Source organism: Hibiscus syriacus, unplaced genomic scaffold, assembly GCF_006381635.1.
Source record: "Hibiscus syriacus cultivar Baekdansim isolate YM2019G1 unplaced genomic scaffold, ASM638163v2 tig00110365_pilon, whole genome shotgun sequence".
In the NCBI taxonomy this organism is placed as follows: domain Eukaryota; kingdom Viridiplantae; phylum Streptophyta; class Magnoliopsida; order Malvales; family Malvaceae; genus Hibiscus; species Hibiscus syriacus.
The window spans coordinates 915,926-1,060,104 of NW_024062703.1; the positions used below are offsets into that span (position 1 = coordinate 915,926).

Here is a 144,179-nt window from a genome sequence, read left to right on the forward strand (position 1 = left end):
ATTACGTGGGGTTGCACAAATAGTGTCAATACAGAAATTCATAAACTCATTATGAATTTCGTGGGGTTGCACACAAAGTGCGAATACGAAAATTCATAAACTCATTATGAATTTCGTGGGGTTACACACATAATGCCAATACGGAAATTCATAAACTCATTATGAATTTCGTGGGGTTGCACACATAGTGCCAACACGGAAATTCATAAACTCATTATGAATTTCGTGGGGTTGCACAATAGTGCCAATACAGAAATTCATAAACTCATTATGAATTTTGTGGGGTTGCACACATAGTGCCAATACGGAAATTTACAACATATACATTAATCAATATGCATATATGACTATTATAACATATAAATACATAATAAATGCACTCACTGGTATGCCTCACTATTATGCCCTAATATAGTTCGACTATTCTTCGAGTTTATCCTTGCCTTTCTGTTTGCTTGACTCAGGAGCTTGATTACGATCTACACAAGTATCCATAATCACACATACAAATATGATGTTAGTATACTTACTAACATTCATCTAAAGTAATAATACTCGAAAGTACTATTAATTTCGAATTCTATTAAAATTCACCATAACTTAACATTTCAGACTGAATAGTATCGATATCCCTCCTATAATATCGATACTTCTCTTTTATGGTACCGATACCCACTTCGGTATCGGTACCATTCTAGCATTATGGAATTTCATTTTTTATTACGATATCGATAAGTTCCTCTTAGTATCAATACTTACACCTTAGTATCGATACTTCTTTAAATCGATATCAATACTATTCATCCAAATCCTCCAATTTAACCTTATAGTATTGATATTGTTCTTCCAGTACCGATACCCTTACCCAGATTTTACCATTTTTTCTTTGAATTTTACACAAATTTCACCTAAATCTCTTACTCTTATCTCAAACCATACCATTAAACTCATTATCACTTATCTAAACTAACTTACATCCATAAATCTCCTTATAACATTACGAATCTCCAAAAAACACTCAACACTAAGAATCACACCAAATTTCCAAACATGTTTTTAATCACTCCTAAGGCTTCCAATCTCTTATTTACTTCTTTGACAAGTCAAAAATGCCTTTAAACTTCTATAACTGACCATATTTCATCAAATAATTTAAAAACCCATTTTATTAAATCTCAAATAAATCCTCCATCTCTTAGTTTTAATCCTCCTTGAATTTCCTTAAGCCTTATATCACTTAAGGCTTCAAAACCAACCCAAAAACAAAACGAAAAACCAACTTGAAGAAAATCTTACCTTAGCTATGGAGGGCACGATGTTGTAACCGATTTTCGCTCGGGCACGAATATTTCTTGGCGGGAAAAGCATGTGAATAAATAAATGGTTTTTAATGAAATGTTTTGGAGTCGCCATTGACTTTTTGTCTTAGGTAAGTCGAATACCTAAAAATCATCTTTTAAAAGAGTTTTTAAGAAAACATCATTTAAAAGATAAATCGGTCTACATATAACCAAAAATTCATTCTTTTTAGTAATAAAAATGGATTCGTGGTCGATTACATTTGGGGAAGGATTAGCACCCCCACAACGCCCAAAATTGGTACCCTTCGATTATAAATTGTCTCTGGTAATAGAAATTTAAGAATTTGAATATAAATTTAATTTACGATCCTATTATTGTTAATTCATCGCAGAATTTTAACAGTAAATTCTAAGGAAAATAGGAAATATTCCAATATTTCCAATCGAAGAGAAAATAATCCCTAAAATACTTTAAGACGGATATTTCTCTTTCCGACTGAAATAATAAGAATACGATAATTCCTCCCTGAGAATTTTAGATTGAAATAACTTAATTTGATTAAATAGGCATATTTGATTTTTCAGGTTTTATAAATAGGGTATTTATTTATTTAAAATATCATAATAGGACATCTAGTTACTTTAAGACAATCATTCCTTAATATTTTAAAAATAAATAAATATTATCCTTTCATATTATAAAACCGGTCAAATTATACCTATGAGTCTTTCATGTAAATGTGACTAATTAAAAAAAATTAAAACTATAGGATTATATTAAAAAACTTATGGTCAAAAATGAAAATTATTAATATATCAGGGATTAAATTGTAAAATATATAAATTAATAGCCCTAATTCAAAAATATTATAAAATATAGGTACTATTAGTGTAATTAAACCATAAATAATTAATTCGGGATCAAAATAAAAATTATTAAAACCTAAGGGAATAAATCTAATATTTTACCCTAAATATATATAAATACTGGTAATGACTAAAATATAAATTAAAAAAATTAAAAAACCAAATCGAAATGCACAAAAATTGATTTCAGTGACTTAAATGTAAAGGTATAACTTACATATACCACGAAAATGATTTTCCCATACCCGAAATTACGCACAGACCCCTCCCAAAAATGACGACGTTCGAGGAGGGGTATTTAAACCCAAAAATCGACCATAAGGCCAAATTTCTCTCATTTTTCATTTTGGCTTCTCTCTCTAGGAGAAAGAAACTCTCTCTTCTCTCTACAATTCCCTCGTCGAAAGGAATTCGATCACCGCGAGCTGCCGTACTCCGGCACCGATGACCACCGCCAGCCACCGTCCACGATGATTGGAATTTACAAATTACCCCCAAATCGAAGCCTTTATTTTTCTAAACCCAAGTTTGAGTCTTTTCAGCCTAAAGGTCAGTAAATCGGCCTAGATCTACAAGTTTACCTTCGGTTTTTCAACTCTCTGACGATGTTCTGATGATAATACGGTGAGTCTCTTCCTTTCTCTTTGCTTCGGTTCTTCGTTTTGTTGTTGATTGATGTATCTTTCGTTGCTGTCTGTATGTATCTTTCCTTGCAGGTGGTTGATGGCCTTTTCTATGCTTCGATGATGTTCTCCTCGGACCGATTAAAAGAGGGTAACCCGGTGAGTCACCAGCTATGCGGTGACTCACCATAGGGCAGTGAGGTGTGCGACTCTCCTGGTGCTTCTGGATTCTTCGGTTGGGGCGGCAGTCGGAATAGACCCTAGGGTGTAATGAAACCCTAGGGTTTTTGGTGGATGAATCTGGAGCGTTGGATCTCTCTAGATCTAACGGTTGATAGGGCTGGCGGCGTTGGAGATAGGGTTTAGAAACCCTAGCAAAACCCTAAATAGGTTTTAGGCCTATTGGATTAGTTCTAGGCCTGGATCTACTATTGGGATTCTATGTCTGGACCGATCTTTAGGCTTCACGGGTCGGATCTACTTCGGGTCAACTTTTGTTGGTTTGACTTGATTTCTCTTCAAATGTGGGCCTTTGGGTTGTTAGGATTTGGTTGTAATTGGGCCTGTAATTATTTATAATTAATAATAATAATAATAATAAGATAAAATGGGACAAAAAGTTAGTGTCTACAGCTTCCCCTATTTGCTCATTCTTGTGTTAACAAGAATAGGGCAAAGATGAAAAGACAATAAGTTTTTGTCCAGTTGACTTCTCTTGATTAATACGGAAATGTTGAACAAGTTCTTCTCATTATAAACTTCTTCTTCCTCTTCGGACGAGTTCTTCTCATTATGAACTTTCGTATTGGGAATGTTGATGCCTCAAGTGAGGTGTCGTTGATTCAACTCCATTTGAGATGAATTAAGCTAAGGTTGAACGAGTTCTTCTCATTATGAACTTCTTCTCCCTCTTTAGATGAGTTTTTCTCATTATGAACTCCTTTGGAAATGTTGATCCCTCGAGTGAGGTATGTAATGAATCGAGCTAAGGTCGAACAAGTTCTTCTCATTATGAACTTCTTCTTCCTCATTGAATGAGTTCATCTCATTATGAACTCTCCACTGGAAATGTTGATACTGATCTATCTCCTTTGCGATAGAGTCGAGCAAAAGGTTCAACAAGTTCTTCTCATTATGAACTTCTTCTTCTTCTTCGGATGAGTTCTTCTCATTATGAACTCTTCACTGGAAATTTTGATCCATCGAGTAATGGATTCGAATCTTTACTGAAATCCAAGTTTTTAAAGATTGAAAAGTAGAATAATTCTTTGCTAAAATATTTGTTAACTTTGGAATTCCTATCAAATACTCAATAACTGGATAAAAATGTGAAACGAAATTAAATGAATGTAAAGAAATTTGTTTGAAGATGAACTATCTCAAGTAAGATAAATTTCTTGTTTTGAAGAAAATTGTCTCAAGTGAGACAAAGTTTGTTTTAAGAAAAACAATCTTGAGTAAGATAAAATTTCTTATTTCAAGTGAAACAATTCCAAATTTTATATTTCAAGGAAGATTTTCTCTAGCGAGATGAAATTTGTTTTAAGAAAAACTATCTCGTGTGAGATAAAATTTCTTGTTTTAAGTGGAACAATTGTCTCAAGCGAGACAAAATTTGTTTTAAGAAAAACAATCTCAAGTGAGATAAATTTCTGTTTTGAGTGAAACTGTCTCAAGCGAGATGAAGTTTGTTTTAAGAAAAACAATCTCAAGTGAGATAAATTTCTGTTTCGAGTGAAACTATCTCAAGCGAGACGAAGTTTGTTTTAAGAAAAACAATCTCAAGTGAGATAAATATCTTTTTCAAGTGAAATTGTCTCAAGCGAGACGTCGCTGATTCAAAATGTCGTGAATCAAGCAACAGAAAATGGTGAAAACATTCTTCCCGAAGGGCTTATGGATGGCCCGTAGGAATTATCATCTTGCTCGAAAGGCTTTCAGATGACCCGAAGGATTTAAGCATCATGCTCGAAAGACTTACTGATGGTCCGAAGGACTTACTCATCAAGAAACCCTTGAAAATCAAGCTTAGCTTCTTAGTTGTCAATGAACCCCTTAAAAATTAGGCTTAGCTTCCTTTAAAAACTCTTTGCAGATAATCATCAAGAAACTCCTGAAAATCAGACTTAGTTTCTAAAAATATCATCTGAAAGCATCCTTCCCGAAGGTCTTATGGATGGCCCGAAGGACTTATCATCTTGCTCGAAAGGCTTACAGATGACCCGAAGGATTTAAGCATCATGCTCGAAAGACTTATTGATGACCCGAAGGATTTACAAATCAAGAAACCCTTGAAAATCAAGCTTAGTTCCTTAGTTATCAAGTAACCCCTAAAAATTAGGCTTAGTTTCCTTTAAAAACTCTTTGGATATAATCATCAAGAAACCCCTGAAAATCATGTTTAGTTTCTAAAAAATCATTTGAAAACATCCTACCCGAAGGTCTTATGGATGGCCCTAAGGACTTATCATCTGGCTCGAAAGGATTACAGATGACTCGAAAGACTTACCGATGACCCGAAGGATTTACAAATTCGGGAAATAGTTTACTAAGTAAGAAACTTTGGAAATCGCTTTCTTACTTTTCAAAAATTTTGTTTTTAAAAAATATTAAATGAGAAACTTTGGAAGTCATTTTCTCATTTTTTTCCGAAACAACTTGTTAGTTGGGTAACATGCCCTATCTTCAAAATAATGCTTCTTCTGTGGATTGCGTCCATATATTCTTCATATGTTTGTTTGATTCCTGTATTTGAGGTTTGAAAATTACCTTCTACTTGTAAGGTATTTTGTCAGCATGAATCTTCTTTTTTCATACGAAGATCTGTAAAAACCTCATGTTTGAATGCAATCAAATGTATCAATGTAATGCATTTTCTATTATGCAAATGATGTTCTTATGAATGCAAAAATATTGTTCTTATGAATGCAAAATTGTTAATGCAATCTCCATTTGACTTCAAAGTTGCGAATTTGATCTTTTTCCACTTGATCATTCATTTTAAGGGTTTTACTTCAAATATCAGTGTAGCAAATTATGCTATCAAGCTTGCATTTCTGAAAAACCATCTGATCAACTTGTATCTTTGTGTCTTCTTCATTTGCATTAAGTCTTAGAAGAAATATTTTATTTATGGAATTCTTGCCGCAGTTAGAATTATGACCTTGGTGCCCCCATTTTATCTTTGATAAAATTGACTTTCTTCACCTGAACTTGTGCAGAAATCCAATAAAGTTTTCATCTTTGAAAAGAGAATCTATCATCTTTGAAGAATGTAGATGTAAATATGCCAAACTCAGCAGAGATTAATTAGGAGAGCAGCGTTTGTTCTAATTTGACTCTTGAAACACATCACAAGGAGGATTTATCCTAATTCCTTTCATGTCTCTACATCTAATTGGATCTCGAACAAAGCTATTCATACCATATCATGTCAAGATGTTTAACAACAACCTATTGTTTAACCTTAGTTGGCTCCACTAGTTTCTTGTTGTTAAAATTTCAGCGCCCCATTCCCTGGAAAGAAATTTTCATAATTTCTCACTTCTACCATTGGGGTTTTGGAATACAATCTTTATCTTGGGTCGACAAATTGAAACCATATGATCACAACATTGGTTCAGCATCATAATCACTGGTTCGTAAAATATTTGACAACATATTCATCATTTCATGTGGCTTCTGCCCATATTTCTCAATCAATGAAGCTTTTTGCATAGTGTTCATAGCCTTTGTATAATGTCACAAGGACACTAAAGGACAAAACTCAGTGGGAATATAAGTGGGATGCTTTGGCTTGCCAGAATTTAATCACCAGAATAATGCAACTGTATGATGAACAAAGTGATCATATATGGTAAGCTCAAATGTCATTGTTTCATCATTTTCATTCTTCATACCTTTTTATCTCATTGGAAATATTTGCTCAAATAAATGATCTTATATTCCTGGATGATATGGACTTTCATCATGCCCTAACATTTGTTGATACGAACGTTCAAAATTATTTCTTGCTGATATGAGCCTTCAAAATGCCCCATATAGATCATTTCTGTCTGAAATGGGCCTTCAAAAATGCCTCAACTTTCCAAGTCGTAAAATTCATCCTCAATGTCCATTGGATCATGATACCCACGAGGTCCAACTTTGATAATGCCCCATTGTGGGTACTCGTGGCTCTATTTGTGCCCAAATCTGTTAATCTTGAATGCTTTCATTCCAGTGTTACTAAACAACAATGTTGTTAGGTAACTTAAGGGATTCTCTTCATGTTGTCACAAACTTAAGAAGTAATCAATCATTCTAACAGAAATGTCTGAGATATTTATGAATGAGGTGGTCATCTTCTTCTTGACTGGTCGCATTCTTGCCTTTTTGCTATGCTCTGAGATATGTGCCCCTTTTTCGAATGAGGCAATCATTCTTGATGAATTGCTGATAATGTCTCAAGAGAGTATTACAAGTTCAATTCTCCAGCCCTTCTGGACTCTCGGACCACTTGCCTTCAGGAATATGAAATAATTCATCATTTTGGCATTGCTTATTCTTTTTCTCCAATAGAGGTAGAATAAACATCAACTTGCTTCAATGACCTTTCTCATTTGAAACTGTCCTATTTGAAAAAAAAAATTCTCCTTTCTTTATCAAAGAATGAAAGAATTTTGTAGAGTATTTCCCCTTACAGGTTCACAATTGAATCAAATCATAAAACACAAGTTTAATGAATATCAAATAAATCAACTACACTTTTAAATCAAAAAATCATAGTCCTATGGCAAGTGTCAAAATTATTGACTGGTTTAAGGTGTAGGTTGATTCTGGTAAAGTAAGGTCTCTCAGGTTAGTCCAATATATATGTCTCTTTGGGTGTCCACTAACTTGAAGAAATGGTTGTTATGCTTATCTCATAGAGATACTTCTTGGTTCCAAACTCTCAGGAACGTCTTTAGGATATGAGTGCTTCATCAAGAGCTTAAGATTGTCTTTTATGTCATTGTTGCACCATTCAATATTCGAGCTGCCTTTTAGGTTTTCAACTTGAATACTCCTTTGGTTTCAAGATATTATTCAAAATTTACATCTTGAACCCCCATTTATTATATATCATGCATTAAAGGTTTTAAAAACCAATTTTTGCAAATAAAAATCAATCCTAAGAAGCGGAATGAAATCTGAAGATAATCTCTTTCACTTAGAAATCCATGTATGATTAGAATGGACTTTTCAGGTACGTAACGTAGGCCAGGGCTCATGGTTACGAAAGAAAGGGATAAAAAGGCCCAAACAAGTGTTTAAGGGTAATTGAACCAATGATCAATTCATTCGTATGCCTTCAATCTTGCCTTGCTTGACTTGTATCTATTTTGCTGCTTGTCTTTCATTATTTCTTTTTCTGGATCCCTCTAGACTGCTAATTTTTGGGTTCATTTCCATTTTCTTTTATCTCCAGCATTTCTTGCGCTTCTTGTTGAATATGAATCTTTGAACTAATTGCACTTGATTAACCTTGTAACTTGAGGCTCAATGAGTCACTCATCTTGAAATACTTGATTCAACTTCTTTTCTTCTTTTTTTTTCTTTTTTTTCATCTTTTTTTCTTTTTCTTATTTCTTCTAATAGATGAGTATAGGACTTCAGTTGCTTTGAGCACCTCCGTTTCCTCTTGCATTTCGGAAATTCTTTCGTTATTTTTGACTGGATTGATCTTCAAACACTTTGTATTTGACCTATCTTGTAGTTCAAAACTCTCTTTATTTCATGGAGATTTACCTTCGTAATAAAACTAGATTGACAATCTTTATTCCTATAAGCAGATATCATTTACCTTGCCCCCCCAATATGGAGGGTGATCCTTGGTTAGGGTTGAATCATAAGAAAAATAATTCAGGGGGGATAACAACGGATATATTTTTCTCTTTTTGCAAATGGATAAATGAAAGAAGATCGTTCATCATTTCATACATAGAAGTCTTTGTAAAAAGAGGTATCCCCAATGAATATTCAAGATTAACTTTTATTTACATGAAAACAATGTAATTAATGCATGGTATAATTATTTAAATCAATCATTTTTCTTTCTTTTTTTCTTCTCTATTTTTTTTTACTTTGAGCATGCCACAATTACTCGAAATCCTCTTCGACAAGTTGGTCCATGATGCCCCATCTCGTCTCTTCTTGCAAGATAATTGAAAGTTTGGTACTTTTGAGGTCTTTTGATTTCACTCGTATAAAAATGATGATTTTGTATCTGGAAGGACAAAGACGTAACTTTTGAAGTCATGTATATGGTGGAAGGTAGTGTTATAAACAAATCAACTCTACCTGAGAAGGTAAATATATGGATTTGATGTCTCAAAAATAGGTAGAGGCATTACTTCAGAGTCTCAGATAAATGTAGTGTCAGGATTTGGTTTTGGTAAGGACAAAGAATAAATCATGTAATTGTATTTCTGGCGTTAGACGGGATATGAAATATATAATTTTACCACTTGACAAAGATCTATAACTCTTTAAAAGAATGTTTAATTTACTTGATACTCAAAAAATTTAAGATTAAAATTTAATTCCTTAATCATAACCATAAAAGCAACACAAATTTATTTAAACAACCTTACAAGAAGGCTGAGAAAGTACAAAAACAAGTTCAAACAAGATGCTGCAAAATGAGATAAATCTCTATGACTAATGAAATGATCTCTTCATAATTATGATACCCCATTATTCCTAGATTGTTGAGTTTATAACTGGACCAGAGTTTTTGTCCTCATTTACCCCCATTTGTTGATCATTTCTCTTATTCGAGCTCGTTTGGATGATTCCTCAGACGCACCAATCTCTATTTCTTTCTTAGCAGTTTTTTGGTCAGATCCCATCTCCTCGTTTATCAGTTGGAAGTTTGGCTCAAAACAATTTTCATTGGTGATGATAGTTTTGTCCTGGGTCTGAACACATATTGCAGCTGTGATTGGTGTAGTATTCGTCAAGTTCTCTAAACTACTCAAAGTCCCATCAGTCCTCAGGAAGTCTGATATGGGTGTTTGAGATGTTTTAATGGTGATATCTTCCCAATTTATTTTTAAACCTATGGGCCAATCTCGAATTACATCAATGAGAGCATTTTTACTTCGATTTCTTTTCCTATTTTTTGTACCCTATATTATTCACAGAATTTGATCACATTAGTCTCTGTTGACGCAACAATTTTTGAGCATTGAACCTTAACCCATTCTTCTACTTTGCACTTTTAAATTGCTTGCTCTAAAGGATCCTGGAATTTTCCCTCAAGGTTACTAGGAACCTTAGCTGAACAATTTGGAGTTCCAGTCTGGTTTATCCAAGAAACCTCGTTATAGGTTCACTTCTCATTCGGAGGCCATTTTGGCTGAACATATCGTGGAGTGGTTAATCCGGCTGAGAGCATTTTTGAATGTAATTTTTCACCCGAAAAGTGGAAGAGAGGAAATTGAAAACCCTGCACATTTTTTCTTCTTCTTGATCAGCCTTTGACCCTTTTCTATACCCCTCGTCTTTGAGTAAAGCTTATCTCTCACAAGGGTACCTTTATCTCTCATCACTTCTTTATTCATTGTTGATCCAGTGGGACCTTTTACGACCATATCTAATTTTTAGAACTGGCTTGAGCTATCATACTTCTTAATAGGTCGTTGATCACCTATCAATGTTATTTTTACTTCACCATTGATATTCATAATCCCATTCAAATCCCTTATAACGGGATCCTCTAAGGGTTTCTCTCCATGGATACATTCACCAGGTCTACTAAATAGGTTATTTGTTCTCTTGAATCATCCTGGAACTTTTTTGCTTGATCAGTCATTTTTTGTTGGGACTTTATAAGTTGCTATTGGAGTTTCTCGATTCTACCAACCCTTGCTAAAATCTCATTCATGACTCTTATCTTTCTCTAGGAAGACCATGTTATCTCCAATTTGATTTCAGAAATTCTGTCATAGAATCCTCCATGAATTATTCCCATATTTTCATGATGTTATGCAATGTATGACTTATAAACGTGAATGTTAAAAATGTAAATGCATAAACACAAAAATAAGAATGCAAATTGTGCAATGCAAATATATGTATGAAAAATGTGTCAATCAAGAGTGATCATCTTAAAACAACTTTCATTGAACACAAAAGTTTTGATACATCAAACAAAATTTTACATATAAGGGATAGCCTTCACTCCTAACTTCTCTATCTCTTTAAAAAGTCAAGTTAATTTCCATTCATGCTCAATAGTTGAGTTGTCAATCTGCTTCAATTCCCTTGTAAAGCCAACTAAGTCTACCAGTTTTTGAGCCACATTGTTTGCTTGGACAACAGCTTCTTTCATGACATTGTCTTTTTCCTATATCTTATATGCCATCTCTCGGAGTTGTAGACAATGTTGTTCATTTTCCCTTGTAAGAGAACCTTTGTGTTCAAAAAGTTCTTGTACAAGATCTCTATAATCATCTACCATCTTCATCAATGTATTGTTCTTGGCTCTAGTGGATTTTAATTCAATATCAATCTCACGCTGATGGATATGATATGAGGCTTCCATGTTGGCTATGACCCTATTCAACATTTAATTTTCAGCTTGACATCTTCTCAATTCAATGACAGATGTATTGCGTCTTTTTTTTGCAATCTGTAAATCATGAGAGAACTTCTTCACTTGATTTTCATGTGTCTTGCAGTTCTTTTTCAGTTTAGTGACCCCTGTTATCCACTCTTCAGGGTATTTCCTATACCAACATTTTTAAAGGCTTGACTGAACTTTTGGAAATCTTTATGCATGTTTTCCATTTTTGTGCTCAATTTATCATTTTCAATATTTAAATGACGCATTTGAGCCTTGTACATCAACAAACTTCTTCCTTTTGGATTCCCCTACTGATACTCTTACCTTTTAACACTTTTGGTATTAATATAGCAGGACCATCAATTACCAAACTAGGTCGATCATTTATCATAAACTCTAAGATTCCATGATCCAAAAGACATTGGACTCGATGTTTGAAGGCAATGCAATTCTCAATGGAATGTCCTTGAGCTCCGGCATGATATTCACAATGAATATTGATATCATACCAATTCAGATACAGAGGTTGCCACAATTTAACATAATGCGGAGCCACTTCTCGCGCTTCAAGTAGCTTCTCGTACAACTCCTTATATGATATAGGGATAACATCAAAATAAGAACCACCTTTTGTCCTGGATTAAACCTAAGTTTCCGACGTCGGGAGCAGACTAAACATCGACGATTTCAGATTGCATGATTTCTTCTCATTTATAGGAGCTTTTACAGTTGTCACCATTTCTTGGGTATCTCCAGATAACTTGTGAATAAGAATGGTGATTGTATATAATTTTTCAAATTGGTTAGGATAAGAAGTCCCTTGTATATCTGAGATTGCAGGATTATATTCATTGAGCTCTATCTCTTTTTGTGCATGAGTCTCTTTTCCTTTGACCAAAAGAGATATTCTACCCATTATCTTGGGCATTTGCTCTCTTATTTCTCGTATCTCCTTTTTCTCTTCAACGGGCATACGATCTTTGGGTGCATAGTTCTCCTCTACCCTCGAAGTTCCCTTAGGATGTCATTCCTTAGCTGTGTTATAGTTTGCTTGATCATGAAACTCTTTATCCATAATCAAAACCTTTTATTTTGATGACCACTCTCGAATCAATATCTTCTAATCATGTCATGATCATGCAATGCAAGCAAAAGAAATCAATATAAACAAGTTAGAGCAAAATGAAATATATCTACAAAATAGATAAAAATAAGAAAAAAAATGGTTAATACCAATTAATGGAAAGAAAATATCTTATCCATCATGGTATCTATATATATCCTGACCTCATGCTTTCTAGTTCCATGCTTTGTTTGGGAAAATAAACCTAACCGCAAGATTTCTAGTTCGCATGTATTTATTCAGAAAAAATCAAATAAATTATAAGAAAAAAATTTAGATTTCATTTCTCCTTTGTGTATATATACAGACAGAGTTTCAGCATTGCCTTAGATCGGGTGAATTTCTATGGTCTATTATATGCAAGGTTTCAGTTCTATGAGTAAAGGTACTCAAATTGTCCTTGTTGGTGCCCCTTGGGCTATCAAACCCTCAATCCTGGTCTATCACAGACTTTCAGATTGAGTTTAATTCGAGAGGGCACATTTCCCTATGCCTGACACGGAGAATAAATTCTCATGAAGATATAGGGAATATAAACCCCGAAAGCTATTTGCTAGGTCTGACACGAAGAATAAATTCTCACGAAGACGTCGCTTTCACTCATACTTAAAAAGGAAAAGAGCTCAAGTATATAGCTTATGTTTATGCAATACACGTGTTGTGTGTGAGGAGAAATTCCCAAACCTTTGACAAACAACAACTTTTAAAAAAATGAATCATAATATCTAAAAATCAATCAAATATAAACATTAGTATACTAGGATATAAAATAAATTGAAAGAAATCAAAAGAATTGTAAATTAAATAAAACTTAATTCTTAATTTCCAACTATCGAGACAAGATATAATTGATTTAGGGCTTAACCAGCGAAGTGATCCTCAGCGGAGTCGCCAAGCTGTCGTAACCGATTTTCGTCCAGGCACAAATATTTCTTGGCGAAAAAAACATGTGAATAAATAAATGGTTTTTAATGAAATGTTTTGGAGTCGCCATCGACTTTTTGGGTTAGGTAAGTCGAATAACTAAAAATCATTTTTTAAAAGAGTTTTTAAGAAAAATCATTTAAAAGATAAATCGGTTTGCGTATAACCAAAAATTTATTCTTTTTAGTAATAAAAATGGATTCATGGTCGATTACGTTTGGGGAAGGATTAACACCCCCACAACGCCCAAAATTGGTACCTTTCGATTATAAATTCTCTGGTAATAGAAATTTAAGAATTCGAATATAAATTTAATTTACGATCCTATTATTCCTAATTCAATCGCATAATTTTAACAACAAATTCTAAGGAAAAATAGGAAATATTCCAATATTTCCAATCGAAGAGAAAATAATCCTTAAAATACTTTAGGACAAATATTTCTCTTTCCGACTGAAATAATAAGAATATGATAATTCCTCCCTGAGAATTTTAGATTGAAATAACTTGATTCGACTAAATATGCATATTTGATTTTTCAGGTTTTATAAATAGGGTATTTATTTATTTAAAATATCCGAATAGAACATCTAGTTACTTTAAGACAATCATTTCTTAATATTTTAAAAATAAATAAATATTATCCTTTCATATTATAAAATTGGTCAAATTATACCTATGAGTCTTTCATGTAAATGTGGCTAATTAATGAAAAATTAAAACTATAGGATTATATTACAAAAATTATGGTCAAAAATGAAAATTATTAATGTATCAGGGATTAAATTGTAAAATATATAAATTAATAGCCCTAATTCAAAATATTATGAAATATAGGTACTATTAGTGCAATTTAACCATAAATAATTAATTTAGGATCAAAATAAAAATTATTAAAACCTAAGGGACTAAATCTGGTATTTTACCTAAATATATATAAATACTGGTAATTACTAAAATATAAATTAAATAAAATTAAAAAACCAAATCGAAATGCACAGAAATTGATTTCAGTGACTAAAATGTACAGGGTATAACTTACAGATACCACATAAATGATTTTTCCATACCCGAAATTACGCACAGACCCCTCCCTAAAACGACGCCGTTCGGGGAGAGGTATTTAAATCCAAAAATCGGCCCTAAGGGCCAAATTTCTCTCATTTTTCATTTTAGCTCTTCATTCTCTCTACAATTCCCTCGTCGGAGGGAATTCGACCACCGCCGGCTGCCGTGCTCCGGCGCTGATGATTACCATTACCCCTAAATTAAAACCCTTATTTTTCTAAACCCAAATCTGAGTCTTTTTTAGGCTAAAGATCAGTAAATCGGCCTAGATATACAAGTTTACCTTAGGTTTTTCGACTCTCTAACGATGTTTTGATGACAATACGGTGAGTCTCTTCCTTTTTATTTGCTTATGTTCTTCATTTTGTTGTTAATTATTGTGTCTTTCGTTGATGTCTGTGTGTATCTTTCCTTATAGGTGGTTGATGGCCTTTTATAGGCCTCGATGATGCTCTCCTCGGACTGGTTAAAGGAGGGTAACCCAGTGAGTCACCAGCTATGCGGTGGCTCACCATAAGACAGTGAGGTGTACGACTCTCCTGGTGCTTCTGGAGTCTTCGGTTGAGGTGGCGACATCGTGGCAGTGGCTGGAGTGGAGCAGTTAGGGCGGCGACCGGAATAGACCCTAGGGTGTAATGCAACCCTAGGGTTTTTGGTGGATGAATCTGGAGATCCAACGACTAATAGGGCTGGCGGTGCTGAAGATAGGGTTTAAAAACCCTAACAGAAACCATAAATGGGTTTTGGGCCTGCTGGGTCATTTTGGTCTGGATCGGTTCTAGGCCTGGATCTGCTGTTGGGTTTCCCGTTCTGGACCGGATCTTGTTAGGCTTCACGGGTCGGATCTACTTCGGGTCAACTTTTGTTAGGTTAACCCGATTTGTCTTCAAATTTGGGCCTTCGGGTTGTTGGGCTTTGGTTGTAATTTGGCCTGTAATTATTTGTAATTAATAATAATAATAATAATAATAAGACAAAACGGGATAAAAAATTAGTGTCTACACACGAGATGATGGGAAGAAGAAGAAGAGTAGAGAACTATTCCCAGACTTATTCTCTTTCTCCTTACTTAACCATTAATAAAATGAGTATTAAATTAATTTCCTTCTAAAAGACCATAATGTCCCTCCATTCTTCCATTCTTACTAATAAGTCTTAAACACAATTTCCTAAATCAATCCTTGTACTTTTCCAATTTATTCAAATTAAACCTCCAAAATTTAAATCATTTCACTATAGTTACTGACCCGATGTTTAGGGTATTACAAGAGAGTACTGGTGGCCGAAGCGTGAACGAAAATGAATTTGTGGGTCTGAATGGGTGAGACAAGGTCACATTTAAACTTTTGCAGTTTGATTTCAATGGCGGTCATGAATCGAGGAATTCATGTCGACTTACATTGCTAGCATGATAGAGAAATTCGAGGGACGATAGCTTTGCGAGCTTTTCTCGGAGGTCGGTAATAACAGACAATAAGATCAGTGGAGGATATCACGAAATTTCGAGGAGAGATGGATCAACACAAAATTTTGAGGGCTTTGCAGTTGAAATCGTCGAGTTCGTCGACAAATTTCACTAAAGAATTGATCTATGCGATGATACATTTACTTCAAAGGACCCTGGAATGGTCGAGTATGGAGAATGATTCATCGTTGAAGTAGGAGTGGGAGGGCGAGGGTGAGGATGAGTAGTAATTTGGGATTAGGGTTTATTAGTAAATTTTAAGAATTTATTTTATTTTTTAAATATTACACATCATAATTTAAAATTAATAAAAAATACATATTATCATTGTATACTAATAAAATAAACCACATCATCTCGCTGTTAAAAAGAAAATAGTTGAGTAACCAAAAAAATCTAATGTATAAAGTTCAGTAAGCTAATTGAAAAACTTGAAATTACGGTGAGCAAAATAGGAAAGAGAGTAAAATTTAGTGAGTACTCGTGTAATTTACCCTTAATTTAATTATTGGTGGCATTGGAACAGGGAAACCGACACTTTTGCTTTAACAGCAAGAATTTGTATAGGTTGGTTGATTTTAACATTGAAACTAGTTCATTTAATTTTGTTATTTTGAAAGCTTAAGTAATCATTTCACTGTTTTTCAACTACCCTATGAGAACGACACATTTTCATTAAGTTTTAACTTGCTTTTAAATTAATGTAATACAAATGATTAATATGTTAATTTCGTTTATAGATTAATTTTTTTAATTTAATTGATATCATTATTATCATGATATATATACGATGATACAAATTTATATATTTTTAAATGGGATAAAATCGAGTTACATAACGTAAAGCTCTCTTAGTTTTATATGGATTTATGATCGTTGGATGATTGAAAATAAATGGTTGAGATTAAAAGTATAAAATATGAAGATTATCACTTGGGAGAAAAAAATAAGGAGTTAATTTCAGCCTTTTATTTCACTCATCCAACGGTCTTAAATCTTTATACAACTAAAGAATTTTACACTGTGTAAATAGATTATAACTCATTTTAAATATATTTTCTATTTTTATATATGGGAAGAAACTTAGAGATAAACTTTATGTTAAATTATAGTAATTTAAAAAAAATGAAAAAACAAATAATTGTTAAATTTTTATATGAAAAATAAAGGAGGCCTATGGTTGACTTTTAGGGATATAAGAGAATCGGGAAACCTTAGTCTCCCGCCCTTAATTACCCGATTAAATTCCACGTGACATAATTAGGACATTGATGCAAGCTTTAATTCTAGGGTTTGGTCAAACATTATCTGATAATTCTTGTCCTTACAAAATATAGTATGGGCCATATATTTGATTGCCAACAACCCTCAAAAGCTATATAATCATAATCATAATCATAATCAAGAAACATTAACCCTAAAATCATGTGAAAGTTACATCAGTACAACTGTAACTTTATTATCGGATACTAATTAATAACCATTAATTCTATTTAATCTTTTTGTTAAATAAAATCTTAATTTTAATTCATAAATAAAAAATATTATGTAATACTAATTATAAAGAATGCAATGGAAACTCTTATAGCAGAATTCAGTAATTTTAAGGGAAAACAATCGACCTACCAAAGCCATAAACACCTGTCAACTTTTTCCAATTTTGTTAACAGTTTCCACTAACGTAAAAAAGAATAAAAACAAAAACCCAAATTACAAAATTGGGAATTTTTTTATGCTTGTAACTGTTTATATACATATATATTGGTGTAAAATGATAATGTTATAGTCACAGGCAATGTACATATAAAGCAAGCGTGTGTGGCTTTGGATTCTTCTGGCTATTGGCTAATCGTGCTGCCAGCTTTTGCCTTGGTTATGAACTAATGGCTAAATAAGTAATAAATCTACAACAGAAAAAAAAACAAGAATAAGAAGAAAAGGCGTGTTAAAACAAGCCATTTTTTAATTGTGGGAAGGGACCAGTTTGGAGAAAGATGTTGAAGAATTGGAGGAAAGCTTTGATTTTGGTGCTGTTTACAGTCTGCATTATGGGGTTTAAGGCTGGATTTGTCAATGGCGAAACGGATCAAGGAGATGGTTAGTGTTACTTTGTTTTGCTTTTCTGATTTATTGTTTTTAGATTCATTTATTTTGTAGTTGCTTGCTTTTTCATTGCCGAATCTGTGGTATTTGGTTGGAATTTGCTTTCTGCTTTGCTTATCTGTTTTGAGCTGCTCGTGGCTTAAAATGGACTTGTTTAATTGCAATGGCATTTTAACTTTGTCGTTGGTGTTTATTTTGGCCTTGATTATCTTTTTTTTTTTTTTGGCGTTTCTCTTGATTGCTGCTGACCAGACTACCTTAATGGCTATAACTTGCTGAACCTATACTGGCAATCGAAATGATTCAGTTAGAGATTAACTCCGAAAGTCATGGCACTTTATGTCTGCCTATATAATCTTAACATTTGATAAGCTCTATCTATTTGTAGATTTTGTTTTGGATTAGGTTTTTGCTGATAGTTATCAATAAAACCTCTTTCTATTAATGGTCCAATCCAATCGGGGATATATTTTATCCTGCAGCTGCCAAAAACAATTTTCCAAAATGTTGAAATGGAAATATTGGGGGATGGGTTTGATTCACATCCCAGTTTTCTGCTTAGAGGTTGATACTTGAAACTGAGATGAATTAGTTTTCGGATTCCTGGTTTCATTTTTGTTCTAATATTTCTAGCTAAATGTTGTGCCTAGAAGTGTTGTTTAATGGAGGTTTAGCTTTAGCTGGTCATGTTGTTTAATGGAAGTACTTATAATTAGAAATTATCTCCTTGTGTTACTCATTCTGCATGTTGGGATGCTTGATGTGCAGCGTCTGCTCTAGGGGCTATGTACAGTGCTTTAAATTCACCACAGCAGCTAGCCGGGTGGACCGCTAGCAACGGTGATCCATGCGGGCAGTCCTGGAAAGGTGTTACTTGCTCAAACAAACGTGTCACCGAAATGTGATCTTCTGTTATCCACTTATCCCTGCTTTACTTTGAGAGATCTTACCATACATCTTGCTAATATTAACTACATTATGTTCTTCTATCGTCTTTTTCTCAGTAAACTGTCGAATCTTGGACTTTCCGGGACAATGGGTTACAGCCTTCAAAGTTTGACATCATTGAAAGAATTGTAAGAAATCTGTAATCTTTAATAGTGTATCGTTTTGTTCTATGTTCATCATCTGATTCAGACTGATGTTTTGACAAAACCTGCAGGGACTTGAGCCATAACAACCTTGCTGGAGACATACCATATAATCTTCCTCCAAACTTGCAGCGATTGTATATTTCATTTGTGCATTTGTTTCCTTTTCATTTTCTTTTCTTTAAATGATTTATATATAATGTTCATCCGAATGCAGAAATCTCGAATCTAATCAATTTACCGGAGGCGTCCCTTTTTCCATCAGTCTGATGTCTTCTCTTCAATACCTGTAAGTAATGTTCCAAATATTCATCTCTCCATACGAGGTCCTTAGAGTTAGACATTTAAAACTTTTAACCCTCTTTTCTTTTCTGCTTTCCTATTTCTGGAAAATTCAGGAATCTTGCTCATAACCAGCTGCAGAATGCCTTGAGCGACATGTTCGGATCGCTTTCATCCCTCTCCGCATTGTAAGATGTTCACATTATACAATGTTTAATTGCCCGTCTTTAAGCTATTTTAACCGAAAGACCTAGTTACATTTTATCTTTATTCCTTGCTTCAGGGATCTCTCTTTCAATTCTATTACCGGTTCTCTACCCGAGAGTTTTAAGAATCTTACCAATATAAGCACTATGTAAGTATTAGAGGAGATATCTTTTGTAGAACGCTTTATATGATGTATTTTCCTTATATGTATTATTTACCCTTCTGTAGGTACTTGCAAAACAACCAGTTTTCGGGAACTATCGATGTCCTTGCAAATCTTCCCCTTGATAAACTGTGGGTAACCAACATACCATTGTGAAATTTCTAGATGTCATATATTGTTTTCTTATTATATAATTACCCTATGAGACTGCAGTTTGTGATAGTTGTTGTTCTTTTTTGGTGTCACAGAGATGTTTCCAATAACCGGTTTACCGGCTGGGTTCCTGATCAATTGAAAAGTATCAATTTGAAGTACGTGTTCGACCACATTGTTAACTTTTGAGGTTTCTTATGGTTTCGAAGAAAATTCTTTGTAATTTCAATCTGGATAATCTTTATGACAGGACTGACGGTAATTCATGGAGCTCAGGGCCTGCACCCCCACCTCCACCTGGTACTCCTGCTACTAGAAGCACCAGAAAGCACAAATCTGGTAGCAATGGTTCCAAATCGGGTGGTGGTTCCAGTGGTGGGAGTAGCAGTTCAGGAATTGGAGGTGGAGTCATAGCTGGAATAGTGATATCAATCCTCATTGTCGGAGCTATTGCAGTGTTCTTTTTGGTGAAGAGAAGATCCAGGAGGTCGTCCTCGGATATTGAAAAACTCGATAATCAACCCTTTGCTCCTCTTGCATCTAATGAAGTGCAAGGTAACTCTTGTAGTCTACTGAATTGATGCCAAGTCTTTCGGCTTTTAACACATTTTATAGTTCTCTTGATCTAACTCTTTGTTTATCATGCATGAAATTGTATTGCAGAAATAAAATCCATGAAGTCTTCATCTTCATTTGACAGCCAGGCCCTTGATACACCCCTTTCAATAAATCTTCGACCCCCTCCTGTCGAACGTCACAAATCATTAGATGAAGAAGAGTTCAATAAAAAGCCTATTGTTGTTAAGAAAGCTGTACCACCTCCAACAAATGTTAAATCATATTCAATAGCAGACCTCCAGATGGCTACAGGCAGTTTCAGTGTTGAAAATCTTCTCGGTGAAGGGTCTTTTGGACGTGTTTATCGAGCTCAGTCTGGCGACGTCAAGGTAGAATCTTGCTGCATATAAAATCCATAGTCAAGTCATAATAAATGGAGCATTTTCTGTGCTTGAATTTTTATAGCTATTTCAATTTTTTACATGCTCTAACTTGAGAAATAATCTTTTCATCTGCATATTTAATCTTCTAATCACCGATATCATCGACCTTCATAAGTTCCTCCCACCCCCCCAATTGTTTGCCATTTTATTTCCTTAAATTCTTTTAGAAATGTTATACTCGGTACTCACCTAGCAGGTATCTTGTGTTCATACTGCCATAGGTTCTTGCTGTGAAGAAAATAGATTCATCAGCTCTTCCCAGTGGAATGTCTGACGATTTTATGGAAATGGTTTCAAATATTTCCCAGTTGCATCACTCAAATGTGACGGAGCTGGTCGGATATTGTTCGGAGCATGGACAGCACCTCCTTGTCTATGAGTTCCACAAAAATGGTTCACTTCACGACTTCCTGCATATACCAGATGAGTACAGCAAGCCATTGATTTGGAACTTGCGAGTCAAAATTGCTTTGGGGACTGCACGCGCACTAGAGTAAGTCAGAAATTCAGTCGGGCAATTATAGCTATTATTCGTTGTAGAATTTTTGCCCATTCGTATTACTGGACCCGTTCGAACCTTGCAAAGTCAGGTAGTTTCTGATGAGGTTAACAATATCGGCAGTATTAGTTATGTCCGACTGATTATGGTTTCGAATTAACCATTTCTAAGTTGCTAGCAGATTAAGCAGAGTACATGTTGACTATTAGGAATCTTTAAATATTCGTTAAGATCGAATACATACTATGTGCTGCTGTAAAGTCATCTAGGAAGTTGAAACTTTCATTCCTGCAGTGATTATATATATTGCAAATGAGCAATGGTGACTCGGAATTCTTAAAAGGATCTTTTTATGCTTCAGGTACCTGCATGAAGTTTGCTCGCCATCCGTCGTTCATAAAAATATCAAGTCAACAAACATCTTACTTGATGCTGAGCTCAATCCTCACCTTTCTGACTCAGGCTTGGCAACCTTTATTCCGAACGCAGATGAGGTACATTTTGTACTGTGTTAATGCTGAAAGTGACTGATGAGAATCCAGAATATGAAAATACCTTGACCTATATTAACCATGGTCAAAGACTCAATGTACCGTAAGGGTTTCAGTTGTTACTCGCGTACGTACTGAAATCGTCTCACTTTGGTATGCAGGTATTAAATCGTGACGATGCAGGTTCTGGATACAGTGCACCGGAGGTTAAAATGTCTGGCCAGTACTCTCTAAAGAGTGACGTTTACAGTTTTGGAGTGGTTATGTTGGAGCTTCTCACTGGACGTAAGCCGTTTGACAGGTGAGGAATAATTGTCTGAAAGTCGGGTAGTCCATTCATGGTGTTAGCTTCCTGTTAGTTAACCACAATTCTAACTATCATGTGACTGTTTTATTACAGCACAAGGCACAGACTAGAGCAATCTTTGGTTCGATGGGCAACACCTCAGCTCCACGACATTGATGCTCTATCCAAGATGGTTGACCCGACACTTGAAGGGCTTTACCCGGTTAAATCTCTCTCTCGTTTTGCAGATGTCATTGCTCTTTGTGTCCAGGTAATGCCTTGACTGAAAAACGAAATACTTGTGTTTGTTCGTGTTTTTGCCTTAATTAACTCTAGTATCAAAGTACGTGTTCCTAACATATAGGAAGACGAGAGAACTTGTTAAATGCAAGTCACCAATGTAGACATAAACTGATCTTTTTTACTTTCTTTCTTTGGTGCAGCCGGAGCCCGAGTTTCGGCCACCTATGTCGGAAGTGGTCGAAGCATTGGTTCGGCTCGTGCAGCGAGCTAACATGAGTAAGCGAACAACAGGGACGGACTAAGGTGCATCTCCGCGAACCAACAACGCCAATGATACACATGACTGCATGTAATGACTAAAGATCTCTTGCTTGATTGTTTTGGTGATGAGAACTTTGAGATTGTAATCATGTTCAAATGTTTTATTTTTGGGGTTCATTGTAAAATAATTATACGTCCCTTAACTTTAGTTTTGGTTTCAATTCAGTCCCTGCAGTTTGTAATATGTTGCAGTATAGTCCAACTGGTGATACCCTCGAATTGAAATTCTTTCACCCTTCTGTACATGTACTTTTAGAGTTTTTATCCCTCTAAAATAAAAAGGCATGCAGTATTCTCTTAATTATTTTCTTTCGTACTCATAAATCAAAGAATATTACGTGTTCATCTCCCTTGTTCGCCAATGATCAACGTCCTCTTTTACCAGTAAGGCTCGACTATCGTCTGTGTTTCCATTTGCATTCCAACCCCTTTGTTTCTTTGACTAGTCAGAAACCCTTAGAATACGTATGTTTCCTCCATCAATGGCCATCGATTTCAAGACCCTACGGTGGCCTTCGGAGGAGGGAACTTGTACCTTTGCCTCCACCACGGTTAATTGTGACCACCACGATGCACCACACCCAAGCCAAAGTCTTAAGCTAAAACTAAATTTGGAAATTGGTTCACCTTTGAATTAGTCTGGGTACTCAAATGTTCTTGGTTTTATTAAAATGTCTTTGAACACATTTGAAGAAAATTCTTTTTGTTGACTGAATGATTATTGTCTTGTACTTGTTCTAGAATGTGAATATTTTGGTTCCAGTCTTGTTGTGAATAATGATCAGTGATGAGCGATAATTGACTGACAGATAATTGTAAAAGTGATGATTTTTTTTTTATGGAAAAATGAAGAAGAATTTAGTGTTAAAACGATATATAATCTAAAGGTTCAGTGACTAATGGTATAATTTAACCATAAAATTATACAAAGCCCACATTTCTTTGGCAAAAATTAACTTATATATATATACGTATATAAAGATAGCTGAACATATTCAACCCAGAGACGGCCGATTGAGAGGTTTCGAATTCGACGGCGAACCAGATTAACCCCCTCACTTTTCTGTAACAGTTGCAGTTTCCGCTAGAGATTCGAAAGAATGGCACCAGAACCAGAAGATGACATTAAGGACGAGAAGAACCCCCGGCCTCTTGACGAAGACGATATTGCACTCCTCAAAACCTATGTAATTTAGCTCTCTTTCTCTCAGCATGTCGGCTATAGGAGATTGCTTCCATTTTTTTATATTATATTATCTGTTCTGTTGAGAAGCGATCATAGGATCTACCTCTAATTTCTAGGGTTTTTGAAAGAAATGGGCATGGTAATTTTTATGCTCCGGGTTTTTTATTTAGGTCTTTTGATAGTTTTTAATTAACTACAAATTTCGTTTCATATTTGCAGGGTTTAGGGCCTTATTCAAAGAGCATCAAGAAAGTTGAAAAGGAGATTAAGGAAATGGCAAAGAAAGTAAATGATTTATGCGGTATGCGATTTACCCCTTGTCTTAGGGCTTGTGTTGCTGTTTTCGAAGCTATTTGTTGGCTGCATTTACCTATTTTCTTGTATTATTTAGATTAACTTTTTTTGTTACCCCTTGTCTCAGGGCTTGTGTTGCTGTTTTACGAAGCTATTTGTTGGTTGCATTTATCTGTTTTCATGTATTATTTAGATTAACTTTTCTTTTTGTTGATAAGTGTCTAGTTTGCAACTCTTACCAGCTATATTAATGTAGCATGCTAGCTTGTATTATCGCATAAAAATTCTGCACTGGTTGTGGTCTATGAAGCATAAACTAGTTGCTCCTTCCTTTTTGTCCCTAGATTCAATGGTTCCTGGTTTCTGACCAATGTTCGCTGGGAAACTCTTTCCTTATTTCATAAAAATTTAGGATTTTTACATTTATGCAATATCTTTAACCATTGCAGTGTTTTCTTTTTTTATTTTTAGCTGCTAAGTGCTAACATAACATATTACATCATTGTGTTTGGCAGATATGGCTTTTCATGTTGGGGTATTGAGTTAATATTCAATTATTTTATTTTCTAGTTTACCATTGGAATTTCAACCTTCAAATTATTGTTTGTTAGCCACCATTATGATTTGTTGCAATATATGTCTATTTTTAACGTATTCATGTTTTTATGCTGGCCTACTTTGCAAAATAGGCATCAAGGAGTCGGACACTGGATTAGCAGCTCCTAGCCAATGGGATCTTGTCTCTGATAAACAGATGATGCAGGAGGAGCAACCGCTTCAGGTATTGTTAGAATGAGTTTTTATAGAACTGTGTATTTATGTTACCCTTTTATTACTTTGTTGATTATTTGTTTCATCCAGGTGGCTAGATGCACAAAAATCATTAATCCTAATACAGAAGATGCCAAATACGTTATTAATGTTAAACAAATTGCCAAGGTATGTATTATTAAAATAGTTTCTCAAACAAATATGTTTTTAACGTCAAAACAAATGTTTGTCAGTCTGATTATTGAACTTAAACATTCTTGAGTTAACATAGTTTCTTATTCAGAAGAAAAATAAACATAACATTCTTTTGGTCTGATATGCTTATGGATTCTAATTGCAGTTTGTTGTTGGGCTGGGTGACAAAGTTTCCCCAACCGATATAGAAGAAGGCATGTGTGTGGGGTAAGTTTTCAGTTTCCTGAAAGATCTCATGTTGAATCTTGTTTACAGATGTAGATTTTTATTTATTCTTGTACCCTTTGCCTAAAGTATTATATCATGTAAATGGTTTATTTCTCACTGCAGTTACATTGCTGCCTACATTTTTAGGGTCCGAAATATTTTTTGATTGATATGTAGTTGCAATATGGGTAGAATGTATAGATTATTTGCTTGTTGCCACCACCATTGGGGGCATATGGAAAACCCTTGGGCTTTGCCTACCGTGGTTTTGTACCACCATTGATTTCTCCTTTTGGCATTTTTCCCCTTAGAGAGAGATTCAACCTTGAGGACTTTACAGCATCTAGCACTGTAGCCAGGAAATGATCATTCGGTAAATTGTCACCAAGCATAACTATTCAAGCTATTCTTATGATACATTCATCTTATTTTGTAAGAAGGATAACGTGTAGTTGTTACTAAAAAATGGTAGTAGCATTTTATTCTATGCTTTTTATGAGTTTTCATTAATTCCTTCATTTTTTTTCTTATTGGAAGCAAATCATGTTCTTTGTCCTTGTATATTATTTTCCTTTATCATGTATCAGCTTCTTATTAGCTCCTGATTGTTATACTGCCTTTGCAGTGTTGATCGAAACAAATATCAGATACAGATTCCCTTACCTCCAAAAATTGACCCTAGTGTCACCATGATGACTGTGGAGGAGAAACCAGATGTGACATATAATGATGTCGGTGGATGTAAGGAACAGATTGAGAAGATGAGGGAAGTGCGTGACACTTCTTTTTAATATGTACTGTCGCACACAAATTTGAAAACCTGCAGACTCTATATTGATGGGTTATGTTCCTTTAGGTTGTGGAGCTGCCCATGCTTCATCCTGAAAAATTTGTCAAGCTCGGGATTGACCCTCCTAAGGGTGTTCTTTGCTACGGTCCTCCAGGAACTGGTAAGACTCTTCTTGCAAGAGCTGTTGCAAACAGAACTGATGCTTGCTTCATTCGTGTTATTGGAAGTGAGCTCGTTCAAAAATACGTCGGTGAAGGAGCTAGAATGGTTCGAGAACTGTTTCAGGTTATAACCTGATAACTGTCGATGCTTAAGTTTTCTCTTGAAGTTATTCTATATTACATTTTCATTTTGACGTTTTTGAATACTGCAGATGGCTCGATCAAAGAAGGCATGCATTGTATTCTTTGATGAAGTCGATGCCATTGGAGGTGCACGTTTTGATGATGGTGTGGGTGGAGACAATGAGGTTCAGCGTACTATGCTCGAAATTGTCAACCAGCTTGATGGTTTTGATGCTCGTGGAAACATCAAAGTCCTGATGGCAACGAACAGGTTGAAATTGCTACCTATAATTTGAACTATATATAAGCATCATATCACCTTTTCCCCTTTTAAGACATTCCCAACCCGGGTATAATGTCCACAAAAGGTTTAATTTGATTTATTCTACAAAGGATTTGAATGTGCACAGGAGATGTTTATGGATTTGATATGTCCTTTATTTTTGTTGATATTCCAGGCCGGACACTCTAGATCCTGCATTGTTACGTCCTGGACGATTAGATCGTAAGGTTGAGTTTGGTCTCCCCGATTTGGAGAGTCGGACACAGATTTTTAAAATTCACACAAGAACAATGAATTGTGAGCGCGACATTAGATTTGAACTTTTAGCCCGGCTTTGCCCAAATTCTACTGGTAAAATCACGGGAAGTTTCTCGTTTATTGTTGGACATACTCCACTTTGTTTTATATCGACATTTCTTGGTTTTTATTCGCAGGAGCTGATATAAGAAGTGTGTGCACTGAGGCTGGAATGTACGCGATTCGGGCTCGAAGAAAAACAGTAACAGAGAAAGATTTCCTTGATGCGGTTAACAAGGTCATCAAGGGATATCAAAAGTTTAGTGCAACACCAAAATACATGGTTTACAATTAGCCCGGAGATCGGTCTCAACTCCCAAAACACATGTATGTGGGTTACAATCAAGGGATATCATGTTCAATTGTATTGGTTTTCGTATTTGCCTAAACCTTTGGTATTCTATGTTTTACTTGTTGCAATTTCTTAACCTGTTCTCTGGCTTTTGTAATGATGACTACTCCCATTGGAAAGCTGGTAAGAATCAAGCAGCACTTTCTTCTTAATCACATTGCAATAGTTGAAGAGAATAAAATAAAATGTGTTTCAACACCAGGTTCCTCAAATAGAGAGAAATTTGTTTCTCAAGGTTAAGCATATATGAGCTTAGCCATTGAAGTACCCTTGGCTTCATGGTGGGAATCATTATGCTCAGATTCGTTCCCTTCCAAGTCCAAAACAATCGGTAGGAGTAATCCGAAAAAAGTCAAAGGAGCTTCTTGCTTCCCTGCAACAAGACAAGAATGACACCAAAAATCAGGGATATCACATTGTACAACTACGAATTCAGTATTGTTTAACCATCTACATTTTACTGCAAGTGCAACTCTTGGTACAAGCATGAAGAACAGAACCACAACTAAAAGCACTTTAAAATGCAGAAAACAAAGGGTTCATTGAGACCAATCCAAGCCTTGTTCATTTATAACAAAAACCATGTGATAAAAACACAGCAGTCAAATGCATATCGAAGATTGATGCAGACATGAAATGTAAATATGATGTGTGGGGATTAAAAGCTATACCTGGTCTGATGCGAAATCGACAAAACTATTATGTATGGAGATGTAGGGGATTGAACCCTGTACCTCCCAGGTGCAAAACAAGCGCTCTACCATTTGAGTTACATCCCCAATTGATTCTTGATTATTTTTAATAATATTTCTTGTTTTATTATATATCGGATTAATTTGATTTTGATCAACTACACAATTCGGCCAATCTTAAAACACCAGGAACATCAAAGGCAAATGCTAGGTAAACCCAGGCTTAACGGAAAACTAATGCAAAATGAAAGGAAAATAGAATATGAAAGCCTTGTTTTGTATTTATTCGTTTCATGTTATGAACAAGAGTGTAGCATTTCAATTCGCAGAACCTATATGCTACATTTAACAAAATCAAAATTATGCTGAATGGAAGCTGTGGGTTCTGATGCAGAATGGTCAATGGATCATCTGATATTGCACCACTTCTTCACTTTAATTGGGAATCTGGCCCTCATTATGACCCCTTTTACTCCTTTAATAAATGTTTACAACTTATGAATCAAACGGGTATTGGAAATGAATGGAAGCAAAAGGATGTGTATGTGCAAAGGTTTCGAGCAACAGGGAAAAATATTATCTTTACTAATAAGCTTAAGCTTCACCCTGTTTGTCCATGGTTCTTAAAATGACCTTTAGCAGACGATTAAGGATCTTAAAAGATATATATTTTGTGGAAAAAAAAACCAACAGTTCAATGAAGAAAGAAGATGGTATTGTTTGTAAAGGAATGAGTAAGTCAAGAGGTTCGATTTGATGAAATGTTAATAAAAAGCTATTTTTTAAAAATATTTTAAGAGGACAAAAAGGAAAAGAAGCTTTGACTATTCAATTCTTTCGTTTCTAATAAAACTTAAATTTGTTAGTATTTATTATCAAATTTAGTTTTATTCTATTTGTAGGTTAATTAATTTCAGTAGATTTGTTTTAATGCAAAAAGTGGTATATTGGTAGTATTTATTTTCTTCTTTAATTTTGGACTCAATTATGTAGACAATTCATATGTTTGATCGTCTCTTTATCTCAAAATGTTGAAAAAGGTTTCAACTTTGACAATTTTTTTTTTTCAATTTAGTCTCTGAAATTTGTCCAAATTAATTCCTAGACTCTGCAAAATTTCCCATTTTAGTTTGATTACAAGACACTCCAAGGGTGTTACATCAAAGTGACCAAAAATCCAAGTTTAATCTAAAGACTAAATTAAGAAAAATTACCAAATTCAGCCCATGTTTCCTACAATTGTTTGAATTTTCAACAATTATTGGCTGGCCACCGAATTAACTTTTCGGAGCCGTAAAATGTCCTCCGCGAAAGTTGAACCGGAGGCTCCGATGAACACACTTGCCATAGCACAAATGGTCTTATCCAGTATAGCTTCCACCTTCAAGATGAAGATTAAGAGCAAAATTTAGATTGATCTAAACGAAATAGCATCGATATGGATAGTAATGTTAAATGCAGTTCGGGTGCCTGATCATTGATTTACAAACTCTTTGTATCTGAGTCAACCTGCAAATAATTAACAGATTGGACCGAAATCTAGAAAATCATGAACTCATAAGGGTTTTAGGGCTTAGAGTCTTTGATGGCGAGAGGACTAACTATTTTAACAGTCGAGTAGAATAGAATATGGGATTGTTTGAAAAACAGAACAACTCATATAGTTCTTAGTATCGAGTTCTCACCTGATGATCACCCTCAAGGCCGTGTCTGTATAACAAGGCATCCCATTTTTCAGCTGAATTACGAGGAGGACGTTTAACCAGTGGTATAATCTTCCCATTCAGAACAATCATTGATTGTAGCAAACCGGTTTCGCTTTCTGCTGCATCTGTTGAAAGGTATATAACTGGAGTGCTGGCTTTTTCAACCATTCGAGTAATGCAATCCGCAGCTTGAGGAATAGGGTAAAAGCTTCTTGGCTTTTTATCATTGCTGAGAAATAAGAAAGCAATGTTAGTGGCAGTTTACACAAATCAAAACCAATCATGAGCACAACCCTTTCGACTCAGTGGAAATTCTAAATAACTATGGACAGGCTCTTCCGTGCTCTAGTGAATTTCCAAACACTTTGAAATCGAAGCCTATAGACTCTTAATACTCCATACCGGGAAACAACTCTTAATCAAACATCATTTTGATGTTCTACCTTCTATTCTCTAGCATATTACCATTGCTTAGAAGTAAAGATCCATACTTTCCTAGGCAAGAACTCGCAACAAAATCGAAAAACATACCAGAACTTAAAGAAGCCATGTCATCGGAAATGAAGGGCAATAAAATTACGGCCCAAATACGTCTGAATGAACCGTTCAGTAGTCATCAAGATAAGCTTACTCGGCTCTATCAATGCCTTACACTTATGCGCAATCGGACGCAACACCCAATCTCTCTCCACATTCGCAAAATAACTTCTCCTCCACATCCTTAGCCGTTTTTCGACACGGATTCTTAACATCCTCATTCTTCCAAGCAGCCTCCAATTTCGCCATCGAAATTCCCAAAGACTTCAGCTTCTTCAAATGCTCTTCGTCAATGAAACACGGCTGCTGGCTCGAAGAATAGCAAATGAATTTATCAATGCGAGCGTGATGCTTCCTCATTCTCATGAATTCTTCGAAGGGAACAACAGCTTTTTTCCCAATACAATCGTTAATGTGCTCGATATCCAGAACTCGGTGGTACTGATAATCAAATCTCGAACTCGGAATCACCAATGCCCGATTCAAAACCGCCGAGAAAAAAATGTGTTTCTCTAAACAAATCAAATGGTTGCTCATCTGACCCAACAAGCAAATCGGGAACAAGAATTTATTGAGTTTTGGTCTCCACTCGATTGTTCTTCTTTCGGAAAATCTCTGGTCGACTTTTCTGCAACCCTGGAAACCGTACCCGGAGGAATTGGAATCCAAAGCGGTGTCGTTTTGAAGGGTGTTCCCCGTTTTGTAAGGGGACAAAAGGGTTTGCTGGATGTGTTTGTTAAACGTGATCTGAGTGAGTAATGCGGTCTTGATATCTTCAAATTGGACGGCCATGATGTTGTTATTAGAGCCAACGAAAGTGTGATTCCAGAGAGAAAGAAGAGAGCTTCGCAGTTGATTCAACAAGTGGAGAGCTTGGATTCATCCGACACCGTATTGAATTTGAAGGAGGAGATGTCAGAAGTGAAGAGAGAGCCGATATCGACGGAGAACTAGATTAAGACGATGAGGAGAGGAAGCACGAGGGCGAAGAGATAAGCTTTGTTGAAGGCGAGCTTGGGACGACGTCGCATTTTCGGTTCTTCCTCTTCGACATGGAAACTGGATCTTGGGGTGTCGTTTTGGTGGGTTAATTTGTGACTGTCGTCCTCTTCTTCGGATAAATACTAGTCCATTGTTAGATTAAGAGCACGATGGCAAACGGGCGGGTCGGGTGCGGATACCCCCTCCTCATCATCATACCCACCTAATATTTTTGAATCTACCATCCGCCTATTATCCATGATGGGTACAAATTTTTAAATCCACACCCGCCCACGCGGGTATATTCTCAAATCCATCCCCACTACCCACTAGCGACGTACCCGTCTAGACCCGCCTGATAGCAAACTTAAGTTATACATAAGCAACAAACATAAAAAAAACATGTCTATTAAGAAACATAATAAAATAATCCAAGGATTATATGAATTAAGTGTTAATATAGATCTTAAAGTACATAAACACACCATAATAAAAGACATAATTAAAGTCTAGAAACATAAATGACAAACACATAATGTTTTTGTTCTTTGGCACAACATTCTAAAATTTCAGGCAATGCTTGTGACATCTGATACTCCAATATTACAATCATCATTCTCTATTTCTTCCAATTGAGAGCGCTCCAATTTAAATTCACTACTACCTACATATATAATTGAAAATAAAACTAATATAAGTTAGTAACTATACTTTAATAAGATAATTAAGCACAATTTGACAACTAATATCAACTAAATAATAATATTACTTTTAATATCGGCCCAAAATCAATTCTGAACACACATTAATGCCACATCATTTGTACTAAGCAAAAACATACACCGCAAGTCATAAATATTCAGTTGTAATGACAACAATTTAGCCATTAATTCCTCACACCGAGATCTCTTAGTATCCATTAAGCTAAATCCAAATATTGAAGATATATTGGATTGAACAGTGCATTGTCTTCAAGTTCATTAATCAGTAAGCAAAAAGAAGTACCCATAAATCATCTAAACCCAAAATTCAAAAATTTCTGCTTTAAAACATAAAACCTATTTTCCAGGATTCAACTCTTACCCAGACCAAAAACAACATCTTTTACAAAAAAGGAAAAAGAAATGATAACAAGCTTACAAAAACTGCAACTTATTTATAAAAGTAAACTAGAGCTAAGCTTTAGAAACATAACCTGCCAATATCAGTGGAAGCTGGAAACAGAGAAAAGCCAGGAACCCCAACAGTGATTGGTGTAAGCGTACACCTATCGAGTGCAAGAATATTGATAACCTTTCAGCTAAAGATATCGATCAGCTTAGGAAATGATATTGACAAAGCTATTGTTGTTAAGGTAGTTTCTGTAAGCGAAAAGGAAAATATGAGTTGATTGAGTTGGATTTAGTTGTAAATAATGCATCAATAGTAATATAAAGGAAATAACTAAATCAATTGATAGAACATATCACTCATTAAAATTCACACAATCAAAACAAACAAATCACCAGATTGAAGAAACGTATTGAAGAGTGGAGACAGGAAATATCGGCGCAATAAAATTAAAGACTAAAGAGGTATCATATTAAAGATTAAATATCTCTAATATTTGGTTAAATTATATGTTATACCTTATACAATATTAGAATTTTAAATTAGTCTCTAAAATTACACCTAAATTCATAATGGTCTAAAATTTAATGGATATTTAACTGAGCGGGCGGATGCGGGGCGGGTGGATGCGGGGCGGATGCGGGGCCGGTAATGTCTTAAACCTATTATCCGCCCACCACCCGCGACGGGTACCACTTTCTAAATCCACACCCGCCTACTACCCGCTAAAATTGTACCCATCCCCGCCTCAATTGGAGCGGATGCGATACGAAATCTACGAAACTGACCCGTTTGTCATCCCTAATTAGGAGTGAGCGAGCGAGTGGAGGAGTGAGTCAATGACTGAGTCTGTGATTATATATCGGTACTTGAGAAAAATGAAAATCTGGGTTTCCGTGATTATTGGCTTATAATTTAGGGATTTGATTCAGAAAGATTTATCGACCTTTTTTGATTCCTATTCTGAGTGGAGTTGGAGGTGACGCAGGTTGGGGAGGAAGGAACAATCGGTGAAAGAAAAAACCGACAAACCACCGGCCACAATCCAACATGGAAACGACATCGTAGTATTCCCTCACAAGTCACAGCATCAGATATTGCCAAGTAGCTAAAACGACAGGTCGCAGCATTGCTATACACACGTGGACGTGGACCGTGTCATTTGAAGTAAATTATATATTTAAATTCAATCAAATTATTTCATTAATTCTTACATAATATGTAAGTTATTAATGTAAGTTATGAATTAATTCATATAATTAAAATTAGAGTAAAGTACCCAAATGACCCCTCATTATAAAACATTACTTTATGATTATTAAAATTAGAAATGATCATTTAACTATATAATTTGTATTTTTTAGTCTTCGACTATTAAAAGTTATAAAATAGTCATTTGACTATATGTTTCAAACTCGTATTTTTCTGTTAAACGATTGTCGGCGTTCTAAACTAGACGTTAACTTGTTAGTTGTGATATGATAAAATATGATCTCAAATCTTAATCATGTCAACGTCCAATTTCGACTGTCATTAATTTTTTAATGAACAATGACGAGTTTGAAACATATGAATAATCGAATGACGATTTGTAACTTCTAATAATCAAGAAATTGAACAAACCAATGCTTGTATTTAGAGAACAATTTTATAACTTTTAACAAGCAAGAGACTCAACAAAGCAAAGGGACCATTTATGTATTTTGTTTAAAGTTAATTCGGTGGCCAGCCAACAATTGTTAAAGATTCAAAGCAATTTTCGGTGGGGTTTGTTGGCAGAAGAAACTTTCGGTGCAAGTGGGCAGAAATTGTTGAATTTCATGCTTGGGATTATTGCACTTTAGTCCCTGCACTTTAGGATATTTTTATAGATTAGTCTTTAAGCTTCAACTATAAATACTCTTACCCATTTAGCTTCAAAATCATCTCAAATCATTTCTTTCTCTCAATACTAGAGAGCTTTCTTTTGAGTTGGGAATGTTTTGTAAATACCTATAAATTTTCTCTCTTTAGTAAAAGATCTGCAGCAGTCCGGAGACGTACGCATAATTGGCGAAACTCTATTATCAATTTCGGATATTATTTTTCCGCTTTTATTTCCCATTCTCACTAATCTAGTTATAGGGAAATTACTCATTTATTTCTCAATAACTGGTATCAAGAGCTTTTGGTGGTTACTTTTGTCATTTTTTCTACGAGGTTACTATTCACATGAATAGTGAATTTCATGAATGGTAAAATTTGGTCGGCGATACGAGTTTGTCGACGGATGTGTTCTAATACACGGTGGTTCGCAAGAATTGTCAGAAACGATATAAAAGAAGCCATATTCGAGTGGGAGCGATGGCTGTAGACGAAGAGAATGTGAAAATTGAAAAGTTCGATGGTGCGAACTTTGGCTTTTGGAAGATGCAGATTAAAGATTTTATGTACCAGAAAAATCTATATCAACCTCTCTCAGGAAAGCAACCAGAGGGCATGAAGAATGAAGACTGAGCTATTCTCGACAGACAAGCCCTCGGAGTTATCCGACTGACGTTATCTCGCAATGTTGCTTTCAACATAGCAAAGGAAAATATCACTACGGGTTTTATGATGGCTCTCTCCAGTATGTATGAGAAGCCATCGGCCTCAAACAAAAGTTCACTTGATAAAGCGATTATTCAATTTGCGGATGGCGGAATAGGCATCAGTGGCTCAACACCTAAATGAACTCAACACAATCACAACCCAATTGATGTGAAATTGAATTCGATGATGAAGTTCGAGCTTTAATTCTCTTATCATCTCTACCAGACAGTTGGAATGCTACTGTTACAACATTCAGTAGCTCGTCGGGAAATATTAAATTGAAATTCAAAGATGTTCGGGATCTGGTATTGAGTGAAAAAATTTGACGGAGAGAATCGGGTGAAGCATCAAGCTCCTCAGCCTTGCACACGGAGTTTAGAGGGAGAACTTCATAAAGAAATTCAAATCGTGGCAGATCGAAATCCAGAAGGGGAAAATCAAGAATGGGAAAGAAAGATTTTAACTGACAAAGGAGACAGGTGATGCCATGATTCTAAGTGTCAACAGTCCGATTGAATCATGGATCTTGGATTCAGGGGCATCTTTCCACTCCACCCCATGCCAAGAAATCATGGAGAACTATGTCAGTGGTGATTTTGGGAAGGTTCATCTAGCTGATGATGAAACCTTGAAGATCGTCGAAAAATGAGACATCCGATTAAAGTTGTCAAACCAGACCACCTGGAAGCTGAAAGGAGTGAGACATATTCCTGGCCTCAAAAGAAATTTGATTTATGTAGGACAGCTTGATGGAGAAGGATATAGTACAAAATTTTCAAGCTGTGAATGGAATATTACCAAAGGAATACTCGTCATTGCTCGTGGTAAGAAGACTGGTACTCTCTATGTAACCTCAAATTTAGAGAATATCATTGCAGTAGCAGATGCTAATGGAAAATCAAACCTATGGCACCAAAGGCTTGGCCATATGAGCGAGAAAGGGATGAATACACTTTTGTCAAAAGGGAAGTTGTTGGATCTAAAGAATATAGATGTCGGACTATGTAAAGATTACATCTTTGGCAAACAAAAGAAAGTCAGTTTTGCAAAGATTGGCAAGACACCCAAGGCTGAAAAGTTAGAGTTGGTTCATACTGATGTATAGGGACCATCTCCAGTTCCATATCTTGCAGGCTCACTATATTATGTCACCTTCATCGATGATTCTACAAGGAAGGTGTGGGTTTATTTTCTGAAAAAGAAATCAGAAGTCTTTGATAACTTCAGAAAATATAAGGTCATGGTGGAAAATGAGACTAGTCTGAAAGTCAAGCGGTTGAGGTATGATAATAGAGAAGAGTATAGAAATAGCAGATTCAAAGAATTTTGCTCAAACAATGGGATCAAGATGGAGACAACAGTTTCCATGACACCGCAGCAGAATGGCGTAGTAGAGGTCATGAACATGACTCTGAATGAACGTGCCAGAAGCATGAGGATACATGTCGGATTGCCCAAATTTCTATGGCCTGAAGCTATCAACACTGCAGCTTACCTGATCAACCGTGGGCCCTCAATTCCATTGGATGGTGGAATACCAGAAGAAGTTTGGAGCTAGAAAGAAATAAACATTTCACACTTAAGAGTGTTTGGTTGTATTTCTTATGTACACATAAATTCTGCTCAAAGAAGTAAACTTATTGCTAAGTCCAACAAATGTGCCTTTGTTGGTTATGGTGGTGATGAGTTCGGTTATCGGTTTTGAGACAATGAAAATTGAAAGATCATCAAAAGCAGAGATGTCATTTTCAATGAGAATGTGATGTACAAAGACAGGTCAACCATAGAATCAAGTAGCTCCAATACAAAGCTGAAACAAAGAAATTTGCTGAGTTTGTGGAGATTTCTAAAAATGATGTTCAGATCAGTCCTGAAGCAGTTCAAGAAGAACTAGGCACACCAGAACTAAGACGTTCCTCCAGAATTCCTAAACCAACCCATCATTATTCACCTTCTTTGCACTACTTGTTGCTGACTGACAATGGTGAACTAGAGTGCTATGATGAAGCAATGTAGGTGAAGGATTCAGTCAAGTGGGAGTCTTCCATGAAAGATAAGATGAACTCTCTTATGTCAAATCAGACATGAGAATTAGCTGAATTACCACCAGGCAAGAAAGCTCTCCATAACAAGTAGATTTACAGGATCAAAGAAGATCACGATGGGAGCAAACGCTACAAAGCAAGATTGGTTGTCAAAGGTTTTCAACAAAAATAATGTATTGACTACAATGAAATTTTCTCTTCAGTCGTGAAGTTGTCTACAATCAGACTGATGTTGAAAATTGTAACTGTAGAGAATCTACATCTTGAGCAATTTAGATGTGAAGACAGTTTTCCTTCATGGTGATTTGGAGGAAGAAATCTATATGAGGCAGCCAGAAGGGTTAATAGAGGTAGACAAGAAAAACCTGGTATGCAGGTTGAATAAGAGCTTGTATAGTTTAAAACAAGCTCCTAGACAGTGGTACAAGAAGTTCGATAGTTTCATGAGTATCAGTGGTTTTACCAAATACCAAGCAGATCATTATTGCTACATCAAGAAGTTCGACAACAACTTCATTATTTTATTATTGTACGTTGATGACATGCTCGTTGCAGGCTCATACATGCAAGAGATTATAAACTTGAAGAAAAAATTGTCGAAGCAGTTTGCAATGAAAGATCTGGGCGCTGCAAAGCAGATTATTGGGATGAGGATTAAGAGAGACACAAAGTCGGGGACTTTGATGTTATCACAGGCTGAGTACATCAACAAAGTATTCTCCAGGTTTAACATGCAAGATGTTAAATCAGTAAGTACACCTTTAGGTGTTCATTTTAGACTCTCCAAAGAATAGTACTAAAGACAGAGGAAGAACGTGCACACATGGTGAAGGTGTCGTATACATCAGCAATTGGAAGTCTTATGTATGTCATGGTTTGTACCAGACCAGTTATTGCTCATGTAGTGGGAGCTGTTAGCAGGTACATTAATAATCCGGGCAAGGTACACTAGGAAGCGGTCAAATGGATCCTCAGATATCTGCGAGGTACCACAAACAAAGCACTTTGTTTCAAAGGTGGAGATACGATACTGACAGGCTATATAGATGTTGACTTAGCCGGAAATGTTGAGATCACAAGGAGCAATACAAGGTATGTCTATACTCTAGGAGGAACCGCAGTGAGTTGGGTTTCTCAACTACAGAAGATAGTTACTCTCTCCACAACTGAAGCAGAATATGTCGCTGTTACGGAAGCCAACAAGGAGATGGTTTGGCTCCAAAGTTTCTTGGAAGAGTAAAGCAAGATGCAAGAAACAAGAAAAAAATGTCTTGTATTGCGACAGTCAAAGTGCTATCCATCTAGTAAAGAATCCGTCTTTTCATTCTAGGACGAAACACATACAATTACGATATCATTTTATTCGGTCTCTTCTGGAAGATGGGATTTTGAAATTTGAAAAGATTAGTGGAGCTCAAAATCCGGCAAGCATGTTAACAAAGACGATGACTACGGACAAACTGAAGTTGTGTTCAGCTTCAGTTGGCATGCTAGAGTAACAAGACCACAAATACTATTGCATTGATCGAGGCGTGAAGAAAGATTAAAATCAGTCTTCAAGTGGGAGATTGTTAAAAGTTAATTCGGGTGGCCAACCAACAATTGTTGAAAATTCAAACAATTGTTAAAAGTTAATTCGGTGGCCAGCCAACAATGGTTGAAGATTTTAAAGTAATTTTCGGTGAGTTTGCTGGCAGAAAAAACTTTCGGTGCAAGTGGTCAGAAATTGTTGAATTTCATGCTTGGGATTATTGCACTTTAGTCCCTGCACTTTAGGGTATTTTTAAAGATTAATCCTTAAGCTTCAACTATAAATACCATTACCCATTTAACTTCAAAATCATCCCAAATCACCCCAAATCATTTCTTTCTCTCAATACTAGAGAGCTTTCTTGTGAGTTGTGAGTGCTTTTTAAACACCTGTAAAATTTCTCTCTTTAGTAAAAGATCTGCAACAGTCCGGAGACGTATGCATAATTAGCTGAACTCCGTTATCAATTTCAAGTATTATTTTTCCGCTTTTATTTCACAGTCTCACTAATCTAGATATAGGGAAATTACTCATTTATTTCCCAACATATTTTACCCTAAATTTAAACATTTTTAATCATTATATTTTAACATTTTTAATCATTATATTTTAACATTTTTAAATTTTTAGTCTTGAGTTAAATATTAATCATAATATCCATTAAAATAAAATCTTTTAATTCATTATAATTTATTCATTCTGTCCATATATTATTTAAGTTAAAATTGAAATTCCATTTTTTTTAAATATATATATATATATATATATATATATTATGACTGACCAAGTTAAAATACATGAATAACTTGGTTGCGAATGGAGCAAACTAGGTTGAGAGGGTCGCCCTCGCCTCTGCAATACCCGATTTGGATTAGTCAGTCAATAGATTGAATACCAATGATTAATTCCAAAAAAAATACATGAACAACTTGTGTCTAGTACAAGGACTAAAAACAAAATTTTACCTAGTTTGCATAATAATAGCTAACACGATGTTGAAGGTCGTATGAAGAACTTTTGTGCAGTTCATGGTCCTTGTGAAACTTCTCCAGTGACTTCAATACCACGAACCCATTTCTTGGTCACAGCGACCGGTTTAGAAGGCACACTATCATCCTTCAACTGAACTTTGGTTCCATTTACCGTAGAATTCTTCTCGTGTTCGATCGCCCGTTTGTTTCGAACAGTTTGTGTTGCTTAGATGAACCCGACTTGATCAAAGTTTTGAAGCCGAGAGTCGATGAACTATGGTTATTCGGAGAAGCAAGTTGTACATCGCTGTCGTCGTTCCCTATCTTTGGGAAAATGAAGCTGAGGAGATCAAACTCCTCATGCTTGCTAAATGAAAGGGATTGGTTCACGTTTACTTCTTTCGATTCAGCTTGGTTCGAACGGATGTTTCCTAACTGCATTTTGTTCACCACCTGGCTAACGGGTTCAAACGAGTCGACTCAAATGTATCCGATGTTCTTGTCGAATGCAATTTGTCCGATCTCTATCGACTCAATTGATCAAACTGCTTCAGCTATAAGTTTTCTGGTTTCAATAAGGGATGCTCGAGCAACAGGGCTCTTAATTGCAGCGACCTCGAGGGCCTTTGCAGCCTCCTCGGTTTCAGCAATTAAAAGTCTGCAGTGTCATATATGCAAGCGCCAAATTATCCAGTGAATTAGCAGCAGCCTACTAAAAATTCTGGAAGATGATGCATGGGAATGATTTAACGGAATTTTCGATATGGCATCAATAGCATTAACGTAATATGCTTATGGAACATAAGAAAAGACTAATCTCGCTTTTTCAACAGTTTCAGTTTTCTTTGTTTTTTCAGCTGCTCTTTGTGCTCTTATGTTCTTCAACATCTCGAGCTTGGAACTGGCCATAGGATCCTTGTAAAGTGGTTTATTTCATCTTCATATCCTTATCCGCTCGATTGGGCTAATAGTCTCACTAGCAGAAAAATCGATTATATCGCTAGCGTTCCATTTCAAAGGGCTCTGTTTGGATTGTGTACCAGCTGTTGGCTTCCTCTTCTGTTTTCTTTCAGCCCCAGATGGAATGCCATGAAATTTAGCCAACCCGGAGAAAACTCTCGCGGTATTCCTATTCAGAAAATAACGAGAAACGAAACCCCCGCGTTTAGATGCAAAGCTATAAAATCTATGAAGCGGCATCGGAATAATACAATCCGTATATGCCTCTGATCAGTCATAATTTTCAGTGCTGATACGGATGAAAAAGAAAAGAAAAGTGCAAGCATTTACGGGATCAGCCCATTTGGCCGCAATGGCTTCTGTGATTTTCCTTCTTTGTTCAAGGGATTTTGGTGCTCTCTTGCTACCTTTCGGTCTAGGCATCGATTTCCTTTGTTCAACACTTTCCAGCCACTCCTTTGTCAACTGTTCATCTAGTATCTTATAAGAATCCCATTGTAGCTCTTCCTCGCCACAATAGCTTTTTCTAGATGCTTAAGCGATCAAGTTCATCCACTCAAAGTGGCAAGTTTCCTGCAACATTAACTTCCCTCGACGCCTTTCCCATCCCATTCGGACTCGCACTCCGATTTTCACTCTCATCTCTTCGCTGTAGAATCATATGAAAAGAATCAGCTTACACATTAACAAGGTCAAAATGAAAGCATACATACATATATATATATATATATATATATATATATATATATATATTTGAAGCACCCACCTCTGAGCATGTCCAAGGTTAACCAACTTCATTTTAACCTGCATTTCGAAAAATCTACGAGTAAATAAACTATTATGTTATTCCATTCAAAGTTATCTACATACGAGATAAAGAAAATATCAATTGTTTTAAGGCGATCTCCTTATTCAAGTGATAGCACCATTGACTTCCCCATAAGTGTGAGAATTCAGACCACACTGAAACAGACTATGCATTCAATGGTTTGCTTTATTGGCGTTTTTGCTTAACTAGTTTCCACGATCCCAATCGGCATTAGTATATCATTCATCCTATCGAAAATTATGATGGAAAAGAACCTACATGGACCGGTTACGATGAATTAATAGATGATTGATTCTACCCCAAGCAAACATAAAACACACAAAGCTCAATCCCCGTGATAACATGAAAATTTCTTACATGACATCACCTTAGGATTCTGCATTGCAAGCCTTGTTCTCTCCCTTATCCACTGAAGCGTCTCTGATGCAGATAGAAATGAAGACATTTGTGGTAACATTGTAATAAATCAACAATGCACGAAAGAAAAACGAACCAGAATTTAATGGAAATTACCTGCACTGTGCTTCCTACCTTTGTTCGAAGGTGTGTTTCCTTTATTCTCTTTAGAAATCCTCATCCGCCTCAACTTTTCGCTCTCTTCCAATTCATCATCCGAGTCTCCCGTCTCCAAAGGTTCAGGCTGAGTCGATGTGGCGCCACTGAGCTGTAAATTATTGTTGCGCCCATCTTGTTTCGGAATCGAGCACTTTGGCTTGAGGGTTGCAACAGCTCTAACCTGGAGTTTCCCACAGTGGCTCTCCTGGTGCCCCAAATGAAAATTTATCCTCCAATGAATAGGGGAGGATTTCCATGGATTTGACAAAACTTGAACACTCACTGGAACCACAGGGCTTTGCAAGGAAGGTTTAGCAGTGCATTGGCAATATCTGTTTCAGGCAGCCAAGCACAACAATAAACATGCTCATCAGCTCATGGTTAATTTTCAGAGAAAGAAAATTCACAAATACAAGAGAAAACCAAATTTGAAAATTGGAATTTTAAAGCAAGAGTTGTTCTGAACATAAAAGAACCAGAGCAGGGAAAATTAAAGACACCAAGAATTCTTAACACCCTGACCATACAAATTCCATAAAATTAATCCAAATTCAACAAATACAAAATTTAACCTAAACATGTAAATGTTTGCTAATTTCTTCATCAAGCATCCAAAGTAGTAAAATCTTGAAGTAAGGTAAGCAAAAAAGCATACCTAGTAAAGGCATGGGAGCTCATTCAGCCCAAAGAATCAGAACTTGGAATCTTATCTCAACAAAATTTAATTAAAAAAAAAAAAGCGAGAAGCCGACATTCCAGCAAACCTGGAAGAAGAAAAGGAGAGAAACAGAGTCTCGGAGAAGAATTACGAATTTGAGATACAGAGACAATCACACAGGACCATGCACACTAGTACTACTTCTCTGACGCCGGGTTTTGGATAACGATGGACTAATATTTCCCGGTTTTTTCGTCCCGGATAACGGGTTTTTTATTTAGCTAATTAGGGCATTTTGATTTTTAATTTGAGATTTATAGTATTTTTTCCCATATTCACGAGTGATAAGTTTTAATAAAATATAATTTTTTATTAAAATTTATCACATCAAATTATATTTCACTTTAAAAAATATTATATATCCTAAAATAAATTTTTACTTGTCTTATTGAACCAATTTTACCAATATTTCCCACTTGTGAAAGCCTCCGTTGGGCCTGCTTATTTGGTGGGTTGGGTTATATTCATCAAATCATCATGGATTTTTGGTCGAATAGTGTAAATAGGTAAATTATTTGGAAAAATATGACAAATTATTTTAGGATATATATCATTTTCTACTATATTTATGGAACTCGTCATGTTGAGGTGATGAAATCTAATAAAATATTTTTTTATTAAAATTTAAATAAAATGATGCCTGAGGCCCTCCACTTTTCAAAAAAAAAAAAACAATGTTGCCCTCCACTTTTTTTCTCAATGGAACCCTCCAATTTAGAAAAAAGATTGGTCCTTTAACTAATATTTTTTGTTGTTAACTTACGAGGTCATTACTTTAAGCTGATGTTGCACGTTAAGCAGGTTAATATCTTATTTTTTTTCTCTCAATCTAACTCTCCAAAATAAGAAAATAACTCAATGACCTTATTAATGATGTTATAAATGAGAAAATTATACCATTAATCATTTAACTATCTTTTCTCTTCTATTTTAGTCACTAAATTTTAAAAATATTCAGTTTAATCACTCAACTTTTGAATTACTCTTATTTTGATCATCATGATTTATTTTATTAATATTTATGTATGATGTAGCATTTATTATTCTTATTTTATTAATATATGATTAAAATAATATTATTTAAATTAAAATTTTAAAATTATATTGAAACAAAAAAATATTCCAAAATTATAATTAAATTAAAAAAATATTTCCTCTGGTTTATATATTTCCAAATCTCCACTCTCCTCCTTTATCCACTCATTTCATTTTTCTTCCTTTTCAACCAAAGATTTTTTTTCTTCTTCCATTACTTGATCAAGTAGCTCATTCTCAGTTTTTCAATTTTTTTACAAGTTAAATTTGGGTTCACTGAATCTGGTAATGAAATAAAAAAAAGAAATCTTCGGTTGAAAAGAAAAAAATGTCACATCATACATATGCATTAATAAAATAAATCATAAGGATTGAAATATGAGCAATTCAAAAGTTGAGTGATTAAATTGAAAACTATTAAAGTTTAGTGACCAAAATAGAAGATAAAAAAGGGGAGGGTCTTGAGTTGAAGTGACATATTGAGAGAAAAAATAGGATGTTACCCTTTTGCCTAAAATTTATCACATCAAAGTAAAATGTTTGAATAAAAAAATATTTTTATAGAAACTTGTTATCTCAACGTAACGAGTTTAATATATTATAAAAAATACCGTAGATCTCAAAATAAAATTGTATTTAACCTATTTTATAAATTTAATTTTTCGGGCTGCCCTATTGGGGAAAAAATTCGATCATCATGAATGTAAGTGAAAGAGAATGTTAAGCTTAAACAATTAGTTTCTTTAACTGAACGTCTATCCAACATGTTGATAGCGGACAAAAGAATACATCAAAACCAAGAATAATAACATAAAATCTTCAATGACTCCTACATTTCAGTCGCAATTATTCCCACTAATCATCCTCCATTTCCCAGTTGACACGGCGGCGGATGCTCCATATCACCACCTTGCTTGATTACCGGTCCAACAAACGCAACCATAAAACTCGATTCAGCACCCTTCCATTTTCCCATACCAAAAAAACAAAACACACGATTCATTAACCAAAGATATGCTCTCGGAAATCTGGGTTTCCACGGCTTTGTTCGCCGCCGGCTGCTTTCACGTTTAAAGCAAACGGTTCGCGAGTATCGGCGGCCATGAAGTTGAATGTTGCGTAGTGTGCATTAGTAGGGTTTCCCGAGGGGAAAAACTCCGGTGGCTAAGGTGTGGCCATGGTTTCCATGCTTGCTGCATCGATGCATGGCTTAAAGTTGACACGACTTGCCCTATTTGCAGGGTTGACGACGCCCCTGAACGTTGCTTTCTCGTTTCTCCCATGCTTTCTTTGTCTAAAAGGGTCGGAAAATGGATCCAAAACCCTCTTTCGTCGGAGCTTACATTGCCGTTTTGCGAGAGTTTTGGGTATGTTTAGCGAAGTTAGCCGACATTACGACATGATTTCTTTTTGTTCATCTGTTTTTGTTTACAAATTACACTGTAGTCTGCATAAAGCCATTCTTTCTACGGTTCATGTACTTTACGAAACTTGTATTCATGTACTTCTAACTTCCTACAAATTGGATAAGGAGAGGATTGAATTCCTATAATTAAAAGCAGAGTGACTGAATTTCAAAGTTGAAAAAGTTGAGGGACTTGAAAAAAAATTATGCATGGTAGCTAGAGATTTAACAACTTTCATTTGTGTTCTTAATGCAAGCAATATAAGCCTTCCCCTTGAATACAATGGTAATATTCTAGATTAGCCCCTTTCAGAATTAATAATTTGATATAAGTCCTTTAACCCCTTTTAACTAAAAAAAAGTTCACTTGCAACTAATTTTAGAAATGGAATTTCAATTTCGTTGACTACATGAATCACATATGATCTAAATTAACTAGGAGAGCTGGTTCTAGTTGCAACTCACAAAACCCTATATGTCAAATATCCCACCATAATTGATAGATCCAGTTACCTCATTAAATGTCGCGAAGTTCCCCAGTTTTTGCCCCATCTCGAATACCCAATCATTGATACAACTATGTCACCAAATAGACAGGTCCATAGGAGTTGACATGATAAGGATTGTTAAGCCGGTCAAGACTCGTGTAAGGCAACTCATTCTCCATCTTCCTTCTAGGGGCGAAAAGGACCGAGAACGGCGGCCCCGACAATGGACGCAGGCTTGGTGTTTCGACCCCCTTGGTGGTTCCACACAACGGACCCGAATCGTAATGTTTATTAGAAACATGGACAGGATCCGAACCCGGTTTGCTCTTCCTGTCAATTTTGCACCATGAGAAGAGTGAGTGTCTCCATGATTTCTTGCTCTTTTTCGCAGCCCCTGATCTTGTTTCGGAACATGAAGATGACCGCTGCAAGTTTATGCCCCTTGCATGCTGCCTTGCGTCTTCTAGAAACTGAAAAACGAACACACCCCATAATTGGCTTTAGATACTGGAATTTTGATCTTGAAGCAACAGAATAAGAAAAGGGTTTGTGTATCTACCTGTGAAAAGTTCACCCGAGGATCGAATTCATAGCAAGAACGATCTTTCGTCTCGTGTTTCGGACTTGTCGGAGAGTTGCTCATGGTTTCCTGGGAGTTATAAACACCAAGATTGTAGCATAAATCAAGATAAGATAACAGAGAAGTAATAAAGAAGCAAAAAATGAAAAGGGGCAATGGTTGATTTAGATCATAAATGAAGGAAATGGATATTTCTTGAACTCCAAGCACTGGAATGATTTTCAACAAAGGGAAGGGGGCAACCACCAAACTTGAAACCCCATCAAACCCCCTATATTGGAGATTAATGGAAACTGAAAACAGTTTTTGGTAGTTGAAATGACAAGCTTCTACATATATAATTTATACATCAAGATACGACAAGGGTTATGGATATTAAGATTCGAATATAGCTATAGAATTAAATATGAGTTTTTAACTTTTTTTGTATATTTGGTATATGTAAAAGTACAGCAGTGGGGTAGATAGCCCTTTGTATTAATTCTGTCAAGTACCCCAAAATAATACTGCAAAAGCCAATAGATATATATGTAGGCAGCTAAACAACGTTTCAACTAAAGAAGCACGCCACATCAAAATTAAAATAATAAAAATAAAAGAATTAATGGGAAGGAATGAAATCATTGTCTTGGCTCAAATTAAACCTACTCATCAAGGCTGGCCCGGAAATTGAGGTGATTTCCGACATAGGTTCCCATTATTCAATTTCAGCCGAAAGGGGACATGAATTTTATTAGCCCTGAAAAGTGAAAGTTCAAAATTGCTGATCCCATGTTAGCATAGTCAGGACAGCGGCCAATTAATAGTTAACCAGTTCCTGATTTAATGGTAAAGTTCTGTTTTTTTCCGATTTGAATTGAACAATATATTAAGTATACTTAAAGTTGTGATTATATTTTCTCAAATAGTTTTGGTTTTTTTTATAATTATAGTTGATAGTTATCACTAGTAGAGGATGAGGAAGAAACAGATATCGTCAACGTTCGTACGCACGACCTGTGAATCAAATAATGCTCGACCTCGTCTCATCCATTACAACCCTAATAGAGTATTACACTGCCCGTGTTATGATTCAAAACAGGATTTAACTAAAAATTGACCAACATTAAAAGCATGTACGTTTCAAACTCAGTAGTTAATTATCAACATGAACTTTAACATAGGATACATAATCAGTCAACATCCAACTTAACCTTCCTTGGAATCTTATCAAAACTCCCCTATACTTTCTTTCTACTAACATGACAAGCCTAAGGAGCATTGAAATGGATTCCCTCGACTAGACACACTGTACTATCACTAACCATAATGGAATTTTCCCATGTTGTACCCCCCCTCCCCCGACATTAAAGTTGAAGCAGCGGCAACACCATCACGATTCCGAAGATGGAAAACAGCAACAACATCACCCACGTTGGGAATGGTTGTTTACTGTTTCTTGTATCCCTCGGCTTATCTACATTTTTAACATCTTCCGCGGAAGAGTTGACAAGTTTTTCTATCTCGGGTCTAGGGTTATCTCCTTGAGGTGATTCTGCATATAAATGCTCCGGCACAAGTAGTTGTCGCTTGTTGTACTTATCGACATACTCTGGAAACAATTTTCTGAATGTCGGGCTGCCATAGAAAAACCTATGTTGTAATTCTCAATTTGTAAAGAGATGTCCACGAAAAGTTTAGAGATAAAACGGTTGGCTAATAAGAATCCAGCCAATTCTAATAAATTTAGCTTCAACACGAAAACAATTAACAGGCGCAAAAGCATTATCAATTAAGCATACTAGCAGAAAATGGGTGAAACTGATTTGAAGAGCCCTACTTCTCAAAACAAGAGAGAGAAAGAATCCAGTGTATGTGAAGTAATAAACTTACTTTTTACAATTAAAAGAAAGGGATGTCTTTGCCAGGCGTATTTTCTCGGCAGCAGTAGCATTTACGCTGCCAGTGGTAGGACTGTTATCTATCTGCACAAGAAAAAGGCAGTTTGGCTTAAGGAAACATTCCAAACGCAAGCAAGAAGTACTGCAGCTTATCAAAAATGCAATTTAAATGAATTAAGACACAAGAAAGACTCCAAGTTTCACCATGAAAGACAGAAGCCCTGTGAGTATGCTGCAAAATAAAACAAAAAAAGAAGTTAGCAATCTTTGGCAACTGTTTCACATGTCAACACCACCCTATGAGTAATTGGGTGCTTGAAAAGGTTCCAAAAAAGGGTGCAATTAGACTGAAATCTTGTACCTTGATACAGACCATGTCGTAACCGATTTTCGTCCGGGCACGAAATATTATAATTTGGCGGGAAAATTGACGTGAATAAATAATTTTGAAAATAATTTGTGAGTCGCCATCGGCCTTTTGGGTCAGGTAGGTCGAATACCTAAAAATTATTTTTTTTAAAAGAGTTTTAAGAAAACACTAATAAAAAATGAACTGATCTGCGTTTATAACCAAAAATTCGTTCTTTTTAATAATAAAAAGGGATTCGTGGTCGGTTACGTTTAGGGAAGGATTAGCACCCCTACAACGCCCAAAATTGGTACTTTTTAATTATAAATTGTCTCTATTATTAAAATTTTTTAAAAATTCAAAAATATATTTAATTTATAATCCTATTATTTCAAATTTATAAAAAATATTTATTTATTTAAAAATATCAGAAAAGAACTTCTAGGTGCCTTAAGACAGCTCCTTTCTTTGATATTGATAAATATTAATTTAAATAATATTGTTTAATTTTTAATTTTAAAATATCAGAATAGGACATCCAGTTGTATTAAGACTGTCCTTTTCTTCGATATTAAAAATAAATATTTAAAAATTACTATTTATTATATATATATATTTATGAATACATAAATATATAAACAAATAAAATAAAAATACCACTAAAATAATATATTTTAAAAGCAGTAAAATAAATGAAAACATATAAATAAATGACTAAATTATAGTAAAAATAAAATTTAAAAATCTAATTTAATTAATCAAAATTATAGGGATTAAACATGCTATTTCTTTATTTTATTTATTTAATGACTAAAATAAAATTATCTAAAATTCGGATATTAGAATAAAATAAATTAAAAATATAAACTAAGGATTAAAATATTATTTATTAAAATTAAGGGATTAAATCTGTTATTTATCCTAAATATATTATTTTAATATAAAGGACTAAAATAAAAGAAATTAAAATTCGAAGACTGAATTAAAAATATTATAAATTCAATTTAATGACTAAAATGTAAAACATATAAAACATAGGGATTACGGAAAGGGTTTAACATTTATAAAATTACACAAATAGCCCTCCCCAAAACGGCGTCGTTTGGAAAGGGCTATTTAATGCCCAAACCGGCTGGCCCTTCGGGCCAGCTATCTCATTTCTTTTTTTTTTCTTTCTCTCTCAAACAGAGAGAGAAGAGTTCTCTGGCTTCTCTCTAAACTGAGAGAAGCCGTCCCGGTCAGCCACCACTACCGGGCTCCGACCACCGCTGCCGGCCACCGTTAATGGTGGCCGGAAATTACAAAAATCCACCAAAATATAGATCGGGACGGTCTAAAACCGTTTCCGGTGTTCTTTTTCCTTAAAAAGCTCCCAATCGGAGCAGATCTACAAAAATACCTTCGGTTTTCGTTGTATCCGGCGACGGTTGGGGTTCTCCGATGACAGAGTAAGCTTCTTTCCTCTCTTCTCTCCTTTTTTTTCTTGCTGCGTTGATGTTGACTGAGATCGTTGGTATATTTTTTAGTATATTTTTTTTTCTCTGTTTTTTTTTCTCTCTGTCTCTCTGTGTTCTCTGTCTCTCCGTTTTTTTTTCTGTCCCTGTTTTTTTTTTTTTTTTGGTTGGGGTGGTGGCTTTTATAGCCACCACCGGTGTGGCCATCGGACCGGTCCGAAGATGGGGTCTCGGTGAGTCACCGGACTACCAGTGGTGACTCACCCCGTAGCCATGGCGTGGACGGCTGGCGTTGGAGCTTCTGGAGCCTTCGGTTGGGACGTGGCAGCGGCGGAGGCGGCGAGATAGCAGCGGCGGCCGCGTGTCCCTAGGGTATCAGACCCTAGGGTTTCCATCTGGGGCAATCTGGATCGTTGGATCTCTTAGATCCAACGGCTGTGATGAGGCGGCCGGCTAGATTAGGGTTAGGAAACCCTAACTGAAACCCCCAAATGTTTAGGGTTTCTGGTTTGTTCTGGACCGGTTCTGGTTTGTTTGTAACTGGGCCGGTCCATTTGTAATTGGCATGTAATTAATTATTTATATATATTTAATATATTTAATAATAATAATAATGATAATAATAATAATAATAATAATAATAATAATAATAATAATAATAATAATAATAATAGTAATGTGGGTAAAAAATTAGTATCTTCAGCTGCCCCTCTTTGCTCATTCTTGTGTTAACAAGAATAGGGCAAAGATGAAAAGATAATAAAATTTTTTATCCATTTGGCTTCACTTGATTATAATGGAGATATTGAATAAATTCTTCTCTTTCTTCAGATGAGTTCTTCTCATTATGAACTTTCTGCTGGGGATGATGATCCATCAAATGATGAATTCAAGCAAAAGATTGAACAAGTTCTTCTCATTATGAACTTCTTCTTCCTTCTTCAGATGACGAGTTCTTCTCATTATGAACTCTACCTGGCAATGTTGATCCATCAAATGATGAATTCAAGCAAAAGATTGAACAAGTTCTTCTCATTATGAACTTCTTCTTCCTTCTTCAGATGAGTTCTTCTCATTATGAACCTTCTCTGGAAAAGATAATCCATCAATTTGATGAATTCAGAAAAAAGGTTGAACAAATTCTTCTCATTATGAACTTCTTCTTCCTTCTTCAGATGAGTTCTTCTCATTATGAACCTTCTCTGGAAAAGATAATCCATCAATTTGATGAATTCAGGAAAAAGGTTGAACAAATTCTTCTCATTATGAACTTCTTCTTCCTTCTTCAGATGAGTTCTTCTCATTATGAACCTTCTCTGGAAAAGATAATCCATCAATTTGATGAATTCAGGAAAAAGGTTGAACAAATTCTTCTCATTATGAACTTCTTCTTCCTTCTTCAGATGAGTTCTTCTCATTATGAACCTTCTCTGGAAAAGCTGATCCATCAAGTGATAGAATTAGGCAGAAGGTTGAACAAATTCTTCTCATTATGAATTTCTTCTTCCTTCTTCAGATGAGTTCTTCTCATTATGAACATTCTCTTGAAATGTCAATCCATCAAATGATAGATTTGAATCTTTGCTAAAATCTTTGAAATTCCTGTTAAAAATTCAACAAGAATAAAAATGAATGAAAATGCATCTATTTTTGCAAATGCCTAAATATGATGCATGAATGTTAAGTTGTTTGATTTCAGATTGGTGAATTGAGTATTTCTTCAATTGTAAAAACCCAATAGATCTTTCTTCTTCAAAACAAAGAATCTATCATCTTTGACAAATATAGATGTAGATATAATGTCACAAAACCTCTTGAGAATAAAACTCAATAGTATTCAGGCAACATGTTGATTCTGATAACAATTCATCTGATTATGAAGTGACCTTTCAAGATGATTTCACAGATATCGATAGTTCTTCTAATACCGAGAAATCTTGACTTCTGATTCTGATGAAGAGAATAAACTGTTATACTTGACAAAAATGTGATTCTCAGAGGCTGAAACTTAAATAGCCCTAGAGAAATGTGGTCCAGATTCATCAATTGCAGAATTGGCAAATTTTATATGTGCTGCTTAAATGACTAAGGCTGCTGATGCACTTCTTCTAGTAAAAGATAGGAAGTCATTATGCAATGATCCCAATTACAAGCAAAGGCAAAACTTGGGCTATGATTTTTGAAAAGGAAGAAGCAGAAGAAGCTTGAAAAGAAGCTTCTTAATGAAGATGATCATGCAGTTCATCTTTCAATTCCAACGATCGGTTCTGGGGTTCCTACTGAATCAGATCAGATAACTCAAAGAACACTTCCAGAAGATGCTATTGGGTCTCCTTCATCTTTCTAAATTCAATAACTAGTTTTACCAAACCAGATCAGATAACTCAAAGAACACTTCCAGAAGATGCTATGAGCACATTCATCTTTCAAAATTCAATGATTGGTTCTGTCTAACCAGATCATATAACTCAAAGAACACTTCCAGAAGATTCTATGAGCACATTCATCTTCTAAATTCAATAACTAGTTTTACCAAACCAGATCAGATAACTCAAAGAACACTTCCAGAAGATGCTATGAGCACATTCATCTTTCAAAATTCAATGATTGGTTCTGTCTAACCAGATCAGATAACTCAAAGAACACTTCCAGAAGATGCTATGAGCACATTCATCTTCCCAATTCAATGATTGGTTCTGCTAAACCAGGTCAGATAACTCAAAGAACACTTCCAGAAGATGCTATTAACAAATTCATCTTCTAAATTCAATGATTGGTTCTGCTAAACCAGATCAGATAACCCAAAGAACACTTCCAGAAGATGCTATTAACAAATTCATCTTCTAAATTCAATGATTGTTCTGTCCAACCAGATCAGATAACTCAAAGAACACTTCCAGAAGATGCTATTGGCAAATTCATCTTTCAGTTAATGTTTGGACTAGGATATCACAATACTTATTTGATGTAGAGCCAGAATTTGTAGATTCGAAGTATTTCCATGCTACTACACTGAAAAGGGCTATATTCATAATTCTGCCAATTAAGAACAGATTTTCTCTTATTTTGCTTCCTCCATGTGCTGATGCTTTTCCATTGACAAAGAAATGATGGCTTTCATGTGATCCAAGAACAAAGTTGAACTGTTTATAAACATGTACAGGACGTCTCAAATTGACAGAAAGGATCTATAAGGTTCTTGAAGCTTATGACAATGAGCCACCTTCAAGTGTCCAGAAGTATGTTCTTAATGAGTGCTGAAAATGGAATCTAGTATGGGTTGGAAGGAATAAAGTTGCTCCACTTGAACCTGATGAGGTGGAAATGCTTCTAGGTTTCCTTAAAAACAATACACAAGAATCTGTATAGAGATATGTTTCCCAGTGATATCAATGTCTTGTTTCTTTTTACTGGAATCAAAGCTACAAAGGTTGCCTTCTACTGTCTTAGTATATTTTTGAAAACAGATGTGCAAGACCTAAATGGTGATCGATTGGAGCAATTGATGAGTAGAATTGTCAAATTCGACCTTGTTCAAGATGGTGATGATTTGCTTACTTTGTATTCCACGTATTTAAAAGTATTAACATAAAGTGATATTCAGAAATCTTTAATTTATTTCAAAATTATGTTAAATCATAGAAGAATAAATTGAATTTCCAAAAATAAATTGAATCTCAAATAAATTGAACTTGAAAAAGATAGAATTGTATCCAAAGTTATGGCAAGCATAAGAATGATAAAAATTCAAATGTCTCAACAAATTATAAGCATAAGTATTTCTAAATTAATCAAGTTGACACAATTTAGAGAAATGATGTAAGCTTTTGTCTGGAAGATCTCAAATGTTGTCGAAATGTTTGTAGATGTGAAGTTTCTTCCAAACTGTCAAAATCTTAAGAGAGTTCAATTGCCAGATGCCTAATACCAACCTGCATTTGAGCCGCCTTTTCAGGTTTTCAACTCAAATCCTTCTTTTGGTTACAAGATGCTCTTTGCGAGTTTTCACCTTGACCCCCCCTTTTTTTTTCTTCTTTTTCTCTTTTTTTCTTTTTTCTAATTTTTTTTTTAATTTTTTTATTTTTTTTCTTTTTTTTTCTTTTCTTCAAGCATAATATTTCTTGACAGAATCTGAGTTTATTGGATTTCTCAGAATTTTTCCATCCATTTCTGCCAAGATCAATGCTCCTCCGGAAAAGGTCTTTTTTACAACATATGGCCCTTCCCAATTAGGCATCCATTTCCCACGGAAATCTTTATGTATAGGCAAGATTTTTTTTTAATACTAGATCACCCTCTTGGAATTCTCTTGGATGTACTTTTTTGTCATGAGATTTCATCATCCGTTTTTGATACATCTGTCCATGGCAAATAGCTTTCAATCTTTTCTCTTCAATAAGGTTCAATTGATCAAATCTAGCTTGGATCCATTCAGATTCATCCAATTTTGTTTCTCTCAATATTCGAAGTGATGGAATCTCAACTTCAATTGGTAAGACTGCTTCCATCCCGTAGACTAGAGAAAACGGTGTTGCCCCAGTAGATGTTCGAACAGTAGTTCGGTATGCGTATAGAGCAAAAGGTAACTTCTCGTGCCAATCTTTGTAAGTTTCAGTGGTCTTTGTAATGATTCTCTTGATGTTCTTATTTGCTGCTTCAACTGCCCCATTCATCTTTGGACGATATGCCACTGAGTTTGCATGTTTGATCTTAAATTGTGCACAAAGTTCGGTCATCATTTTGTTGTTCAGGTTCAGAGCATTATCTGTAATGATCCTTTCTGGTAGGCCATACCGGCAAACTATTTCTTTCTTTATGAACTTGCAGACTGTGGACCTCTTAATATTGGTATATGAAGCAGCTTCAACCCATTTGGTAAAATAATCAATTGCCACAAGGATGAAACAATGTCCATTCGATGCTTTTGGTGTAATTGCTCCAATGACATCTATTCCCCACATAGAAAATGGCCAGGGTGCTGTCATTACATGTAAAGGAGATGGGGGTACATGAATCTTGTCTGCATATATCTGGCATTTATGACATTTCCTTGCATAATCAATGCAATCTGTGTACATAGTAGCCCAATAGTATCCATATCTCATTATCTTTCTGGCCATGGAAAAACCATTTGCATGTGTTCCACATATTCCACTGTGTACTTCTTCAATGACATTTCGAGCTTCGCTGGTATTTAAACATCTCAATAGCATTTGATCATTGCTTCTTCTATACATAATCTCTCCATCAAGAAAATATCCAGCAGCCATTCTTCTCAAAGTTCTTTTATCAATTTCCGATGCATTTGGTGGATAACTTTGATTTTTGATATATTGCAGGATATCATGATACCATGGTTTACCATCTACCTCTTCTTCCATACTATAACAATGTGCAGGAATTTCATAAATTTGCATTTTGATTGGCATCATATCAACTTTCTTAGTTGCTTGAAACATAGCCGCTAATGTAGCCAAAGCATCTGCCATTTGATTTTCTTCTCGAGGGAGATAATTGAAGGTAACTCTCTCAAATTCTTTCACTAATTCGAGGGTAAAATTTCAGTATTCCAACAATTTGGGATCTTTTGTTTCCCATTCTCCTCTCAATTGATACACCACCAAGGATGAATCTCCATATATCTTGAGAAATTTGATTTTTCTTTCTATAGCTGCTTTCAATCCCATGACACAAGCTTCATATTCTGCCATGTTATTGGTGCAAAAGAACTCCAGTCTACTCGTAAAGGGATAATAAATATTTTCTGGAGAAATTAACACTGCCCCAATTCCTCGTCCCAAAGCATTAGATGCTCCATCAAAATAAAGCTTCCAAGTTGCAAATTCATCATTTGTTCTGACTTCTTCATTCATGGATATGCACAACAGATCTTCATCGGGAAAATTAAAGTTCAAAGGCTGATAATCATTTGATACACGACTGGCCAGAAAATCAGCTATGACACTTCCTTTTATCGCTTTTTGGTTGACATATACAATATCAAACTCAGATAATAACATCTGCCATCTAGCCATTCTGCCTGTCAAAGCTGGTGATTCCATTAAGAATTTCAAAGGATCAAGTTTTGATATCAACCAAGTAGTATGGTATAACATATATTGTCTGAGTCTTCGAGTAGTCCACACCAAAGCACAACATAATTTTTGTATTGGTGGATATCGAACTTCACAATCAGTAAATTTCTTGCTCAAATAATAAATAGCTTTTTCTTTTCTTCCAGATTCATCATGTTGTCCTAGTACACATCCCATCGAATTTTCGAAGACCGTCAAGTAGAGAATTAATGGTCTATCAGGCATTGGTGATACTAAAATTGGGGCATTGGATAAATATTTCTTAATAATATCCAAAGTTTCTTGACATTCTTCATTCCAGACTTCAGGATTGTTCTTTCGAAGTAATTTGAACACTGGATCACATTTGTCAGTTAATTGAGAAATGAACCGAGATATATAATTTAATCTTCCCAAAAATCCTCGAACTTCTTTTTTTGTATTGGGTGGTGGAAGATCTTGAATTGCTTTGACTTTATCTGGATCAATCTCGATTCCTTTTTTGCTGACTACAAATCCCAAAAGTTTCCCGGAAGTTACCCCAAAAGTGCATTTAGCGGGGTTAAGCTTTAATTGATACTTCCTCAATCTTTGGAAAAGCTTCCTCAAATTTTGAATATGTTCTTCTTCAGTTCGGGATTTGGCAATCATGTCATCTACGTATACTTCAATCTCTTTGTGCATCATGTCATGAAACAAAGTTACCATGGCTCTTTGATATGTTGCCCCTGCATTTTTCAATCCAAATGGCATTACTTTATAACAGAATGTGCCCCACATGGTTATAAATGTTGTTTTTTCCATGTCTTCAGGATTCATCTTTATCTGATTATATCCTGAAAATCCATCCATAAATGAAAACCATGCGTGCCCTGCAGTATTGTCCACCAGTGTGTCTATGTGGGGTAATGGAAAGCTATCTTTCGGACTAGCTTTGTTGAGATCTCTGTAATCCACACACATTCGAACTTTCCCATTTTTCTTTGGTACGGGAACAATGTTGGCTACCCATTCTGGGTATTTAGATGCCTGTAGGAAACCTGCATTGATTTGTTTCATCACTTCTTCTTTGATTTGCAACAACATTTCTGGCCTCATTCGTCTGAGCTTTTGTTGGACCGGTTTATATTTTGGATTGATTGGAAGCTTGTGTATCACTATATCTGTGCTTAAACCAGGCATATCTTGATAAGACCAGGCAAATATATCTTTGAACTCTTGAAGGAGATTTATCAATTCTTGCTTTATCTGGATGGTCAGAGTAGTACCAATTTTCACCTCTTTTATTTCTTCATCTGTTCCCAAATTCACAGTCTCAACCTTTTCTTTGTGGGGTAGAATTTGTTTGTCTTCTTTTTCTACCAATCTTAATAGTTCAGTAGGAACATCACATTCTAGTTCATCCTCACACCCATTGATTTCTTCCAGACATATATTCTGCTCTAAATTTATCACTGGATTAAATCTAGGGATAAACATGCTATTAACATGGTGACACCTGCAAATTTAAGTCGGACATATTTCCGAAAGAATATAGTAAATTTATGAAATAAATGTAAAAATGTAAGAAAATGTAAAGAATGATTGCCGTATGAAAATTTTAAAGAAAATTTCTTATATTTAACATAATTTCTTTTACAAGATAACAAAAAGTTTTCATTATTTTTGAGCTAAACATAAAGATTAGTTCTGAATATTACTCTGCATTAATATTAAAAACTATAGGAAGATCTTCAGTGGTCCAATTGGTGAGTGTTTCTCCAGGAAGACATGGGCGAATCCTATCCAAGTATTTGCCAGTTTTGCTGTTATTCATGATCATGTTGATAAATAAACCATTTATAGCTTCTTCAACTATGTCTTGATCTTTCGTCAACTTCTCTTCTTTAAAGGCTTCAACAAGCTGCTGTTCTACATTAATTGTTCCCCCTGATCTGAATGTGGTCTTTAACTGTGGAAAAAACATGTGTTCCCATATGATTTCTTTCCCTTTCAATTTTGCCTTTCTGTCTTCACATCTTCTTTTCATCTCTTTGTTCTTTTGCTGAAGATTGGGCTTAAACCCTAGCCCAAAACGGTCTTTTTTCATCTTTATACTGATAGGAACTGAAATCCCTTGAAGATTCTTTCCTAGACCTTTCCCAGCTTTAGCTCCGATGCCTAAAGTTTGTTGTACTGTCATCTTGGTGCAATCAGACAATCTGGGATATGGAATTTTGCTTCCTTCTGCAATAAAGGTTGCATTTACAAATTCAAGAGCTCGAAAAGAGCATTCAAGAGCCTCATCATTGTTGTCGATATATGGAACATCGCTTGTTACAGACGCAATGATTTCTTCTTCAGCACTAACGCATATTAGTTGTCCATCAACAACAAATTTCAATTTCTGATGTAATGAAGAAGGAACGACTCCTGCTGAATGAATCCATGGCCTCCCTAATAGACAATTATATGTGGGGTGGATGTCCATCACCACAAAGTCAATATTGTACACTACTGGGCCAATTAACAACGGTATTTCCATTTTCCCAAGCACTTCTTTTTGAGTACCATCAAATGCTCGTACTACATTCTGATAACTCTTCATGTGTGATTGATCCAGAGGCATTCTTTGAAGTGTGACTAGAGGCATCAAGTTGAGAGCGGATCCATTGTCAATCAATACTCCTGGCAACACATGACCATGACAATGTGTCGTGATGTTCAAAGCTTTTACTGACCCCATTCCGCCTTCCGGTATTTCAATATCTTCTGAGGTATTGCCATGGCTTTTCCTTTTGCTTTCACTTGTTCTGAAGCATTGGATGTTTCGGGAGAGTAACATCTCACACTTCTCGTAAAGAAACCGACCTCGCTCACTGCTTCAGACGTCGATGTTGTACTCAGACTTTGTATTTTCTCTTCTGTTTTTTCTAGAGAAACAGATCCTCCTACCATTGAAACATTGGTAGTATAATTCCAAGGTACCCTGCGGGTATCTTTGTATGGAAATGGTAGAGGAGTGGTGATAACTACTTTCGGCTTTATTGGTGCAGGAATCGCTGTAGATGATTTCACATTAATGATCACAGGATCATTTATTCTTTGACTTGGTTTAGAATCCTCTGATGAGCAAACATCATCTTCTTTTTTTCCTGGTTCTTCTTCAAAGAATTCTATTTCTCTGTTGTTAATCAATTTTTGCACCAAATCCCTAAACTCAGGACATAGTTGAATCTTATGCCCTTTCTCCTGATGATATTCACAATAATTCTTGCCTTCATTCTGCTTTGGCTTGAATTGTTGTGGAATTATACCGGCTAAAGAGAGTTGTTGGAATACCCAAACAAACGGAGATTTAATTTCAGAAATGTCAGTCTTTGCTTTCTTTCTGTTCTCTTCCTGAATTGCATTCACGTTTTTATCTCCATGATTTGGCAATGGATGATTTGATGCAGATGGTGTATTGAATTCCAACTTCCCAGTGTTGATCAAATTTTGAACCACCCTTTTGAATGCCAAACAGTTTTCAATAGAATGACCTGTGATTCCTTCATGGTAAACACAGTGTGCTTTTGTATCATACCAAGGAGGGAATGGTGGTTGCATGGGAACCAAAGGATAGGGCCGTATGACATCTGCTTTTAACAGCGAATCATAGATCTCAGCATATGGTACTGGTAAAGGTGTAAAAGACAACCTTTCATTTTCCTTTCGAAATCCTCTGGAATCTGCTCGATTAGTGTTTGTTTCCTCTTTCTTAACCCTTGGCTGGGTTATTGTAACACTTTTCGATGAATCCTTGCTGTAAGAATTTGCATTGTTGACTTCATTCTCCTTTTTCCGGTACGTAGGTCTTTTGGAACTAGACCCATCATTTGATTCAATTTTGCCACTTTTCAAGACATTTTCAATGAGTTCTCCAGAAATGACCAAATCTGCAAAATTTCTGGTTGCATTCCCCATTAGATGATTTAAATAAGGAGCCTTCAAGGTATGAACAAATATTACTGTGGCTTCTTTTTCTGACAAAGGTGGTTGAACTTGGGCCGCTGTGTCACGCCATCTCTGGGCATACTGTCTGAATGTTTCATTATTCTTTTTCTCCAAATTTTGGAGAGTCCATCTATCGGGGACCATGTCTGTTACATGGCGATATTGCTCTAAAAATGCTTTAGCCAAATCTTTCCAGGATCTAATGTTGGCTTTGGTCAATTGAGTATACCATTTTAAAGCCGGTCCTGTCAAACTATCCTGGAAGCAGTGAATTAACAATTTCTCGTCCTTCACATATCCTGTCATTCTTCGACAAAACATAGTAATGTGGGATGAAGGGCATGTAGTACCGTCATATTTATCAAATTCGGGAGCTTTGAACTTGATGGGGAGGATTAGGTCTGGAACCAAACTCAACTCACTAGCATCAAACCCATAGAATGATTCAGTTATTTCCACGGATTTCATTCGTTCTTCTAAGCTCTTGATCTGTCTGGTCAGTTCTTCATTTACTTTTTGTTTCTCATTCAGCTCATTCAAATCTGGGATCAAATGCTCAGTATTAATATCCCCTATTTTCACATCGGATATAAGCGGATTTTTGCTTGAAGATGCAGGATCCACTTGTTGGTTTTCATGTGGTTTAGCTTCTTGAAATGCAGATGTACGAGCATTGATTTGTATAGGTGTAGTACCAGAATGATAAATTGGTTCTGGTGGAAAACCTAGAGGATACATAGGTTCTTGGTCGAAAGATACAGGATTTTCATGCATTTTTCCACTGATAGCCTGCCTTTTAAATATGTCCTCTATTCTCTTCATCATACTGTCTTATGAATTTGCAATACTGGCTTCAATTTTTTCCAGCTTCATTCTCATTTCTTCTTGTTCTTTATGATGTTGTTCCTCAATACGCTGTATTTTATCCTCCATAATTCTCTTAGTAGCTTGTCTAGTACCGTAGTGATGTTGTATTTCTCTTTTGGCCAGAATAACTGCGATTGAAAAATCTTTTAATATTATTTTTTCCAAATTTTAATTAATGAATTTTATCTTAATAAACTAAAATAATAAAATTATTCATAAAGAAAATTATGAAATGAATGATGAATGTATGCAAAATGTATGTATGCAAAAAGGTATTGATCCCAAAAAGTTAACTGTCATAGAACAACTTTCATCGGCATACAAAAGTTTCTTTATAATAGTTCATAACTACAGATAAGGCGTAGCTTTCCTATTAAGCTCTATAATTTCTTTCATTAACCATGACACCTTCTTTCCGCACTTAGAAACTGGATCAACGTGATGCTCAATTATTTTGGCTTCAACAGCTAGTTCCCCAACATATCTAGCAACTTCACTCATTTGAACCATGGCCTCGAACACCATATTGCTTCTTTCTTCACTTCTTTCCACATAGAACTCAGTTGACTTTTGCCACTGTTTATTCATTTCTCCAAGAGTTTGCTCTAACTCAGTGATTCTGACTTGACAATTGTGCAGAATTTTTTCAAGATCTCTAATGCGTCTTTGCAGTGAAGTATTTTCCTCATTTCTTTCCTTGAGATCATTAGGTCCTAGACGAACCTTTTCTTGAAACAACGATTCTTCAAGTTGCAAAATGTAAGCATTAAACTCTGAGTTTTTGTTTCTAGACTGATCCAGATCTTCTTCAAGTTTTGTTCGTGCTTCTTGCGTTCTTTGATTAAGCTTCTGGATTTGAACATCATTGTTTCTGCATTTTGCATCCAATTGCTAGCCACTTCCTGTTCTACCTCAAGTTTGGTGTTGAAATTTTTTCTTTCCAACATTGGATTCTTCCATCTTTTGGCCTCTGACTTCAAGTTCAGCAATCAACTGGTTCATTTCAGATTCAAATCCCTTGAACATGATATTTTTCTCACCTTCAAATTTATTAAAGATGTCATTCTTCATCTCTTCTAAATCTTTGGCTCGATCCCTTTCTCTTTGCATTTCATTCATGATTTCGCGGTGTTCAGCCTTGTGTTTTATAATTTGCTCTCTTCTGTCAACTTCAAAATCTTCCATTTTTTGCTTTCCTTTCTCAAGGCTTTTGAGTAGACGGCTATTCTTTCCTTTCAGATCTTCAACTCGTCTTTTCTTGATGTTCAACTCTCTAGTCATCTGTACCGTTGATTGGCTTGGTCTTGATGCTTTCCGGGATTTATATAACTCCTGGTAATTTTTCTATAAGGCTCTGTACTCATCCTCACCTTTTTCTTTATCTTTTCTCAACATTGCACATTGTGATGAATGAAATTCAATGTCAACCCCCAACATAGCTTTATCTTGTCTCATTTGCTCTAATTCTTTCGACCAGCCTTCTCTTTCTGCTTCAAACTCAGCTCTCAAGATTTCAATCTCTGACAGAACCACCTTAATGCGATCTTCCATAGAGATATCCTCATTTTGATCTGGTAAAGGAATATTTTCGTTTTTCCTGACAGATCTCCATTCTTCATAATCAGGAGTTAGCATTTTCTTTTGCTGCTTTAGCTCGGATACAAAAAGTTGTTTTCCAAGCTGTAACGGCTTCCATGATACTTCTTTTATAATTTTTGCTGTGGAATGCGAATTCAGATGACTGTAACCCAGCAGTGACAGGTACAAATTGACGACCTTCATACTGTCTTATGACCAGAAGTGGTGCATATCCAATTCCTCCCCATAATCCGAGCAACATTATCCAGTTGTAATTTCCATATTTGTAAAAGAATTCCCTTTGGATTTGCCACGGGGCTCGCCAAATCACGTCATTGCTTTGTAGATTTCGAAAGGCATTAATCCACATATCTTTCTTAATTTCTTTCGGCCATTCCTGCTCCAAAAATTCTTTTAATGGTGAGTAATCCGTATTAAAGCGTCGGTATGAAACCTTTTCTGTCCTCCAGAAATGACTACGGATCCAAACATATAACAACTGGGTACACCCTGAGAATCGTCCACCTCCTAACCTTTTACAAGCATTTAACGATCTGAAGGTCTATGCTAGGATTGCAGAAGCAGGATTAATCTTTTTCGGTAGCTGTTCAAACAAATCTACCACTGCAGCTTCAACATATCCCAATACTTTTGGGAAAATGACGATACCATACATACCCAGAGCAAATAAATCGAATCGTACTTTAATATCTGGATGACTCTGAATAAGTTCTTTAATGTTGGTCCAAGCGATGCCTTCACTTTCTCCTTTTTGTTTTGTACGGGATGCCACCCATTCTTCTCGTACCCCAGCAATCTTTGCTAATTTAACTCGAAAGGGTTGAGTTTTAATTGACTTTGAATAGATTCGATTCTCCAAAGCCCCATCTATATGTAACAAAGTTGTGTATTCTTCAATAGTAGGGACCAAATCCTCTTTATTGAGAGTGAAGCAATTGTACCCTGGATTCCAGAATTGAATTAGGGCTCTGAGTAATTCATCATCAACTTCTACATAGAGCAAATATGGGATGTCTCCGTAAGTCTGATAAAACTGCAATTTTTTGTTTGAATCCCAACTTTCCCAAATGCTTCGCAAATCTTGCATATCATTTCTTTTTAGTGAAACTGGAGCATAATTGGCCAAGTCAGATACATAATCATCTTGCAGGCTGTCTCCTTCTCGTCTTTGTAAGTCCTCAGCCCACTGTCTTACTTCTGAGTTTAGAATTACTTGATTTGAACACTTTTTATCCATAGATGAAGGTTTTCCAATGAGACAATTAACACAAGGATCAATGTCTTTTATCCTGTATGATGCAATGCAAACAGAAAAATAAAGAACACACAAAAAGAAAATAAATTAGTTTACATAATAAAGAAATTTAATAATAACATTTACATAAATATTCTTTATTTAAACATGCTTTTCTAAATTTAAATAATTTAAATAAACATGTAATTTAATTAATAAATAAATTAACAAGAAAGTCAGAATTCATTTCTCCTGTGTGTACACCTATTTCGGCATGACTTCTGATCGGAAGAGTTTCTAAGGTTCTTTATATGCAGGGTTTCAGATCTAAGAATCAAGGTACCCGAATTGTCCTTGTTAGTGCCCCCTTGGGTTGCTAACCCTCAATCCTAGTCCATCACAGACTAAAGTGGATCGAGTTCAATTCGAGGGGATACATTTCTCTATATCTGACACGGAGAATAAATTCTCACGAAGACATAGAGCATATGAACCCCGAAAGTTACTTGCTAGGTCTGACACGGAGAATAAATTCTCACGAAGACGTCGCTTTCACTCCCACTTAAAAGGGACAACTCAATTATAGAGTTTTATGTTATGCAATGCAAGTGTTGTGTGTGAGGAGAAATGTTCATACCTCTGACAAAATAAATAATGAAATAAAATACTTACAAATAAAATAAAACATATAAATATTATGAAAAAAATAAGTAAATATAAAAATTTTGAAAAGAAAGAATTAAAAATTAAATATATTAACTTTTAATTTTTAATTAATAGAGACAATTTATAATTGATTTTTAAAAGTTTGACCAGGTTCCCCAGCAGAGTCGCCAAGCTGTCGTAACCGGTTTTCGTCCGGGCACGAAATATTATAATTTGGCGGGGAAATTGATGTGAATAAATAATTTTGAAAATAATTTGTGAGTCGCCATCGGCCTTTTGGGTCAGGTAGGTCGAATACCTAAAAATTATTTTTTTTTAAAAGAGTTTTAAGAAAACACTAATAAAAAATGAACTGATCTGAGTTTATAACCAAAAATTCGTTCTTTTTAATAATAAAAAGGGATTCGTGGTCGGTTACGTTTAGGGAAGGATTAGCACCCCTACAACGCCCAAAATTGGTACTTTTTAATTATAAATTGTCTCTATTATTAAATTTTTTTAAAAATTCAAAAATATATTTAATTTATAATCCTATTATTTCAAATTTATAAAAAAAATATTTATTTATTTAAAAATATCATAAAAGAACTTCTAGGTGCCTTAAGACAGCTCTTTTCTTTGATATTGATAAATATTAATTTAAATAATATTGTTTAATTTTTAATTTTAAAATATCAGAATAGGACATCCAGTTGTATTAAGACTGTCCTTTTCTTCGATATTAAAAATAAATATTTAAAAATTACTATTTATTATATATATATATTTATGAATACATAAATATATAAACAAATAAAATAAAAATACCACTAAAATAATATATTTTAAAAGCAGTAAAATAAATGAAAACATATAAAATAAATGACTAAATTATAAAAATAAAATTTAAAAAATCTAATTTATAATTAATCAAAATTATAGGGATTAAACATGCTATTTCTTTATTTTATTTATTAATGACTAAAATAAAATATCTAAAATTCGGATATTAGAATAAAATAAATTAAAAATAAAACTAAAGATTAAAATATTATTTATTAAAATTAAGGGATTAAATCTGTTATTTATCCTAAATATATTATTTTAATATAAAGGACTAAAATAAAAGAAATTAAAATTCGAAGACTGAATTAAAAATATATAATTCAATTTAATGACTAAAATGTAAAACATATAAAATAGGGATTACGGAAAGGGTTTAACATTTATAAAATTACACAATAGCCCTCCCCAAAACGGCGTCGTTTGGGAAGGGCTATTTAATGCCCAAACCGGCTAGCCTTCGGGCCAGCTATCTCATTTCTTTTTTTTTCTTTCTCTCAAACAGAGAGAGAAGAGTTCTCTGGCTTCTCTCTAAACTGAGAGAAGCCGTCCCGGTCAGCCACCGCTACCGGGCTCCGACCACCGTTGCCGGCCACCGTTAATGGTGGCCGGAAATTACAAAAATCCACCAAAATATAGATCGGGACGGTCTAAAACCGTTTCCGGTGTTCTTTTTCCTTAAAAAGCTCCCAATCGGAGCAGATCTACAAAATACCTTCGGTTTTCGTTGTATCCGGCGACGGTTGGGGTTCTCCGATGACAGAGTAAGCTTCTTTCCTCTTCTCTCCTTTTTTTCTTGCTGCGTTGATGTTGACTGAGATCTTTGGTATATTTTTTAGTATATCTTTTTTTTTTTCTCTGTTTTTTTTTCTCTCCGTCTCTCTGTGTTCTCTGTCTCTCCGTTTTTTTTCTGTCCCTGTTTTTTTTTTTTTGGTTGGGGTGGTGGCTTTTATAGCCACCACCGGTGTGGCCATCGGACCGGTCCGAAGATGGGGTCTCGGTGAGTCACCGGACTACCAGTGGTGACTCACCCGTAGCCATGGCGTGGACGGCTGGCGTTGGAGCTTCTGGAGCCTTCGGTTGGGACGTGGCAGCGGCGGAGGCGGCGAGATAGCAGCGGCGGCCGCGTGTCCCTAGGGTATCAGACCCTAGGGTTTCCATCTGGGGCAATCTGGACCGTTGGATCTCTTAGATCCAACGGCTGTGATGAGGCGGCCGGCTAGATTAGGGTTAGGAAACCCTAACTGAAACCCCCAAATGTTTAGGGTTTCTGGTTTGTTCTGGACCGGTTCTGGTTTGTTTGTAACTGGGCCGGTCCATTTGTAATTGGCCTGTAATTAATTATTTATATATATTTAATATATAATAATAATAATAATAATAATAATAATAATAATAATAAAATAATAATAATAATAATAATAATAATAATAATAATAATAGTAATGTGGGTAAAAAATTAGTATCTTCAGACCACATAGGGTTCCAACTTTCTGGATGAACTGAAAAAGAACATGAGCAAATTTAAAATGAAATCAGTTGTTAGAGATACAAATAAACAGGAATATCTTACTCTTCAAAAAACTTGCAATCGCTCATGGACAAGCATATTTTCTTCCGAGTCATAAATCGACCATTGGGGGTGATCATTCTACATGAAATAAAATTTGAATTTGACATCACAAAAAGCTGTGTTCTCTATCATAAATTTCGAAAAGTAAAAACTGCAAGAGTCTACATACGTGATTCCGGGAGGTTTGTAGGGATACTCAGGAGGGAACTTGATCTTTCCATAGTAACACCCACCTTAGAACCAAAAAAAATAAAAGGAACACCGGATAGCAGTATCAGATAGCTACTTCCAGATTCTACAATGAGTTAGATAAAATTAATCACAAGCTATCATGGGATATACAAGCCAACCTGCAAAAGGTGTTCCTTCACTCCCTTCCAGAACATAATCTGAAAGAATGAAGAAGAAAAATTAAATCAAGACCATAAAATCTACTACATCCACAATATGTCTTGGATAGAACTCATATTAGTCCAATCATAATCAATCACCTCTGCAATCTTAACTCAGTATAAAAAGATCATAGAAGCTTAGATTACAAGTCCAACATTAGGAATAACTAGGAAAATAGCCAATTTTATCGTTGAACTTCATAAGTAGAAGGATAACATGCCATGTACTGATCACTATAATATCAGAACTCATCCTTACTTAGAAGACAAAGAAAAAATAACTAAGCAAATTAAGGTCGACTTCCAATTCCTTCAAGGCAATATCTTGAAGTTTTACATAGATAATCTTAAAATAAGATCACAAGACAATAGAAATTGGATTCTAGTTCACTGTAAATCATTCCAGAAGTCTGCTAAATTATTAAGTGCCTTTGGCACACTCAATCACAAATTTACAGTCCAGATCCTAGCTAGCAGGAAGCTTTATAAATTTGAATCTCAACTGAGATCCCTATATATAATTAGCCAACAGTCAGGTTAATTCCTTCCATGAATCACTTTTAAATTAAATAGACAACATGAAAACAATCATTTTCCTTCACTTAATCACTTATAAGGATAAAATCTTAGGATAGTTAGCAAATTCCTTGTTATAGAAGATGTTTTGACATTAGTATTAGTCTGTGATAGAGCTTTATCTAGAGAAAGGAGATAAAAAAGATTTAATAAACTTACGCCACTCAAAAATGTCACTTGGGAATGGACGAGCAACGACATGAGAAACTGGTTCCTATAAGTTCATAGAATAACTGTTAAAGTACCTGGGGGGGACCCCTTATACAAATAACAACAATCATTCAAGCACCAATATATTTTTAATAATACCAAATTATTAGTGAAGGGAGAGAAAAGATATCTAACATTTTTATTTTTCAAATGAAATTAAACATAATGCTGAATTTTTGGTTGATAAACCAATAAAAATAGACAATATAGACTACAATTTTGTACAGAACTAAATTTCCAGTCCATTCACTGTTGAAGCAAATTCTGCATTAACAAGCCTCATAGACAGGATAGCAGAGATAAAATTTTCCTTGTATTAAGAAAAGAAGCTTATAAACCACACAGTAATAATTGGAAAATTGCACAAACATGAAAGTTTAACTAGGTAAAATTAACAAGATCTCTACAACATCTAAGAATTTCCCAGGCACGATTTATATAAAGTGTAACAATAGAAGGAATAGGAAACAATACCTTACAAAGTGCTCTATATTCTTTCTGAAGGCGCTTAATACACGAGTTTTCTGCCATCTAGAAACCTAAAAGCAGTCTCAGCCACAACCAAAGAAAAACCACCCTCTGTTTTGTTCCTTCAACTTTTAAATTAAAATATTCATCGACACAACAGAGAAAAATATGAACAAATAGTCAAATAGAGACTATACAATATATTCTACAACCATTTAACTAAAATCCTCTACCTAAAGATAAGAAACAAATCAGCTAATCAAAGGAATAACGATCCAGTGAAATTATCGAGTCATCAAAACCTCAAAATCCATTAATGATTTTGACGAGTTCAGAATCAAGAATCATGAGTATAACTGAACAAAAACAACATACATTTGCATTTATATTCCTAAGTTGAGTTTAATTCACGATATTTGATATTAAGTCAAAGAGTTTAACCCAATTAAGAGGTCTACTTTAGGGTTCCATTTTTTTATTGTGAAACTTTTGGAACGGAATTAGCAAAATCATTACAGATTAATTAAGAGAGAAAAATTGATATATTCATCGAATGACTAATATGCTGATTAAACAACAAGTCAACGTCTAATCCAGGATCTCTTCCTAATTAAGCCTGAAAAAATCAATCAAAAAGGAGATCGATCTTACAAGTTACAATAACGAAATTCATACAAAATAGTTCAAATAAATGATTATAAAATCGAAAAAAATACGATTACCTGGGGAAATGAGGCGGTTAGTGTATGAACAAAGGAGAATCGAAGCCGGAATTAGAAATGTTATAAGAGAAAATAACCTCAGTGACAAAAAATGCCTTATAATATACGATTTTAACCAATTTTTTTTGGATTTGCCAAAATGAACAACTAAATCGCAATGCGATCGATAATTCGCAACGCGATCTCCGTTATCGCAAATCAGTTTCCAGATTCGCAACGCGAACTTCGACTATCGCAATGCAAACTTGGACTATCGCAATGCGAACTTGGACTATCGCAATGCGAATATGTAAATCGCAATGCGATAGTCGACTATCGCAATGCGAACTTGGATTATCGCATTGCGATTTACATATTCGCATTGCGATAGTCCAAAATCGCAACGACTGGTGGTATTGCATTTGTTTCTTAAGAATTTTCTCTAAAAAGATAGTATTCGAGCGGACGTGTCGAAGACACATATTACCACGACCACGACCACGACCACGACCCAACCCGAGACGGACGGATGCGGCGGCGGCGCGCGAGAGTCCCCCTTGTTCTCTATCACTCAACAAGGAAGTGGGAAAGCCAAGCCTTAAATACCATTCCCAATACTGTTTCCAATACTATGTGGGATTGAGCATTACCAACACTTGTTCCCAATACTATGTGGGATTGAGCCTTAAATAGTGATATTTTTTTTTGAATGTTTTGCTTAAAATTGCAATAATCGCGATTGATTGTAGATTGACATTTAATTATGACATATTTAATCGTATAATACTAATGCAATTGGTTGCTGATTCAGTTGTTTTAAGGTGCATGATTGTTAATTGTTTCCTGAATAATCACATTGTATTGGAAACAAGTGTTGGTAATACTCAATCCCACATAGTATTGGAAACACTATTGGGAATGGTATTTAAGGCTTGGCTTTCCCACTTCCTTGTTGAGTGATAGAGAACAAGGGGGACTCTCGCGCGCCGCCGCCACCGCCGTCCATCTCGGGTCGTGGTCGTGGTAATACGTGTCTTCGACACGTCCACGCGAATACTATCTTTTTAGAGAAAATTCTTAAGAAACAAATGCAATACCACCAGTCGTTGCGATTTTGGACTATCGCAATGCGAATATGTAAATCGCAATGCGAATATGTAAATCGCAATGCGATAGTCCAAGTTCGCATTGCGATAGTCGACTATCGCATTGCGATTTACATATTCGCATTGCGATAGTGGACTATCGCATTGCGATTTACATATTCGCATTGCGATAGTCCAAGTTCGCATTGCGATAGTCGAAGTTCGCGTTGCGAATCTGGAAACTGATTTGCGATACCGGAGACCGCGTTGCGAATTATCGATCGCATTGCGATTTAGTTGGTCATTTTGGCAAATCCAAAAAAAGTTGGTTAAAATCGTATATTATAAGGTATTTTTGGTCACTGAGGTTATTTTCTCATGTTATAATAAGAGAAAGGAAAAATGAGAGAGATTAAAATCTAATGGAGATAGAGAGCTAGAGGGGATGATTATTTTGACGCTCGTTGTATTGGGCTTGCTTTATGAGGCTTGTATTGTATAGCGTACAACTACTGCCAATTAACCTGTCATTCACCTCTCAAGCGAGGGTTGAAAATGAACTAAATGCTTAATATAAAAAAAATTCCTCAAACTATACATTTTTTTATTTAGGTACTTAATTTTTTTTAGTCTAATATTTTTAATGTTATCATTTTGACGCTTGGATCATAATAGATATTTAGAAAAAATTCACCAGCCACTCATAATATAACACGTGGTGTTTTTATAAATTTTCAAAAATATTTTTTAAAAAAACTTAAAATTATTATTATATTTTAAAAGAAAAACTAAAATATTTTTAAAATCTCAAAAAAAATCTTAAAATCCTTAATTTCAAAGCGTCCAGCCCGTTTGATGCCTATTCACCCATCGGTACCTACCCACCCATCATTGATCGTTAATCGTATCTTCAACTCTTAAAATTCCTAAATCAAAAAACCTTAAATCTCTAAATCCCAATACACATCTATCTATCCCATCGATATGTGAATAGTAAGATGGTGGTTGGATAGTGAGTGATTAGCATGCAAATGAGTGGTTGATGGCAGTAATGATGGTGGTGGTGGTGGTTGGCGGGTAAATTGAAGGTCTTTGAGTATTTTGTAAAAAATATGAAAAGTTTATGGTTATTTTTGAAAATTTGTGAATTTTTTAAATTAAAAAAATAAAAAATTAATTCACATGTCAAATATTAATTAATTGACTTATTTTACCGATGTTTTAATTGTCGTTATATCGTAGACACCTAAGTGATGACATTTGTAATGGTACACACTTAAATTACCAAAAAAAATTAATAGAAGTCGCTAGTATTATTAAAAGTGAAAATTTCTGAAATTATAATAAGAGTTTACAACCATCATCGTAAATTAAATACATAATTTGGACTTTTCCTATAACATTGAAACTAGTCATTTTAGATCATATAAGAATCATGTATGGAAAATGTTAAAAATTCAACCATAAGACTCGAATAAAAATATATACGAATAAATCTGATTGCATCAGAAAAAAAAACTACAAAAGGGAATCAAGCTATTAAATGACCACCGGTAACTGCAAATTAGAGCTAAGCGTCGTGAAAAACTATCCACAAACGCAGAACCACACATCTAAATTCAATTAAAAGGTTCATAGCAGGGAAGATCAACAATATTTCAAACAAACGACGTCTTGATCAGTCGTGACATCGTCAAATCTAACCTAAGAAAACATAAATAAAAGAACAGACAAACGATCGAGGAAAAGAAAAAGAAAAAAGTTTCACAAAGACAGAGATAAACGTGTCACAAAGGTAGAGATAAACGTGTAACACATGCAAAATTATTCTTATTAAAAAAAATAACTGACGGTTGACAATTAGTATAAAAAATGGTGCCGCCGTCAACTAAATAAAATCAAGGAAAAAAGTTGATCTTATCTATAAGAAGCTATACAAACTCAAAGAAAAAAAGATAGACAAAGGGGAGAGTTGTTGTGACCATAACTAAAAAAAGTTTTGACACCTAAATGATAAAATTTTTAATTTAACCCACTTATATTACTAAAAAAAGTTTTGACACCTGAATGATAACATTTATAACTTTACATACCTAAAAAAAACCAAAAAAGAAAAAAGGTTTTGACGTATAAAAAAATCTATAGTTTAAGTATTTATTTTTATACTGAGTTTAAATTAAATGATAAATTGCATCGATGTTCCATTTATTTTTTATTTTGGTAATTGAATTTTGAAAATATTATTTTGATCATGTATCTAATCAATTTGTTATTTATTCAGTAAATATTATATTTTTAATTGATGCATACATTAATCAAAAGAATATCTTTTTAATTTGAATTTTAAACTCTTTCAACCTTTTTTTTTATTTTTGATCATTGTCTCTCATTTGTATTGATATCTAATCAAAGTCTTACCTCTAATTTTTTAGGCAATGAAACTAAGGATGGATATAAATCAAATTCAGTTGGATTTTTTGGTTTATCCAAAATTGTTTTGAATTTTTTCCTTTTATTTATATTTTGGTCCGACATAAACTCTTTTAAAAAATAAATTTTTGTGAATATATAAAATATGAAAAATTTATTACATGAATCCTTTTTATCACTGCGTTATTGATGATTTCATCAATTACAAACTATTCTATTGAAAACATTTTGATATTTTGATATAACAAATTAAGTGTTATTGAATTTTAAGATTTTATAATCATTTTTAAAGTATATTCGATTAGAATTATTCGAATATCAAAATATTACTCCAAGTTTTTCAAAGGTCAATTTCAATCCTTACTAAAGTGTAAAATTGTGTTTTAAACTTAAAATATTTTTGAAACAATTTTTACAAAGTATTTCGAACCAAAATCGAGCCAAAAATCAATTTTATATAGGGATGTATCGATGCACTCTTTGATGTATCGATGCACACCCTAATTCGAATACATTTTGTGTACCAATGCACAACTATGCATTGATGAACTTCTGATTTTATTGAAACATCGAATGCATTTTATGTATCGATGCACAAACCATGCATCAATACACTCCTGACTCTTTTGAAACATCGAATGTAATTAGTGTACTGATGCACCCCAAGTGTACTGATGCACTAGGTCTTATAATGGTCGAAATATTTGAATTTTACACATAGTGTACCGAAGCACCCTTATGTGTGTACCGATGCACCTACACTCCCAACCAGATTTTTAAATGATAATTACACAATAACGGCTCTATTGACTACACCAATGATCCCCAACGTTCAGAAGTGATTGAAGGTGTATTTAAACAAGCTCAGGAGCCATTGATCAATAACAAGAAACAAGAATTTATGAGAGAAACAAAGAGAAAGCCTTAAACAATCAAGCTTGAGCAATTCAAGCCAATTTTCACTCAATATTCATTTTTGCTTTCAAGAACACTAATATTCATTCTTGAGTGTTCTTTCTTTGTTCTAGAATTGTGCAAACATATTTCCAAGTGAGATTTTTCTATAAGTTTGCAAAATTTGTAATCTTCTCTTTGGGAGAGAGTGTTCTCAAGAATTTGGGGTATAATTCTTGAGGGAGTTGTAAGGTTACTCTTTGTCCTCAAAAGAAAGAACAAATTAGTGAATTTGTTGAAAATCCTTAGTGTGGATAGCTAAGGTAGTAGACGTAGACTTTGGTTAAGAAAGTCGAACCACTCTAAATCGTTGTGCAAATATTTTCAATTTTCTGCAAAAGCTTCCACCAAAATTTTTATTGCCAATTCACCCCCTCTTAGCCGATTTGTCGATCGATTAACTCAACAATTGGTATCAGTGACTCACTCATTTGAAGGTTTAATCGCCTCTTGAGTCGATTCGGGAAGAGTTATATAGATATTCAAGTCATCAATGGCCTCCACTTCGAACGTCGACTTCGGTCTTGATTCAATGCCTGTTAACAAGCCTCCTTTCTTCAATAGAGCTAATTATTCTTATTTGAAGAATATAATGAGGTATTTCATTCAAGCAAGTGACATGGGAGCATGAAATATCATAGAAGATTGATACATCATACATTCCACTCATTCAAGATTGTGGAGTGAAGGAGAGATAAGAATGTTCCAGCTCAACTCAAAGGCTATCCATATTATTTTTTGTGCTCTTAGACCAGATGAATACGAGAGATTTCATCTTGTACAACCACCAAGGAGATATGACATAAACTACAAGTCACTCATGAAGGCACAAACGAGGTAAAAGAATCTAAAATTAGTCTTCTAACTAATAGCTATAAAAATTTCAGGATGAAACCGGATGAAGATATCAAAGCTATGACGGATAGATTTTCCACGATTGTCAATGGTCTCAAATCATATGGAGAGACCATTCCAAATGAGAAGCTTGTGAGAAAGTTAGTTTACTCTCTTCCAAAATCTCAGCAATCAAAGAAGACGATGATCATCAAGGCTAAAAACTTAAAATCCTTGACCCTTGATGAGCTTATTGGTTCTCTCCTCAAGCATGAAATGATACTTTAAGATGAGGTAGACCTCGAGAAAAGGGATGAGCCAAAGAAGCAAACGGAGAAGAAGAAGAAAGTTAGAGTTGCTCTCAAATCCACAAAAGATGAGAGTGATTCTGATGAAGATGACGAGGAAATGATATTATTAGCCAAAAGGTTCAGAAAACTAATGAAGCCCAATAGAGGAAGAAAATTCAAACGTAATAAAGGCTTCAAGAATGAACCAAAAGAGAATGACCCTATCATTTGCTACGAATGCAAAAAGCCCAGGCATGTCAAATATGATTGCCCATAATTAAAGAAAAAGGGTCAATCCAAGAAGAAGCATAAAGCACACGTGACTACATGGAGCGATGATGAAGCCTCCGATGAAGAGGAACAAGAAGTAGCAAACTTGTGCTTGATGGATTTCAGGGAGGATTCTCAGGTAACCTTTAGCTCATTTAATTTCGAAGATTATTCTTTTGATGAGTTGTTAGAGGAATACACTGGGTTGGCTTCAGATTATGAGAAATTATTTTTAAAATACAAAAATGATATTTCAAAATTGAAAAACAAAAATAATCTCATATCCAAGACCAACATTGATCTTGAAAGTAAGGTCAAAGAATTACAAATCAAATTAGATGAATTTGAAAATAAAAATACTGATTTGCATAACCTACTTTCAAGAGTGAATGATGATCATCAAAAAAAAATTGACGATCTTAAAGCTTCTTTTGATAAAGTTGGAACAAAACATTTTGAAAATGGAGAAAGTTCAAAATCCAACTTTGTTAGAAAAAGTTTTAAAAACTACAATCATAGAGGTCCCCGAAGAACCTCTAATGGAAAAATAGTTAGAAGTATATGGGTTCGTAAAGAACTTATTACTATTAAAGATAATGATATCCTACACATGTGGATACCCAAGGGGACTAGAATTTTAGAAACTAATGAATATGAACCCAAAAGAAATTGGGTACCAAAAATCAAAAATTAATATATGTTTATAGGGAAATGAGCATTGCTACAAGGTACGAGAAATAAGTTCAAACTCATAGTACCTTGATAGTGGATACTCAAGACATATGACCGGAGACAAGATCCAGTTCATAGAGCTTAACGACAAAAATGGAGGAGATGTGACTTTTGGTGATAATTCAAAAGGTCACATTGAAGGTATAGGTACTATAGGTAATACCTCTTCCATACAAATAGAAAAGGTATTATATGCGAATGGATTAAAGCATAATCTATTGAGTATTAGTTGATTTTGTGATAAATAATACAATGTCTTATTTGAAACAAATGGTTGTAAAGTCATTGACATTGCATCTAATCGAATTATGCTTGTTGGTCATATAATAGAAAGCATTTACATGGTGCATCTAGATTCAATAAATATGACTAATTTATGCCTAGTTGCTAATGATGAACATGATAGTTGGTTATGGCATAGGAGACTAGGTCATACAAGCATGGGTGTTTTACAAAGACTAATTGAAGGAGATTTAGTAAGAGGGTTGCCAAAACTAAAATTTGATAAAAAAATATGTGATGCTTGTGCTAAAGGAAAACATCAAAGAGTTTCCTTTAAGTCCATTAATGATGTATCAACTAGTAGAGTATTACAATTGATCCATATAGATCTTTTTGGGCCAATTAGGACTGTTAGCTTGGGTGCAAAACAATATTGTTTTGAATTGGTAGATGACTATTCTAGATATACTTGGGTTCTATTTTAAGTACTAAAGATGAAGCATTAGAAAAATTCATCACGTTTTCAAAAGTAATCCAAAATGAAAAAGGTTACTCCATAACTAGTGTTAGAAGTGATCATGGTACTGAATTTGAATTGGATTTACTGATTTTTGTAATTCTAATGGTATTAGCCATAATTGTTCAGCTCCGAGAACCCCTCAACAAAATGGAGTTGTTGAGAGGAAAAATCAAACTTTAGAAGAAATGGTTAGAACCATGCTTTGTGAAAACAATTTGCCAAAATATTTTTGGGCAGAAGCCACAAATATCTCTTGTTATGTTATAAACCGAGTAATGATTAGGCCAATTTTAAAGAAAACTCCATATGAACTTTTCAAAAATAAAAAACCTAACATTAGTTATTTTTATCCTTTTGGATGTAAATGTTTTGTTATAAACAACGGTAAAAAAATCTTGACAAATTTGATGCAAAAAGTAATGAAGGAATTTTTCTGGGTTATTCCTTAAATTCTAAAGCTTATCGAGTATTTAATAAAATAACTTTAGTGGTATAAGAGTCTTTACATGTTGTTTTTGATGATAACCCCCTTCCAAGGAAGGATTCTTGTGTTGATGATGACGTAGGTATTGTAAAAGCAAATGACGTTAGACATGGCGTTGGAGAACTATCATCAAAGGAAGAAACGAAAGATGAGGAAACTCACGATGTTCTCGAGAATCCAACCATTGAAGAAAGGGAGGTCTCTTACCCAAGAGAATACAACTATGTCAAGGATGATGAGATAATAGGTGATCCATCCAAAGGGGTAATAACTTGATCTTCTCTTAGAAATATTTGTAATTATGTTGCATTTATCTCATGCATAGAGCCTAAGAATATTAAAGAAACATTAAATGATGAACATTGGATTATAGCTATGCAAGAAGAGTTAAATCAATTTGAGAGAAGTAAAGTATGAACATTAGTTGAAAGACCTAGTAATAAATCTATTGTAGGTACTAGATGGGTATTTAGGAATAAGCTTGATGAAAGTGGTAATATAGTGAAGAACTGACTAGACTTGTTGCTCAAGGCTAGAAGGCATAGATTATTATGAAACATACGCTCCCATATCTAGGATGGAAGCAATTAGAATGTTATTAGCATTTGCATGTTTTAATGAATTTAAATTATATCAAATGGATGTTAAAAGTGCATTTTTAAATGGTTTTATAAAAGAAGAAGTGTATGTGGAACAACCTCCAGGTTTTGAAGATTTAAAATTTTCGGATCATGTTTTTAAATTGACAAAAGAACTTTATGGTTTAAAGCAAGCTCCTAGAGCTTGGTATGAAAGATTGTTTAATTTTTTAATTGAAAAAGGTTTTTCAAAAGGGAAGGTTGACACTATATTGTTTTTAAAGCATAAAAGTAAAGATTTATTAGTAGTTCAAATTTATTTTAATGATATAATATTTGGTTCTACTAATGATGCTCTTTGCCAAGAATTTTCTAAGCTAATGCAGAGTAAATTTGAGATGAGCATGTTGGGGGAGCTCTCATTTTTCTTGGGACTCCAAATCAAGCAAAGAAAAGATGGCATCTTCATCAATCAAGAAAAGTACATCAAGAATATGCTCAAGAAGTTTGGACTGGAAAATGGAAAATCAACAAAGCTTGAAAAAGATGAATGAGGTAAATGTGTGGATGTTAAATTATATAGGTCAATGATTGGCTCTTTGCTTTATCTAACCGCAATTAGACCATACATTATGTTTAGTGTTTGCTTATGTACTAGATTTCAATCATGTCCTAAGGAATCACATCTACTAGTCGTTAAGAGAATCTTTAGATACCTTAAGGACACTCCTAGTTTAGAACTTTGGTATCCTAGAGACTCTAGCTTTAGCTTGCATGCCTTCTCTGATGTGGATTATGGAGGATGCAAAATAGATAGGAAAAGCACCTCCGGTACTTGTCAATTCCTAGGAAATATGATGATTTCATGGTTTTCAAAGAAACAAAATTGTGTTGTATTATCTACCACTGAAGTGGAATACATTTCAGCCGGTAGTTGTTGTGCACAAGTTTTATGGATGAAACAACAACTTTTAGATTATGAAATTGAAGTTAGTACCATACTTATCAAGTGTGACAATACTAGTGCTATTTGTCTTACTAAAAATCTCATCCAACACTCTAGAACTAAGTACATTGAAATTAGACATCATTTCATTAGAGATCAAGTCACAAAAGGAGGTATAGTTCTATAATATGTTGATACTTTGCATCAATTAGCAGATATTTTTACAAAACCTTTAGATAGAGAAAGATTTTGGACCCTTAGCAGAGAATTAGGTTTGACCAACCTACCTTGACTTAGTGTTTAAAATAATTTTAGCACTTTTAAATTAGAATTGAAAAATGCTTATAAAAATAATATTTTTTGATTGCATTCTTTGCTAATAGTTAGGGGGAGTTTATGATTCTTAGTGAAAATTAATTGTATGTTCAAATAAAATTTAAGGATAGATTTGATTGATTGAACATTGTTAATTTTCGATCTATGAGTTCCATCATGCACGAATTCTGAATTTAAACAAAACTCAAGCCGCCTTTTGTGGGTTTTCAACTTGAGACCTCATTTGGTTTCAAGACGCCATTTTCGAATTTTTATCTTGAACCCTCATTTTATTCTTTTATTTTTTTTCTTTTTCCTTTTTTCTCTCTTTTTGTTTTGAATCAAAATACCTCTTAACCACGTCGGAATTCACTATAAAGGGTAATTCTGATCCATCCATCTCAGTTAGGACTAGAGCTCCCCAGAAAAGGCTTTCTTGACAACATAAGGTCCTTCCCAGTTGGACATCCATTTTCCTTGGAAATCTTTTTAAATGGGTAAGATCCTTCTAAGCACCAGATCTCCTTCGTGGAATTCTCGAAGGCGAACTTTCTTATCATGTGCTCTTATCATACGTTTCTGGTATATCTGACCATGAAAAATAGATTTCAATCTCTTTTCTTCAATTAAATTCAATTGGTCATATATGGCTTGTACCCATTTTGCCTCATTTAGCTTCACCTCTGACAAAATCCGAAGTGAGGGAATTTTCACCTCAATAGGTAGAATAGCTTTCATCCCACATACTAAAGAAAACAGAGTTGCCCCAGTAGACGTTCGTACTGAAGTTAGATAAAAAAACCAAATGGCAACTTCTCATGCCAATCTTGGTAAGTATTTATCATTTTAAGTGTTTAAAACATATTTTAACATTTTTGTGCACTATGCATCAATACACTATGAAAGTGTACCGATGCATCCCTTGAATATGCATCGATACACTATGAAGGTGCACTGATGCATGCCTTGAATGTGCATCGATACATTATGCAGTGTATCAATACACTCGTCGGGTTTTAGGCTTAAATCCCTAAAAATTCTTCATTTTCTCAAAACTCCTAAAACCTAAACACTCCGCCGTTTGCTCTCAAATCACCCCTACTTTCAAACTTTGCTCTTTTTCAACGATACAAGTCGAAATTCATTTAGTTTTCAACGTACAATCCTGCTACAATCATTAAAAACGTGCAAACATCACTACATTTCACTCAATCCGAAATTTTTCAAGGTAATTTTCTAAAACCCATGTTTTATTGATTTTTGAACTAAAGACTAGTTTTGATTAGTTCTAGGTTGAACTTTATATCAGGCATTGATTATATGATGTTTCTAAACTATATTTTACAACTAATTTCATCAAAAACACATAAATTTTGTAAAAAAATTAATTTGAAATAAAAAAAATTATTCCTTTGATTTTAAAATTTGATTTTTTGATTTAATTATGTTGTTTTGAAAATTACATATTGTTATTCAAACATTGTTTTCAAAAATAATTTTCAAAACTTGCCCATTAGAATTATTTTAGAGAACCTTGATTTTTGTGGACTCATATTGAGTTTTGGGATTTATTATATTGCATACATATGTTTCAATTTTGCAGGATACCTTACCCATTCCGATCTTTAATCATATCTAAACGTCCTAGGTTGTCATCGAGTCATTCAACTCAAAACCGACCTCTATTCCTCCACCCAATCCAAATCCTAATCCGAACGATCCAAATATAACCATTCTAAACTCGTGTTTTGATGTGCATGGTCGTAGACAAGATCTCTACCATAGGTATCATAATTGTTTTGAGTCATATAAAATCCAGGAAGAGCGGATTCCCTCTATTCAAGCCGTAGTCGATATAAATTTTGAATATCTTCCTACCCTTAAATCCTGGAAATTTGATAAACTTTTTCACCTTAAACCGATTGTCTATGATCAACTAGTCTATATTTTCTACTCCAATGAGGTATGTGTCCAAAACGAGCGTCAAACTAAAACTATAGGGATTCGATCTTATCTTTTAGGTCAATTCCTTTATATTGACTCCGACACAATCGCTTCCAACTTTGGGTTAGATAACGCGGGTCTAGATAATGAAAAAGAGATAATGGTTGTACCCTATAAAGCTAAGGATAGTGTAAGCACCTTAAGAACTCATCACGAGCGATTCCTTCACTTGATGATCTCTTGGTGGTTTAGACCATCCGGAGGTAGGTACTCATCTCTTAGGGTCTTAGATTTATTGTGTATACATTGTATCCAACATAACAAGAAAATAAATTTTCCACAGATCATTTTCGGTGAATTAGTATATACCGTAAAAGTTGTGTCATCCAAAAATGTCGAAACTTTAGTTTACGGTTGTCTATTTAGTAATTTGTTTATCAAACTCGGGCTTAAGGTTTCGCTTGATATTCCCATTCCTCTCCAGAACCAAATAAAACTCATATCTTTAAAGAAATTGGGATGGAAGAAGGAAAAGGACCAATAGGTTTGATCTATCGAGAAAACACCAGGAGCTAGCTCTTTACGAGCTCCTCCGGCACCGGCAGCGGACGATGATCCAGAACTTCAAGAGCTATTTCAAGATATTGACGATCACGTACCCGAGGATGAGCCGGCACAGCAAGAGGACCAAATGCTTCCATACTTTTGATCGTTTTTGGAGTCATTTGATATGAGGTTTACATCCATAAAATCCCATTTAACCGCTACGGGGGCTCAACAATTGGAGAATCAACGAGAGATTCGAGCTAACCCTGAAGCAATGGATAATTGATTCAATGCTATAGACCATAGACTCGATGCGCTTACATGAGATGTGGCTAATATATGGCCATATTTATCTCCTCCCGATCCTACTATGGATGCTTGAACTTCGCTTGCTAGTTTTCTCAGGATGAATCATAATGGATCCTAACATTGTGTTTAAACATTTTGAATATTTGGCTTTGTTTGTTTGGATTTTGAATATTTATTTTGGATTGTTTGTTTTGAATATATTTTGGATGTTTTGCTTGTTTGAATGATTATTAGTCTTTTGAACTTAAATTAAATTTTTATGTTAGATTTTGCATCATTTACATTTTAAAACATTTATGACCAATTACCATTACACATTATATATGGATATTGATTTATGGAACTAATGGCTAATCTTTCTCTTGATCGTGTCTTAACAGCTTAAGCTTTATCTAAATATCAATTGGCTACATTTTCAAAAACCTTGTTTAAAACGTTTTGGAGTCTTTTTGATTTAACAAAAATGGGGAGAATAAAGTAAGGGGAAGTAATTTCAAAAATTGATTTCAAAAATGAATTTTCAAAGAAAATCTTAAAATTACTTAAATGTTTTGTTATATCAAAAAAAGGGAGATTGTTGAAAACATTTTGATGTTTCGATATAACAAATTAAGTGTTATTGAATTTTAAGATTTTATAATCATTTTTAAAGTATATTCGATTAGAATTATTCGAATATCGAAATATTACTCCAAGTTTTTCAAAGGTCAATTTCAATCCTTACTAAAGTGTAAAATTGTGTTTTAAACTTAAAATATTTTTGAAATTTTTTTACAAAGTATTTCGAACCAAAATCGAGCCAAAAATCAATTTTATATAGGGATGTACCGATGCACTCTTTGATGTATCGATGCACACCCTAATTCGAATGCATTTTGTGTACCGATGCACAGTCATGCATCGATGCACTCCTGATTTTATTGAAACATCGAATGCATTTTATGTACCGATGCACAAACCATGCATCGATACACTCCTGGCTCTTTTGAAACATTAAATATAATTAGTGTACCGATGCACCCCAAGTGTACCGATGCACTACGTCTTATAACAGTCGAAATATTTGAAATTTACACATAGAGTACCGATGCACCCTTATGTGTGTACCGATGCACCTATACTCCCAACCAGATTTTTAAATGATAATTACACAATAACGGCTCTATTGACTTCACCAATGATCCCCAACATTCAGAAGTGATTGAAGGTATATTTAAACAAGCTCAGGAGTCATTGATCGACAACAAGAAACAAGAATTTGTGAGATAAACAAAGAGAAAGCCTTAAACAATCAAGTTTGAGTAATTCAAGCCAATTTTCATTCAATATTCATTTTTGCTTTAAAGAACACTACTTGTACTCAAATGTATTCATTCTTGAGTGTTCTTTCTTTGTTCTAGAATTGTGCAAACATATTGCCTAGTGAGGTTTTTCTATAAGTTTGCAAAATTCGTAATCTTCTCTTTGGGAGAGAGTGTTCTCAAGAATTTGGGGTATAATTCTTGAGGGAGTTGTAAGGTTACTCTTTGTCCTCAAAAGAAAAAACAAATTAGTGAATTTGTTGGAAAATCCTTAGTGTGGATAGCTAAGGTAGTGGACGTAGACTTTGGTTGAGAAAGTCGAACCACTCTAAACCGTTGTGCAAATATTTTCAATTTTCTGCAAAAGCTTCCACCAAAAATTTTATTGCCAATTCACCCCCTCTTGGTTGATTCGTCGATTGATTAACTCAACATATTCACCTCATTATTTTTAGGTTTAAATATATAAAAAGTGTCCGACATATGCACGTTTTTCCAGTTTAGTGCTTAACATTTTTTTTTGTTTTAGTTTGGTGTCTAATGTTTCATTCTGTTACTCAAAATGGATCACGCCATGACAGACCGTTAGTTTTCTCCGTTAAGTGACACGTGTCACAATCTTACAATTTTAAATAAATATTAAAAATATTATTATATTTATAAAAAACCCTTATTTCTTTTAAATTACAAAAAGCTCAAATCTTAACACTGAAGCTTACCCACGGCGGCGGACGGCGAGAACGACTACTACGACGTGACCCACTGCTTGGGTTTTGAGCGGACGGCGACGAGAAAGCTAAATATGGTGGCGGTGATGCGAACGGCCGAGGCGGCCATAATCATCCAAAATTTGAGGTGTCGGGGTGGGTTTTCAGTGAAACTTCAAGGGATCGATTCCGACGAACAGCAATGGCTATCCACAAATTATTTTGGGCGCTTTGATCATGGCGGCGAGGAAGAAGCTAACTATGGTTGCGGTGAGGCGAACGGAGGTCCGAGGCAGCCGGAGTCGTCCAAAATCCGAGGCATCGGGGTGGGTTTTCAGTGAAACTTCAAGGGCTCAATTTCGGCGAATGTCAACGACTATCCATGAATTATTTTGGGGGCTTTGATCATGGCGGCGAGACGCTTCGATTTGGCTAGGAGGTGACACGCAGTGAAGAGCGACGTCGGCAGTCGACGTGGGTTCAGGGGTTGAAATGAATGATTTCAAAGTTTTAGGGTTATTTCGAAATTAATGTGTTTCTTTTTTTAAAAAATATATATAATTTTTATTTTTTATTTTTTAAAAAAATTAGATGTAACTTAAAGACGATTTATACGTAAGAAGACACTCTAATCAAAAGTATATGATTTTAATCCAAAAATTTATTGTAAGTTAACTGATTTATTGAGGACATTAAATACTTAAAATGACATTAAATTGTGGATATATATTGAGGACGTCCCATATTAAAAGATTACGACTAGAATTAATTAAATATGTTATGAAGATTTTTAGAGATATATGAGGGATGATATTTGATCTTCACGCACTTATATAGAATTATTTTTTATATTTAACTTCAAAAAGATATAAAAATAATTTTGAATAAAAGTTAATTTTGAAGTCTAAAATATCAGTTGAATTATGATGAATTTTTAGATTAGAATCATATACTTTTGATTAGAGTGATTTTTTACGTATGAATCGTCTTTCAGTTATATCTAATTTTTAAAAAATTTAAAAATTAAAAATTATATATATTTTTAAAAAAGAAAACACATTAATTTCTAAATAACCCCAAAACTTTTAAAACCTTCATTTCAACCTCTAAACCCACGCGACCGCCGCCGCCGCTCGTCCGTGCCTGTCACCGCCCAGCCCAATCGAAGCACCTCGTCACCATGATCAAAGCCCCCAAAACAATTTGTGGATAGCCATCACCGTTCGCCAAAATCGAACCCTTGAAGTTTCGCCGAAAACCCACCCCCGATGCCTCGGATATTGGACGATTCTGGCAGCCTTAGACCTCCGTTCGCCTCACTGCCACCATATTTAGCTTCCTCGTCGCCGTCCGCTCAAAATCCAACCGGTGGGTCATGTCGTAGTTGCCGTTCTCGCCTTCCGCCGCCGTGGGTAAGCTTACGTGTTAGAATTTGAACTTTTTTGTAATTTAAAAGAAATAAGGGTTTTTTTTTTTATAAATATAATAATATTTTTAATATTTATTTTTAAAAATAAATTTTAAAATTACTAGATTGTGACACGTGTCACTTAACAGAGAAAACTAACGGCCCGTCACGGCGTGACCCATTTTGAGTAACGGAATGAAACGTTAGGTACCAAACTGGAACAAAAAAACATTAGGCACTAAACTGAAAAAACAGACATATGTTGGGCACTTTTTATATATTTAAGCCTTCTTTTTATGTCATCTTTTCTATGGATGATTTTTTAATTTTTTTATGTAAATATGAAAATGGATGATCATTTGAAAGTAAATTGCAAATGAATTAGCGATGTGAAAAAAAGAGATGTAAGTGGTTTTCAATAGCTGAACCATAAATGACGTAATAAGGAGAATTAATAAAATAATTTTTCGAGGAACATGGAAATAATCTTGGCGATGTTATATGATTAGGATCTCTGCCCAGCTGCTTCAAGTACCAAGTGTGATCTGTTTGACCAGCGGAGAAACTAGTTATTCTACTACAGATTACCATTATCATATTTTGCCTTTCTTCTTGCACTATCTATTTTTTCAAACTATATAGATCAAACATTAACATTCAACATTATAAAACCAAACACATTTAGCTCCCCAAGACAACAATAAATTACTCAAAAAATAACCTGCTTAATCACATGACCCCTCTGAAATGAAAAAAAAAACACTGTGCTCAGAGTTACATGTAACAGTCAACAATATATCACAGGATCTTCCCTTAGATATTTCATTATTTTTCCTTCGACGAACTTTATAAGTTGCAAGACTGGGAGAAACCCAAGATCAAACCAACTTTGTTGAATAAAGATTCCCAGCACATCGGCCATGAAAGCAAACACTCCACCACCACTTGTGGTTCTTGCTCTTCTTCTTCTTCTTCTTCTTGTACTACTTTCGACACCTCTATCTAATATAGCTCGAGCCGAAACTCGTTCGATCCGACTCCGACACGAACACGCTTCGATGGCGTCGAGAAAGGCTAAGGGTTCATCTTCACAGGGAAACCCTAAGAAGCTGGTGGATTCAAGCTTCAGGAGGATACCTCCGAGCACTTCGAATCCTATAGGGAACAAGTAAAATTCTTGACGTTCAAATTCAACAGTTGATGGATTTGTCTGCAACTTGAAGGTTTTAGTTTAGTTTGATTTAGATTTAGATCTAGATCTGTGAAACATTGATTTTGTTTTTTTTTTTGGGGGGGTTACGTTAATGTCTGCTGATGTAGAGTAACAGCTTGAGAGGCAGCATTAGTCAGTAGAAAAGAGCATATTTTTTGGGTGATGTACAGCTCTTAATTGAAGGAATAAAAGGGTATAAATATATACAAGCATGAACTATTCAATCCATATTCTAATGTATGTCTTTAACCGTTTGGGTAAATTCAAGTTTAGTACCTAAACTATAAGTTTTGATCCGTTTTAATATCTAAACTTTTATTAATTTCAAAAACATACATAAAGTTTAGTTTTTGTTTCTTTTAGTACCTTGCCGTTAAAAACTTTAGTTTTTGTTTCATTTTGGTACACCACCGTTTAAAACTCTAGTTTTGTTTCATTTTAGTACCCGTTCAAAGTTTAATGTTAAATTTTGAAAAGATTGAAAGTTTAGGTGCCAAAACCGATAATTTAGGTATTAAACACGATAAGTTTTTAACGACGGGTACTAAAATTAAATAAAAATAAACGATAGGTATGGTTTTTAAAAAATTAAAAATTTAGGTATTAAAACATATCAAAATTAATAGTTTAAGTACTAAATGTGTAGTTTACCCTAATCTTTTTCCTTATTTTAATGGTATAACAGATTTTGTGTGTAGTATAGTATCAATGAACAATATTAACAGTTAATCAATTAATAACTACATTAGGTATTCAACTAAATTTAACTTAATTATTAATTTTTTAAATAAAAATAAGCATAAAAGACAAAAATTTATTATTAAGTGAATTATTCGGTTGGCATCCAATGCCTTACTATCAACAAAGCTTTGGATGCCAAATTAAGGAAGCAATGGTTAAAGATTTGTTTATTATACTTCACAAAAATTCAAGACAAAGTGTTTTTTTCTTCTTCCTAACAAATTATATCTTTCAACTTCAATAGACAATTATAATAATCATTAGAGTAAATATATATTTTAAGACATGAACTTTGACTTTAAATTACAGTTTGGTACCTAAGTTGTTTTTGTCCAATTACATATTTGAACTTAAATTAGTATATTAACTTAGTTCTTAGGGTTAGATTTAATTCTTCTTAAAGAAGACTCTTTTAACTTTGCATTTATTTTTACCTTTTTTCAAAGAATATTGAAAATTCTTTCAATATCTCTTTTAGCACATGCTATTGTTGATCATTATCGACGTTATTCTAATCATTTTCTCCGATAACGACACTAAAACAAAGTTCTCTTTCCCCTTTTTACTTTACAATTTTATTTACTTATACTCAATCGATGGTATAGTTTAAGGGGTAACAGATTAAAAAGATTTTAAAAATTTAATTTTGTGAATATTTTCTTTTTAGAGAATCCGAGTTTGAATACACGAGTGAAACAGAAGTTTTGTCTCGAGGACATTGCTTTGCCGTATAGCCTTTTCTTGAAGGAATTGATGCAAAAGCTGAACCTTTGAACAAACAAATCCAGAAGATTTGTAAATGTCAGGCCTTGCAGTTGGCAAAGAGGTCGCCTCTTTACTTTTCTCTCCAACCATTCTTTCTCGCCAACAAAAGAAATGGATTGACAAGCTGCTGCTTCGTCTGAATTCATTTTCATTGCATTTTGATCCATCTACCTTTTAAATATAAATTCATGAAGGGTGTGGTTAGGGATGATTATAAGTCGGGTTTTGGCCCTCCCAAATTCGATCATAAAAAATTTAATCATTTTGTTCCTATTCGACTTGATTTAGATTTAAGAAGATTTTATTTGATCCAAAATCTGATTTGATTTTTAAGATCAAAATTCCTACATGCATTTGATATTATTGAAATAAAATATAAAAAATTTGTTTAAATAAGGATCTAATTGAAAAAATAATATAGAGATCGATATTATTATAATTATACCTAAATATATAAATGTTAATTATAATTTTATATTGAATCAAGTTTTTTTATCCTAATTCTTAAATCCATATGATGGCGTTTTTCCTGAAATATCACCTATACCCTATAATTTTCCCTGTCAGGCACCCTTCAGACTATTTTTCCTGATCTAACACCCTTTACAGTAAGACGCGCCCACTGCAGCGCGTTTTACGTTGATATGGCGTCACGTGGGGTAAGGCGCGCCCCCTACAGCGCACTTTACGCTGACATGAACACACGTGTCTAAAGCGCGGCCCCTAGGGCGCGCCTTACGCCACGTAGAGCTATAGCGCAGGTCAGGGCCGCGCTTTTCAATTATCACATGCTCAATTATCAGACATGCATAATGCAAGGCGCGGTCCCTGCACCGCGCCTTGCATTATTTAACCAGACCTCTCGACTTTAAAGCATCCTCTCTCAGCTATAAATAACCCTCTCCCCGTAAACTCTCTCACAATTCCCTCTCAACCGAGAAATTAATACAACAATCCTTTCAACCAGTAAATAACACCCGACAATCCTCTTATATTTAATTCAGAAGTTCATTATATCTTTCGTTATAAGGTAACTTTGTTATAATATTTTTTTATTACACTTATTGTTTATTATGATTATTTGAAAAAAATATTATAGTAATTGTTTTCAATTAATTTCTGTGCCAGTTCAAGGGGAAAGCGGGAGCATACGTCGAAATATTTTTGCGGTGCAGGTAATAATATAAAATTATATTATTTAAATTATTTACGTTTATGTGTAAAATTTTATTGTGTTATATTTTCGTTCATATATTATTTATTTAATCATGTTTGTTTCAGTTGTTTTTTGCAGATATAATATTGTTGCACTTTTAAACTCTAAGAATGGAGTGACTTTCAGCTATTGTTTATTATAATGGAGAAATTCGAGAAGATGAAACTGGCGTTGTTTTCATATCAAATGAGTGTGCTAAAATATCATTCAAGAGAAACATAACTCTTGAGGAGCTGATAACGAAGATTTCGAGGAAGGTTCATGTTGGAAGTAGTAGAAGAATGTCGTCGTTGTAGTACATATTTCCAACATCATTGTTGTCATTAACTTATACAACGTTCGAACTATCGAACAATGATGATGTTGAAATGATGGCTGATTCTCAAAGAAATTATTCAGACGGCGATATTGAGATGTATGCAAAGTTTGTTCAAGTGCATGTTGTTCGGGGTCAGTTATTAAGCTCCCACTATGGGCTGGCTGAACAAGTTGATCAAGTTGACAGCCTGACTACAGTAATGTGTAATGATTTTAACGCCATAATGGGAAATCCGCATCATGGTGCCATCAAATCAACCTTAATGGGGAGACATTCATCCGTAACTCCTTACAATATGTACCGAGGTGGGTCCACGAACAATCCGTATGGCAACATCGCATCCAGTTCAAGGGGAAGACCTTCATCTGCAAATTTATTTGACCTTAATATAGAGATGTCATCGACGCAACAATCTGTGCAGTTTCCATTTGACACGATGACTTCAAGCTCCAAGATGAGGCACTCCACTACGAGCTTTTTCGATCTCAATGTCGATATGCCTTCTAGTTCAAGGGGAAGACGTGCAAATAGTAGGTTCTTTGACCTAAATGTAAAGAGCATGGAGGAACCATTATCTCCACCAGAAGAACCGCTTCGTGAGCCTGGTGTGGATGGTGCTGAAACTGGACTATTCATTCACCCATAATCACTGTAATTCAACTCCGATGATGATAATAATGTAGATGAAGTTCCATTAAATGTGGCACAAACTGACCCTCCAGTACACATGTATGAAGCTGATTATGGTGCAATGTACGAGTTTGCGGATATGTCTCATCTCGGTAACTATGGATATTACTCATCAATAAATAATGGTGAGTTATCTTTAGGCATGGAGTTTTCAAGCAAAGAAGAAGCGACGATGGCTATAAAAAATTACAATATACGTAATTCTGTTCAATCGAGAGTCGACCACTCCATGACAAAAAAATATGTATGATACTGTGCCCGACGCAAAAACGGATGCAATTGGATGGTTCGTGTATCGAAGAGGAAAAGAAAAAACAACAGATGGGAATTAACAGTATACAATGATCCTCACACATGTTGTGCTTGAGGAGTCAACCAAGATCATCCCAACTTGGACTCTGAAGTGATATACCAAGCCATCATGCCCATGGTAAAAGCAAGCTCTCATATAGCTGTTGCTGTGTTGATTTCAGCTATACAATCGCAGTATGGGTACACTGTCTCCTATAAAAAAGCTTGGTTGGCAAAACAAAATGCCATTGTCAAACTTCATGGCGAATGGGATGCATCTTACAACGAACTTCCAGGCTGGTTTAGGCTGGTGCGGAGCTTGAATCCTGAGACAATTGTGGACTTCGAAACCTCCTATGCATACCATAATGATCAAGTTCTTCGCGATCGATGTCAATTCTACCGGGTTTTTTTGACTTACCCACAGTGCGTTAATGTTGTCAAATATTGCAAGCCTGTGGTTTAGATCGACGGGACTTTCTTGTATGGAAAATACAAGCAAGTTTTATTATTGGCAGTTGTTCAAGATGACAATCGTAACATTCTTCCAGTTGCTTTTGCTCTTGTTGAAGGAGAAGATACAGATTCTTGGGTTTTTTTTCTTCCGAAACTTACGTGCACATGTTATCACGAGGAAAAAAATATGTGTCATTTTATATCGCAGAGCTGGGATCAAAGCAGCAATTGAGTATATGGGTCTAATGTGGAAACCACCCTTTGTCTAACATAGGTCTTGTCACTGACACATTGCTGCGAACTACCATGGAAGGTACAAGAAGAATGATGAGCGTCAATTAATTGTGTGCATGGGTAAGTGAAACTGATGTAGTTTGTTTTCTTTCGATCATTTTAATTTTGCAAAGAAAGCAAGTTAGTGAGTTATACATTTTTTGATCAGGTTACGAACTACTTCCTCAAACATTTGAATCAATGCTTCAAGATTTGCGGACGAAAAATGAGAAGGATACGATTACATCAACCTCATCGATAAAGAAATATGGGCGAACACATATGATGGTGGATATCGATATTGACACATGACGACCAACTTGGCTAATGCAATCAATTCAACCTTAAAGGGTGCACGTCACTTACCTGTAGCGGCTTTGGTAAAAACTACATATTTTCATTTGTGGGGACTTTTTGCGAAGCTCGTGAGACAAACTCAAACCTGGATACAAGGAGGTCATATCTATCACCCTAGATTAGTTGTAAATCTACAAAAAAAAATTGTTGCATCAAATGGAATGCCTGTAACAAGCTTCTCTAGAAGACATAAAATGTTTCGTGTCACAGAGTTATCGCGACCTCTTCAAGGGATTGAGGATGTGTCGTTAAGAGTAAATCTACGGGACAGAACGTGCGACTGCGGGTTTTTTCAAGCTCTGAAGTATACATGCTCTAATGTGATAGCAGCTTGCTCGCATACACGTCAAGACTATAACTGTTTTGTGGATCCCGTATACATACTATCTGAAGTTTTTAAGTTATACGAATTTGAGTTCCCTCTATAGGTAATGACAAAACCCCTGATGAGGTTCAGGATTGGCTTCCGATTGTACCAAATCCAACTTTATTAAGGGAGTGTGGTCGTCCAAAATCCAATCGAATTCATTGTGATGTGGATATTCGAGAAAGATCTAGACAAGACAGAAGATGTGGGCATTGTAGAAACCCAAGACACACTAGAAAAACATATCAACTTCTGTTGTCATCAAGTAACAATTGATGAGGAACTGATGTACTTGTTTATCAAATAAGAATTATTGTACTTTAATTTGCATTTACTTCAAGTTAATGTCATTCGATCTCACAATAAGTGACAAACTGAAGAAAGTTATCAAACACAATTATTAAATTTTATCAAAACAATAACAATTTGGTATTTGAATATAATTTTAAATACAACAAACTTACAATAAGTATTAAATGATAAATGATAAACAAATTACAATAACTGATATTAAATGGTAATAAATAAAATTAACCAAAATACATTAACAAAAAGTCCAACAAATTTAAATAAATTAAAATAAATCAAACAAAATTAATGAAATAAAGTAAGTATTAAATGATAAATAATATAAAAAAATTACAATAAAAAAGTCTAATAAACAACTAAATACAAATATAATAAAAAAAACAAAATCTATCGATGTCTGCGACGCGAATGTGTTCCGTAGAGTGGTGGATGTCGGTGTCGAGGAGGATTTCTTCGTATCAGTGGTTGTGACTCCTCGCTGTCATCATCATCACCATCGTCGTCGTCGTCGTGAGTAGCTACATTAGGTTGATGAGGAGCTGATGACGATGAAGCACCTCCATAGAATAAGAACCCTGGAGGTGTATGACTGACTATCCCATCGACCTGCGAAAACTGGGAAAAACTCATAAAACCCATACATTGCTGAGTGTGAAAACTGTACAGGAAGTGTCTGTGTTGCGGCCATGGGTGATAAGGTTGAACCCGCCAAATGTGGGCATATGAACCGCAAGTCGGATCTACAAACATAGACCCATAATATCCTCTAGGAGGGGTCATAAAACTCTGTGACGATGCCCGCGGTGGGGTCATAAAACCAGGTGACGGCGACGGCATTGAGTAAGGGAACGGCGGTGGCGACATCACATATGGTTGCGATATGTAAGTCACTGTAGATGGTGGTTGCTGTGAAAGTCATGTTGGTGCAGTTGAGGATGAACCGAAAGTACCTGCTCTCCGTCCATGAGTCGGGGGACGATGGTGTTGTGTCTGTGAACGTCTCTGTCGACGTCATTGAAAGGTCTGCCCTCGTGCATCATTGGAAAGCAGAAACGATTTCCTGTTACTGTTGAACCACTCATAATAACCGTCAGCAACTATCAAGAGGTCAGTAAAAATGGGCTCTCTACGGGGAAAGCGGCGATGTCGATCATCCCACAATACGACCCACTCATGATGCCTCACCAGCCAATATGTATCGGTCTTGCCGCGTCTATCTGTGCTATGCAACTCGTCCATATTGCGAGGTGCTTCCGGAATTGGTTGAAAACAACCAAATTGCCGGAGCACGCGATCAATAGAGTGCCACTCGATGATCGCATAACAGATAAAAGAGATCATCGCCATCCAAACATCTAATGGGCCCCTCAACTCATGTGGGATCACCATCCTCATATCATCATTAGAATATGACACTCATTCAAACTAAAACATATATATATATATATATATATATATATATAATATATCAAAATAATAGTAATTATACAACTTTAATCTAAAATCGATTTTTAAACATTAAAATGCATACATGTGTGCCAGTCTTCTGATCAATTAGCACCCTAATTTTTTCTAAATCATCAGGTAGCTCCTGATGATTTTTCCTATCAGTAGACCACCTATTCAAGGAAAACAAAATTTATTATACACTGTATAAAATGATTAATATACAAAATCAGTTTTATAATTACCTCAATAGTAGCGGAAATACGAATGGGTTCTTGACAAAGTGACATAAAAAGGGCAATCGATACCATGCCCAAGACTGTAGCAGTAGGAGATATCCGCCGATAGCATTTTTCATGTAGTCAGTGGCTCGACACATCTCCCTGTACATGAAAGCCAAAACTGCCGAGCCCCAACTGAGTGATTCGGCCAGACGAAAGTCGCCAAGATATCACAACCACATATAGTGAACTTGGTTGCACGATTTGTCCGACATCAGCAACCCTCCCATCAGTTGCAGTATGCATGCCCGTGCATACATTTTAACTTCATCATCAGAGGCGTCTTCGCTCAACTCCTGAAAATTGACATCTAACCAATTTAACGGTATCCGACCACCGTTAAAACTTTCCGGGACACGTACTAGATAGTTCCGGCACAAAGCAGTCAATGAACCGTGCGCCATCCTCGATATCACATCTCCATCCACCGGAAGCCCCAGGTGCATAGAAACATCCTCAAGTGTAATCGTGCACTCTCCGCACGAAAGATGGAATGTGTGGGTCTCCGGTCTCCACCGCTCCACTAAGGCAGAAATAAGGTTTGGTTCTATCTTACAGTGACCCTCATATCTACCTATGTGACCGAATCTAGCCTATACTAAATACGGCAAGACATGACTAGGTATCACTAACTTAAGATTCCTAATAAAAGAATCTAATACACGGTTCCTCTCCTAAAATTAAATAATTACAAAAATTATTTTTAAACTATAATCATGCATTAAATAAATAAATAAATTATTACTAATAATTTAAATTATATTAAAACATTAAAATGTTATCATATCAGCAAAATGTCGCGATATATGATTTCCATCCAAGCGAAGTAGACCTCATTCCATTTTATATCTGCAAAAAAAATTAATTAAATAAAATATTAAATAAATTAAATACTTAAATAAATTAAAAACAAAATATTAAATATAATAAAATATACCTTAAACAGTTAAAATAGAATATAAGAGTATTTGAGAGAAGTTGAGAGGATTTGGTGTGATGAAAGTAATTGAGAATGAGGGTATTTATAGGGAAGGGGTAGAGTGTGAACGGCCGGGGTAGGGGGTAATTAAACCTAAGGTGTGCCGCAGGGGGCGCGCATTTCTGACGCGTGTCAACATTAAAGGTAAAGTGCGGCCCCTGCCCCGCGCTATACCCTAAGTAGCGTCAGATCAGCGTAAAGCGTGCTGCAAGGGGCGAGCCTTACTACAAAGGGTGTTAGATTGGAAAAAATAGTCTGAAGGGTGTCTGACAGGAAATATTATAGAGTATAGGTGATATTTCGGGAAAAACGCCCCATATGATGCCATCCTTTCTAAAAGAGAAAAAAAAATCGACTCAATCCAAATCTAATACCCATCTCTAAATATGATGACTCATATTCATACAATTGTATTTGTAGGCATGTGAGAGTTATTTAATTTTAAAACATAACATGATACTATTTCATCATCATATTATAATTTTAATATATATATATATATATATATATATGTTATAATTAAATTAAAAGTTTTTTTTTGTTATTTTAATCAACCTGAGCTAAAACGACCCATTACTCGAGCCCAATGGTGTAAGTAAAGCATACCCAGGGTGGGCATGTGACCGTCTTAGTAAGGGTGAGCGTTCAATCGAGCCGAGTAAAAAAACTTTGAGTTATTCGAGTTGATAAGTTTTATTTTATAACTCATAGTTGACTTAAATTTTTTCGAGTCAAGTCGAGTCAAATTTTTGAGTTTTTATTTAAATTTAATTGTAAATATTTAATTATGACATTTTTTATTCTGATTTAAATCGTACTTTATAACCATATATATATATATTCGTATTTTTTCATATTTGATTTACTTATACCATACAAGATTGAGGGGACTCGACTCAAACTTCGACTCAAAGTTCAAGATCAATCTATTAATTACCAAAAATCTTGAGTTTTTCGAGTTGTATTTTACAACTCGATTTGAACTTGAAACTTTTTCGAGTTGAGTTTATGAAATTACAACTCGAATCAAATTGAAAAAAATAAGTTTTTCGAGTTGAGTCGAGTTTTGCTCAACCCTACTCTCTGAAATTTGAATTTCTTTATATTAATTGTTCATTTTACTATAGATGTCCACCCTAAAATTCTACTTGTGCCCACTCCAGAAAGAAAATTTCATAAATAATTAATATGTTACCTACCTCAAAATTATTTCTAGGTGCTCGAGCCTGACCAGGATTGGAATTGGTCCAGAATGGTCAAAGACAGCTTGGAGAAGAGAATTCAAAACCAAATTCTTTCCGAATTTTGGTAGGTGTTGATATAATAACATCAATAAAAGAGATCGCGCCGTTGAATTTAAACGATTATAAATAACATATATTAAAATAATTATCATACACATTACTATTTCATAAAATATATTCAAATTTAAATATAAAAAAGGTATTTATGGCATACTGGATCTCTGTTACAATGTGCTTAAGTCCATTAAGCTCATGGTAATGTCAAAATCTATCTGGTAAGTAGTAAATAATTATTTCTTTATTTGTGTAATAATACACATTTAAATTAAAAAAATTACAAATCAAACCATTTCCATAGCTGAGATAATTGTAAGTTTAAAGTTTTAACATAATGTTTACAAAGGTGTTTAAGTGTTTATTATTAAATTATTAATTAAAAATAAAATATTTATTTTTATTATTTTATATTTATTTTTTGAATTAAATTTGACAATATAAAAAATATATTTATAAAATTAATCATATAATTAAATATAATATTTTTAAATAAAAGATAATATAAAATATCCATATTATAAATTGAAAATATAACAACTAAAATTTAAAATAGTATACCAACAACTAATATAAATTAGTCTATTAATAAATCATATATCACTAATTATAAAAAGTAAAATAAAATAGTACAGGGACCCTATCATATTCTAACCAATCAAACCGTGGGCGCCAAGGTAAATCGACCAATTTAGGTGAAAATATCGATTTTCACCCACGAAAATGTCTTCTTTACGCCTATGTCTTTGAAAGGTAAACAGAGTTGTGGAGATCTGTGATTGGCGTTGGCAAAGTCAGAAATCTCCTTAAAAGTTCACGTCAAAACTATCAGTTTCAACATTCTCTAACCTCCTCTTCTCATTCCCCATATCGTTATTGTCCTATACGACTGGTAGCTGATTCCCCTGTTTCTTCTTGCTCAACAATGGCTCCTCCTGTTACTGTTAATACTATTAACCCCAAGGTACCATTTTTAGCCCTTTTTCTTTCTTTCTGGACTTTTGAATTTGGGTTTCTTTTGTTTTCTCTTATTCTTTTCATTTATCGTTTGACTTGATGTTGGGTATTGATTTATTGATACTTCTGAATCTGGCTTTATTTTTCAATGCTGCGTGTGTTGTGTTTGTCTTGTCATTTCAAAAAATCAACAACTTTGTGTTTTTCTCCTTTCGTTTCCCTTTGGTATAAGTGCTTTCTTGTACCTTTTTCTTTCATTACTCGAATGATGGTTTCATGTTGTGTTTGTTTATCATTTTTCAATATTATCAATCGATATGCATGTTTCTGTTAAAAGTTTTCCTTTTTTCAAGCATGTTTTTCTTTGGGATGGTTAATCTTTTCTTCCTTTTATGTAAATGATCATGGTTTTATAGTGTGTAGAGACCCCTTTTTAGTGCCTGTACTCAATAGATTCCACTCCTTTGTGCTCAAATCAATCTTCTTATATTGTCCATTAAGGCAAGCTTTCTTCATATTTGTCTGAATTTAGAGATTTAAAAATTTAAAGCAGTGACAATAAGGGGAAAATGTTAGATCATTTAAGTTCCCTAGCACCTTTTGTCTTTTGATTCAGGTTATGCAATACTCTCATTCTAGTTTGAGCCAGCTTAATATCTTTTGTGCAATTGATCTATTTAATTGTGACTAATTCTATCTTTATCACCAGGTCATAGAATGCGAGTATGCCGTCCGTGGAGAGATCGTCATCCTTGCACAGGTATTATGCTGATCCGCATTATCTCTTGTTTATTCATAACAATTTCATTACTGTCGAGTTATGTTTTCATGCTTTTGTGCATATCTGATTGAACTTAAAGGTGAATTTTGGGTGATTTCAGCATCATTGCTCATTGACCGTCGGTTTTCATTATGTTTTAGAAATTTTGAAATAATGCTGCCTGCTAATATAGTCTATTAATATCTCCCTCAGAAATTGCAAGATGAGATAAAGATTAAGCTAGAGGCTCATCCCTTTGAAGAGGTACATATCTATCTTCCATTACATTTTTTTATGGACTCTTGTGGAGTTGAAATCTCATTTATGCTTCATTGACAATATACCTCTTTCCCCTTCCTTTGTCTCTCCCATGGTAGAATAGAAATCCTCTTACTTATATCATATTACCGTTTATGAATGATTGGTTGCAAAAGGTGTGCAACTCCTGAAGTACAGTGAAGAAGTTTTTATGATGGACTTCTGGATTTCACCCATCTGATTATGGCTCTTGTTTAAAATAAGCTTTTATTTGATATTCTACAAGTATTTCGTATATTGCAGATCCTGTACTGCAACATCGGTAATCCTCAATCTCTCGGTCAGCAACCAATAACATTTTTCCGAGAGGTTGGTTTCTTGCTACTAGATATCGGTTACCATAAAGTTGTGTCCTTGTGAATGAAGAAATTCTTACTATTGATGTCTCTGCTGTAGGTTCTTGCATTATGCGACCATCCACCCCTTTTGGACAAAAGTGAAACACAGGGTTTATTCAGGTATTGAATTACTATTAGCCATAGGCTTTTTTGTTTGTTCTGTTAAATTTTATATCTATTTCATTTGTTTAACCTGGACCCTTCAATAGGCTCATCTAAGGACACTTACATTTTGCTAAAGAAATTCCATTTTGGTTAAGTCTATTAGAATAGAAGGGGATATCTTCCCAGTATTTCATTTCTTGTGAGAAATCTATTCTTGATGGTCGAACATAAAGAGTTATTGTCTTCATCTTGCCTAGAAAGTTTACTTCGGCAGATTATCGGTTTTTCTTTGACAGACATTCCTTTTCCTTGTGTAATTTGGTTCATGGCTTGTTGCAGTAAGGACTCCATTCAGCGTGCTCGGAAAATTCTTGATCAAATTCCAGGAAGGGCAACCGGTGCCTACAGTCACAGCCAGGTTCTGATCATTGCTCATATCTTGGGTTTTTTGCAATTTATTGTTATTTTGAAATCAATTTATGCCTTTTCTTTTGACCATATGTGCTGGAATTTCATTCATACTTTTTCCTCTTTCCCGCCTCAGGGTATCAAGGGATTACGTGATACTATTGCCGCTGGAATTGAGGCTCGTGATGGTTTTCCTGCTGATCCAAATGATATATTCTTGACGGATGGTGCCAGCCCTGCAGTAATATTTTTCTCCTCAAATTTTCATCTTTACATGAAATATGAGTTCCTCGTGAAAGCGCGGATGATGGAATGAATTTTTTCTCCGTATTTCCAGGTGCATATGATGATGCAGTTACTGATACGATCTGAGAAAGATGGAATCCTCTGTCCCATCCCTCAGTATCCTTTATACTCTGCTTCAATTGCTCTACATGGTGGAACTTTGGTATGCATATAGTAACTTGAAGCATTATTTAGAATTTTCGAGATTTTTGTAATCTGTCCTCGGCAGATTGTTGCAATTATAATTTTCAATTGGCTTTTACAGGTTCCCTACTATCTTGATGAAGCAACAGGATGGGGTTTGGAAGTATCTGACCTCAAGAAACAACTGGAGGCAGCCAAATCCAAGGGCATCGATGTTAGGGCCTTGGTTGTTATAAATCCAGGCAATCCAACAGGACAGGTACTCTTTAAAATGTTTTCGAAAAGCATATTCTCTAGGAAGGAGTTTCTTGAATCAGGTTCTCACGAGATTTTGTTTTCTCATTCTGATTCTAGGTTCTTGCCGAGGAAAACCAGAAGGAAATTGTGAAGTTCTGCAAGGAGGAAGGTCTTGTTTTGCTGGCAGACGAGGTAGGTTGATTTCCATATGTACTTGCTTTGCCACTTGTCGACGATGACCCTGCTTTCCCAAAGACAAGTTCGGATTGACCTTAATAACAAACTACCTATGGTTTTACAGGTTTACCAGGAGAATGTTTATGTTCGCAAAAAGAAATTCCATTCTTTTAAGAAGGTTTCTCGATCTATGGGGTATGATGAGAAGGATATACACTTGGTATCTTTTCAGTCAGTCTCGAAAGGTGACCACTGGTTTCATCTAGCTCATATCATTTTTGTTTATCGATGATAGACAAACTTACAAAAAATTCGGAATTGTGATGGAGAATATGCACTCTTTTACTGTTTCCAGGGTATTACGGAGAGTGCGGAAAAAGGGGAGGTTATATGGAAATTACCGGTTTTGGTGCTGATGTCAGGGAGCATATATACAAATTAGCATCTGTCAATCTGTGTTCTAACATCTCTGGTCAAATTCTTGCTAGCCTTGTCATGAGCCCACCTAAGGTTAAATCTTTTGCCTTTTGAATTCGGTTTTCTGCTTTCATTTCAATGAACATTGGATGCATGACATAAATAAAGCTTTTGTATCTCCCAACTATCATGCTTTATCATGGTTGACAATATTGGAATTCGTCTGGCACTTTGGTGGCATGTAAAGGTTACCGGCAGTCTTGACTTTCTCCGGTTCGATCGCCTTCTATAGGCATATGATGTTTGTTGCAAATGATAAAACATATGAAATTTGCAGGCCGGAGATGAATCCTATGAGTCATACATTTCCGAAAGAGACGGAATCCTCTCATCTTTAGCGAGGCGTGCAAAGGTTAATGCTCTCTTATGTTGGATCGGTTTAAAATAAATAATGAAATTGCACTCTCCGATATGCTGGTGTAGTAGATTTAAATTACATGACTTAACAAAATTTCGAATGCAGACGCTGGAAGATGCATTCAACAAGCTGGAAGGCGTAACATGCAACAAGGCAGAAGGTGCAATGTATCTTTTTCCCAGGATTAATCTGCCTGAAAAGGCAATCAAAGCTGCTGGAGAAGCAAAAACGGCACCAGATGCATTCTACTGCCGTCGTCTCCTCACCGAAACCGGAATCGTTTTTGTTCCCGGCTCTGGCTTTAGGCAGGTGAGTTGACCTGAGTTTGATTGGATCAAAATATAAATATTTGAAGGCTCCCTGATAAAGTGGGACTAACATGTGGTATTTTCCTCCTAGGTTCCCGGCACTTGGCATTTTAGGTGCACTATACTCCCTCAAGAAGAGAAGATTCCGGCCGTCGTCACCCGTCTAACGGATTTCCATAAACGTTTCATGAACGAATTCCGTGATTAAGCCTGAGATACCCTTTGCAGGAGTTTACAATAAGATGTGTCCTTTTACCATATAGACACGGACACAGTTTAATAGAAAGATGCAGACTTTTCTTTTTCTTGAAAAAATTCTTTACAATTTCGATGCCTTGATGAGAAAACCTTGTGATCATTTTATTTGCAACAATGGTTGGTTTTATAGCTCATAATGATTGAAATTATTATTGTTGTTACAAGTGAATATTCGATGAGTTGAATTGATGATAAAAGGGTATGTGCATGTTTAGGTAGATAGCATGAGATCTAATGAAGATGGTATTATGAAAATGCCATGATACCCTTGGGCAGGTTGCTCTTTGAAAATATGTTGGTGTATAACATTATCATCGATTATTTTAAGTTAGATAAAATTAAACATTTATAAAAACTGAATTTAACAAAAAATAATTTTTAAGTTTATAAAATCGTACTCCATTAATTATCATACCAAAATGTTATTGTTTAAAAATAAATTTATGGTATGCATGTTTATGGCCTGGTTTGGAGTTTAATTAATGACTAACCCACAATTAAGTGATGCCAGGCAAAAAGACGTAAGTGCAAACTACCGACTCTAGAAAAAGCAAGGCAGCAACAAGATAGTAGACTCATGCAATTAGAAAAGGGTTCTTTTGTCAGCTGAAAAAAAAAAAGAATCATTCCTGATCGGCTGTAATTAAACTATCCCAGTAGGTGACTTTAGTGCCAAACCAGAGAACCAATGTTTCATAAGCTTGAATCCAAAGAAAACAAATATAAGATTCTCCCCCAACTCATGCATCATAAACGAAGAAAGCATGTCCTCGCATCGTTGGACCGTCTATGACAACGCATTCTCATAGGTTAGTAATAACTGCTTCCACCTCTGATGGTGTATATAGATGGTGTGTTGGTGCTAATTTGGCAATATCAACATTGTTGGGAGTCACCTGCAGAAATATTGTTGTCCGATGAAAGATATTAGTCAGCGAAATAAACGAATATTTACAGCGCAATCTAAAAATCGCAAATACTGTATGCAAAACTACACCTTTTCTTCCATTACTTGCTTTAAAATGGACAGGGCAATTGTTTCAGCTTCTTGAAGAGTTAGGTCCTGCAGGGGGAATCCTGTCATGCACAAGAGAGAAGGCAGAGAAGAAGAAGTTAGACTCGAAGAAAGGGATTTGGGAATTATTAAGGAAGGGTTAGGGATTGAAGAGGAGGAATTGGGAATTGAAGCACGTGAAGGGCATATGATTAACTTACCAAATGAGTTGGAGCAAGCTGAGTGGATCCAGGAAGAGTTGGAGCAGTCCGAGTCAGAAGGCCATTACCAGCTGCAACAAAAGAAGGATAAGAAGCAGTTTGTTAGTATTCTGTTAGTAAGGAATGCCAACTGGCATTGTTAGATTCCCTGTACCAGCTTGTAACTAAATAAGACTGCTGGTAATCAACATTTTTCCTCATGAAATGAATGAATGAATTCTCAGCTTTCTGGAATCCCTTTTCTTCTCTCCTTTAATCTCAATTTCTGTCCATTCTTCGTCTAATTTTCTTCTCTAATCTCCTAGGGTCATAACAATTGGTATTCAGAGCCACTCTTCTTGGCAACTTGTTCATTGCTATACCCAGAAAAATACCAAACCATGGTCGAAAATCCTAATCTTTCTTCAATCCAGCAGCAGATTGCAGAGCTTACCAATCTGGTGAAGCAAACTACTGAGGGAAATAACCTTCCTAAATGGTGGCAGAAGCAGGACAGTCGGTTGACTATGTTGGAATCCAAAATAGCGTCGCATCAAAGAGATGTGGAGCACATTTTACAGTTGCTGACTGGTAAAAAGTGTGAGGAAAAACATGATGATTCCCAGGTGTTCGATAAATTACCAACACCAAAGACTAAAGAACCAGAAACATTAGTTTCAGATGTGTGTCCTGGTACTTCGGAAACTGCTTGTCCTGCAAAGTTGGATGAAGTTCCAGACCAACATTCACAATCTGGGCATGCTGAACAATCGCATTTTGGGAATCCGGAAATCAATTTGCCTTCATCTGCGTCTTTGTCAAATCCTCATTCTCTTGAACTTCATGATGAAATGATTTGTTGCATATTGAACAACGAGGATCTTGAGATCCCATGCAATGATGATGTTTTCTTAGGTAAAGGTTTAACTATGGAAGAGTGTCTTCAAGCTGGTGGTGATCAAGCCTCATCCCTTGCAAATCAAAAGGATAGTAAAGAAGAAGTGAGCTTGATTCTGACAAAGATAATCTTACTCAATGTTTTACTGCTCCCAAGTTGGTATGATTGGATATTTTGTCAAAATCTATTCAAGGTGTCAAATCTGAGTTTCATGATGGTCAATGTCAAGTGATTTCCAGACAGTCTCAAGATTCCCTGGTTGACCCATATAGGTTCAAAGCAGCCCACACATTTCCTAATTCTGATGCAGATGGTGCAGCAGAAGAATATAATGACCCTTACAAGTTTAGATTATTGCTAATGGGAATTAATCTTAAAGATGCGCTAGTAGAGGTTGAGAAGATAATTAGAAAGGGCAGTGGTTTTGTTGCTGTGGAGATTCCATTTACTCCTCCTGCCAAATGTATTTTGGAACTCTCGTCGAAAGAAAACCGCCAACTTGGCCATAACTATATTGAATCCGAGCATATTCTTCTTGGATTGCTACGTGAAGGTGTAGCAGCTCGTGTTCTTGAAAATCCAGTGGACATCGAGGAACAAGAACAAACCATTTCAGAGAATGCTCAAGTTGTTGGGGTTTTTTGGTACTTGTTTTCCATTGAAAGAGAATACACATGCTGGAAAGACGCCTGTAAGAATAATACAGAATGCTTCCCCCGTTTATTTTTCTGTGATGGTGATTCTTCTTTTATTGTGTTGTTGAATCAATCGTGTCCTATACAAACACCCAACACGACTCTTTTCAATTTTGGGATATTCCTTGATGCCCTTAATCAGGTGTTGTGGAGTCGGAAGATTTTCTAGAGAAATTTTTTTTCTGTTTCTGGTGGGGTCTGCAAAATCTAAGTTCTCTGGGTCAGAATCTTAAAACTAGTACCTATGTCTTCGAGATCTGCTTTGCAGTTTTCATTTCAATCTCGGGCTTGGTTCTATTTTCATTTCTTATTGGAAATATGCAGACATATTTGCAGTCCACCACTACTAGGTTGGAGAAGATACGAGTTAAGAGACGTGATGCAGAGCAATGGATGTCCCACCGCTTACTACCTAAGAGTCTAAGGGAGCGGATAAGACGATACGAGCAATATAGGTGGCAAGAAACTAGAGGAGTTGATGAAGAGAATTTACTTTGTAATCTCCCCAAGAACCTAAGAAGGGATATAAAGCACCATCTTTGTTTGGCTCTGCTCATGAGAGTACCGATGTTTGAGAAAATGGATGAGCAATTATTGGATGCAATGTGTGATCGTCTCAAGCCAGTTCTCTACACAGAGGAGAGCTACATTGTTCGGGAGGGAGACCCAGTTGATGAGATGCTCTTCATCATGAGGGGTAAACTATTGACCATGACAACAAATGGTGGAAGAACTGGTTTCTTTAATTCTGAATATCTAGGGGCTGGGGATTTCTGTGGAGTGGAGCTTCTCACATGGCACTAGATCCCCATTCTTCATCGAACCTCCCTATCTCGACTAGAATTGTTCGAGCTCTGACAGAAGTTGAAGCCTTCGCTCTGATGGCCGATGACTTAAAGTTTGTTGCTTCTCAGTTCCGCCGGCTTCACAGTAAGCAGTTGCGCCACACTTTTAGGTTCTATTCGCAGCAGTGGAGGTCTTGGGCAGCTTGTTTTATACAAGCAGCTTGGCGCAGATACAACAAAAAGAATGTCTAATCTTTGGTAACATGTTCACACTTACTGAAATGAGGGCAGATGCAGATTATAACAGTCGTTTGTTATTTGGGTACACATCAGTTCGATCAGATTTGATTGCTGGAGAACTTAGAATGTCTGAACCATTTGGAAATTTTTTCTTTAAACTTCAAATGGTAGAGATGATTGCTCTAATCTTTTGGAGTGCTCTAATCTTACAGCTGCCAATCCAAAAACCATGCCTAGCTATTGGGTTTCTACCTCTCCATTCTGATGGTCTTCGAGTTGGGCAACTTGTTACTTTGAAACGGAGAAATGAAAGGCCAAAAGATACAGGGAAGAGCAAAGTTTCACAAAACAATGATGCGGTGTGGTTTGAAGTAAATGTAAATTCTGATAAACCACCTACTCTGCTATGGTGTTCAGATTTCATAGTGCATACGGTCCCAGATATGTTGCAGAACAAAATTAAACAACATGCTGATAAAAATCGAAGTGAACGACAGTTTCAAATTGGAGAAGAAGTATACCTAAGATTGCAACCTTACTGGCAGAATTTACTTGTACGATGGATGAACTTGAACTCAAATCACGATACTTGGGAAGCTCATACCATTCTGAGGCCTCAGTTTCCAATTTTTGATCCTTGGGGACAATGATCTATTCGTGGAGGGGGTAATGTCATGCACAAGAGAGAAGGCAGAGAAGAAGAAGTTAGACTCGAGGAAAGGGATTTGGGAATTATTAAGGAAGGGTTAGGGATTGAAGAGGAGAATTGGGAATTGAAGCACGTGAAGGGCATATGATTAACTTACCAAATGAGTTGGAGCAAGCTGAGTGGATCCAGGAAGAGTTGGAGCAGTCCGAGTCAGAAGGCCATTACCAGCTGCAACAAAAGAAGGATAAGAAGCAGTTTGTTAGTATTCTGTTAGTAAGGAATGCCAACTGGCATTGTTAGATTCCCTGTACCAGCTTGTAACTAAATAAGACTGCTGGTAATCAACATTTTTCCTCATGAAATGAATGAATGAATTCTCAGCTTTCTGGAATCCCTTTTCTTCTCTCCTTTAATCTCAATTTCTGTCCATTCTTCGTCTAATTTTCTTCTCTAATCTCCTAGGGTCATAACAAATCCTTAGTAAATCGCAGCAAATTGTAGCATCGGTACCACAAAACGTGATAACAACTTGACTTGTAATGTAACTGAGTCGAGCACTCCCAAAGAAAACAACATACAGACAGAGGTGAAGGTACCTTGTTGAATTGCTCTTGCAAAGAGCTTTCTGCACCTTCAGAACCCGAACCTATAGCTTTTGCATTGCATTGTCAAAATGTTCCAGAGGGATCGGTATAGTATCTGCAAAAAAAGAAATTGGAATATGTAAATGACAGAATGAAGACATATGCCTGCATATCAATACCGTGCCGGTCGATTTTGTTTTGCATTATCTAGGAACCATATTTGGGTTTCTTTTCTTACAGAGCCCAGATACTTCATTTTATCAGTACAACCAAGCCAACAATAAATTATTCTAATTGAAAACAGTAACTCATATACCTCCCAATTTAAACACTTATAGGAATCTATAATGACTTGAAGTATAACAATGCTAGACCGCATAGGTTTGAAAACGCATGCTACTTGGATCAATGGTATTGATCGTAAATTTTGGATTAATATGTTGGGGAATGGTAGCCACATCATGCGTACGACGCATTGAGCTTATTACAGTTTTAACTTCTTAAAACCTTGCATCTAAATCAAGCATGCAGCAATTAGTATGTACCATATAACTATATCTCTACTGAATTACCACTTCCAGAATGACTGCTAGACCGTGAGAACCGTTTTAATTGTGGTGACAGCAATTATTAAAAGATGACATCCTTCAGAAAAAGGCAGTTCAATGACTAAGTTTTAACTGATCAGGAAAGTGATGATATAATTATTTAGTGGCAACAAACAGAAATGTTCGCCCTAAAAAGTTACTAATGCAACTGAAATTCATTCAGTCTTTCTCGTATGCTAGGCCCATTCTCTCATCATGACCAGCAATGAGAAGAGACACCCCAAATGGCCGGGACTGCACAGGAAAACGTTACTATATATGTAAATAAGAACTTCAAAAGTAATCCTACAGGGAGAATTCTATACCAGATGGAAAAAGAAACTAAACACACAAGTAATAGAGGTCACTCTGGGTATATGACCCTCTGTTTATTGCTTACTAAGATGAGCAAAAATCATTGTAGAAAACGAAATAAAAATATCTATGGCTATATACAGAAATGATAAACAATCATACCATGGATTCTTCATCTCCTTCCCCAAATCGAAGGGCCAGATCACAAAGAGCTTGTGTTGTGTACTCTACAGTCATTGGCTCACCATATGAGAATCTGTGGTTCTGTGTGAAAGTAAAAGATATTAGCATAAAAGGAACAAATAAATCCATATCAAACGGTAGATCACTATGATACCTGAGTCTCAACTCGTGCATGTTCAACAAGTGTACGTGCATCAGCAATCAACCCACTCATAGCACATCCTATATGGTCATCAATTTCCATAATCTTCTCAATACTGCTGGGTTCCTGAAAGAGCGTCCAGTAATGAGCCCAGAAAATGTTACAATAATCTACAATTCTACATTCCACAAAATCTACTATATGCAGCACATGCTGGATTTCAAGTATAAATTTAAGAAAACAAGTGTTGCTTCGACTGCACGACAAAGCAAAGAAGCGACGGGTAAAGGAATCCTTGGGAGTATAGAGCAACATACTGAGAGAGGAGACAGTGATGGCAAGCATAATCGAATACTTGGCATGTCTTACAAATTTAGTACATCACAAGGAACCCACATACTGCCCAGCAAATTACGTGAATCAACAATAATATCGGAATAACTGAATAAGTAATTGCAAACTCCATTGCTTGGACAAATATTTTCAATTCTTGGGTCTTGAAAAGTAATCAATATTGTCATGTTTGCAACCGAAGAGGTCATAGATCAAAAGAGACTCATATTCCTAATGACCCTAAAAGTTAAACACTACTCCATTCTTCATGTAACTCCACATCTTAAAACACGTCCTCCAAAATGCATTTTAGCAAAGCAAAAGAAATGTAATAAATATAGAACTATTTTTCTTCTATCACACACAAGGGCCAAATGCACAAGTAAATCATAGCAGAAATAGTTTGCAAATATAATCACATTAAATCAAGATTACATACCAACAATGGCGAAGTAATACGCTTCTTGTTGGAGTAAGCTGAAGACACGTGCTGGCACACTTGTGCATGACCATTACTGGCTAACGCTCGTGGATCTACCCAGCTGTGTGTGCAACAGAGTGTAGCTCTTGAAGTTGTAGCGGTTAATGTTGTTAGTCAGTGGGAGTCTGTTAGAGTTCAGTTAACTACTTGTAGTCTTGATTAGTTCTTGAAGTCTTGCCAACTATATAAAGCATATAAAGGTTGATGAAAAAGAATGAAGAAAAGCATTATCAGCTCTAAGCTGTTTTTTGTTAAATACAAATGCATTGAGCCCTCTCAACATAGTATCATTCGCTATTACGTCCTAGGGTGTGCTTTCGCTGTTATGGATCACAGTACCTCGTCTATGGCCACATCAATGGAGTTCTCGTCAAGAAACACCAAAGTGTTCACCAACAAAAGGGTGAACGTCGTTCTTGATGAAACGAATTTCCTACTTTGGAAACAACATGTCCTTCTCACTGTAAGGAGCCATCGCCTTGAAAGAATGCTCAATGGTACAATGCTGCCGCCTCCAGAAACAATTATTGGTGAAGATGGAGTTGCACAGTTAATGAAGAACATGAAGAGTTCTTGGCTCAAGACAGTGCATTGGCTTCTTGGTTGCTTTCAACGGTTAGTCCTCACCTGCTCCCACAATTCGTTGGTGCTGAAACGTCTGCCCAGGTATGGAACAAGGTCTTACAGTTCTTTTCCAATCGCTCTACCATTGCCATCATGAGCTTACATTACAAGCTCCAATCTCTCAAGAAAGGAGGAGATAGCATGAGAACATATCTCACAAAAGTGAAAGAGGTCACTGACTCACTGATGCTCTAAACTCATGTGGAAGTCCAGTATCAGTTCCTGAGCACGTTGCGAGTATTCTCAAGGGCCTCACAAGGGAATATCAACCCTTCATCGCAGTTATATCGTCCATGTGTGACACACTGTCACTTGATAGCATATGCACGATGCTTGTTGATGCTGAAACTCAGCTTGAAGGTTTCGATTACCAACCTGACTCCTTACCTGTCAGTGCCAATCTTGCGCAAGGAAAAAGTGATACTGACTCTTATAAGAACCGAGAAAAGCAGCAGCCTCGGTCAAACCACTCATCCTACACGTGTGGTAGATCTCGTGGCAGAGGTAGAACATGACCTAGAGTTCAGTGCCAACTATGTGGCAAGATTGGCCATCTTGTCAGCCAATGTTGGCACAGATTTGATGAGGATTTTTCTAGTATATCAATTGATGATCACACATCTGGCCTTGACTCCTCAAAAGTGTACTATGCTGCAAATGGAAACAATGAGAGTGCATGTGCTTGTTGTAACCACAACAGCACGCATCATGATGATAACAGGAGCAATGCTAAAAGTCAAGCACATTCAGTGTCTGCTGGCCAAGACCAGTGGGTAATTGATTCTGGAGTAACACACCATGTTTCTTCCAACGCAGCCTCGATCACTCCCCATTTGAGTTACAACAATCATGGTAAGTTAATGGTAGGAAGTGGAGACTATCTACCAGTTCACCTGGTTGGTAAGGCTGAGCTATCTACTTTCTCTAGAACCTTGGCTTTAAGCAACATTCTATATGTTCCTTCGATAACTAAAAACTTGCTTTATGTTTCCAAGCTTGCTAAGGATAATAGTGTGTACCTTGAATTTCATGCCAAAATGTGTTATGTTCGAGATGAAGCTTCCAAGACAGTTCTACTACAAGGAGAAGAATGCAATGGACTATATACCTTCAAAGCAAGAGGACCTTATTGCAAAAGTAGTACGGTTGAAGTTCAAACTGCAATAGCTTCTTCTACAACTTCAGAAACCTTGCACAAAAGACTGGGTCATCCAACCTATAATACACTTGTTAAAGTTTGTAAACAAGTAAATGTAAAAATGGTTGATGATGTTTTACAAGTAAATGTAAAAATGGTTGATGATGTTAATAAAACTGCATTGCCTGCCATTTGGGTAAAAGTCACAAGTTTCCCTTCTCTCACTCAGACAGTATTTACAACGAACCATTCGAGCTTGTGTATTCTGACCTATGGGGTCCCCCGCATATCTCGTCTAATGGCTTTAGATTCTATGTCTCCTTTGTTGATGCTGCTTCACGATTCACGTGGTTGTATCTACTAAGAACAAAGGCTGAAGCCTTAACTGCATTTCACCTGTTTCAAAAGTTAGTTGCTACGCAGTTTGGTAAATCAATCAAAGCTCTCCAAACTGACTGGGGAGGTGAATTTCGACCTCTAACCAAAGAGTTAAGCAAAGCTGGAATTACTCATCGCCTCACATGTCCCCACACGTCTGAGCAGAACGGCGTGGTGGAACGAAAGCATAGGCACATAGTCGAGATGGCCTTAGTATTACTTGCACAAGCCTCCATGCCTATCAAGTTCTGGTCGTATGATGTTCAAACCACTGTACATCTAATCAATAGACTGCCATCAAAGGTGCTACTGAACAAGTCCCCATTTGAGATCCTGCATGGGAAAATACTTGACTACAGCTCACTGCGGGTGTTTGGATGCAGATGCTTCCCACATCTAAGACCGTTCTTACAGCACAAGCTCGAATTCAGATCCCAACTGTGTACATTCTTAGGCTACAACACCCAGCACAAAGGATTTATGTGCTTAGCCAACAATGGACGTGTTTTCGTTTCCAGGCATGTTATTTTTAATGAAAATATATTTCCTTTTGCAGATAAATCTGGCAGAAGTTCAGTTGCAACCTCGAATGGAATGACATTTTAGTCACTCAAGCTGGTCACCGATGTCGCGAGGTTGCAGCCTTTACAACTTGAACATAACAGGTTGTCCCTCAATGCCAATAGCAGCTGTTCATCGAGTGACTTGCAAGGTACAAATTCTAGTTATGATATGATAGACACTGAGGTTGTTCTTGAGGTACCTGCAGTTGATGCTCATGAAGACGATCGACATGAAATAACCTCACAACAAAATGTGCAAGACTCGGCCACAAATAATGACACTGAAATTGAGGTCATAAATGATGGCACGGAAACTGAAGCCAATCGTGTAAATAGTCATCCGATGATGACTCGAAGTAAATGTGGGGTATTTAAACCCAAAGTGTATATTGGAGCTATTGTTGATGATGTCCCGAGAAGTGTTCATGAAGCACTTGAGTTCCCAGACTGGAAGGCAGCTGTTCTTGAAGAGTTCAATGCCTTACAACGCAATGGAACCTGGGAGTTAACCAAGCTACCCGAAGGAAGGAATGTGATAGGCTGCAAATAGCTGTTCAAGATCAAAATAAATCTTGATGGCATCATTCATCGTTACAATGTGCGATTGGTGGCTAAGGGATTCTCCTAGATCCCTGGCTATGACTTTCGGGACACATTTAGTCTTGTAGTCAGGTTCAACACACTGAATCTCATCCTGTCATTGGTTGTAACCAACAACTGGACCTTAAGGCAAGTCGATGTGAACAATGCCTTCTTGAATGGAGATCTTCAAGAGGTAGTCTTCATGCAGCAGCCAGCTGGTTTCGAACAAAATGCTCCTGATGGAAGTAAGCAAGTACGCTGCCTAAAAAAGGCGCTGTATGGATTGAGGCAAGCTCCGAGGAGCTGGCATACCAAGCTATGAGACAGCCTGTTGAGCATTGGTTTTCAAGAATCAAGAGCAGATGTATCTTTGTTCATTAAGAAGGAAGGTGTGCACTTTGTATATCTACTAGTATATATTGATGATATCATCATCACAGGCCATTCAAGTACTAAAGTGGATGAAGTGGTTCGATTGTTGGGTGAGAAGTTCTCTCTGAAGGATTTAGGACAACTCTCGTACTTCCTAGGCATCGAGGTTAAACGAACAAATGATTATCAAGCACTGTCACAGAAGAAATTCATCGTGGAACTTCTTGAGAAAACTGACATGTTAAAATCTACTGCAACACCGACTCCTATGGTAGCAACCACTAAGCTACGGTTTGATGATGGAGATCCAGTCGTTGATGCTCACTACTATCACAGCATAGTTGGTGGTCTTCTATATGTGTGTCATACAAGGACAGACATTGCATTTTGTGTAAACAAAGTTGCCCAGTTCATGCATGATCCACGACAGTCACATATGGCTGCAGTTAAGCGAATCATGTGATACTTGGTTGGCACAATGAATTTTGGCTTGGTGTTCACTGCTAATGGAACTGGTGTGAAGGTGGTTTCCTTTGCTGATGCAGATTGGGGAGGTAATCTCGATGACAGGAGATCAGTATCTGGACACAGCGTGTTTGATGGAAACAATTTAGTTGCCTGGAGCTCAAAATAACAAAAAACCATTTCTCGGTCCATAATAGAGGTCGAGTACAAGAGTATCGCTGACACTGCAGTAGATGTGGTGTGGATTGGAGCTTTGCTCACTGAGCTTGGTGTTAGTCAAAAAGAGGAGCCCGTCATAGGGTGTGACAACACCAGCGTCGTGGCACTCAGTGCCAACCCTGTTTACCATGCCCACACTAAACATGTTGATTTGGACATACACTTCGTGCGCAAGAAGGTTGCAGCCAAGTTGATGAGAGTCAACTATGTACCTGTTGCGCATCAGGTTGCTGATGGACTAACGAAACCTCTTGCTCGAAATGCATTCGAGGAATTTCATGCAAAATTGTGTGTCAAACTGTGTTGAGAAGCAAGAAAGGAGAGAGCGGGGAGAATGTTGGAGTAAGCTGAAGACACGTGTTGGCACACTTGTGCATGACCATTACTGGCTAACGCTCGTGGATCTACCTAGTTGTGTGTGCAACAGAGTGTAGCTCTTGAAGTTATAGCGGTTAATGTTGTTAGTCAGTGTGAGTCTGTTAGAGTAGTTAGAGTTCAGTTAACCACTTGTAGTCTTGATTAGTTCTTGAAGTCTTGCCAACTATATAAAACATGTAAAGGTTGATGAAAAAGAATGAAGAAGAGCATTATCAGCTCTAAGCTATTTTTTGTTAAATACAAATGCATTGAGCCCTCTCAACACTTCTCAACAGCCAGCACAACGCGTCTTTCGTCTTTATCCCAATTACAGTCGAACTCGACTATAAAATCCCAAAAATTTCAAAAACAAGAAAGACCAAATAGAATATTTTCCTTTAAAAGTTTGAGTTGGGTGAGTTTCTAAGCAAACAAACAGAAAATAGTTTTTACCTTGATGGCCTCAATAGTATATTCCACCTGAAACAATCTTCCCTCCGGCGAAAATGTGTTCACCCCACGGTCATACTCAGTCCTTCAAAGACCAATCACCAAACATTAAAAGGGGAGAGGGGGAGGAATTAAACTTTACCATCAACAAATATGAAACATCTTGGATCGATTGAGTGTTAGATCTAACAAAACCTAAAGAAACAAAGAAAACCCATAAATTTTAGCTTATTCCTGCAAAGAAAGTTAAAATTAGAGGGATGATTTACTAGCGAAGGAGGGTATCAATGAGAGAAACCAAATGGTTGTCCCTTGTTCCCATATGTAATGGGGTAAGGGGAGGTAAGATAGTAGGCTGCCCCCAACACTAGGTTGAGAGCAGCTTCCGTAGAAGACCTCCGAATTATGAAATGCCCTCCGTGGGACTCAATCCCACGACCTCAAGGTTAAGAACCTTGTGCTCTACCAACTGAGCTGGATAGTCATCTCCAATGAGAGCAACCAAGCTTTGGAAAAAGAAAGTTGTGGCCTTTCTTAAAGTCTCCTAGACTTATACTCTTATTGCAAAACAAGCCAGCACATAAAACGACTCCGTTTTTCGTTATGTATATGAATTTACTGTGAATATCGACGGTTTATTGGGCATGCTTTAACCTTTCAACTAAATGGGCTTGAGAAAGTGATCTGCCCATATCCATGAATTTGGTGATTGGTCTTAAATTGTAAATATATTTAAACATACGGATCAAATTGTAAATGTATGTATCCATTGCATGAATAACTTAAATTTTAGGGTAAACTAATATATAAAAAACAGAAATAGTGCTCTTAAATTTTAGGGTAAATTATTTATTTAGTCACCCAACTATCAACTTAGTTCCATTTGGGACATCTAATTATTTTTTTAAAAATATTACTAATGTTACATTTTTGTTCATGTTGATCACCCATCATTAAAAAATTAATGGTGATATATACGTGTTACCATAAGGTAATGCCACATAATAATTGAAAAATAAAAAATATATAAGCAACATTAGTAGTTCTATTAATTTTTTTGTGACAATGGACCAAAACGTAATGTTAGTGATTATTTTAAAAAAATAGTTGAATGACTAAAATGAAATATAAATGATAATTGAGTGACTAAATACATAATTTACCCTAAATTTTATTGAGACTTTATATTTTTTTAGGTTAACTACACTGATGATCACTTATGTTTGTGTTTTGTTCACTGATTTCAAAATACATAAGATATGGTCACCTTCGTTCTTCTTTAATTAAGATGCGGTCACCACGATTACGAGTTAATTGTAGTTAAATATTTTGGTATAATCATACATTTGGTCCCTCTTATTTACATATTCTCTCAATGTAGTCATACTTTTAATAAATTAAAATAATTTAATCCTCCAATCGAATGATGCCATTGTCATTGGTACATGTGTCGTGTCGTGTCTCACCATTCAATTGGAAGATTAACTTTATTTTAGTTTAATTTATTTTAATTTAACAAAGCAAAGCAAATTGATGGAAAAATAAATATAATAAATTAAAATAAAGTTAATTCTCCAACCAAATGGTGACACGTATCATGACACATGGCACCAGTGACACATGACATCATTCGAGTGTAGGATTAAATTTATTTTAATTTATTAAAAGTATGACTAAATTGAGAGAATATATAAATAATAGAGACCAAATATGTGATTATACCAAAATATCACGTCACTTAATTTGTTAACTGTTAACCGCCGTTAACCCGTGGTGACTACATCTTAAATAAACAAAAACAAAAGTGATCATATATTAATTAAATCAAAACAAAGGTGATCATATATTTTGTATTTTGAAATCAGTGGACTAAACACAAATATAAGTTATCATTCGTGCCGTTAACCCTATTTTTTAATAGACCAAATCCAAACTATCACCATACGATAGATGTATAGTTTATATGTTTTAGATATGCACCATGTTAAATCTAAATTAGTATCTACACTCTAAGCAGACAAGTAAATTGATAGAAGGATCTTATTAATATAAATATCTTGAGGATTTAGTTAAAACATTCTAAAGTTTAAAGACTAATTTAAAATTAGATAATAATAAAGACCTCCGATGCAATAAAATCCATTTAAAACTCAAACCCAACGTTTAAAGTAAAGAGATTAATTTTTTGTACATGAAAATAGAATGACTAAATTCCAAATAGCATAAGAGTACGGATAATTTGGGGGCATATTTTAACCAATTGTTGAACTGTAAACTAGTCCATGGTAAAATTATACTTTGACTCCCTCCAAAAACCTATAATTCCATTCTGACCACAAGAAAAATCCGCTTCGCCCTGTTTTATGTTTTATGTATGTGGTATTTTCTGGTTGTTTTGGTCTTCTTGTCTTTTTCCTTGTCTTCTCTTTCTCCTAAGATACTGTGACTGGCAGTGGATCTATGGGGTCAAGCAGAGGAAAAGGTGCAACAATGGCCATGGGGAGTGTATACAAAGGCTGTGAATCAGAAATCCACATGACAAATGCTATATAACACTCATTCCCTGTATATATCTAAAAATACGAATTAAAAATATCACATCAATTTTATAAAATATTCACTAAAAATAAATGCTCAAATATTTTGTTTTAATTTAAAACATCTCTTTATCAACTTTATATTTGTTTCATTAGCTTGCATAGTCATAACATAATGATTTATCATTCTAAACAAAGTTGATTTTATGCAACAATTTGACAGCTCCATGTTGTTTCATATCTATATACAACTGCCTAATATTGTTTGATTTAAAACCATTTTATAATCGTTTATAATATTCATTCATAAATACGATTATAGCTAATATTAACCAAAATTCAAATAGTCCTAAAATTACTATTACAGACTCTTTTTAAAATAAATCTGATAAAGCAACCCAACGAATATAATGTACATGCCATTAATAAATCAAAGATAGGATGTCTTACTGATATTGTCGGTATGTGTGATTTCCGTAAGATGCTGACAAACTCCTTACTTCACGCCCTTTTCTTTATTCAAACCTACGCATGAAAATTATCACACGCTAAGTAAAATTTAGTGAGGTCATAACATAGTTAAAGTGATATAAAACATAAATTTCATAAAATAATATCGCATAAAACTGTAGTTTAAATAAAAACATTAAAAATTTCAAACTGTGCTATTTAAACTGATTTCCTTATGAAAATCAACATATGATGATTTTACCAAAATCATCAAAATTATGTAAATCAATATCAAATATAATAGACAACTCATAATCCTTTCCTAATGATTATGGATAATAATATCTTATAAAATACTCGTATCATAATTTCTGTTAACTGAGATGTCATTCATAATTTTCATATCTCAATGGATATTTATGAGAACACAATGTACATAAGTAAGGTGCGCACTATGCACATCATGGTGCCACTCATAACTGAATTTTCAAAGTTGACTAAAAGAAGTTATTTTGAGCAAAATCTGATGCCCTGTTTTATGACATATTCTCGATTAAAAATTTATATCTTTTCGTATACACATCAACATCAGTGGTTGTCTGTTGTAAACGAAATTAGACTGACGTATGAATCTAACGGTATAAGATCATCCTCTAATCAATTCTGCATTATTTAGAATAAATTTCTAAACTCATTGATCGAATCAAAATTTATAGACAACTTTCTTTAATTAGCATCTTTAACTCATTCCATAATTCTATAAGCTTACCAAATGAACATATAGGATTGAACCGCAATTCACATAACATTAGGAGTTACTTCTTACGGTAGTAACATCGTCACTGGCTCATCGCAAGCCAATTCTTGTGAGATAACATAAATAAAAATTAAATGCACTCACCTTTACTTTACTATTCGAACCTTCTTCACAATAATCCTCTCAATACCATTCAAGTTACTTGGTTCACTAGAATTATCGTGGTCTGACAACGTCATATAATAAAATAAAATATTCAAACTATATATTAGTATTGAACTAACATAATCTAACCTTAAATATAAAATTCAATAGAAATAAAATCGATACTTAAATCAATAAAAAAACTAAATCGTACTTCCCTCGAAATTTCAAACTTCTCAAAATATTCCATAAATTCCATAAATATTTATTTCCATTATCAATCCTTCAACTTTTTCCATTTAAACAATCAAGCCATTAATTATGAAATCTTTATAGAATTCATCTTAACTTTTCCATTAAATTTATAATGATCATTCTCACACCATTTGCAAGCATTATTTACTTAGCCATTTGCAAGCTCGTTCTCACCATTTGCAAGCATTATTTACTTAGCCTTCAAGGGAGTACTCTTAGACCTTATACTACTTTACTTCCTTTGCGTCATTCTGATCATTTATAAACTAATAACATATATCATGCTTAGGTTGTTAGTTATGAGTTTTATCAATTAAGTATCTTGCATAATTAAACAACATCTTTATATTACTTGTTGCATGATGTTATTTCAAGCATATTATTGATTTATATTAGTCTTGCATTCATTTATATAAGTTTCATTTCATTCATGAATTGGCATCATGTTCATTCATTCATTTCTTAGCTCATTTTCATTCATTTCTTAGCTCATTTCCATTCAATTCAGCTCATAAGTCATATACATTAGCTCACATATAGTATATCATATAGTTCTTAGCTCATGACATGCATTCATAGCTTATAAGTCCACAAACATGCACAATATCAAGGTATTATTTCATTCATTCCAGCTCATTTCCTTTGATTTACCTTGTTTTCTTTGCACATATAGGTACATGGAAGCAGGGCACACATTAGGGCAGCTTGAAGGAGTATTTGGCACTTTATGGCAGCTCACAATCTCTATGGAATCTCGTGGAAGACAATGGAAAACTCAATTGAGCTGGAGGAGCTAAGGGCTAGCTAAACTTAGCTCGGTGGACTAAATGAAGCTAAGTTGTTAAAGGTGACCAAATGAGCAGTTGAAGGTAGCTAGGAGAGTTGCTAAGGAACCAAGGAGGTCTCAGCTAGGAAGCTCATTCACCATCAGCCCTTGCATTACTAGCTAGCTACACACTCAAACAAGCTTGGAGGAGAACCCATGCACGCCCAAGATGATGCACATGACCAACTTTTATCTTATGCACAAGGTTGCACCACAAGCCTTCCTAGAACCCCATGCGCGTGCCCATGTGATCAACAAGTGTATGACATGCGTATGACTTCCCCTAGGTGCGCCAAGCATCCAACCAACATCACCATTTGACCAAAGACCATGTTGATTCATTTAGACGCCAAATTGAGAAGGCACAAGCACTATTCAACCAATCATTATACCTTCTTCATTACAACTGAATCATTATCTATGCTTCTAGATAATTTTTCAAATAATTATGTATTTTTAAAGGGGCACAAAGGCTGGCAGAACCACTATGTATCCAATCGACCATGTCCCTTCATTTCTATAAATAGGCTAGTCCTATTTCTTTGTAAACACATATTTGATATAATTTATTCAAGTGAGATTTATCTCTTTTCTCAAGTCCTTGGTGAATTTTATCGACTTATCAAGTATTTCTATACTTGTGGTGTCATCCCCTTCTATTTGATACTTGTGGTTCCTAGATTATTATCTAGTGGGTCCAAGTCTTTTCTACCACCCCTTAAACAGACTTATAAGGTTGGGTATTTGCTCTCCTATAGCACTGGTTCTTCCTTAGTATATTTAAGATATTATCCTACCCTTTCATTTGTTTCATAAGCCCAAACCATTTCCATATCAACCTTACTTCCACTACCAATCTCATATATGAAAATAGCCTTCCATTTTCACCTACATCAACTACCAAGCCATTCACTTATTTGCAGGTTGTTTTGCTTCATTCCTAGATCTATAATCAATTGAATATACTAGTACCTTACATCAAGCGGTGTTCAGATCTTTGGTGGAAGAAGCAACGTGCAACAACAACAACAAATTCAAAATACAAAAAGAAGTGCAAGTGAAGAAAGTTCAAAAATCAACACAGAAATTGCAAGCACTCAAGAAGAAGACAAAAGGAAAAGAAAAAGAAAATTGCAAAGAAAAAACGTTGAAAGCACAAACAACAAGTTATCATCACCAAGAAAGTCAAGTAAGCATTTATAATTGATTGTGGTGATAGAAATATTGTAAAGTGATCTTGTTGTAAGTAACCCCTTTTTCTTCTTTTCTTTCTTATTTTTAAGCCACCTTATTACATTATATTTGTTTTTCCATACCTACTAACCATTTGCAGTCGACGCACAACAAGTAAGATTACTTGGTATAGTTTTGAGTAAAGTCTATTTAGAACTTGAGACAAAGAGACCAAGAGGAAAAAGGCTTGAGCATGAGAGACTAGAAGAGGACAAATAAAAGCCTTGAAGTTCTAGAGTGCAAACACGAGCGGATTTAAGTGTCATTCAAGTTTTCTTTGGAGTGAATTCATGAGGCTTTGTGAGAGCATTTATGGTAAGATCCTTTAACACATTTTCATTCTTTATTTTCAGTAATCATGTCTATAGAAGTCCAGGACAATCACCCGAAAGAGAAGCCCCAAATTTACAAACTCAAGCAATTATGCATGAGATGGCTAGATTGCTAAAATTAGAATTGGAGCACTTACATGACATAATTGATCAAGTTGAAGCATCCTTGGGCAATAGAAGAACAACACACCATAGACATGAAGAAGAATTAAAAGAGAGGAAGAAGAATTTGAAGAGGAAGAACATGCTGAGGTAGATCAAGTCTTCCAAAGATCCAGAAGAGAAATTTATAAGAATCAAGGGGAATATATCAAAATGATAACTTCAACAACATCAAGGGGAAAATTCCTTAATTTCAAGGAATAACTGATCTAGAAGCTTATCGTGATGGTGTAATCAAAATTGAGCATATTTCTGAGTGCCAAAACTATACGGAGCAAAAGAAAGTATGACTTGTTGCTATAGAATTTGTGGACTATGCTTTAGTTTGGTAGGATCAACTAGTGAGTTCAAGGAGAAGAAATGGTGAACGCCCAATCAAAACTTGGGAAGAAATGAAGGTCATTATGAGAAAGAGGTTCATACCTATTCACTATCACTGTGATCTCTATCAGAAGCTTCAAAATCTCAAACAAGGAAACTGGAACGTTGAAGACTATTTTAAGGAAATGGAGATAGCCATGATGCGGGCCAATGTTGATGAAGATGGAGAAGCGACCAAGGCAAGGTTTTTATCTGGCTTAAATCCTGAAATTGCTAACCTTGTTGAATTGAAGCATTATGTAGAGATTGAAGAGATAATACACATGGCTATAAAGATTGAGCGACAACTTAAAAGGAATACCTTCAACAGGAATAACACTCATTCGGCCACCAAATGGAAACAAGAGCCTAACATTTTTTGAAAGCCAACCCCGGTTCTGGTTAAGGATAACCTTGAAGGATCAAGAACAAAACAAGTAGGAGAGTTCAGCAAAGGTAAAGAAAAACAAGCAAGCACTTTCGAGAGGTCAAGAGACATCAAATGCTTCAAGTGTTTTGCAAAAGGACATGTTGCAAGCCAATATCCCAACCGAAACACTATGATATTATTAGACAGTGGAGAGGTTGTTTCAGATTTAGAAGAACATGTTCATGATGAGGAAAAAGAAGCAATCTTTGAAGAGGAACCGAATGAAAGAGAGGTTGTTGTTGGTGGGGAAATACTTATATCTAAAATATGCCTCCAATCCCAACCGATTAAGGAGGAACTACACAGGAACAATATCCTTCACACAAGGTGCCATGTTAAGGACAAGGTTTGTACCATGATTATTGATGGAGGAAGTTGCACAAATGTAGTCAGCACTATTATGGTGGATAAACTAGGCTTGTCAACCTTAAAGCATCTGACTCCATACAAACTCCAATGGCTCAATGAAGGAGGTTAGTTAAATGTCACAAAACAAGTCCTAATTCCATTTTCCATTGGTAGGTACAAGGACGAGGTACGTTGTGATGTAGTCCCTATGCATGCTAGTCACATTCTTCTTGGGAGGTCGTGGAACTATGATAAAATGGCCATTCATAATTTTTATCACAACCAATACTCCTTTAAACATGAAGGATGCAAGGTCACTTTGCTGCCTATGACACCAAAAGAAGTACAACAAGATAATATTCATATGAGAAGGAGTGTAGAGGCCTTGCGAAAGGATAAGCCACCTTTGAAAATTGAAGACAAACGATACATGAAATCAAATTTTTTTATGAAGAAATGTGATTGTTCGTTGTTGGAATTTGCAAGGATTTCAATGAATAATGGTGACGGTTCGGGTTTAAAGACAACTTCTCACCAAGATCACGATTCACGTCTTCAAAAGGTATGTACCCATTCATCTAAAACATCACGCATATTTATTTTTCAAGAGAAATCAAATGAAAGGTCACTTCCAACTAAGATATCCTTAGAAGAAGATCTTTCTGAAAAGGTACATGTTGGTAGATTATACTTCAAAGAAAGGCCTATTAGGAAAACTTATGAAAAGGTACCTATTGGAAGTGCCCATTCATCAAAAGGATACAACCATTTGTCAAGAGAGAAGATTGAACAAATAACTAAGCATTTGGAAGGACACAACGTTAGACCATTCAATCATACCCAATGCTTCGATTTAAGGACAAATCACCCTAAAGTATGGGGATAATACAAGCTCGTTCTCACCATTTGCAAACATTGTTTACTTAGCCTTCAAGGGAGTACTCTTAGACCTTATACTACTTTACTTTCTTTGCATCATTCTGATCATTTATAAACTAATAACATATATCATGCTTATGTTGTTAGTTATGAGTTTTATCAATTAAGTAACTTGCATAATTAAACCACATCTTTATATTACTTATTGCAAGATGTTATTTCAAGCATATTATTGATTTATATTAGTCTTGCGTTATTTAGATAAGTTTCATTTCATTCATGAATTGGCAGCATGTTCAATCATTCATTTCTTAGCTCATTTCCATTCAATTCAGCTCATAAGTAATATACATTAGTTCACATATATATCATATAGTTCTTAGCTCATGACATGCATTCATAGCTTATAAGTCCATAAACATGCACGACAATAAGGTATTTCATTCATTCCATCTTATTTCCTTTGATATACCTTGTTTTCTTTTCACATATAGGTACATGGAAGCAAGGCACACATTAGGGCAGCTTGAGGGAGTATTTGGCACTCTATGACAGCTCACAATCAGCTCACAATATCCATGGCAGCTCCTGGAAGACAATGGAAAGCTCAATTCAGCTAGAGGAGCTAAGGGTTAGCTAAACTTAGGTCGGTGGACTAAATGAAGCTAAGTTGCTAAAGGTAACCAAATGGGCAGTTGAAGGTAGCTAGGAGAGTTGCTAAGGAACCAAAGAGGTCTCAGCTAGGAAGCTCATTCACCACCAGCCCTTGCATTGCTAGCTAGCTACACACTCAAGCAAGCTTGGAGGAGAACCCATGTATGCTCAAGATGACGCACATGACCAGCTTTCATCCTATGCACAAGGTTGCACCACAAGCCTTCCTAGAACCCCATGTGTGTGCCCATGTGATCAACAAGTGTGTGTCATGCGTATGACTTCCCCTAGGCGCGCCAAGCATCCAACCAACATCACCATTCGACCAAAGACCATGATGATTCATTTAGGCGCCAAATTAAAAAGGCAAAAACACTATTAAGCCAATCATTATACCTTCTCCATTCCAACCGAATTATCACCTATGCTTATAGATAATTTTTCAAATAATTATGTATTTTTAAAGGGACAAAAAGGCTGGCCGAACCACTATGTATCCAATCAACCATGTCCCTTCATTTCTATAAATAGGCTAGTCCTATTTCTTTGTAAACACACATTTGATATAATTTATTCAAGTGAGATTTATCTCTTTTCTCAAGTCCTTGGTGACTTTTATCGACTTATCAAGTATTTCTATACCTGTGACATCAACCCCTTCCATTTGATACTTATGGTTCCTAGATTATTATCTAGTGAGTCCAAGTCCTTTCTACAACCCCTTAAATAGACTTATAAGGTTGGGTCTTTGCTCTCCTATAGCACTGGTTCTTTCTTAGTATATTTAAGATACTATCCCTTCCTTAGTATATTTAAGATACTATCCTACCCTTTCCATTGTTTCATAAGCCTAAACCATTGACATATCAACCTTGCTTCTGCTACCAATCTCATATCTGAAAAATAACCTTCCATTTTCACCTACATCAACTACCAAGTCATTCTATTTGAGTCATTCACTTATTTGCAGGTTGTTTTGCTTCCTTCCTAGATCAACAATCAATTGAAGGTACGGGTACCTTACATCAAAATTCTCAAACTAATACTTTAACATTCAAAACCTTGCAATTTCATCCCAAACTTCCTTAACTTTTCAAATTCAACCACTCAATTTGATAAACTTAAATTTTGATCACAACTCAATATTTAAACTTAAAAATCAACATATAACTAAAATTTCCAGCATTGATATTTCTCATTTCAAAATAATACCAACGTGTTTTTAAAATCACAAACAAGTCCTTAAAGTTTTGGGACCTTTTGAATTCCAACCTTAAACTTTACCAAACTTGTAATTTGGTTCCAACCAACTTTATAACTTAAATTTCCAGCCTTTCAAATATTAAAAATCAGCATTGAACCCTCTAAATATCACATTCTTGCAATAATGCCCCGTAATTCTCAAAACTTGTATATTAACCATTTTTTTATATTTCAAGCTTCTAACTTGATCCAAATTGATCTCCAAGTCTCATAGAATAATTCTAATATCATTTCTATACCATAGGAAAACTTTCCATAATTTTCCCCTAATTTCTTCATATGGTCGAATATTTCAAGTAGCTTTAGGCATGGTTTTCATTCAATTTCAACCGTGATTTCAATTTCCTAACATCAAATTCATGCTATTCTAATCATAATAACATCAAATTACATCAAAATCCAATCACTCTCTAAAACCCTAGCATGATTGAATATCATATAAGCATATACAATTAATTTGAATCATCATACCTTAGGATTAATCACTAACATCAAAACATAAAAAACCCTTCATCAATCTTTCAAAATCCCTAAACCCTACATAAACCCTAACTTTCAATCTCAACATAACCATCTTCACCATGAAATATTGGTACCAAATTATAGAAAATTTCATGTAGATTAATTCTCTATTTAACAACTTAGTCCAAAAATAATCATGTAGCCTTAAAATTAAAATAAAATTCTTACCTCAACACCATGGTAGTTTCGACCCTAGCTTGGATATGTGCTGAAAATATGTTGATTTCTCTTCATTATTATAGTATTTAATAGTTAGTACACTTGGCATTTAACTAATTTAATTGAATTTAAAATTCAATTCTTAAGAAATTTCATTTTTACCATTAATTAACCTTGATAATTACCAAATTCCATTGACATATTCTCCATTAAAATATTCCTTAGTCAGATGAACAAACTTGACTTTGACTTTCTACTTTGGCCATGAAAATTTTGAAAATTACATTTTAGTCACTAAAATTTCATTGTTCGACCAAATCTAAAAAATTATGCTGATTTGAGCTAAATTTCTCTGATCTAAAATATGAAAATAATATTTCCAACCGTTTTCCAACATCCTTCAAATTTTGTGAAATTCTGACTCGATCCGATTATCCAATTCCTATGCCGAACTTTATCACTTTATAGCTTTTAACACAAATCTTGTACCGAAAATCTGGTTCCCACGAAAATTCTCATTTTTAGGCTAAAATGTTCAATTACGAGCTAAAATACATAACTTTTTAAATTTACATTTTGGTCCCTAAACTTTACAAATTTATACTTTAGCCCCTAAACTTTCAAAAATTACATTTTAGTCATTAGTCAAAATTTGGGATACTACATGCTACTCCTGCAAAACTTTTATCAAAAGCTTTCTTGTTTAGTTTTTTTAAGACGTTCCTTTTGCTGATGTAACAGAAGTTGATCATAATTTTTATCGAGTGATTGATCATAAGTCTAATACATGTATGTGGTTGTTATCGTCTCAACTCATACTCATGTTCGTGCAATTGTGTCTTCATCATGCACCGCATATTTATTCTTTTTGTACAAAATTTATACAACCTTTTCATATTTTTATCTCTTTCTTTCATTTTAGTCTAATATATACCTGCATAAGCAAAAGGTGTATTATTGTAAAGGTGTTTTCCATATAAAAGGCGTATTTTTAAAGGTGTTTTCTACGTAACATATATGTAACTTACGTGACATTTAGATTAAAAAAAGATTCATTTTGTGTATGCCGAGAAGATAAAAGTGTATGCTTTTGACCCCTTGTATATTCAATTATCAGCAGGTCACAAATCACAATGGCTTCTATGTTAGTGGAAGAATTGGTTCACTATCATTACCAGACAAGTCCCTTGTTTTACTCAACAGAATGAAACATAAAAAGGACAAAATCCTTAATCCTTGTGAGGGTCACAAACAAAATAATGAAGAGAAAAGGCAAATGAGTGTGGCAATACAATGGTGAAAGAACTTTTAGAGCTGAAACTTCATACACTGTTACTGATGTGATTTCTCTACACGAAAAAAACTTTGCAAGAATGGTGGGGGCATTGGGAATGATCTATCTTTTCAGTATCTGTTATTGCAAGGTAAACAACCGCACGAGATGTTGCCGGAAAAATTCGAGTTACTTTGGTTAATCGTCGGCGCATTGTTCGGCTTTTGCATTTGCTCAGTGTGTTGCTGTTGTGCCGAAGCTCTCCATTCCTCGGCTTTTCGATGAACGATCATCATTCTTTCATTAATTTCTCCTCTAGTTTTGATCTCATCTTTTGGATTTTCACCTACAAGATGAGAAGTTAATGTTGATCAACTAAATGCATCAGTTGTACATGATTAAATATACTCTAGAGCTTAATGAAAAAATTCGAGTTAATAAGTTCGGATTAAGCTTTGAAGTATAGTCCAATTAGCATATTCAGTTGATGAACAGCGTCGAATGTTCCGATATGGTGACGGCAATAGGAACCGGTGGTAAAGCCGAGAAAGATCGAGTAAGTACCTCGAGCTTTCTTGATTGAGCTTCTGCTTTTGCACTTTGAAGGTTCACCCAAGCTTGGATTTTTGCTTCCTCTCTTTGGTACCTATGACCCGAATAATAGTCGTTACTGAGATGCTACATAACTAAGACAATGATCAAATGTATTTTACCTCTTTACCTCATGCAACATTTAGTCCTTTCCTCTTCTTCCCATGAAGGAGTTCTCGAATCCGAAACACTTCTCCGGCACGCACTGCCGGTCTCAAAATGCCTAAGGCTCTTCACACGTCTTCCTCCTCCTCTTCCCTCGAGCTCCAGTTTGATGTGATGGAATCATATTGAGACCCAGTTGTAACTTAGCTAGATGACACTCTTGCATCTGTAAGATGTCAATTGTGCTATTAGAACTATTCGAATCGGCGGAATTCAATGGACCTGACCGATTAGCCGGCGTGTTATGTCGCACGGGCGACGAGCTCTTGCACGGCGTATGGCATCTAGAAGTCATCGAACTTCCGAGTGGAGTCATCTCGGTCCCAGCGTCCTTATGTTTGACTTCATGGAACACGTCGGTGCCTGCATCTTTCATGGTTTCACTGGCTGAGTTTTGGAAAAGAAACCCTTCTCTTGAGGGCTCTGAACATCTGAAATCCGGCAAAATCGGTTCTATTTCATCTGTGAACTTATCTACATGATCATTGCATCAAAACAGATGTGATTCTAAAGCCAAATTGTATTCATCAGCTCACAATTAAAACGGTAGACCACATGTTCCATTAAATGTATTTAGATTCTACCTTTTAGAAAGACATCAACGGAGCCATGGTGTCCCAATGAAACTGACCCTTTAAAGCTCGAGACAACCTTTGAAACATTCTCCTCAGTTACCCTTGATTTCTCAGAAAAAAATTGACCTTGTTTAAAGTTATCACTTTGTTTAGCCACCTTGGACGACTGTGCAGGTGGCGGCCTAATGGCGAGAGCAGGAGAGTCATGGCTAGAGCTGCTGCTGATTAGCCATTTCTCTGCATCATCCCACTTTGAAGGAAAGCTTTTTCTACCACCGCCGCCGCCACTGAAGCTGAAAACAGGCCTACCTGGTGTAGAAGGAGCTTCATAAACTCCCCTTTTTGTTGTATCTGAGTACACCCCAACTCGCCTCCTCTGCGTTGAAACATCCAAACCCGACATTGGAAAAGACTTGACAAACTCAGATGTCTCCTTGAGATTGAGCTTGCAAAGTGGGTCTGAAAACGTGTCTGAAAATGGGTTATCATTACTCTCCATAGCCGGTTCCTGGATCACATGAAACACAATTCATTAACTGCATTAAAAAACAAAAAACACAAAAGAATGCAACAAATGTGGGATCTTTAAGCTCAAAATACCCCATTAGAAAACAAAAGTGGAGCTTGGAAGTACTCGGGGCTTGCAAGATCCATGCTTTTTGTTGAAGATGAACTGGTTTTTCTTGGTCAAATGGGGTTTCTTTTTCTTGAAAACTAATAAGTCAATATAAACTGATGCATGTGAAAGCGATTGCAGTTTGAAGTTTGAGCAGACAATGGAGTTAGCTAAACAAGGCAAAAGCTTAGACCAGTAGAGACCTATGAACCAATGAACTACTGTTTCATAAGCCCCACAGGCCACATGGGCTGGATAAGTGAATAACAATTAAACAAAAGCTATATATATATTACCATTTCAAAATGAAACAACAGTGACACATTGTCCTAATCTCACAAATTTATGTAAAACAAGCTAGGAGACGAAATAGTACTTCATCAAAAGAAGAGGAACTTCGGGAGCTAAACATAATTTAATACTACAAAAGAATGCACAGAAAATTATATAAAAGGGATAAACCAAACTTTTACTCCTTGAATTTAACAATTTATTGCAACTTAGTCCCTGAACTTGGCCTTTTGCGACACAATATGTGTCAGAAGGACTAAAGAAAAGTTACAAGTTCAGGGCTAAAAGTTGCTTTATACCTTTAATCCTGGACAACTGAGCTAAAAAGGAAAGGGAATGGACAAGGTGAATCAACATTTTATTGGTTTGCCTACATGCTTCTTTTGTATTCTTTTTGAGAAGCTTCTTAATTGGATTTCATCTCCACTTTAGAGCGTGAGCATTTCACAATCCATAGCTCATAAGCTGTTGAATTTCAGGTAAGCATTAGTTAAAAACTTCGAAACAGTTTCTTTGCGAAACATCCGTAATCCATTTCCAGTTAATATCCGAACACGAACACTAACACGAATATGAAAATATGACCCTTTGGGAATGACATTTCAAAAAAAAAAAGACCCTTTGGGAATGAGGCATCTCTTTCAAAAGTTCAAAGCCAGCATTATTGTCAGTTTGACATATGCTGTGTAGCTTAATACAGTACAATAAGTGTTACAGTGTTGAGTACTTTTGTTCATTAATATGTGTGTCTGTATACAATAATGTTAGACTTTTGCCTTTCGGTTCCTATCTGCAGAAATCATCAAAGCAATTGAAGATGTATTTAAGCACCCAATTTGTTGAGATTCAAAGCTATTAATGGTTGATGGTTAACAAGGCAATCAAATTCAAAGAGATATAGGTTGCATATGGTGTCCTTTAATTCTTTGTTTTGGTTGAGATCTTACGTTAAGTTATAACTTTAAAAACAGGAGGGTTAAAGTAAATTTCAGTCCCTGAATTTGTCATTTTTTTCAATTTGATTCTTAAATATTTTCTTTTTGTAATCAATATTAGTCTTTGAACTTGATAAGTTTTATCCTATTCCACGTAACACGTTCTCAGAGTGTCACATCATTTAAAAGCCTAAAAATAATAAATAAATCCAAATTGAGTGACTAATGTGGACCAAAACAAGATATAGAGATCAAGTTGGTAAAGTTGATAAGTTTAAATATTAAAAGTTGATTTATTTGAAATAGAAGGGTGTAGAAACGAATTTGACGTCCGGGATTTGAGTTTTAAGTAGGGATGGGCATGGAACCCGATGGGTTTCGACCCGATCAGGTCTGACTTTTTTAAAAAAAATCGGGTTCGGGTCAGGTCTGATCGAGTTTTATATTAAAATATTCGCAGTCAGGTTTAGAGTTAAAATAATCTTACCCGACCCGACTCGAATAGTTAATGCATAATTATTATTATTTTACTTTTTTTACTCTACTTATTCCTACTCATGTGCCAGCAACTTCTAGTCCGGTAGATATTTCAATGGCAGCACAAGAAACCAGCAACTTTAATGATTGCTAGGCCCAATCCTTTCATGTCCTTCTGCTTTTCCACTCCTTTTTATTTTAGTACAAAATGCAAGACCAAGCGTGATATTAGGGCGTGCATTACACTTATCAATGAAATTGATTCCAACAATTATTTTAGGTATTTTTTATATTTTAAATTAAAAAATTTTGTGGGATTTAATAAATAAAAAATTAAATCGGTCGGTCGGGTTTTTTTAATTGTCTATCGGGTCGGTTACGGGTGGAGTACCCTTTCTTCTCGGGTCGGGTGGTCCAAAAACCCGACCCGACCCATGTCCATCCCTAGTTTTAAGATGAAAAAAGAATAACTACATGTTTGATCACTTATCTATTCTAAAATTTGTTTTAGTCACCCAACTATTTTTTTTCAAGATCATCCTAAAATTTTATTTTATTTCTATTTTAGTCACCCGATGTTAAATTTGACCATCGAGTCAACAAAAACGATAACGTGAGATGGTATAATAATAATTTAGTCTCTAAAATAACAACATTAACAGTCTATCCCCGAAAAAAAATTCAAGATCCACTCGACTCTATAATTAACATAAAGAGTTGGCTTCATACTAAAGAGAAAGAAAGAAAATGTAGAGTTGCACAGGGTGCAACGTGGTCCAGCATTTGCTTGAAGATGGAGTTAACCAGGTTTAGGTGATAGCTGTAAGATATAGCCCAAAACCCACCGGATAGCTCAACCATGGGTTCCTAAAAGAAGTGAAAATTCCAACCTACACCTATTGATGTGTGTTTTGGCCCATTATAATGTGAATGATCGAATGCTACAATCATTTATGTATACAACATAAAGGAAAACAGTGTTCTTTTTTGGCATTTTTGGCTGGATAGCTCCATCCCAATTATCCTCCCCTACACAGCTTGTGAAAGAAATAAAAGTAGTTTCTAGATCCCCTAAATAAGATAAGAGTTTGAATATTGACGTTGTAAATAAAACTAACCGGGTTAAAAGAGTCCCCCCATAATGAAACTTTGTAGTATTATACAAGCGTGGTTTAACAAACAAAAAGGAATAAAAGGGCTTTCAATCACATAAAACGGCTTGATACTTTTCCTGTAAATTCATACCTAAAATAGCTCAATAAAGCCCCCAAAGATGTGATTGGATGGAGGAGCAAATAATGGAGAGAGTAATCCCAATAAACACTCCATCATTTGCCTCAACGTGTCACCTGCAAAACCAACAAGCCAATCCATAGAGATGCAAATCTCATCCTTCATTTTTAGTACATAGCTCCAAGATCCCATGTTGTCACCATTATCAATACCTTATTTAAACTATGAAAAAAACCACCACTTCAATCTCCAAATTTGTCTCAACATAACAATGTCTTTAGCAAGCTCCTTTCCTCGTCATGTTCCGGTTACAGCTTTGAGTTCACCAGCAAACCATGGCAACAAGATCGTGATGCTGAGGAAAAAACAGGTTTCGAACAAGAAAACACCCATTATTCAGATCAAATTCTTCTCCAAGAACAAGGTCACGATGCTTGTTTAGTGTGTTTTTTCAGGACATAACTGGCAAAACTTGTGTTCCATGTTTGTTTTCATCTGCAACTTATCTCCAACATGAATTCTTGAATGTCTGCTTTGCAGGTTTTTGAGGATCAGTCTGAAGGTGTAATCTGCTATAGAGATGAAAATGGAGAAATGGTTTGTGAGGATATGATGAAGGCCCTCGATTTCGTCAACGAACATTCTATCATCTTAGGTAATCACGTTGACATCAATCCCGAGATTGAATACCCGAATTACTGACCGTGTTTGTCATTGTTGAGCTGAATTCAGACATGTTGAGATCCTTGATCTCCTTCAAGATAGATGGCTTCAAATTGTTAATGGTGTCAATGATTTTTAACAAGTTCCACTAATGCAAGACTCTGTGTTGAATCTTCAGTCGATATCAATCCGGAGATCGAATAATGTAAAAAGCAAAAATCTCTTCTATTGTAATCGATCACTTTGTTTTACAGTATGATGGAATATGTGCTAGTTTGTTCGAAAATTTCATGCAAGGGTCACTAAATATTTGACCTATGACAGAAATTCTCATGGCTTAAGCAAAAAAATATATGAATTTTTTCTTCTCTTTTGTTGTGTAAATGGAAATCAATCTTATGATCAAAGGAAAACAGAATGGGAGAGACGAACTCTGAGAATTTCAATTCATTCATGAAATCACTTGAAGGTGGTCCCGTGTTGTCCGTTCTCTTCGCCTGTATCCGACTGAGATTTGCCTGATGTGGCAGGAGAGGACCACTGATCTGGGATCATTAGAAAATACGTAGCCATTGCTTTCCGGAACCTTTTTTGTATTGCTTTGGTGATATTACAGTAGGTGATGCGTTCTTCGGTCCACCGAGGATGCCGGAAGCCTTCACCCAAGTTTCAAGATGCTTGTCCCAGGTATACTGCCTCATGTAGTCGATGATTCCGACAACTAGCTCGTGCTTTTCCTCATCCACTCCAACTAGTAACGAGTAATCCATCACGTCGCTTGCCTGCAAGGTTGAAAAGATAAAGAAATAAGAAAAACGGAACGTAGTCATAATCTAAACTAGAAATTAATGTCATGCAGATTGATCTCCAGGCCAGAAAACTTACCGCAAGAAAAGCAGTGTCATTCCAGATTGCTCTTTCCAACAACCGCTTTGCTTTATTACTCACGAAAATCGGGGAAGTTCGCATTGACTCAATCAAGTTCTGATCTAGCAGAACCTTGGTGCTTCCACTAGATTGGGGAACATAACGAGATCTAGATCCTTTGAGATCATATTGCCGCGTGACAATTCGTCCGAACAGAACATTCTCCATAACCAGAACATCCATCTTTGCCTCTTTCCCACCTTTAAGATGCTTTGCCGAAACCTTTCAACAGAAATCAACAATAGAAAGAAACAATGATCACAGAATCCACAATTATCATCATTCGACCGAGATAATTATAAACTTGAAAGATGGACTACGTCAGGGTTATTCCATCTAGTTGACCAAAATTAGATTAATGGTTATCGTATGTAGCATTAGAGTGTATGAAGCAATAGGAACAAGCACCTGATAGATACCAAGAATCTTTGCCAGGCATGTCGGACTTCGAGAACTAATTGATTCGGACATGTACTTGAAATATCCAGGTGCCGTTTTTATAAATGATTCCAACTCTGTCTTTGTGACTTGCTTAACGATAAAACGATCATCTGAGGTTTTCGCAAAGAAAACGTTGCTCTTGCCACCCTGAGCTTTCCACTTCCTGCAACGACTCAAAGACCTTATAAAATCAAGCTCTGATGGGCAACACATTCTCCTTAATGCCTCGAATCTCTTTGCATAATAGCATGTAACAGTAAATTTCACTTTATCAGACGATCCATCATCTCCGAAAGACACCTTTACATGCAAAGACTTTGTGGGGAAGAGTGGATCCATATTTGAGCTGCGAGATCCAATAATGTTATCGGTTGGACCAAGACTTCTATGAGAATCAAAGGTCATCTCGTTAAAAGAAAGTGACGATTGAATCAGTGATTCAGGGAACGATAGTGATGCTGTTAAATCCCCACTTTCTTTAGGCCTATCGCCATCATCACTTACCTGGAAATGATATTCGGGTGATGCTAAAGCGTATGATATCATACTTGTGGGCTCATCATCATAAACTGGAATAACAATGTCATTAAAGCCTACCGGCAAAAGCAGTCTAGCTCCGTCTTGCACTTCCAATTGTCTATATGATGAAATATAGATTGGATCATATTCGGTAAATGTATCAAGCTTGGAAGCATTGCCTAAAAGGTTTTTGTTCAAGGAGCGGTAGAAGCTTAAGAAAGGCATTTTTAACCAGCTTACAGCGTCTTCTGTATTTTCAGAGCTTTTAGAGGACCATACCGGAGAAAGAGAATGAAAAACCTTCGGCTCAATCTTTCCTTCAGAGTGAACTTCCAAATCTAAACCGTCTGTTACTGAATCCGCAATAGCAATATCGAAAGCAGCAGAATCAGAAAGAGAACACGAGATATTGTTTGGTACTACAGCTGCTTGCTGAATTTCCCCAGTCCAAGCAGCTTCGAGGGTATCTGACAAATTTTCTATGACAGGAAACTGGCCTTCAGACAAGGCGCGGCGAACATTTGCCATAGGTTTCTCACATTCCAGTCGCTCATACATGCTCTGCGTATCAGAAAGAATACCATAGTCTTCGTATACCGCGTTTGAAGTTGCACTCGTATCTGGTTCTTGATGTACCAAGTCTGAGTGATTAGTGTTGCCATTTAATTTTCCTTGTTCAGAGCCCCTGTCAAGCTTTGCATCCGCAAGAGCAAAGTCGCAGCATTCACAGCCTTTTCCAAGTTCCAGCATATTGATGTCCTGGAGGTTATAATTTTCTAAATTGGTTGCAAAAACCAGGCGATGGTCCACATATAAGATTGGAAAAGTAATTGCCGCCGCAACCGGTTAATTTCAAGAATGTCAATAGCAAGTTCCCCTTTTTTCACTTCCCTTTTCAAAGCCTTTTGCAATGATTCCTGAACCAAATCCAAGAACAATGAGAAACCAGACACTAAAAACAGCAATGAATATATTCGACATCTGCTAAAGCTCTATTCTTTAACAGAATTATATTGATACATGCAAACGATAATCACAATGGACCTCCACAAATTCTAACTTTTCAAAAACATTTTCTTATATAATTTCCCTGTCTCACATGAAACTCCATTTGCTCCTTTTGTAACATTCCTTCAAGCTCAGCAATTTGATGTCTCAGTTCAGGTGTTTTCGTGATACTATGAGGTGCCCCAGCCACAATTAATTTATCTGTAATTTTACTTAGAGAATTATGTACTTCAGAAAACATATGTTCTGCCCGGTCAGCCACCTGTTTTCGATAATAAGATCAAATATATTAGTCAACTGCAGAGAGATCGATATCGGCTACTTAAAAAACCAAAACCAATATCCGCACACCTTATCTGTCTCTTTCTGTATCCAATCCTGATTCTCAAAGTCAAAATTAACTTTTGAGGGAGGAAGGTAGACAGAATGGACGTCAATTGTAGCATACCGAAAGCAAGCAACCATTCTCCCCAATCTACATATATTTAAACAATGAATAGTCAATTCATTTGAACATTCACAATGTCCTTAGGGCTAATTTTAAATCAAACAAGTGGTGAATTATAATTATATGTCAAGAGCCTGCACAAAGCTGTCTTTTAGCATATTTTGAATGAGGCAACTATTTGTACATATATGATATCTGGTTAATACGTATGAAGATTATAGGAAACGGACCCGTAGAAACGAAGACAATCTCTATGTAAAGAATGGCCACAGCTTGCAACCCGGCTTGCAGCTGCATGGTTTGAAAAACTAAGCTCCAAAAACTTCCCAAAAGATAAACCCCAAGCAGCATCAGACATCACTATTCTCTGTGGGTCGGAGGCAAGCCATTGGCCCTGGTACATCGCATGCATCTGTGCCACATCCAAATTTTGCCCAGTCTTTCACCAGATAAGAAATTTTCAGAGAGTTTCTTAACAGATATGGTGAGGGTTCCTTGTTGATGACTATAACAGTGAATGTGTGCTTCCGAAGGCAAATCACATGAATGGCATCGGTAACTCTGAAAAATTAATGATATCCGTAGTCTCAAAAGAACTTTTGGGGTTTGTAAAATGCAATATATAAATGCAAGGGGAAAAAATATTTACCTGATCCAACAAATCATCCCGTAAATACCGACCCAAAGGTTTATCAAAGCTGCCATAGTACTTGATTCGAAAGAGATGGGACCTCTCGCAGACACTCCCTTTCCACACGCATCGAGATGATAAAGAAACCAAAATGCTCTGGTTGTCTTTTGGTGTTGATGGAAATTCTTCTTTCAACGGTTTTGACTCCTCAGAATGGTTATTAAGGTTATTACTATCTCGTTGCTCAGAAGATGACTCTGAACCACCTAGCTGAAATTCAACTTCTGTGCTATGATTTCTTGGTCAATGTGTGCCATAGAAAATTGCCCCAAAGAATATAATCGTGCAGGACTACTAAAATTGAGATCATTATTCAAGAAAGCCGACTCCCTTGCCTCAGCAAAAACTTCTATCATTGAAGATACATTGGAATCCATATAATTTTTGTCGGAAAAGGCATCTGAAATAACTTTTTCAGAAGGAGACGATGAAAGCGCAGTGAATTCTAAAGGGGGTGGACTTGAAGACAATAAGCTTGTCCCATTAGGTAAAGTGGGAACATCGTTAGCTCTTTGGTGATCCTGGGACATTTTATCAGAAGGAACAGTAAAACCAGGAAAGGTTGATATGGACCTTGAAATGCTGGATGGTTTATCCATAAATGATGTAGAAATCGGATTGTCCAACGGCAATCCTGGCAGAGATGCTCCTTCATCAGCAAGAAACGATGTCTCCAGAGCCAAGTGATAAGCTGCAAAAATTCCATATTGGACCACATGCTTGACTTTCTTCAATTCATCTCCACTTGCCCCCCTAAGTAATATCTGAAGCAAACATATACATGCAAGCACACAGTTTAGACTAATTCAATGATCCATTACTTACAAATTTATATAGACCAACACTGTTGGGAAAAGAAATATTATCACCAAAAAAACTAGGTGTAAATTTTAATTTCATCTACTCCTATATTCTACTATTAGTTTTTGATAACTTACAGTGCAACCCAATGGCTTAGGGCAGCCCTCAAAATACATTAATGTCTTGGTCAATTTCTTCCCTCCTTGTCCAGCAGAACCAAGATCTTCGACGAACCTCTCAACATGAAATCTTTCACAGTAACCCATCTTCTGGGAAGAGAGAAGATCAATCGAAGGGATTATTTGAGAGCCTGTACAGCGTGCAATGCGCTCTAACAATGTCCTCTTGACATTGAGAACAAGTGATATATTCTTTTCAAGAAGATTATCCTGGACGAATCGGGAAACTGATTTCTCTACCAGAAGGATGTTGGGCTGCTGTGCAAGTATCTTTGCTACTGCCATCTTCAAATGGTCCATTTCCTGGTTAAAGAAAGATAAAAAAGATAAAACGTAGGGGGGAAAGCATAGATGCTTATTGAAACAAAAGCAATCCTAAACACAAAAAAAAACCTGAAATACCTGCTGCAACAAAGTATCAAAACTAGAAAGTAGGTTAGAGACTCGTTGGTATTCAAGAGCTCCACCAAGGATCAACAACCGAGGTTTCTCTATTTTGGAAGCCATTCGTCGATGAGCAACATTTTTCTTGCAAACCACTCCTTTGACAATCATACTATAAGAAATCAAAGGAAAAGAAAATGTTAATGACCAATGCTGCAGTATAGTTTAATTCACATGTTGGTATCATGCAGCAAATGGAAGTGAAAAAAACTGTGCAATTGCTACTCTAATATTATCAATATACTATTATGAAAACTTGCATTTCAAAAGGACAAAAGGTCATAATCAGTTGTATAGAAAAAAAATTATCATCTTGCTTAGCAATTACCTCTCACACCGACGTCCAGAAGCTATGCATTTCACTTTAACATATCCACCGGGATCCATCCCTCCCCCGGTGCTTCTGTCTGGCTTTAGAAGTGTAGCAGCCTCCCATGAAAGAGCTGCGATGATCTCCAACCAGCATTCTTTATCATTTTCATCACCCACAGGAAGGTTCTCAACCAGTAAAAGTTGAGATACCAAAGCCCTAAAATGTCCATCGACTATCCTTCACTGCTTTCTTTTGCTCCTTATTTGACTTATCCTTAAACAGAGACTTCCCACTTCCAAAGCTGCTAGTGCGCAGATATGCCCGCTCTCCTGTAACACCACAATCTTCATCATCATCATCATCAAACAAAGCAGCTTCCTTATCATCTTCTTCATCTTCAGGTTCAGGAGGGAGCCAGAGAAGTTTATTATCTTCAAAATCTATAGGATCAGCAGGATGTGAAGGAGATGATGCTTTGCATTCATCGTCAACTTCACGCTCAGTTTCCACCTTGGGAAGCGGTGGTAGTCCTTTCAAACCTGGTGAAGGGAAAGTGTAGGTTATAGTAGAACAGCTTAAACTTTTGAAGTCGGTATTTTCTACATTGGGATGAAATTTATGCAACTCATCGTCATTGCTAATATCCTCAAATTCAAAAGGAGTATGAAAGCCGCTTCTTGAGAGAAAAGCTTTGAGTCAGAATCAGACATATAGAAGCTGAAGCTGCTGTAATCATCCTCATCATCGCTCCTGATGCCACAAAAGCAAAGCAACAAGTGAGCAATAGGAATAAAACATTAAGACCTCATTTTGTCTCCAACTCTTTCACTATGTTCTAATGGCTACTGATTCTTCCAAAAACCTATTCGATAGATAGCACTGATCAAACATTGGGTGGAGAGGGGTACAAAAAAAGTGCAGATAAAGCTGCCAAAGCACATGCACACTCAAGCATCTAACTCCAAGTTATGCTCGACTGATAGACAAAAGCAGAAAAATAAAGGAAAAGTACGACAGCAGATTTTCTGATCATACCTGTGGAATGAGAACTCATATGGCTGTTAAGGGGGTCCCATAAAGCCTATTGGATGGATCGTACATCCATTGTCAGATCATTCCTCGTCTTTGGTGCTATCTTTCCAGGCTTATCCAGGCTTTTATTCATTACAGGTAGTGGATGAGGGATATGAATAGACCTTGGTTGAAATTGTTGATATGGTCCAGCTGTATATGGAGCTAGTGGGCCAACAGTAGAACTACTCTGAGCAGTTCCACTGGATATAGTGCTGAAGAAACTTGCAGCAGAAGGTGAAGTACTAAGTTCCTGATTCAGAACTTGCACACCATCATCTGTAGCGGTTGTGCCCTGCTCCCACTGCTTGAAACAAAAGTTACAAACCCGAATCCTGTCCCACTCTTCTTGTGGAATCCTTGCATCATTAGATGGCACAGGAACCGAGTTTGCTGTACACTTGGCACAGAAAACTCTGCCACAGAGTCGACAATGGTGTCTACGGTTAAATACCGTGAACGGAGTTTCGCATTCATAGCACATCATGCAGCTATGATCAGCCATCCAAAAATCCCTAGACACATGATCAGGGTCCGATCGCCAAGGGAGCCAGGACTTCACTAAACCAACTATCTCAGTAATAGTCTTGTTAGAATCATCCATCTGTAAATGATCCTAAAGCCCCTACACATTATGCTATCTTCATTCGACACTCCTGACAAACCATGAATTATATTTCATACAATCCCGATTCGCCACAAACAGAAACACTTTCTCACCAACAGCAACAATGGCATCCCGACATTTCTACGAATAGATAACAGACTATCATGTCCTCTAATCCACCTATCAAACTAACTCTCATTTCTCCCTCTCAGTCCAAACGACTGATCCAAATTAATGCCTCCACTCTTCAAATATCAACTAAAACAATTCATATTCTCGTGTTACAATAAAGCAAAGGGAAAAAGATTGATCCTCACTCACAACAGATAAGATTGAAGAAAACCCTTCTTCCTCATGAACCAACTCATAACCATCTGTCACCAATCTCTCCCACGCGTAAATTTTAAACAAATCACATTTATTCATCAGAAAGCAACATATATATCATTTCCTAATCTCAGCCAACAATAAATAAATCAATAAAGCATTATGTTCCCTTCCCTTATGCATAAAAAAAAAGATCCAGTTTGATTGTAATCAAATTCAAACCCACGTTACCTCAATCAGCCAATCGCAAACGCCAACAATCAATGGTCAATCTATTCGAGAATGAAGCAACCAGCCAACGGATTATTGCCACGTACGCAAACGCAAACAAATCGTCATATTTATAGAATAGAAGGGAAGGAAGGAAGGTGGTGAAAAGACGAATGAAAAAAAAAGAAGCTCGCAAAACCCAGAATGGAATTCTTTATCAAGAAATCGATAAAATTTGTGTTCTTGCTCTTGATCATCAGCATCGATATTTGTATTTAATATCACAATCTACAAATTGAGTCAAAATTTCATATATTTTTTAAGATTTGTTTGTTTAAAATGCTGCTGATGTATATTGTTTTGCCACCATTATCATTTGGCGGAAAAGGCGACACGCTCATTTAACGTGGGTGCATGATTTGAACAGTAGACTTGGTGTATGTGAACAAAACTGAATTTCCGACCAATTATTTTTGGGATAAAACAACCTTGGTCTCTGATTAATAATTTTTAAAATTTGATTCTTGAACTTTTATTTATATTATTATATTAGTTTTAAATTTAGATTTCTTTTTAATCTAAGAGACAAGATAAAATAAAATCTTAAGTGATAAATCGTATAAAAATTTAAAAATATTTAAATAAAATTTTGAAGAAACAAAGATTTAATTTTATTAATATTTAAATTTATAAGACTTGAACCTAATAAATTTAATGGTAGAAAATAAATTTAACGTGTGTGTACAGTCATTATTAATTAACCAAAAAATAAAAATATTATATTATAATCGTACCATACTAATAAAAAATATAAAAAAATAGAAATAAATTAAATAAAAAAATTAGATAATATAAGTCTTCTCACATTTTGCATGGCTCGTGTCTCATCTCTAAATAATGCGATATAGGTTGATAACTTTGTACATTAATTGATAAATTTCTTGGTAGATAAAAATGACTTGGACAAAGTCGGCATATGTTAATTGATAAATTAGAAAGAAATAAAAATAAAGAATTAAATATAATTTATCCATAAATTAATATTAAGTAATTTTGAAAGCCCTTTTTAAAGTCGTTGGTTCATTTTATTATGGTACTTTTATAAAATTTTATTTTAGTCTTTGTACTTTTATTTTTTTCAATTTAATCTTAAAATACAAAAAATATAATTAAATCATCAACAATTATTGGCAACTTGGTCAAAATTAGTTTTAATTGTCGACAATTCACCTATACTATAGAAAATTATTATTTTCTAAATTAATCTAAGGAAAATTTTACGACGCTCGACGAGTATCGATGAGCACCACTAACAATGAGCACCATTAATTTAATTTATAAAAATTTAAAATTATAAAGTACTCAACATGTAATTATGAATTAGTTAATATGTAAACGTAAACTATTTAAAATAAAATATTAATTACATTATTTTTTATAATCTTATTTTAAATAATAATTAGATCAAATATTAACCCATAAATTAAGAAAACCCTAAATTCTTTTTTTCTTACTTTGATGATGCAGCTGCAGTGTTGATGGCGACGACGGTAACAACAATCGTCGCAGCAGCAACAACAATTGCAACACAATAACAACAGTGGCAACTGCGGCGACTGCAAAGCAAAAAAAAAGGATTTAGTGTTTTTAATTTAGGAGTTAATATTTGATCTAATTATTATTAAAATTAAGATTATAAAAATGATGTAATTAATATTTTTTTTTAAAATTTACATTTAGATTTTATCTAATTATAATTATATGTTAAGTACTTTATAATTTTAAAGTTTTATAAATTAAATAAATAGTGTGCATTATTATTATTATTAGTACTCATCGGTGCTCGCCGAACGTAAAAGAATTATCCTTAATCTAATATCATCATAAAATCTCTATTTTTTTCAGCATCCGTTTCCCCTAATTTTGCCTATATTTTTAAAGTCTAAACGTTAACTTGAGTTGTTATTCGGAATTTAAAGGGAGTGATTTAAGTTGTGTTGGATGCAATAGCAAGTTATATTATATTTTTAGAGATATAATATAATTTCAAATTCGAAAAATTATACTATTAAAAAGCAATCATAATCTAAAATATAAAAGGGTAAACTACGCATGTAGTATCAAAACTATCAGTTTTGGTCCATTTTAATACATAAATTTTTAATTTCTTTCAAAACCATACCAACATTTAGTTTTGTTTCATTTTAGTACTCGTCATTAAAAATTTAACGCGTTTAATATCTAAACTATCAATTTTTGTCCGTTTTAGTACCTAAACTTTCAAATTTTGTTAAACTTAACATTAAATTTTGAACGAATAATAAAATGAAACAAAAAAAATAAACTTTAGGTATGGTTTTAAAATTTTTAAAAATTTAAATATTAAAATGGACCAAAAATATTAGCTTAAATACTAAACGTGTAATTTACTCAAATATAAAACTAACATTTAACGCGATTTACTTTTAAGTTGAAAATAGTAAAATCTAACAATTAAGTTTTGTTTTGCTTGGATGTGGGTCTATCCCTAACCTAAAAGCCCAAACTGTAAGGGCACGGCCTACAAACAATAATTTTTAGGGTTTTTTTTTTTTGCGCAATAGGACAAACGAATAAATTAATTAAAAAATATGGTAAGTAGAAGTTTATTTTAGGATATATGGTATTCATGAAACTCGTTATGTCGACGTGATAAGTTTTAGTAAAAATATTTTTTATTTAAACTCGTCACATGTTTCAATAAAATATATTTTTCTATTAAAATTTATCACAATGATGTAAAAAGTTTAAATAAAAATAATTTTATTACAATCCGTCACTTCAACATGATAAGTTTTATGTATCATAGAAAATAAAAGCATATGTGCCCTATTTTGAAAAAAAAAATTAGGCTACTCTATTGGGCCAAAAAACTGATTTTTAGAAACAAGAAAAAGGCCTTTTATTCTCTTTAGGATAACATTTTAGGCAATTTTGGCCCAATACTATAGACTAGCTTATTATTTAGCCCAATACGATATCAAATACTTTATTTTGAGAACTACGGTATTTATTATAGTGACTTGGAACTCATCACGTGGATATGACAAATACTAATAAAATATATTTTTATTAGAACTTGTCACTTTGACGTGACGATTTTGAATAAAAAATATTATTTAAATTTGTCAATTGCATGCACGGTAACATTTGCCGAAGATCTCAAATAAATTTTAGAAATATTCTAATTTACTATTTCTTTTATTCGCATGGTCTATTGGCCCAATTTTGCCCAACATTTTACATATAGGTCTAATTATGCTTCCAACTCCAATATTCTGTCTTTATTTTTAGAAATTAGTCACTCTCATTTAATAACTATAATTCAAATGAAAATTCCGTCAATACTTTTTATTATTTTAATGTGAAAATTATAAAGATTCTTTGAAAATTTAGATAATTAATTAATCAATGATAGAATATAAAATTCTATTATTTTTGGATATTTTATTAAATAATAATTGAGATACTAAACACATACTTTGCCTTGTTTTAAATGCTTGCTTGGCTGGCAGCAATTTTGATGAGCAAAGCTTTGAAACCAAATTGCCAACTTGGATTTTAATTAAGTATAAATTCATAATTTTGTCAAAGTGAAGCGTGTAGGCCACACTTACAAGGATATTTTTATTAATAAAAGGAACGTGTAGGCCACGTACTCGGCTTTAACCACCTTTCACATCATAAATCACAGTTTGATCATCTGCTACTTATTAAAGTAATTAACCAAATTATGACAAAATAAGTGTAGGACATGATAATATCTTAACTTCTGAGCCAGTTGTATTGTATAAACAAGACCTCTAATAAACTCATGTAATCTCTAAGAACAAAATCTAAAAATCAATTCACCAAATTTCAGGGTGGATGCACTACGCCTCCGTAGGGATCGAGTGCATCCCATTATTTTAGAAAAATAGTTAAATTTAGTTTAATGTGTTAATAAAAAAGGAAAAAAAATTGCATACTCATTACTTTTAAAGGAAAAAATTAAAATTTTAGACTCTGCTCTCAAATTTTTGAATCCATCATTGTCAGATTTATTTAACCTAATAGCTTACGATTATTCATAATGATTTTATATATGACTTCAACTAGAATTACTATAAATACATTTTAGCCGCTATCCGAAAAAATGAATTACCTCTACTCTCTTATTTTCACTCGTGTGTCATTTTAATCTTTTACATTAAAAGATATCAATCAACTAACAATAGGATGGATTTATTCTTATCAATAAATTTAAATGTGAACACAAAATGGGTTTAACTATTTCATTTTGAAAGATTAATCTAAACTATGCCAAAGTGTGTTGATTATAAAGAATTGAAACAAGCTGTGTGACCAGATGAGCCCACTTGTTTCAACATGAAAACAAGAAATAGAAGATGGAGATGGAGATGTTGATAACTCCAAAAATATATTCCTAAACCTTCTCAATTTGATTTGATTGATTTGTTTGGCTACAAGATTAATCGATCAAATTATTAATTTAGGTTTTAAATTTAAATAATTATTTTTATTACACTTTATTATTTTAATATATATTATCCCAAATTTAAAATTTTAAAAACGTATACTCCTCGCTACAATATTGCTTATCAATGATTTTTGGGTAAATTATTCAGTTGACCACTTAACTATTTCCCTTTTACTTTCATCGTCGAACTTTTAATTTTATCAATCACACCACATGACTATTTAATTGTTTCAATCAAGCTATTAGCCGTTAACCTTTGGCGGAAATGATGATGTGGCAGTTAAAAGCCA

The 144,179-nt window shown here is 35.2% G+C and overlaps 6 protein-coding genes, 2 long non-coding RNA genes and 6 pseudogenes across 10 annotated transcripts; 6 read left to right on the plus strand and 8 right to left on the minus strand.

The window, feature by feature from the left end:
* The first annotated feature begins 17,900 nt into the window (after positions 1-17,900).
* On the plus strand, positions 17,901-23,041 carry LOC120121219 (protein STRUBBELIG-RECEPTOR FAMILY 6-like). 2 transcript variants are annotated; one of them, XM_039140636.1, is made up of 16 exons: positions 17,901-18,058; positions 18,833-18,965; positions 19,069-19,140; positions 19,227-19,292; positions 19,373-19,444; positions 19,554-19,625; positions 19,721-19,792; positions 19,873-19,938; positions 20,056-20,118; positions 20,211-20,515; positions 20,624-20,907; positions 21,183-21,454; positions 21,822-21,954; positions 22,113-22,252; positions 22,352-22,508; positions 22,681-23,041. In XM_039140636.1, the coding sequence occupies exons 1-16, from the start codon at positions 17,956-17,958 to the stop codon at positions 22,780-22,782; spliced, it is 2,112 nt and encodes a 703-aa protein (XP_038996567.1). In that variant the 5' UTR covers positions 17,901-17,955; the 3' UTR covers positions 22,783-23,041. The 2 variants fall into 2 exon arrangements, with proteins under 2 accessions (XP_038996567.1, XP_038996568.1); XM_039140637.1 differs by having other exon boundaries at positions 20,056-20,111; positions 20,207-20,515.
* Positions 20,762-21,195, minus strand: LOC120121223. Its single transcript, XR_005515975.1, has 2 exons — positions 21,087-21,195; positions 20,762-20,963 (listed from the first exon to the last, which is right to left on the minus strand). It is a non-coding gene; the product is annotated as an uncharacterized LOC120121223 (long non-coding RNA).
* An 860-nt stretch (positions 23,042-23,901) lies between the features above and the next one.
* Positions 23,902-27,612, plus strand: LOC120121221 (26S proteasome regulatory subunit 7A-like). Its single transcript, XM_039140638.1, has 10 exons — positions 23,902-23,988; positions 24,207-24,288; positions 24,971-25,062; positions 25,143-25,220; positions 25,393-25,454; positions 26,080-26,224; positions 26,311-26,529; positions 26,618-26,799; positions 26,987-27,162; positions 27,246-27,612. Exons 1-10 carry the CDS (start codon positions 23,902-23,904, stop codon positions 27,401-27,403), a joined length of 1,281 nt encoding a protein of 426 aa, XP_038996569.1. The 3' UTR covers positions 27,404-27,612.
* A 1,853-nt stretch (positions 27,613-29,465) lies between these two features.
* Positions 29,466-31,535, minus strand: LOC120121222 (annotated as a pseudogene).
* Positions 31,536-40,130: 8,595 nt separating this feature from the next.
* On the minus strand, positions 40,131-42,814 carry LOC120121265 (annotated as a pseudogene).
* A 2,640-nt stretch (positions 42,815-45,454) lies between these two features.
* Positions 45,455-46,457, minus strand: LOC120121263. Its single transcript, XM_039140665.1, has 2 exons — positions 46,154-46,457; positions 45,455-46,064 (listed from the first exon to the last, which is right to left on the minus strand). Exons 1-2 carry the CDS (start codon positions 46,235-46,237, stop codon positions 45,684-45,686), a joined length of 465 nt encoding a protein of 154 aa, XP_038996596.1. The 5' UTR covers positions 46,238-46,457; the 3' UTR covers positions 45,455-45,683.
* A 1,036-nt stretch (positions 46,458-47,493) lies between these two features.
* On the minus strand, positions 47,494-68,543 carry LOC120121254 (ubiquitin-conjugating enzyme E2 34-like). Its single transcript, XM_039140656.1, has 10 exons — positions 68,320-68,543; positions 67,795-67,849; positions 67,018-67,056; positions 66,837-66,900; positions 66,684-66,745; positions 66,569-66,596; positions 48,416-48,427; positions 48,259-48,286; positions 48,047-48,138; positions 47,494-47,791 (listed from the first exon to the last, which is right to left on the minus strand). Exons 1-10 carry the CDS (start codon positions 68,374-68,376, stop codon positions 47,521-47,523), a joined length of 708 nt encoding a protein of 235 aa, XP_038996587.1. The 5' UTR covers positions 68,377-68,543; the 3' UTR covers positions 47,494-47,520.
* An 18,248-nt stretch (positions 68,544-86,791) lies between these two features.
* On the plus strand, positions 86,792-96,765 carry LOC120121225. The gene is made up of 3 exons (XR_005515976.1): positions 86,792-86,804; positions 92,186-92,188; positions 96,644-96,765. It is a non-coding gene; the product is annotated as an uncharacterized LOC120121225 (long non-coding RNA).
* Positions 96,766-96,794: 29 nt separating this feature from the next.
* On the plus strand, positions 96,795-100,970 carry LOC120121224 (alanine aminotransferase 2, mitochondrial-like). Its single transcript, XM_039140640.1, has 15 exons — positions 96,795-96,854; positions 97,557-97,607; positions 97,821-97,871; positions 98,169-98,234; positions 98,322-98,383; positions 98,708-98,786; positions 98,913-99,017; positions 99,114-99,224; positions 99,327-99,464; positions 99,560-99,634; positions 99,744-99,864; positions 99,975-100,129; positions 100,374-100,448; positions 100,560-100,763; positions 100,854-100,970. The coding sequence occupies exons 1-15, from the start codon at positions 96,816-96,818 to the stop codon at positions 100,968-100,970; spliced, it is 1,449 nt and encodes a 482-aa protein (XP_038996571.1). The 5' UTR covers positions 96,795-96,815.
* A 2,327-nt stretch (positions 100,971-103,297) lies between these two features.
* LOC120121252 lies at positions 103,298-104,844 on the plus strand (annotated as a pseudogene).
* A 1,968-nt stretch (positions 104,845-106,812) lies between these two features.
* LOC120121253 lies at positions 106,813-113,353 on the minus strand (annotated as a pseudogene).
* Positions 113,354-125,853: 12,500 nt separating this feature from the next.
* On the minus strand, positions 125,854-127,869 carry LOC120121228 (annotated as a pseudogene).
* Positions 127,870-130,768: 2,899 nt separating this feature from the next.
* LOC120121226 lies at positions 130,769-131,713 on the plus strand. Of its 2 annotated transcripts, none has more exons than XM_039140643.1 (3): positions 130,769-131,091; positions 131,262-131,376; positions 131,454-131,713. In XM_039140643.1, exons 1-3 carry the CDS (start codon positions 130,912-130,914, stop codon positions 131,534-131,536), a joined length of 378 nt encoding a protein of 125 aa, XP_038996574.1. In that variant the 5' UTR covers positions 130,769-130,911; the 3' UTR covers positions 131,537-131,713. The 2 variants fall into 2 exon arrangements, with proteins under 2 accessions (XP_038996574.1, XP_038996572.1); XM_039140641.1 differs by having other exon boundaries at positions 130,779-131,145; positions 131,454-131,693.
* Positions 131,638-139,491, minus strand: LOC120121227 (annotated as a pseudogene).
* Positions 139,492-144,179: the final 4,688 nt, after the last annotated feature.

Coding starts and splice junctions, on each gene's coding strand:
- LOC120121226 (XM_039140641.1), top strand. CDS start 130,912: ATGTTGTCACCATTATCAATACCTTATTTAAACTATGAAAAAAACCAC. Junction 131,146..131,261: donor AATTCTTCTCCAAGAACAAG/GTCACGATGCTT, acceptor TCTGCTTTGCAG/GTTTTTGAGGATCAGTCTGA. Junction 131,377..131,453: donor CGAACATTCTATCATCTTAG/GTAATCACGTTG, acceptor AGCTGAATTCAG/ACATGTTGAGATCCTTGATC.
- LOC120121221 (XM_039140638.1), top strand. CDS start 23,902: ATGGCACCAGAACCAGAAGATGACATTAAGGACGAGAAGAACCCCCGG. Junction 23,989..24,206: donor TTGCACTCCTCAAAACCTAT/GTAATTTAGCTC, acceptor TCATATTTGCAG/GGTTTAGGGCCTTATTCAAA. Junction 24,289..24,970: donor GAAAGTAAATGATTTATGCG/GTATGCGATTTA, acceptor TTTGCAAAATAG/GCATCAAGGAGTCGGACACT.
- LOC120121254 (XM_039140656.1), bottom strand. CDS start 68,376: ATGGCAGAAAACTCGTGTATTAAGCGCCTTCAGAAAGAATATAGAGCA. Junction 67,057..67,794: donor AAGTGACATTTTTGAGTGGC/GTAAGTTTATTA, acceptor TCATTCTTTCAG/ATTATGTTCTGGAAGGGAGT. Junction 48,139..48,258: donor CAGGGCTTCTGTCTTTCATG/GTGAAACTTGGA, acceptor TTTCTTGTGCAG/ATAGATAACAGTCCTACCAC.
- LOC120121263 (XM_039140665.1), bottom strand. CDS start 46,237: ATGAGCAACTCTCCGACAAGTCCGAAACACGAGACGAAAGATCGTTCT. Junction 46,065..46,153: donor CTCGGGTGAACTTTTCACAG/GTAGATACACAA, acceptor TTCGTTTTTCAG/TTTCTAGAAGACGCAAGGCA.
- LOC120121224 (XM_039140640.1), top strand. CDS start 96,816: ATGGCTCCTCCTGTTACTGTTAATACTATTAACCCCAAG. Junction 99,635..99,743: donor TTGTTTTGCTGGCAGACGAG/GTAGGTTGATTT, acceptor ATGGTTTTACAG/GTTTACCAGGAGAATGTTTA. Junction 100,449..100,559: donor CTTTAGCGAGGCGTGCAAAG/GTTAATGCTCTC, acceptor TTTCGAATGCAG/ACGCTGGAAGATGCATTCAA.
- LOC120121219 (XM_039140636.1), top strand. CDS start 17,956: ATGTTGAAGAATTGGAGGAAAGCTTTGATTTTGGTGCTGTTTACAGTC. Junction 19,626..19,720: donor CTTTCATCCCTCTCCGCATT/GTAAGATGTTCA, acceptor TCCTTGCTTCAG/GGATCTCTCTTTCAATTCTA. Junction 19,793..19,872: donor CTTACCAATATAAGCACTAT/GTAAGTATTAGA, acceptor ACCCTTCTGTAG/GTACTTGCAAAACAACCAGT.